This window comes from Tamandua tetradactyla, chromosome 20, assembly GCF_023851605.1.
Source record: "Tamandua tetradactyla isolate mTamTet1 chromosome 20, mTamTet1.pri, whole genome shotgun sequence".
Taxonomy (NCBI): Eukaryota; Metazoa; Chordata; class Mammalia; order Pilosa; family Myrmecophagidae; genus Tamandua; species Tamandua tetradactyla.
Window position 1 is genome coordinate 7,344,028 of NC_135346.1, and position 134,254 is coordinate 7,478,281.

A 134,254-nucleotide genomic window follows, 5' to 3' on the forward strand; every position below is an offset into this window, starting at 1 on the left:
ACTGTGTGATTGTGAAAACCTTGTGTCTGATTTACACAAGGTTTTATCTACATTATCGACAGATGAGTAAAATATATGGATTAAAAATAAATAAATATGGGTGGGCCATGGTGGCTCAGAAGGCAGAGTTCTTGCCTGCCATGCCAGAGACTCGGGTTCAATTCCTGGTGCCTGCCCATGCAAAATAAACAAACAAACAAACAAACAAATAAATAAATAAATAATGAGGGAACAAATGTTAAAATGAATTTGGCAGATTGAAATGCTAATGATCAATGAAAGGGAGGGTTAAGGAGCATGGTATGTACGAATTTTTTTGTTTTCTTTTTATTTCTTTTTCTGAATTGATGCAAATGTTCTAAGAAATGATCATGATGAATATACAACTATGCAATAAAAAAAGGAATGTTCAACTCAACAATAAAAAGACAGCCAACCCAATTACAAAATGGGAAAAAGACTTGAACAGACACCTCTCAGAAGAGGAAATACAAATGGCACATGAAGAGATGCTCAATGTCCCTGGCCGTTAGAGAAATGCAAATCAAAACCACAATGAGATATCATCTCACACCCATCAGAATGGCCATTATCAACAAAACAAAAAATGATAAGTGCTGGAGAGGATGCGGAGAAAGAGGCACACTTATCCACTATTGGTGGGAATGTCAAATGGTGCAACCACTGTGGAAGGCAGTTTGGCGGTTCCTCAAAAAACTGAATATAGAATTGCCATACGACCCAGCAATACCATTGCTAGGTATCTACTCAGAGGACTTAAGGGCAAAGACACAAACGGACATTTGCACACCAATATTTATAGCAGCATTATTTACAAAGAGATGGAAACAGCCAAAATGTCCATCAACAGACGAGTGGCTAAACAAACTGTGGTATATACATATGATGGAATATTATGCAGCTTTAAGACAGAATAAACTTATGAAGCATGTAATAACATGGATGGACCTAGAGAACATTATGCTGAGTGAGACTAGCCAAAAACTAAAGGACAAATACTGTATGGTCCCACTGATGTGAACCGACATTAGAGAATAAACTTGGAATATGTCATTGGTAACAGAGACCATCAGGAGTTAGAAATAGGATTAAATAATGGGTAATTGGAGCTGAAGGGATACACACTGTGCAACAGGACTGGATACAAAAACTCAAAAATGGACAGCACAATACTACCTAATTGTAATGTAATTATGTTAAAACACTGAATGAAGCTGCATCTGAGCTATAGTTTTTTTTTTGTTTTGTTTTTTTATATATATATTTTTTGTATTTTTTATTTTTTTCTCTATATTATCATTTTATTTCTTTTTCTGTTGTCTTGCTATTTCTTTTTCTAAATCGATGCAAAGGTACTAGGAAATGATGATCATACATCTATGTGATGATATTAAGAATTACTGATTGCATATGTAGAATGGAATGATTTCTAAATGTTGTGTTAGTTAATTTTTTTTAATTAATAAAAAAAAAATCAGTCTTGTTTCCCCACAGCCTAGTACTATGTCTTGTATCTTTAATAAATGTTGGTTGAATGAATGAAAAAAAAAGGAATGTTCATATTGTATGTTAATTGGTTTATTAATGAAAATCAAAAAAAAAGAAAAAACAAGTCATGGAAAAAGCAAGAAGCCAGACATCAACAGAATCCAGAAGAGAAAGGAAAGGCCATGGGCATGTAACAGAAAAGCCAGTGGCCAAGAAAACACCAGAGTCTTTGGGAGGAATGCATCGGCTGGCTGACACCTCAGTTTGGGACTTCTCCTAGACTCAAAAGTGCGAGCCAATAAATTTATTTGAGCAAAAAATAAAGAAAGAAAGAAAGAATGCTGGAACAATCATATCCATATGCAAACAAATGAATTCATATCCATACTTCATACCATGTAAAAAATTAACTTAAAATGGATTATAGATAAAAATATAAAGCCTAAAATTATAAGTCTTCCAGAACAAAGCATAGAAGAAAACTTTTGTGACATTAGGTTAGAGGAAAAACCTTATAATTAGGATACCAAAAAAAATGAGCCATAAAAAAGTGTTAGGTACGCCTTTATCAAAAGGAAGAAATACTGCTCTTTGAGTGATATCCTTAAGAGAATAAATATTAAGACACTGACATGGAGAAAATAATTGCAATTCATGTAATGATAAAGAACTAATATCTAAAATATAGAAAAGAAATCTCAAAATTCAACAATAAGAAAAAAATAAAAATAAATAAAAACTAGGCAAATGGTTTGAATAGACACTTCAGTAATGATGACAAATAAGCACTTGAAAAGTAATTCAAAATCATTACTCATTAGGGAAATACAAATTAAAACCACAATGAAATATTGCTACATAGCTATCCAAATGTCTAAAGTTTAAAAAGTTGTACGATGCCAAGTGTTGATGAGACTGTGGAGCAATTGGGACTTTCATTTGCTGCTGATTGGAACGTAATAGTGTCCAAGTACTTTAGAAAACATTTTGGCAACTTCTTAAAAGTTTAAACAGGATCCAACCATCCCACCCCTAGGTATTTACCCAAGACAAATGAAAGCATATGTTCACGCAAAGATTGATTACACTCATTTTCATAGCAGCTTTCTTTGCAATAGTCAAAACCTTGAAACAACTCAAACGTTCATTACAAGACGAATACATAAGAAAATTGTGGCATATTAATTAAATGAATTATTACACAACAATAAAAAGAAATAAACTACTTTCTACATGCAACAATCAGACTGAGTGACCAAGAAAAAGAAGGAGAAAAGAAAAAATTAGTGCATATTGCATGATTCATTTGTATAGAATTCTAGAAAATACAAACTAATATATAGTGACAGAAAACATAGTCAGTATTTGATTAGACACAGGAATGGATCAAGTGCTGGGGAGAGGGAGGGATTATAAAGTGGCGAGGGCAAACTTTCGGGGGATGATGGAGATGTCCACTATCTTGATTATGATAATAGTTTCATAGGTGTATACACATGTTAAACTTATTACATTAAAATTTTGTGTGTCAATTATATCTCTGATTTAAAAACTAACTCACAGTCAGTTAAAGAATACTTTAATTTGACAAATAATATTTCTTATTATTGGATATTAGACATTGAAAATAAATACATACATAGGTTAATTTTGAATTACTGATCTTGCCTGAAGTTAAGAAACAAATAGAATCCATACGCTACTGGAAATTCCTCAAAAATAGATGTTTCTGTAAGATAGACCCATATGTAAAATACAAGGTGTTGACAAATCTCTAGTTTTGGTCCAACAAACCAGCCAACATTTTTCTGCAAGATATCCTTCACTCCAAGCCTGCAAAGAAGGCAACTAGTTTGTGAAAGCATCTCAGAAAATAATCTCCTAGGTTTACTAAAAGCAGAAGAGGACTGCTGAAGCAAGTGGTATAACAAGTGGGTGGGATAGCCTCAGCCTGATGCTTTAAATAAGTCATAATTCCTATCAATAAATTACAAGGAAATAATCTTATATTCCAATCCTTTTATTCTACCTTCCATAACCTATTGAGCACATTTTATTACTCTCATATTTCATTATCAAATGATTAAGAGGCTTCAAAGAAAAGAAATCCTGAAAACTTGTCAATTCCCTCCTCATTCAAGCTCCGTAATGAACCTCAGTAATCTGTAGGCTTACCCCACTGATTTATTCAGGGTTTTCTAGGGAAACACAACCAACAGGAGATATATGTAGATATTATGAGATTTTATAGAAGCGATACATGCAACTGTGGGGATGCACAGGTCCAAATTCTGCAAGGCAGGCTGCAAGCTAGCAACTCACATGGAGCTGTTTGATTAATTCCCTAGAAAAAGATGGCTGGCTGAAGTAGAGATGAAAATTCTCTCCTCTGATACTGAAGTCATCATTTCTTTTAAAGCCTTTGACTAATTTGATTGAATGTCTCTTATTTGCTGAAAATGCCTTAGTTGATTGCAGAAGTGATCAATCATAGATGCAATCAACTAACTGATAATTTAAGTCCACAAAATGCCCTCAAAGCAACAGCTAGGCCAGGGCTGGCTTGATCAAACAACTAAGAACCATTACGTGGCCAAGATGACACATGAACCTCACCATCACAGTCCACCCCTTATCAACTTGACAGCTATATACATCACTTAAACCGTACTTAATCTCTAAATAAAAAAAATTAACACATATTTTTTGCCTAACAATACTCCACTGTGCTGTGTACAACTGAGAACACACTAAATCTCTCCAAAATAAGGGGCAAGTCCTTGGCTGATATTCACTCTGAAACTTCATAGCCTATAAACTTAACTACTATAACATGAACAATACAATTTATGTCATATAAGGGCATAAAATAGGGACGAAAACAAGATCTTTGGTTTATGTACATAAAAAATACTCAGAACAAACCAAGGAAGAAATATTCACACCATTACAGTCCTCATTTATGTAACTGGTCACGTGGCTATAGTTCCTAGTTATCACTACCTTCTTCCACTACTCATTCCATGTTCCCTTTACCCTCAGCAAGCAACTCAGCTGGCCATGGTTCTTTGCCAGGCGGAGTGACCCAAACCTTCATTCGTGAAGTTTCTGAGCCATTGGAAAATGGCTGGATTTGGGTTGTTGCAGTTTTCCATTGACTTTAATCACAGGATCTGGTAATAGGAATAGATGCTCTAAGGACTCTCCTGTATTCCAGATGAATTCTTCTTTACCTCTACTGTGTAGTTGCAGTTCTATTTCAATTTGGGAGCCATGATCAATCACCCCAGCCAGTACAGAAACTTTCTTATTTGCCTGTGGATTTAGAGATATGAGAAACCCTAGTACCAGGTGGTAGTCTTAACTTCCAGTTCAATGGGATCATTGCTTTATGATAGAAGCAATCCTCATTTTGGAACTAAAACCTGTAGAACAGGAGTGCTTAAGGTTACAAAGAGAGGAAGCACAAATTTTTCTAGTGGGTCATTAGGGGTAATAGTGAGTGCCAGTCCCATTACCTGATTCCTGGGCCTAGGATTCCTGGCTTTAGGAGAAACAGCACCATACAGTGGATGCTGATTCAAAGCATACACAGCCTCCTTGAGAACATTGCTGCAGTCCTGCAAAGTATTGCCAGCTAGTTGGTGCTGTAATTGAGTCTTCAAAAGGCTATTCCACCATTCTATCAATCTAGTTGCTTCAAGATGACAGGGAACATGGGTAAGACCAGAGAATTCTATGAACACGTGCCCATTCCCACACTTCATTTGCTGTGCAGTGTGTTCCTTGATCCTAAGCAATGCTGTTTGGGATACCATTATGGTGGATAAGGCATTCTGCAAGTCCAAGGGTAGTAGTATTGGCAGAAGCATTGTGTGCAGGGAAGGCACCCAAATCCAGGGTATGCATCTATTCTAGTTAGAACAAATTGCTGCTCCTTCAATGATGGAAGTGCGCCAATGTAATCAACCTGCTACCAACTAGCAGGATGATCACCTCAGGGAATTTTTCCATATCAGGGACTGAGTGTGGGTCTCTGCTCACAGCAGATTGGGTACTCAGCAGTGACTGTAGCCAGGTTGGCCTTGGTGAGTGGAAGTTCATATTGCTGAGCCCATGCATGACCTCTTTGCCACAAATTTTCCAATCATGTTACTTCCAAGTCCCTACCATCCAACCAAACCATTAGCTACAGCCCATGAATCAGTTCACAAGTGCATCTCCAGCCAGTTCTCCTTCCAAGCAAAATGAACAATCAGGTGCACTGCTTGAAGTTCCACCAGCTGGGAGGATTTCCCATCACTGTCCTTCAAGGACATTGCAGAAAGAAACTGCAGTGTTGCAGCTGTTGAATTTTGGGTGGTCCCTGCATATCATGCAGAACATCTATAAACCAGGCCCTAGTTTTTAACTTACTGTAAGGAATTCCCCAAGAGGCCATAGCTGTGGTCTGGGAAAGGGAAGGTAGTGTGGCAAGAGTAGGGGCCATGGGCATTTGGGCAACTTCCTCATGTAACTTACTTGTACCTTCAGGACCTGCTCGAGCCCTATCTCATATATACCATTTCCATTTGATGATGGAGTTCTGCTGTACTTACCCAACTTCATGCGTTGGGAGGTCAGATACACCCAATTCATGGTAGGCAACTCTGGGTCTTATGGTAACTTGGTGTCCCATGGCTAAATGTTCAGTCTCTACTAAGGCTCAGTGCAGGCCAAAAGCTATTTCTCAAAAAGAGGGTAGTTATCTACAGAGGATGGTGTTCTAGTTTGCTAGCTGCCAGAATGCAATATACCAGGAACAGAATGGCTTTTTAAAAGGGGAATTTAGTAAGTTGCTAGTTTGCAGTTCTAAAACCAAGAAAATGTCCCAATTAAAACAAGTCTATAGAAATGTCCAATCAAAGGCATCCAGAGAAAGATACCTTGGTTCAAGAAGGCTGATGAAGTTCAGGGTTTCTCTCACAAGTAAGAAGGCGCATGGTGAACAGTCAGGGCTTTTCTCTCAACTGGAAAGGCACATGGCAAACACTACGTCATCTGCTAGCTTTCTCTCCTGGCTTCCTATTTCATGAAGCTCCCTGGGAGGCGTTTTCCTTCTTCATCTCCAAAGGTCACTTGCTGGTGGACTCTCTGTTTTGTGGTGCTGCAGCATTCTCTGCTCTCTCTGAATCTCTCACATTCTCCAAATGTTTCCTCTTTCATAAGATTCCAGTAAACTAATCAATACCCACCTAAATGGATGGAGACACGTCTCCACCTAATATAGCTTAACAACCACTCTTGATTAAGTTACATCTCCAGGGAGATGACCTAATTACAGACTCAAACACACAGTATTGAATAGGGATTATTCTGCCTTTATGAAATGGGATTTTGATTAAAACATGGCTTTTCTAGGGTACATACATCCTTTCAAACCAGCACAGATGGCAAGGATTTGCCGCAAAATCCTAAGGGCCTGCATTGTGATTTTTCTATAGGGGTCTGCCAAAGCCTCCAGATGGCATCCCTATTTTCCACTGACACTTCCAGAACCATTGGAAATGCTGGATCATATGGGCCAATAGTCAGTGAGCTTGCATAGCAGACCGGACCTGTCACAGAGCATCCTCTTGTTCTGGTCCCCACACAGAAACAGCAGCTTTTTGGGTCACTCAGTAAATGGGCAGTTGTAGCACACCCAAATGAGGAATAAGTTGTTTCCAAAATTCAAAGAGGCCAGTTAGGTGTTCTGACTCTTGTTTGGTCATGGGAGGAGCCAAATGCAACAGCTTATCCTTCACTTTAGAAGTGAGGTCTTGACATGTCCCACCTAGAAATTTCACTGAGGTGGAAAGACCCTGAATTTTTGTTATGTTTATCTCTCATCTTCTGATACACAAATGCCTTACCAATATGTCTAGAGTAATTGCTATTTCTTGTTCATCAGAATTCAATCAACATGGTATCATCAATATAATGGATGAGTGTGATATCTTGTGGAAGGGAGAAATGATCAGGTCCCTGTGGACAAGACTATGATATAGGGCTGGATTGCTGATATACCCCCGAGACAGGACAGTGAAGGTATACTGCTAGGTATACTGAAAGTTTACTGATAGGTATATTAAGAGTAAACTGTTTCTGGTGGTTCTTACTAACAGCTATGGAGAAAAAGCATTTGCCAGATCAATAGCTGCATAACAGGAACCAGGGGATGTGTTGATTTGCCCAAGCAATGATAACACATCTGGAACAGTACCTGCAATTGGAGTCACCACCTGATTACATTTATGATAATGCACTGTCATCCTTCAAGACCCATCTTTTCCTCACAGGTGAAATAAGAGAGTGGAATGGGGATGTGTTGGTAATCACCAACCTCTGCATCCTTCAAGTCCTTAAGAGTGGCACTGATTTCTCCATCCCTCCAGGAATCTGGCATTATTATTATTATAATTATATCTTTTTATGGTTCTGATTTTGAATTGACTTGAAATATAAAATGTAGTTAAAAACAAAATTAAACATATCTGCCAACAATGGAGGTGGTTATTGCATGAATTCCACACTTTGAAAGTTGGTTATTAAAGGAGAATTCATCGCTCATTCTTCCTTTTTTTGTACAAACTCTAATTCAGAGTAATTATACATCTCCAGTCAATAAATGTTAGCTCTTCCTAACAGGAAAATTTCAGATTAATGTAAATTTAGATAGTAATGTAAAAGGAATGATACAATTAAAGAATCATAATTGAATAATTACTATTAAATAATTGGTTCAGGCAAGGAACCATTTATGGATGCCAAAACTATTGAATGAAAAAGTGACAGAAAACTGGATATTCCCAGAGGGCCAAGGTACCACTTGCTGGGACTTATATAGTAGCACATTGCAAAGGGCAAAACAACCTAACATTTACTACCTAACACCAATTGGTAATTTTTTCTTTCTTTTTTTTATTGAGAAATCTTCATTCACACACATGCATTCTATACATGGCGTACAATTGATGGCTCACGATATCATCACATAGTTGTGTATTCATTACTGTGATCATTTTTTAGAACATTTGTACCACTCCAGAAAAAAAAAGAGAAAAAACTCATACATACCATATACCTTATCCTTTCATTCACCACTCGTATTTCCATCTACCCAATTTATTTTACCTCTTATCCCCTTTATTATTCATTTATTGTTTATCCATAATTTTTTACTCATCTGTCTACACCCTGGACAAAAGGAGCATCAGAAAAAAGGTTTTCACAATCACACAGTCACATTGGAAAAGTTATATCATAAAACAATCATCTTCAAGAGCCAGGACTACTGGAACACAGTTCAACAGTTTCAGGTACTTCCCTCCCGTCTCCCCAGTGGTTAATTTTATCATCACCAATAGTGTTGTGCTGTTGATTCACATCAACCTGATATTAAGTTTATCCTGATATTTGGAAACTTAAGGTACATTGCATCACCTAGAAATTATTCTTGCCAAAAATGTTTTACCTGAGTCTCAAGTTTTTGGTATAATGCCTAGTTCACATGATATACAGAGGACAGAGGAACATGTTAAAGGACACTGTGGAGAAGCAATCACACAAATGCAGGAGGTGGGGCACCACAAGCCAATGGCCTGTTCTCTTTAACAAGTCAATGTCTTGGGAAAAGATAAATGGGTTGGGATAAGGACTATTCTAGATTCAAAGAGACCTTAGACTTTAAGCCTTGGATTGATTCTGGTTAGAACATACCAACTCTGAAAGCCATTTTAGGAAAAATGAAGTAGGGATTGTTTTAGATTATATTAAATAAATGTTAATTTTATCAAGTGTTATGATTAGATAGGAAAATATTCTTTTTTTCCTTCTAGCAATTCATCCTGAGATAATTAAGGGAGAAATGCCACAGTGTCTACTATTTATTTAAAATACTGCAGAAAAAGAAAAGCTGTCAAGGGAAGGAATATCATTAAATCTAGGGAATGAATATACGGGGAGGGGATTATTCTGTTCCATATGTTTGGAAATTTTCATTTAAGAAAAAGCTTTTAAAAAGCATCAAATCAAAACAAAGAACCCCCACCTGGGTGCTCTCCCTGACACCTATTCCCTTCCATCATGATGGGAGAGGGCGAGGGCTGAAGCATCTGCCTCAAATCCACATGTAGAAGCCACACACCAAGGATGGCAGGTTGCATCAGCACTGGAAGCCCCATTACCAGCTCTGGACCACCCGCCTACCCAGGGGGAAATAAACATTTATTATAATTAAGCCATTGGGAAAAGAAATTTGAAAACACTTTTAAGTGTTGTAAATTTGTGGGGGGCTGTGTCAAGAGAAGAGATAAAGTTCTGGACCTCAGAAGTCCTACTCTCTCACCCTACAACGTCCAGAGAGAACCTTGGACAGTACAGAAGAGGCAGAACTGGGGGCCTCAGGAACAACTAACCGTGCAAGTCAGGGCATTTTCAATTCCTAATAAAAGCTGCCAAGGAGTTTCTTTGATTTACCTCTCTAATGATCAAAAGACCTGCTTCCAGGTGGGTGGCTTATAAAGTAGAAATGAGACTGCCCTGAGGACTCAGAGTCAGTGATAAAACTTTGCACAAATATTTTCTCCAAACAGTAGATTTCACCAACCCTGAGGAAGAGGAAATTGTCATAACCTGGAGTATCTGGATGTGCAAAACCTACTCAAAAAACATGAATAAAATACATGTATAAAATATCCTTTTGGCAGGATCCTGACTGGCATAGATTTCAAGACATAATTTGTGATGAGTGGTAAAAATGATAATTAAATATTCAACTGTTTCTGGGTAACTCTCAGGACCATTATTATAGGGTTCCTTAAGTGGTACTATAAAATATTTCTATTTTAAGACATAGGTAGTCATGTTAATACTTCCCAACTCTCTAACAGCACCCTTCCTCCTTAATATTGAGTTTACTTCACAAGTCCGTGTATGGAATACTCTTCTGGATGATGATTGTTCATTAATACAAACACATTTTACATTGTAGGAAGAGTAAGCTGCCCATCAAAAACCAAGCTAGAAGCTGAGACTAAAAGCAGTAATTAAAAACTGAGCAGGACCTATTCCTGGTCATAATTGTAAAGTAGGCAAGTCTTGCATGCAGCACATTCTTATCCTGATTTTTAGAGCCACCCACTTCCATTCCATATCTCGCTCCACCCCTATGCCCTTCCCTAAGCCCCCAGCTGCAGTCTCAGAATACAGCGCATCGTGGCCCAATGCAGATACCCACCACGGTCTTCTAGTACCAGCCTGGCATCATCTGGGACCTTTCTGAGCCTCTTCCTTCTCGTCCAAACGTCCGAAGTCCAAGAGGTGACCACTGTGGAACTTCATCAGAAGACATTGTAGACAAATGATTTGTCTTATAATTCTTAAATTAGAGTGGTAAATCCTGTGGGCATAAGATGAGTCTATTATTTATTTTTATTCTATTATTTTCATCTGATCGTTAAGCTCATCTTCAGTAGAACAGAGACTAAGGAGTGGGTGGGAAGTAGGCTGAAGAGGAAAGTCAAGTCAAATGCTGAAAGAGTTGAGGAGATACATAGATTGCAAATAAACATTTTCTGTTGCATTGATTTGAATTTAGTCACAATACTTTATTTTCAAATAATTTTGAAGGAAAACATAAAATTTATATATTTCCCAAAGAGGAACTTCAGTACACTGTCCCTGATGAAAAATAATGTTAACAGGGGTGCAAGGGTAGCTCCGTTGTCGAGTTCTTGCCTGCCACACGGGAGACTCAGGTTCAATCCCCTGCCCATGCACTTATCAAACAAACAGAAACAAACAAAAAATTCAACAAATGGTACTGCAATAAGGGGATATTCACAAGGAAAAAGAGTGGCCCCCATCATATAGCATACCAAAAAAAAAAAAAAAAAAAGTAATGTTAACAGAACTTTCCAGACCATATGCATGTGCTTATTTCCCTTTATTTTAAAATGATAAATTTACTCAATTGCAATGAACTCTTACTATATTTCCCCCATGTCACAATAATTAACTACTGATACTAAAAATTATATCTATTTTTCATAGTGTCCTTTGGCAGTATGTGAGAATGAATGCAAACTTGCTGTATAAACTAGAAACAGACATACAGGGTAGACTAGAAATGCCGAGCTATTAACTATCTCAAGATTTTCATTGATTCCCTCTAGGATGGGGAGATTTCAGGCACAAGATTGATTTTGGCCAATATAAATTTTGGCAATACAGACTTGTAGATTTTCCTGATAAATCAAACTGTCTCAAGTTTATCATACCAAACAATTACTCCAGGCTTATTCGTATCAGCAGTTGCTAAAATGTAGTTGAATGCTCTGGGACAGTTTTAGAAGGTCCACGATAACAAAAGTAAGTATAACATAATGAGTTTTTCATTAAATTAACTTTATTCATTTTAAAAGACTGTCCTGTATTATATACACAGAATAATGTGTTTCATTTTAATGTCGAAATAAATTCTTTCTTTTTATGAAACAATGGTGACAGTAGAAGTTAATTGTTGCAACCTGGCTGTTAACTAAACAAAATAAAAACGATGACAAATTTATGTTGGGACGATGATGTCACTGGTAGGATGGGGTCCGGTAATTAAACGTCCCTCAGTTTCTTTATCTTCAGTAAATTTCATGTTTGTATATGATTTTATTGTATTGTTACTCTATTACCTCTGTTTACGCTTCATTCTTCGCCTGTCTCCCTATAATTCTTACTTTCAAGTCCTGATACCTCTTTAAAGGACTTAAGGAGGAAAAAACTTATTTTTAAGGACAAAGAATAGTTAGTATTTAATACTTTGTTTCCACTTTTACATAGGGGTGTGAATATAGATTTAAGCTCCAAAATCAATCAATATTTTTGGAATATCTAAACGTGTGAAAAAAGCTCTTTCCACTCACTCTAAGGACAGAATTCCAAGTATAAAGGTGAAGCCTAACCTATAAACAGTTCCAAAAGACTGAGGGGGAAAAAAACAAAGCAATTTCGTGAGGTTTTATAAACAAAGCGTGCAAATATTCCTTTGCGCTTCAGAAAATTCCATTTTTAAATCTATCCAATTCCTAAGTATAAGTTTTGCCATCTAACACACACACACACACATTTTGGGAGCAGTTTTAAACCAATAACAACAACAAACAAAAAACCCTCACTTGGCCTCTACAGCATCTTATTTAGTTCTCATTATTTGTTTTACTGATTTGATAACCGCCTGCGGACAATGCGCTTGCACCCCCCAGCCGCGCCCGCTCGGCAGCCCGGGTCCCCCCCGGTCTCCTGGCCCCCCAGTCTCCGCGCCGCAGCTCGCCTTCCCCGGGGACGCGGGTCTCTCCTCGCGTCAGCGTGTTCCGGACCACGGGAAAGGGCCTGGCATGGTCCCCGCGGCCCGAGCGGAGGACGCAGAGCCCGGCCCCGACACGCCCGGCGCGTCCCGTGCGCGCAGTCCGCGGGGACCCGGTGCGTCCGCTGGGAGCTCCGGGGCGGCGGGGGGCGGGGGGCCGGGGGAGTCGGGGGGCCGGGTCGCGCGGGCGGCACGGGCGGAGACACCTCGGGACGCGGCGGGACCTGGCGACCCCGCGCCGCTTCTGGCCGGGGGGAGACGGAAAAGCCGCAGCGTGTCTCAGCCCCGGGGCCGGCGACCCGGAGGAAGGAGAGCGTCTGCCCGGGGCCCTGCTCCGCCCCCGGGGGCTGGGGTGGGGGTGTGGCGTAGGGCCGCCGGGCGCGGGGGACTGACCCACCCCACCGCCAGAGGGGGCCGGAAAGCCCGGGAGAACAGACAAGACGCGGCCGCGGGGAGCGCGCTGGGCCGGGGTTGGGGGATTCCAGGGTCGGCCCCAGTTGCGCTGTCGCCGCCCCGCGTTCCCACGCCTTAGCCCCGGTGCCACCTGGGGCCACCTCCTCCGTGCAAAACTCTGCTTCTGCGCAACTTCCTCGAAGAGGTTGGCACGCCGCGGCGGGTGACAGCTCTGAGCACTGAGGACCAGCCGTGTCCTGCGCCTGGAAGGAGGGGAGGTCAGAGCTGCCCTCTGCGCGCGTGGCCCCATGCTTTTGTCATGGCTAGCAGGTCTGGGGACTGCAATGGTCTTCCTGCACTTCCTGCAGAAACTCCTGTTCCCTTACTTCTGGGCTGACTTCTGGCACCTGCTGAAGGTGGTGCGCTATGGAATTAGGTTGGCGATGTGCAGCCGGAGAGAGGAAGTGGTCACTGTGCTAGAGAGATTCCTGAGCCACGCAAAGCAGCAGCCGCAGAAACCTTTCATCATCTATGAGGGAGACATCTACACCTATCGAGATGTGGACTTGAGGAGTAACAGAGTGGCCCATGCCTTGCTGACCCACTCCGCGCTGAAAAGAGGGGACACCGTGGCGCTGCTGATGAGCAACGAGCCCGATTTCGTCCACGTGTGGCTGGGCCTGGCCAAGCTGGGCTGCGCGGTGGCCCTTCTCAACACCAACGTCCGCGCCAACGCCCTCCTTCACTGCATCCGCAGCTGCAAGCCCAGGGCCCTGGTGGCCGGCGCAGGTAGGGTCAGGGTGTGTCTGCTTGTGCCAGTGGAAACCTGTCCGCCTTCCACCCTGCTTCTTCATTAGAGCAGTTCACAGCTAATGTTTTATGGGGTGTGATGGTATGTGCATGCTAAGGGGACAGGGTGGTGTTACAATCCCTTGACTGATGGTTTAAGTGCCTTGAGGCTAATCACTTCCGCTTTTGTAGATCAGTAAATATAGAGATAGAATCAGCAAACTTTTATAAAATCTCTGTTTCCTCTCCTTTGGGGAGTGGGGCAGTTTTCCTGCTTAGTGGTACCTTCCACAGTTCCAAGAACACAGAGAGATGGAACTTAGGTTCAAAAGTTGCAAACGTTATCAGTTCTCACAAAATATTTAATGATCAGGAACTTTGGAAATCATTGTGGAATGCCTAGCTACCTCTAAGCATATGCTTGCCAAGGCTGGCTTCGTTCTTGTAACAAACGTGTTTAATTTGATGTGCATGGATTCCTATCTCCGTGCCTTCTCCTGTTTGCCTGCCTGCAAATTAGGATCTGCCTGGACAGTTAGGCTCCCACGGCTAAGCCAGGGGTGGCCTTTTGGCTCACTTCGGGCCTCCTCCTCTCTCCTCTGCCCCAGCTGCGCATCATTTTTGTTCTCTGCTTGGTTTCCCCTTTGGACAGCTTTGGATATATTCACACTGGAGCTTGAAGAAAAGCCTTTGGCTAGTACCATGAATAATAAACAGTTTAAAAGAACGTGGAAAGATGGGTTACTTAATTAAAAGGAAACGATTGATGCAAGATGATACTTCTTTGCTATAATACAAAGGTTTATGTGTATTTTTCTTGTGGGCAGAGAAGAAAGGATCCTTGGCAAGGACCATAGTGAAAATGTGTAAGTATTTTGGATTAATAGATGCATGTTGAGAGCTCATATAAAGTTTTTAGATTCACAGAGCATTATGAACTAATAATGTACATTTATACACCCGTGAACGCTAAAGTACGGAGCTTTCCAGGTACCCTTCACCACACCACGTGCGTTAGGCAGTGCACTGAGGAAAGGGTTAGTCCTTCAATTAACTGCCAGCTCTAACTGTGAGCTCATAGAGGAGCAAAGTGTTTTCTCTCAGACAATGATTTTTATTTTGCTTAAGCAACAGTTGCGTGGAGCCAGGAAACTTCCCTTGTGTAATTTGTGCTTATTTTTTCACTCAGTAATCATGTTCTCTGAGGTTGAATCTGGAAGAGGCTAACCGGTGCAGGCAAGTTTCTTTACACAGTAACAATAAGTAGAATAAATGGGTCATGTTGCGCAGACTTTTGATAACTTGGTGTGGCAATGTTTACCATTTGGACAGAGGCAAATGAAAATGTGAATGCAGTAGGATTTATCTCCAGATATACTGTGACATTTTATCCCACTTCCTACATTATTGCCTAACGGCTAAGTTACTGGAGCAAATGGCAACTTCACCTCATACTAAAATTCATAAAGCCATAAATTCCCTTCTGAAGAGCAAACTAAGAGGGCCAGAGTGTCACTGAAAAGATTTCCGTGCAATGATGTAGCGGCCATCCGAGAACTGTCCCCTAGAGATCTCTAGGGACTCCTCAGGAGTGCAGGCGGCTACCTACCTCTCCAAGTAGGACGTTTAAAGTTGCTGTTGAGGGAATTGCTGCTTAATTAGGACCAATTAATTTCAGTCTTACTTGGGCCAGCTCTGGTTTTGTTTTTATTTTTGTTTGCTACCTAATTGCAGTTTCTTTGTTTTTGTTTTTATCTCCAATAGCCAGTTTGTTTGTCTTTTATAAAAAAAAAAAAAAAAAACTACTTTGGAATGCTGGAATTAAAAGTCAAAACCATTTATTGATTTGCTCAGTAGTTAGCTGTGGAAATCAGTTTTCAATCTCACTAAGTACCCTTTATAAGGTACCTTATAAATATATAAATACATATATAAATATAAATTACATGTTTTTTTTTTTTTGATGTTGGGTAATTCCATGATGATCAATGAATAGATTCTGCTGTAACATAGAGCTTAGATCATGGTTCCTTTCTCTGCGTTTGAAATTTTCTATGTTAACAACTGTGTTCTTGGCATCTTGGTTCTAATTGGTAAGCAATACATTCATGTATTTTTTTGTATTTGAAATTTTGGACTTCTTTGACTCCCACTTGGTGTTTCTGATGGCGACATATTTTTAAATCATATCCCCAGGGAGAGCGATGGAGGTCGAGAGACAGTCAAGTGATTTAGACAGACAGACAGACACCAGAAAGACCTGGATTCCTTGTGCTGTGCAGCTCTTTAGCTGTGTGACTGCAGATAGGATTATCACCCATCCTGGGCCTCACCTAACTTATTTGTAAAATGGAACAAATACAGTCTACTGCCAGGGAACTCTGAGGGCTCAGGGGCCTGACTTTTGTAAAGTGGTTAGTGGAGTGCCCGCAAGGCGCTAGCTAGGTCTTTGGTGAATTGAAATAATTGCTATTGTTATTATTATAAGAGTCATTGTGAGACTTTTAGGAGGAAACCTTCTTTGGACTTTGCTGTTACAACCTAATTCGATGTTAGCCGTAATACAAAACAAGTATTATATTTGGAACACTTTATCTCCTTGTGTCTTAGCAAAATTTTAGTTTTCAGAAATTATTCAGAACCAATTTCAAACAGGTTTTAAAGGCCAAATCAGATAATATCCATCGGAGTAGGCAGCTTCAGTCACGCAGAATCAGTCTGCAAACTGTCTTCAGGAACAAGGGAGAGGAGAAGATGCCAGCTAGGCCGTGGGGCAAATGTTTTTCTTGTTGTCATTGTCACGAATGATGACACCAGGTGTCATTTACCCCAGGCTGACCACGTGCAAAGGATTGGAAGTGATTGGCACACTCCATGTTGCATCTGTGCTGTAGAAGACATGTCCCGTGGCATCCCAGGTTCTCCTGGGGTATTTTAGGGCCTACTGAAAATTAAATAGAATTAGACTAAAGGGTTTAGATTAAACTTAGTCCCTCCCCACCCCTTCTTTCAACTCTGATATTGGTAATAGTATTCGTTTCCAAAATTACCAACTCCTTATTTATGCTGCTCTCTTTACTTACAGCAAACAGAAAAATGTTGGGATACTTGTATATCATTTTAAAAAGGGCATATAATACAATATATTATATTAATATTATAATAATACTGCCTTCCATGTTTAAAGTCCATTATAGAATACAAAGGGTTTTTACACATCCTGTCTTCTGTGATGCTCATGACAGCTATGAACACTAGATATTTAGCCTTCTTTTAAAGGGGAGGAAAACGTAGTTTAGCGTGGGTAGGAAACCTCAAACCCAAACACCTAAGAGAGGCAATATAGGGGCTGGAGTTCAGACTTTCTGACACTAATTCATAGAACCTGTCTGGTCCAGTTTCTTTCTCCTCTTCATCCCTCGTCTCCATCTTTTCCTTTCCTCTCCTCTTCCCTCCCCACCCCGTATATCCCCTCCTTCCCTCTCCCACCTGCTATCCATCTGCCTTCTTTTAGTGTCTTTTCCAGCCAGTCCTCCTGCCTGAAGTGTGCCATGGCTCTTTACAGCCACTCAGTGGAATGGCAATTCAGAAACAGGTATTTCTGCATCGTTGAGGAATAGGCCAGCTAGGATGGGCGCTCCTTGAGCTGAGGACATTTATTTTGTTCACTGCTAAATTCTCAGCACCTAGCACACAGGAGGTACTCAGTACTTGACTGGATGAATGAATGCATGACTTAAGAAAAAACTAAGAGGCACTTATGGGCAATTGGCAACTTTTTATTTATTTAGATTTTTTTGGGTTAATAAATTATCCACTCTCTGCTGCCCGTTTGGTAACTAGTTATGAGACCAGAAATATACCTGGGATTTCTTTTTTATGTCATTTTATACATTGCTAAGTGCTAGAATCATAACACCCTAAAAGTTCACAGTCCTTTGTTCACACTAGGCATCCACAAGGTTTTGTATTTAACCAGCATGCGTGTATTTCTGCTCTTCTTTCTCGCTAAACCATGTATACTTTAGATTGGATAGTATTTAATGTTGTAACCTATTTTGAAAGATTTCAGGTTTCTCTTATTGTTCCCAAGAAGTAAATATGCTGTCAGCTGTATAACCTTGCAATTGTGCGTGCAGCCTCGTGCTGTTCATTTTCACCAACTGTTTGCATTCCGGCTGTGCAGGGCAAAGGTTCCAGTTAACAATCGAGCCGCTGTGTTTCTCCAAGTGATTTCCACCCATAAAGGCAACTGCTTTTTAAGGACCCAGGGGAATAAGTTAGAGGAAAAAATATAAAGACTCTAAATTTTCTAGCAAGGACTGTGCATTCAGATAGAAACGATGTGTGGCTGTGTGACTTTTACTGCCTTCTTCATATAAATGACAGCAATACGTATGTATTTTAGTTATGAAAGCATTTTTGTATTTTAATGGTATTTAGTAAAATGACTGTTCTGCTTTTTTCACCCATTTTATACTTATCTAGTTCAAAGACTTCCTTCATTCCAAAAGAACATAATTAATAGTTATAGGAAGTTTAAATTGCTTCAATAGGTCACAAGCTGTTACTGTGAGGACAGAAGCAAAATCAATTTAAGGGGGGGGTTGTTGTGCCTCCTCAGGGATGTGGCAAGACTGAATGGAGAAATACACATCATGGCATGAGACAGACATGGCCATCAGCAGGCTGTGGGCAACTTAGCAGATGCTCCATAAATATTACCAGGTCTTGTGTGAATTAAATAGAAAGCACCCGATAGGGTACCTGGACATAGCGTATATTCAGAGGTTGCCATCGATATTTTAATTGCATGGTGGCGGAGATAGACCCCTAAAGTAAGAGGAGTCTCTGCGGTGGGTGTCTGCGATTGGGAGCTCCTCTGGGTGCAGTGGTGTGTGACAGGAGAGCCAGGCACGTTTTACACCATCCTGTTGAACTGCCTTAAAGCAGCTGTCCGGTCTTTCAGCCTGCTTCCAATCTGTCAGTTGCCAGGACTGGAATGTTGTCAGACAGAAGTTAGGGGCTAGTCAGTTAGCTCTTCTCTGACCACGAGGAGAGTTCGTCTCCCATTTGTAACAAAGAAGGTATGTGGAAAATAGCTAACCACTTGAAATGCAGCTTGGATCTTGCAGAAAATGCCGTTTTTGAATTGCCTTTTAAGAAAATATGACCTGCTTACTGATAAATCTAACTGTGTCTCGAGGGCTTTGATCTACATTTATTCCTTCCAATTTTCACTACTTTATCCTTGAAAAATAGCAAGCTAGCTCCACATGCCGTTGTGATACCATCTGAGTAGCAGTTGTCAATTGGCAATAGGAGACGTGTTGGAAATAACAGTGTCAGTTGATGCTTTCTACTTTTCATTTTCTTGAATAATTTTGCTTATACTAGATATACTGTCTGCTTTCCAAAGATCTGAGATAGCAGGGAGTGAGCACATAAACCCACTTACAAACTGTGTGCATAGATTCAGGGCAGGTAGCAACATTGTTTCAGGGAAAAATATGTTGTTATAGTTGAAACATTGGGGCTCCTGTCATGCATCAGTTTTGTAATCCTGTCTCTTGAGGACGGTGATACTTTGAGGAACGGAGTCCCACTGGCCTCTGCCAACTTGTACCTGCCTCAGCAGGAGCATGAGTAAGTCTGGCTCGGCAGCAGTGCAAACCAGCATCCCATGGGGTGCTTTCCCCACAGAGGGACCTGGACTCCATTGTATGCTTTGCAAAGCAAGGTCTCTCTCCCTTTGGCTTCTCTCTAAAGTCACCTTTATTCAGCTCTCGGCTCTCTATGTAATGAGTGGGAGCTCATTCAATAATCATCATCAGGACCACAGCAAACAGCAGTAGTAATAATAAAACAACAACAATAGCCACCATCTACTGAAAAGTGACTGTTTGCCAGGCACCATAGTGCATGGCTTGGATGTACCATTTAATTCTCCCCCCCAACTGTATGAGATGCAGAGAGTCACTTTTCAGATGAGAAAATGAAAGTGCAAAGAAATGAAGTGACTTGTCCAAGGTCACACAGCTAGCAGCTTTTCAATCCAGAGGGAGTGGCATTTCAGTCTAGATCCACCTGCTTGAAAAGTCTGTACTCTAATGAATCAACCAGGGATTCTGCTGTTTTGCTGAAACAATGTGTTTTCATTGGTGGAGGAGGGTCTACGGTGTAGATTGGAACCCATTCTGGGAGACTGCCTCTGCTTCCCAGTTGCTAACTTTTCCCAGTCTTCATTCCTTTCTCACAGACAAAACAGTTCGTGCTGCCATACACATAGAAAAAGGCTAACACTTAATGTAGGATCATTATTTTCTCTTAAGAAAAATCTATTTAATTTTGCCACACCTGAATACAACCTGCTAAATGACTGAGAAGTTAGGTGTTTGCTAGCTGCCGGAATGCAACACACCAGAGACGGATTGGCTTTTAATACAAGGGGATTTATTTCGTAAGTTCTTCAGAGGAAAGGTAGCTAACTTTCCACTGAGGTTCTTCCTTACGTGGGAAGGCACAAGATGGTCTCTGCTGGCCTTCTCTCCAGGCCCCTGGGTTCTAACAACTTTCCCCGGGGTGATTCCTTTCAGCATCTCCAAAGACCTGGGCTGAGCTGTGAGTGCTGAGATGAAGAATGCCGAGCTGCTTGGGCTGTACTACGCTGAACTCTCTTATTTAAGCACCAGCCAGTTAAGTCAAAAGTCATTCATTGCAGCAGGCACGCCTCCTAGCTGACTGCAGATGTAGTGAGCAACAGATGAGGTTCACGTACCATTGGCTCATGTCCACAGCAACAGAACTAGGTGCCTACGCCTGACCAAGTTGACAACTGAATCTAACTACCATGGTGCATAATTTGCATAATTCTTTAAATTAACTTAAATAAATGAACCATTCAAGTGGAGTAGAGGAAATAAGTTTTATTGGCTGTTTTCAGGATGAAGAGACTTTGAGAGGCTTTCACGGGATGGCACTCTAGGCTCTGAATTAGGGCTCTCCAGAGAAAGAGAACACACTCATCTATAGGATGTATGTAGGAGGCTTATTATAAGGAATTGATGCACGTGACTGTGGGGGCTGCTAAGTCTGAGTCTGTAGGGCAGGTCTCAGGCAGAAATGCTCACAAAGGTATTGCTGAAATTGAGTCCAAATTCCCCTACATCCTTTCTCATCTCTGAAATCCAGTTCTTGCTTTTAAGAACTCCAACTGATTGGCTGAGGAGACTCCCCACCTACTGAGGGCAATCTCCTTTATTGACTGTCAGTTGATGAGCTGTACACACAATTTGCAAAAATCCCCCTGCAGCAAAAAGCTGTGTGTGCTTGGACAATCCAGTGGTCACCACAACCCAGCCAAGTTTGCACATGAAATCAAATGTTACGCTGTCCAAATGCAAATTTTGACTTATACTCTTTCTAACAATATTATGTATTACTTCATAAATAATACAATTCAAAAGCCAAGTCAAGTAAACCATTTTCTCTAATGCCTTTTGGTTGTTGGTAAAGCCCATGTACTATCTACAATGAGGGAAAAATAAATTAAATCTCTCCATTTCCAAAGTGTATCAGAACAACGTAGTTTTTACAAGGTGATTGTAAGCTTTGTAATAAAGAATGGTTGAGAATAGCAAAGAAACATTTGAAATAATAATGATTAGTGAGAGAATACTAGCAGAACCAAATCTATGAAAACATATAAAGCAGCAGTAATTTTTAAATTATGGAATAAACATAAAAGTTGACAGAGAATTGAGTGAGACAGAATAACCTGAAGCACCTATCAATGGAAAAGGGAAGAATTATTCAGTAAAATATTTGGGGGCAGCTGAGTTTGAAAATAATCATAATTAACAGCAGCATAATGTAAGTCTTAAACTTTAGGGAATAGGTTTTGGAGTCCACAATACCTGAATTCAATTATAAGCTCTGTCATTTATTAGCTAGGGCAGATTTTTTTTTTAATTAGCTTAGGCAGTTAATTTTTCTGATTTTAAATTTCCTTCAAATTCCTTATGTCCATATCCTTAAAATGGAGGTAACACATGCCTCCTATAGTTATTATAACTATTCATAAATGAATATTTGTAAAAATAGCTGATATTAAGTATTAATATCTGCATCTTGATATGAATTGCTTTAGGACCTTCCTTGTTTAACCATCAGTTTTCTTAAAAAACATAGTCCCTGGGGGCAGGCCGCAGTGGCTTAGCAGGTAGAGCTGTTGCCTGCTGTGCTGGAGACCCAGGTTTGATTCCCAGTGCCTACCCATGCAAAAAAACAAACAAACAAAAAAACCATAACCTCTCCGTGCATTATATGACAAAACTGCTCTGACTAGTAGAAAGCAGGTATATAAGCATACGGCAAGACCCCTAATTAATCTCAGGATATTTTATGTATGTTGTTTTGCAGTAATAGGCATATGGCAAGATCCCTAATTAATCTCAGGATATTTTATGAATATTGTTTTGCAGTATGGAAGCTAAAGGTAACCATTTGTGGCTAAATTTCGTATTAGGTATTTTAATTCATAGAAGTTTAAATGACAATGTCAGTGCATTAAGAGCTATAAGCAATTGATTTCCCCTCCCATATCTTTAAAATAATTAGCCTGTTTCATGTAGTATAAGATCATTTAAAATGCCTTTTAGTTTTTAGTGCAACATAATGTAATTCACACTAATGGCACTTGAGAGGAATATATTAAGTTTTTATCCCATTGATTTTATAGTCTCAGAAATGTGAACAAGAAATACAATGATGGTGTAGAAATAAGAAATCAATGCATACAAAAATGCTAACGAATGACAGGTGGGGATCGTATTCTACTTGTTTTTATGCTTATAATTGCATGTAATGGTGTCATGCAAATGGGGAAAATGATATGTATTTCTTGAAAGGACGTATTGCTTTGGAAAGGTAGATTGACAATGTGGTCTTAGTTTCAGATCAAAGAAAGTTAAGGTGTCTCATCTTCTTATTTCAGTTGTCTGTCGAGGTCTGTATTTATAGTGGACCCAGAGGGCAGAGCTCACCTCTGGTGACCGGATCTATCTGTCAGCATCTGTGATGTATGTGTGCCAGCTGCAGTTAGGAAAATTATGGGACAGGATACACAGCATTCTTTTGAGGAACTTACACTTCTGTTGGTTTTAATGGTAGTTAACTTCTCTTGAGAATATTTGAACACATACTAATTTGTGTCAGAATTTACTTTTTTGAGTGATGCTAAAATTCTTCATTTTATTAAGAAACACTGGCAATAAGTCAATACTTCTTTTCCTATCCTTGACTTTTAAATTCTTTTTAAATTTCAATTTCCACCATCTTTGTCCATTATCACTGTTAAAGAGATAAGTAATTTATTAGGCATGATTCCATTTGGCAATTCTAAATGTCTCAGCTAAATCTATTTAATTTTAAAATATGCAGGAAATGAAATAATATCTCCTCTGATTCCTAGGAATTTGCTTACTTCCTTTTTCTTTTAAAAGCTGTCACACTGTGTAAAAACCTCCTGTGTTTTTTTAAGCCCTATAATTTCAACAAAGTTTTGGTGATACTTTTAATCATATTATAATTCAATTTGCATTTATGTCCCCAGTTTAGTCCTACATATTAAGAACATATTCAAGTTTGTGCTGTTAATTTACAATTCCAGACGAGGAATTTGAAGTGAAGGTAACAGAATGAGTAGATTCAGAGACTCATGTTCAAATCACCAGAGGGGGTCATTAAAATGAAATCTAGAGCTAATTGTTTTTTAGATGTAATTAATATAGGATATTAAAATTAATATCCTATATTGAAAAGTGTGTTAATCCAATGGGATGCTTCTTTTTTAAAAAAGAAAGTCCAGATAGTTTACTTGTCTTGCTTTTTAAATTTGTTTCTGACTTGTCTTTCTCCACAGCATTCCTTGTGGTTTTTCACTTTTCTTTCTTGTCAAAGTAATCTGTAAACATATGCTGGGTATACTCAGTGGAACCAGATATTTTATCTGGACTCTTACATTTTCTTTATGTGGATTTGTTACGGAAATAAGGATTGAAAAAAAATTGTAAAGTCCCAAATATTCCCACCAGACATATCAATGCCTTTATCTTTTCTGTGTTTCCAATTTTCTTGCAAGTTTTATTTGTGAACTGCCTAGTTCTATTGACATATATCCCTTGCTACTTCTTTGTGATCAATTTGGGTTATAGATTTTGAGGAAGTAAATCATGTTTTTTTCCAAAATGAATTGTGTTATAGTAGGACGAAACAGTCACTGACAGATGGCTTTTTGAGATAACCAGATACTGAGTCATGTTGCCAGGAAAATGATTAATGCCTTATTCTGCATACATATTTTAAGCAGACTGTATCTTGTGTTTATTTACTAAATTGTATTTTAAAAACTTAGAAAAATATAATTTCTTTAGATAGAAAGGCTCTGACCAGGGTAATTTTACATTTACTAACATGATTTTTTGTCATTCATTTCTTTTACATTGTAATGTGTAGGTTTTAGAATAAATTAGACTTGGATTAGAATATTAACTCTACTGTTCATCAGCTCATAGCTTTGGTATAAAGAATTAACTCCTTGTATGCTTTTTTTTAAGAACACATAAATTCACCCCAGGATTTTTACAAGAAGTATGAGACAAATTACGTGTAAAAATGCTTTGCATAGAACCTGACATATAGCTCTTCCCTTATCATTCCCTGGGGTGGTACAAGGACATCTTCAGTCCTGTCCTATCCTCTAGGTGTCAGGCCAACTGAATGCCTACTCTCTCAAATACCTACTGTCTGAAACTGAAAAGAAAATCGACTTACTATTATTTCCCTTGCTCATCTGCCTGTTCTCAGTGGAGCCGTCATTATCCCAAGCTCCAAAACTGAATTTATTGACTCAATTCCTGATTTCCCATCCTTGCCTCTCTCACTGATAGCCAACAGAAACTTTACATTCCTGTCAAGCTGGTTTCCTCACCACCCACCTCCAGGGTGTCCTTCTTATCCATCTCTCTGTATCTATCCTGCACCTCTTTTCCCTCCTGATTACCCTCCTGCACAGAGCGAATGCTCAGAAGATACTTCCCATCTGAATGAATAGAGGGTGGGTGGCTGTATGGGAGAACTATCATGCAGTGTTTGGGTAATGTGCTTATACTGGGTGCAGTTATAATATTGCAGATATAGTTATGAAGAGTTGAAATTACTCTCCAGGCCTAAATTCATCTCTGATTATAAGTTAATCAGTTTTGAAAAATTAAAATACCATCATGCTGGAAGATCATTGATCCATAGCAATGTTCTTACACATACAGATTGAGAGGATTGTAGCCCCTTTTATCTGATAATAGTAGGTCTTTTGGAAAACTTTACATTGTATGTCTCTCTTTAGCATTAAAAAAATGTAGATTAATGAACCACCTACAAATCTGGAGACAGTTGCTTGGTTAAGTTCTTTTTAGGTCTTAGATGTAAGGATCTAAGTTCCTTAGACCTTAAAATTAATATCCTATATTGAAAAGTGTATTAATTTGAAAAATCCAATGGGGTGTTCTTCAGGAAGCCTGTGATAGTTTGCAAGCTGCTGGAATGCAATATACCAAAACTGGAACTGCATTTAAAAAGGGGAATTTAATACATTGCAAGTTTATACTTCTAAGCCTATGAAAATGTCCAAACTAAGGCATCCAGGGAAAGATACCTTAATTCAAAGAAGGCCAGTGGGTCAGGAACACCTCTGTCAGCTGGGAAGTCCTGTGGCTGGCATCTGCAGGTGCCTTGCTCCTGGGCTCTCTTGCTTTCAGTCTCTGTTCTTGTGGGGGTTCTCACTTTGCTTCTCTGGGGCTGGCTTTAATCTCTTGTCTTCCCTTGGCTCTCTCCAGGTTCTGGCTTGCTTAACATCTCATGGTGACATCTGCTGGGCTCCAAGCATCTCCTAACACATCTGTGTCTGTGTCTCTGTTTCCCAAGTGTCAGCGTCTCTGTCAGCTCTGCTCTGAAATTTCTGCCAGCTCTGTTGTTTCTCACTCTCTCCAAAATGTTTTCTCTTTTAAAAGATTCCAGTAAACTAATCAAGACCCACCTGAAATGGGTGGAGTCACATCTCCATCTAATCAAAGGTCACACCCACAAAACCGAATCAAGATTAAAATATGGCTTTTCTGGGGTACATAATATTTTCAAACTGGCACAATACCCAAGAAAGTTAATGTAGATTTTTAGCATAATTAATAGAGCATTTAGAAGCCCTTATCTTTTAGGAAAAAACTACTTTCAGAAATAAAAGTATTTGACAGTTGTTTTATATTGGGGTGAACACAAACTATAGCAGGGGGTTGTTGTATTTCATCTTTACACATTTTCCAGAATTATGTTGATTAACACATGTGCCGGTTTGAAAATAGTATGTACTTCAGAAAAGCCAAGTTTTAATCCTGATAAAATCTTGTGAGGGGATAGCTGTTTCTTTTAATTCTGATTCAGTATTGTAGGTGGACACTTTTGATAGGTTATCTCCATGGAGCTGTGTCTCGTCCAATTGGGGGTGTGACCTTTTGATTAGATGGAGGTGTGACTCTACCCATTCAAGGTGGGTAAACTACTGGAGTCCTTTAAAAGAGGAAACATTTTAGAGAGAACTCAGAACAGAGACACAGATGCTTGTAGATGCCTGGAGACCAGCAGACATCACCAAGTGCCTTTCCATGAGATGTTAAGCAAACCAGAACCTGGAGAGAGCCAAGGGAAACCAAGAGATGGAAGCCAGCCTTGGGGAAGCAAAGTAGTTACCCCAACAGGCACTGTGGCTGAAAGCAGTGGAGTTCAGGAGCAAGGGACAAGCAGATACCAGCCACCTGCCTTCCCACCTGACAAAGGTATTCCAGACCCATTGGCATTTCTTGAATTAAAGTATGTTCCATGGATGCCTTAGTTTGGACATTTTTATAGACAGAGTTGTAAACTTGTAACTTATTAAATTCCCTTTTAAAAAGCCCCTCCATTTCTGGTATATTGCATTCCAGCAGCTTAACAAAATAACAAAATAGGTAAACCATAATTTATATATTTATCCTGCCTCTTTTATTAAAGTTTCTCCTTGTTGGGGATGAAGCTCTGACCTGTAGCTGACCACATATATTTTTATAGAAACGTTAGAGCAAAGTAGTGCAAATGACAAATTTGGCTATCTCTGTGATGTAGCTTTTTTCTAAAAATAACTAAAACCAGGACTACCAACATCATACCAGTGTCTAGGAGATCAGTATCATGATATAACATGGATAGCAAAAATATTGCCAAGTTTTTAGGAATTTTATACAATCTCTAATATATGAATAACATTTCACCCATACGAATTTAGCTAACAAAAGGATAGAAAATTCCCTTTACTACTGTAATACTTTCTAAACAACCTCCTATGTAACATGTTAAATTATTTTGGTACTTCACTTTTACAAAGTGAAAGAACAAATCCTTTTCTCAATGTAGCCATCATTACCCCAAACTCCATAACCTCCTTTTAAAATTTTCCTTTTAAAGACGACTTGCGTTCTGAAATAAAGGATAAGTCAATATAAGCATTAACAAAAGTATTATTCTGATAAAAAAAATATTTGTCTTCCACACAAAGTATTTGGATGACTAAGAAAAACTTTTATAACTTTTCATTAAGATCAGACTAGCAATTCACATTATTTTAACAGAGAATAAATTAAACTTTAGATTTGTATGAATACACAGTTTGACAAAAAAGTTCTTTTTTAAAAAATATTATAAACAGGCTTATTAATTTTTGGTTGACACTGACTATGACAGACAGAACTCACTTTTATAAACCCTCCGTAATTTTCCATGTCCATTTAGGACTTATAGCCAGATACAGACAAAATTCGCTTTAATAAGAAAATGTTAGTATGGAAAATAATAAATATATTCCTTCAATTTGCTAAAGCTGCTGGACTGCACTATATAAGAAATGGATTGGCTTTTACAAAAGGGATTTATTAGATTGCAAGTTACAATTCTAAGGCCATGAAAATGTTCAAATTAAGGCACCCAAAAGAGAATACCTTCTCAGAGGAAAGGCTGCTTACATCAGGATTCCTCTGTCACATGGGAGGGCACATGGTGATGTTTGCTTGTCCTTTTCTCGAAAAAGGTCTCTGTAGGCATTTTCTTTCTCTCTCAGCTTCTTTTGGCTCCAAACCTTCTCCACAATGTCTCTCCCTTAAAGGAGTCCAGTAAGCAAATTAAGACCCATTTGAATGGGTGATGTCACATTACCGTGTTTCCAATGAGATGTGACCCCAACCATTGAAGGTGAGTCTTAATCTGCTTGCTGGAGTCCTTTAGGTGGGAAGTATTTTGAAAAAAAGCTCAAACATAGATGCTTGGAGAAGGAACACACCCCAGCAGTTGCTAAGCTAAGAGATGAAATCCAGAGTTTTCCCCAGAAAAGGCCAGAGAAGACCCACAGACACTTAGAGAGACAAAGTCCCTAGAGTTGCTAAGAGAAGACCTGCAGGACAACAGAGTAAAAGCTACTGGAATCCAAAGCTGAATGCTTCTGGGAGCAGGGACTACCAGAATCCAGCCGTGTGCCTTCCCAGGGGATAGATGTGTCCCAGCGCCACTGGCACTTTTTCAGGGTCAAAGTATCATCTTGTTGATACCTTACTTCAGTAATTTTCTTGGTCTTAGAACTGTAAATTACTTAATAAATCCCCTTTGTAAAAGCTAATTTGTTTCTGGTGTATTGCATTCTGACAGCTTTAGCAAACCAAAACAGATTTTGGTACCAGAGAAGTGGGGTGCTGTGATTTGCAAACACCAGAAACACTGAAACAGCTTTATAAATGGATTAAGGGAAGTTTCTGGAAAAATTGTGAGAATTCTCAAAGAATTCTCTGATAAAATTCTCTATCAAAGACGGTCTAGAATGTTTTAAAGAGACTGTTGGTAGAAATCTGGGCACTGCAGGTTCTTACAATGAAACCTTAGACAGAAATGATAAATATATCATTACAAATTGGAATAATGGGGACCTTTGTTTTATGTGGCAGAGAATTTGGCAAAACTGAGTCCTAGTACTGAATGTAAGGGAGAATTTGAAAGTGATGAACTGGGATATCTGGCTGAGGAAATTTCCAAACTAAATGTGGAAAATGCAGCCTGGCTCTCCATATAGCTTATAGTGAAATGTGACAGGAAAGGGATAAGTTGAGAACTGAATTCTTGGGCACAAAGAAACCAGACATTGATGTCTGGAGAATTCTGGGCTTTCAGAAAGTGAGACCCCAGAGAATAATCCCCATATGAGGATTTAACCAAAGATGGAACCAGTCAGCTATTACAGGACAAACCAGAACAGGAACTGGAGTTATCCAGAAAGAATTTGTGGAAAGTCTTATTGTCTGATGGTTGTGACCCCTGTATGCTATACACCAAACCAACAGATTCATCGTGAGATCTATATGAATGCAACCACTGCCAGTCTGGGACTTAAAGGGATGGAAAAGGGATAGATTGAAGGAAAAATGACTTCCAAGGCAGAACCATGGAAGCTGAGGCTTGGAACCAAGCAATCTTGGGCCAGGAGAGCAAATCTACCCATGCATGTGGAGAGGGTGAGTTTATCTAGAGGCAGAGGGCAGGCTTTGCACCTTGATGTTCAGGAAGTGTTTCAGTTCCCCAGGCCTTAGGGAGGGTAGAGTACATTCCCCAGAGGTTGGGGAGAGCCTAGCCACCACCCCACTGTTCTAAAGGAGTTGAGTGTGTGCCCTCAAGATGGCAGAGAGTCCGGGTGCCACCCAGATGCTTGAGCAGGGTGGTGCCAAGAATATTGTGGTCTCTCTAATGCTCCCAAATGTTAAAACTCTCACCACGGTGTATGGAGAGAGCAGGACAGCTGCTTATGCACTGCCACTTTCTCAAGTCCCGAGGATGAAACGTAACTCTATTAATGATTCTCAGACCTTAAAATCTAATGGAGAGTGGGCAGTCATGGCTCAGTGGCAGAGTTCTCACCTGCCATGGTGGAGACTTGGTTCATTTCCTGGTGCCTGCCCATGTAAAATTAAAAAGAAAAATCTATTGGCGTGTGCCGTGCTGGCTTTCAGAACTGTTTGGGTCTGGTGATGTCTGTTTTCCTTCCAGTTTCTTTTTATGGCATTGGAAATGTTTATCCTGTGAATGTCCCCCCTTTCTACACTACCAGCAGATAACTTCTTCCAAGTGTCACAGGTCCACAGCCAGAGGATAATTTTGCTTTAGGACAGGCCTAGCCTGCCACCGATTTTGATGAGTCTTTGTACTGTTTTTGATTTAGTACTGTATTTGTGTTGTTACTGAAATGGTTTAAGTCATTTCTGATATTGTGATGGAATGAATGTATTTTATCTATGGAAAAAAAAAACGTGTCTTTTTAGAGTCCAGAGGATGGAATGTGCTGGTTTGAAACTGTTATGTATCCCCAAAAAGCCATGTTCTTTTAATCCAATCTTTTGCAGGCAGGCTTACTGTTGAGTGGGACCATTTGGTTAAGTTGTTTCCATGGAGATGTGATGCATCCAATTCAAGGTGGGTCTTAATCCTTTCCTCCTTGAGATGAAAATGCTCCAGTTGATGCTAAGCATGGACCCACACCTATGTTTTTTTAATTCATTTTGGTGGGAGCAGACCTTTTGTTCAGTGGGGCCTTTGATTAGGTTGTTTTTGTTTTGCTAAAAGCTTCCAAAATGCAATATACCAGAAATCGATCAACTTTTACTATAGGGATTTATTGAGTTACAAGTTCAAGTTCTAAGGTCATAAAAATGTCCAAACTAAGGCATCCAGAGAAAGATAATGACTCAGCAGAAAGGCTGCCAGCATCTGGGACACCTCTGTCAGCTGGAAAGGCTGGTCCTTGGTCCCAGCTCTGTTGTTTTCAGCATCAGATTTCCAGGGCTTTCTCTCTGTGTCCTGCAGGACTTTTCTTAGCATTTCTGGGGGCAGGGCTGTGAATCCTCTCTTAAATTGTCTTGGGGCAAACCCTAGATTTCTTCTCTTAGCTTCCCTTGGCTCTGTCCAGGTTCTGGCTCTTTCATGCGTGCTTGCTTCCAACAATAGTATTTATGAAGGCAAGAGATAGAGAAACTATAGAATAATGGAAGAAGGAAGTAATTTATGCTTGGGTTTGGAACATAGTCAAGCATTTCTATACTTTATACTCATAACACACAGATGATTACAATATATCTGTAATCTCTCAGTCCAATCCAGCACCATTTTCAAATGTCAGAAGAGCTCACGTTTGAAATATAATTAGCTTTTCAATAATTAAGGGATTTATATCCAGGAAAATCTCAAATAACACCAAGAGTATGTTGGTTCACAAAATTAAGTTATGGTTCCTTGAAAAAAGTAGTTCAGAGCTCTACTCACTCAAATTCTGCTTTCTTATTTAAGAGTATTACAAGTGTCATCTCTTTCATGAGGTTTTCTTCGGTCACTCTTTATCTATCTGCTTTTTAAAAATTCTTCCAGCATTTTTTTCCTTTATTATTACTGTATCATACTATTTCCTAGTACAAGTATATTCTAACTAGAATATAAATTATTTGAAGCAAAGAATTATGCCTTCTGTATTCACGACAGCATCCACTAACAAAAATGTGCTGTTGACATTAACAAAGCCACTACAAATTCAAATTCTTCCACATACTGAGGTAACAAATGGCAAAGTAAGAAAAAAGCCCATTTTTTGAGATTCGGCTAATCAAGGTTATATGTCTTACTAAACTTAACTGATTTTTTAAATAGGATATATTTGAATGATCATCATATTCTCATTTTATCATTTAATATGGGTCATTATTATCAGATACATTGCTCAGTTTATGCAACCCCTCTAATTAAGTTATTTTTAAGAGGAATTTTGAGAATGAACTTACAATACTAGCTTATTTTTATCAATAAGCTTGTATAAATTTAGGGAAGACAGGGCTAAGCAGAATAAAATTGCGTTTGTTCAATTCAAAAATTCATCATAAGATTCCTTCTTTTGGAGTTGTTTCAGTTTGTTAAACTGGTGAAATGCAATATACCAGAAATGGAATGGCTTTTAAAGAGGGAATGTATGAAGTTGCAAATTTATAGTTCTAAGACTGTGAAATTGCCCTAATTAAGGCACCAACAAGAGGCCACCTTCACTCAAGAAAGGCTGATGCTGTCCAGAGCACCCTGTCAACTGGGGGGGCATGTGGCTGGTGTCTGCTGTCGTCTTTGGCTTCTAGACACCTCTGTCAGCTGGGAAGGCACATGGTGATGTCTGCTAGCTTTCTCCACCAGCTTCTTCAAATGGCTTCCCCAGGGGACATTTTCTTCCTACAACTCCAGAGGTCTCTGGCTGTGTGGGCTCTTTTGGCTCTAAAACTTTTTCCAAAATGGTTCCCTCTTAAATGGTTCCACTAAGCAACCCCACCTTGGATGGGTGGAGACACACCTCCATGGAAAACATCCAATCAAAAGGCCCTGCCTACGCTTATGTGACACCTGAGACTCAGAGTTAGAACTCTGAAGCTGTGAAGGTCAGCAGTACCCCATACAGGGGCTGTTTAAAAAGTTGAAAAGGGGATCAGACATCAAGTAGAAATGTGAATGAAGCTGATCTGGATAGGACTAAGGTATATCAGAAGACTGGATAAAGGATGATATCGTCCATGCTTTAAAACTTCAACTTCTGTGTGAGACTAAAGGGAGAGATGTTTATGTGGTGCACGATTTATATTTTGGATAGTGCATTACCTTGTATGGTCAGTTTAATTAACACCATAAGTACATGGAATCTGGAATAGGGCGTAAGATCTTGGTTTGTCCAGGTGAGTGTGATGCCCTGATAAATCCCAGAGTGATGTGGACAGCGAATAAAGAAGTATTTGCAAAGTCCCCTTGGGGAAATGGGGAGGAAGGGGGCAATATTCAACTTCCCATTTGGGGAATTTCTGATATTCTCGCAAGCATTGGGAACAGCCAAATCAATAGGCCAAGCCCCTGATCTTGAGATTTGTCACTATGAAATTTATTCCTGCAAAGGATAGGGCCTAAGAGTTACCCCCCAGAAAACCTCTTTTAATGCTCACATATGGCCTCTCTCTCTCTCTCAGCCAACACAGCAAGTGAACTCTGCCTTCCCCCTCTACATGGGACATGACTCCCAAGGGTGTAAACCTCCCTGGCAATGTGGGACTGAAGTCCTGGGATGAGATGGGACCCAACATCAAGAGATTGAGAAAATCTCTTGACTAAAAGGGGAAAGAAAGAGATGAGACTAAATTAAGTGTTGTGGTTAAGGAATTCCAAACAGAGTCAAGAGGTTATCCTGGAGGTTATTTGTTCTAGTTTACTAGCTGCTGGAGTGCAATATATCAGGAAGGGAATGGCTTTTTAAAAGGGAAATTTAATAAATTGCTAGTTTACAATCCTAAGGCCGAGACAATGTCCCAGTTAAAGCAAGTCTATAGAAATATCCAATCTAAGGCATCCAAGGAAAGATGCCTTGGCTCAAGAAGGCCAATGAAGTTCAGAGTTTCTCTCTCAAATGAGAAGGCACATGGTGAACATAGTCAGGACTTCTCTCTCAGCTGGAAGGGCACATGGCGAACACGGAGTCATCTGCTAGCTTTCTCTCCTGGCTTCCTATTTCATGAAACTCCCTGGGAGGTGTTTTCCTTCGTCATCTCCAAAAGTTGCTGGCTGGTAGACTCTCTGCTTTGTGGTGCTGCAGCATTCTCTGCTCTCTCCGAATCTCCTTCATTCTCCAAAATGTTTCTTCTTTTATAGGACCCCAGAAACTAATCAAGATGCACCCAAATGGGTGGAAACACACCTCTACCTAATCCAGTTTAACAACCACTCTAATTAAATCTCATCTCCAGAGAGATGATCTAATTACAGTTTCAAACATATAATACTGAATAGGGATTAGAAGAAATGGATGCCTTTACAAAATGGGATTAGGATTAAAACATGACTTTTCTAGGGTACATACATCATTTCAAACCAGCACATTATTCTTACACATTAAATAGATATCCCCTTTACAGTTTATGGTGTATTGGAGTGGCTGAAGAGAAGTACCTGAAACTGTAGAGCTGTGTTCCAGTAGCTTTGTTTCTTGAAGATGATTGTATAATGCTATAGCTTTTACAATATAGCTTTTTCACGTGGTTGTGAAAACCTTGAGTCTAATGCTCTTTTTATCTAGAGTATGGACAGATGAGTAAAAAATATGGTTAAAAACAAACAAATAATAAGGGAAACAAAGGTTAAAATAAATTGGGTAGATGAAATACTGGTGGCCAATGAGAGGGCGGGGTAAGGGGTATGGTATGTATGAATTTTTTCTTTTTTGTTTCTTTTTTTGGATGATGCAAATGTTCAAAAAATTGAACATGGTGATGAATACACAACTGTGTGATGATATTGTGAGCCTTTTATTGTGACCATGTATGGAATGTTTGCATGTCAAGAATGTTTGTATGTTGTTTCATCAATAAAAATATTTTTTAAAAAATAAGTCCCACCTACAATTGGGTGGGTCATATCTCCATGGAAACAACTTAATTAAAAGATCCCACCCAGCAATACTGAATCAGGGTTTAAAAACATGGCTTTTCTGGGATTCACAACAGTTTCAAACCAGCACAGAGCATTAAAAAATCTTTGTTTTTATAATATCCTAAAATTACAAACAGCCTTAAAAATACATTGGCTGTCAAGTTCTGGAAATCATACTGCAATTGTTTACTGTGTATCAAGCCTACATCCTGGAAAAATTTTCAGTAATTCTCAAGGACCTTTCATTTAACTTACTGAAAATTTAGCTCTTATTCAGTAACTCCTGTCCCAAGGCTACTTATATTTTTATGATTTGTTTTCTATGTGACCATTGCAAAGTTATTACTTTAAAAAAATAATTTTAACAAACATGGCCTATTTGGCAGCATTTTTTCTATGCCTACCATTTTTAATCTCCATACCCAGTAAGAAAAAAATTCTAAGCCCCACCTCCCCCATGTTTCTGTACCCAGCTTTTCCCCATACCTGCTTTAGGTGGTCGGGCCAGGACAGATAAGACAGAAAGCGTGAGGCCTGGATGGTTGAATCAGGACTTAAAAGTTTTAGATGAGGGTGTTGGGATTTGAGAGTTCCTATGCTCTTCTCTTAATATTTCCAGTTGTTAGGTCTATTTCATTTGAGGCTGCGAACTGGTCAATTGGAAAAATTCTTGCCTTTTCCAGAGGCAGCCCTCTGGCAGACTTATGCTGCCTTAAGGACATTCTCCTTTCTGAGGTCCAGGCTTGTTTACAGTAATTACAAAACTAAGACGTTGAACCCTGTTTCCCAGAGAGTTTTTTCCTTCTGGGATTTCAAGAGCAGTAATGTATATGTCTAGATACACGCTTATTTGTTTTTAAGCAATTCAAAGAGAGAGCGCTTCAAGAATTTTTTGTTAATTTGCCATTTCCATCTGGAGGCATAAGAATATACATTGAAGATGTACATGAACTCAAAATAGAAAGTTACAAGAAGCAGAAACACAGAAATACTTTTGAGAGGGACCAATAAAGGATTGAATGTATATTATCTTATCCCATTTCTGCCCTTTTGCAGAACAATTACAGAGTCATTCTCAGGCCATTTCTTCCCTGATTCTAAATCATATTGAGGCCAGATGGTGTGATAAACCTTTTTCTCACAGGTTCATAACTAAAATCTTTCCAACGTTTCAATACAGCTCAAAGGTTCCCATTTTAAAGAATTTCTGTGATCGGTAGCCAGTTGAGAATACATGACCCATACAAATGCATACAAAAACACCAACTAACGAACTTAAAGACACTTAGCACTATATAAGTAATACACCTGTTAATAATGAGATAGAACACACCAATTAACAGTTAAATAGGCATTAAACACTTTAAGTAACGCACTTATTTACAATTAAACAAGCATTAAGCACTCTCTCTACCTAGGTAACACCACTTAACAGTTAAAGAGGACTACTTAATTTCATTAAATGCTGGTTAATTGTTGGATTCCTTATTTTTGGAGTATGCTCAATATTCCATCTCAGATCAGGACCTTGAGCCCTGTGCAGAAGGACACCCAAAAACACAGGAAGGAGTAGAGGTCAAGGTGAAGATGCCCATTGTGTGAGGGAGACCCAGGCCTTCACACCTCCGTCTAGGAGACTGGACCGCCATATTGACTCCTGATCCACTTTTACGCCGATGACTCACTCACGCCGTCAGATGGCCAGGCTTGGAGGTGGAAATGGTTTCTCCATTTGAAGCTTTGAAACTTTTTAAGGCGCCTATAAGTCTGGCATGCCTGCAGATCAGAGGAAAATCCAATTGCTGGGCCTCTAGACTAAATATGGTCCAGTGGACACAGAAGGCTCAGTAAACGTGGTTATCTGTTCTACTGGGGCCTTAGAGCCTTGGGCAGTGTTGCATCTGGGTTGCCAAATTGTTACCAGGCAAAAGTAGTGGATTCTGTGCCCAATAGGCTCAGTGACCAATTCCTGAGAGACCAGGGTTTCAAAGAGAAAAGAAGTTTATTGCTAGGCATGAAGCAGGAGATCAGATGTCCTATCGGCCTAAAATCTATGTTCCCAAACTACAGTAATTCTGACAATTTTATAGTATTAAAAAATGGGCAGGTTTTAGAATAATGAGCTCAGTGGTGCTAGATGATGTAGTTAGAGGTGATCTGATTATTGGGCATGCATGGGTTGACCACATGCTTAGTCACAGAATGTGCGTAAGAAAATGGCAGGCTTAATATGATGATGGATGTGATTTCCAGTATTATAATAAGGTATAGATGACTTATAGGTTAAAGTCTAAGGCTGCTGTGCATGTCAGGTGGGCCCATTTTGGTTAGATCCAGTTTTGGTTATCAAGATAACTTTGGACTTGGGGTCGGTTAGTTCTGGGCTGACCCAAGACCCTTCACTAATAAACATTAGGAGCTGTCCTTAGTGATCACAAGACTCCAAAGCTGAAAAACCAGATGCAATGGGTATAAGTGAGGGTCAGCCACGAGGTTTTTACAATCACAAGGACACAAGATAAAGGCTTTACGGTCATTGTCAGAGATCAAGCAGTTGGATTACAGTTTGAAGATTTAAGGTATTTCCTTCTATATGCTTTGGCAACTGTAATCAACCCTTAAATCCTAACTTTTTCTTGGTTATTCTGCCATTACTCTCCTGAGCAGATGATGTTTTTCTGGCAAAAATGAGATGGTCTGGTTCAGTCCCCGAAGTAATTCAATATCATCTCACCTCAGCAGTTGCCCTCCTGTTATCTTTAAGCAGATTCTTCCTGAAAGAGGTATACCTCTTCTTTTCTGAAATCTGAAATTCAACCCAGGCCCTTGATCTGTCAGGACAGCCAGGTCCTCCAGGCCTGAAGATGCCAGTTTCTTAGGCTCTTCTACTTCTCTGCCTTCTTTCCTGCTTAGCTTTTGGCTCTGCACAGGCCTGGAGCCTACCGTTGTTGATGGTGAACTCTCATCAGCCTGCTCATACTTGCAATTGTCACACCCTCTTCTGCACAAGGAACTCAGCATCTTTTAGGAAAGGCATTCTTTTTCTCATTTTACCTTCAAAGGCCTTTACCTTTATCTATCCTACTCTAGGAAAAGGGGTAGCTCCACATCTCCTCACTTGACTTTGGCACCATTTCGTTGCCAAATGAAAGGGTATCTAAACCACAATGAGCTTGCGATTTATATAGCCCTCAAGGAGTTCTCCCAAATGTATTGCATGAAAACAGAATTAAACAGTAACAGACAGATGACTTTTTGGAATAACTAGAAACTGAGTTATAGTTCAAGAAAACCGCTTAGTGCAGTATTCTCAATTTACGTTCAAAGCAGGGTGTAAAGATTAGAGTTTAATTTTTAATTTTTTTTTTTAATGCATGGGCAGGCACTGGGAATTGAACCCGGGTCTCTGGCATGGCAGGCGAGAATTCTGCCACTGAGCCACCATCAACACTGTCCTAGAGTTTAATTTTTAAAGTGAGAAAAAAATGTAATCAGGATAATGGAGTCCACAAAATTCAATCTAAATTGGCTTGTCCACATTGATTCAATCAAATGAGAGCCAGATTTCCCTTGCAGTTAGTCCTGTTGGAACGATCCATAAAATGTGACATTACTCATCCAACGTGAGAAGGAAATCAGTACTGTATTTACATTTTCTCTCTCTTCCAACTGGCCTTTAATTTTAAAACATACAGAAACAAAGGCAGACTGAGTGGTTTGAGATTTATGTTTTGTTTCTTTGTCTCTAACCCTTTGGTTGTATAGATTTGCTTGGAACAATAGAAGAAATCCTCCCGAACCTGCCAGAAGATTTTAGTGTTTGGGGGATGAAAGACTCTGTTCCACAAGGCGTAATTTCACTCAAAGACAAACTAAGCACAGCATCTGAGGAGCCCGTGCCGCGCAGCTACCATACTACTTCGAACCTCAAGTCTGTTCATCTTTACATTTTTACCTCTGGAACTACAGGTATGATCAGCACCTCCCTAAGGGCTAGACAGCTTTATGCCATGCGCAGTCAGCCAATGTCTGAGAAAGCCTGAATCTGAAAAAACCTAAGTTTCTTGGATCCTAGAACTTTAAAACTTGGATGAAAAGTTCATTGCTTTAACTTTAAATTGGTAAGCCATGTTCACAAGGGCATTATCTCATTTGGAAAGATATTCCTAATGATTTGGTAGTATGAAGTGCATGGGGATATCTGAAAACCCCAATCCAGGCTCAGTAGCTACAATGGCAAAATTATAAGTTTCTCTGATCCTTGGAATTCTCATAGAGAAAATAAAGAGATTAGTTTAAATATTGCTCCTAATATCCTTTTGTATTTAAGAATCTGTTATTTTACTTTAAACCAGTTCTCTATATTCTTGTGTAACAGTTAAATCCTAAGCAAAATTCTGGCTGCAAGTTAAGCAACTGTACAGGTTCTGAGTTTTCATAGGGCTACTGGAAACTCCACAAAGAAGTCTTGAAGGCATTGCAGGTTGGATAGAAGATGCAAAATAGTTTCAAGAACTTCGCTTTGTTTCAGGTGAACAAATGAACAACATCAACAACCAAAGAACAGTGAAATTGCTTGAGAGTACAAAAGAAATTTACAACTTCAGTGACTCTTAGGAAAAATCGAATAGTGTTTATGTTAGGCTAAGTAGGCTTTTGAAGTTACTTTGAAGATGATTGAGGGTTTGATTCAGAAACATTAAAAATATTCTATTACTGATTTCTGTGCACAGTTTATTTTAAGCAAAACTACCAATGAACAAACTTTTTCTTCCTCAACTTTTTTTTTTGTGAGTACCTAACAGCTCTTTTAGACTGAAGAGTAGACTTTTTTACTAAGGATCAGAATGGTTTCAATAAATGCCCTGGAAAATGAGGTATGTATTAATTTGCCAGCATAAATTCAGGGTGACTTTAGACTTTGAAAGAGAGTAAAATTGTGAAAATGATGTGTTTGAAAATGTTCAAAGGCATTTGCTTGACTAATTTGTCTTTATGTTATGAACTCATGAAAAGTCAGGAGTGACTCTAGTCTTCAAAACGGAGTCCATCACTCCACCTGTCTCCACCCAAGGGGACAGGCTGGCAGGCTACCAACAGCTGCTGGTGCTTCCATGTTAATGCTGGGGTTTTCTATGCCTTTGAACAACAGACCAAAACAAAAGCACTGCTGGGTTTTGCTTGATATTCATCTGTCAAAGTTATGCAAGCAGAAGTTTGAAAATTCTTACAGTTTTAGAAATTTTAAGCCGTTCCTGCTTCCCCAGAGCACCTACATTTTGTATTTTTAGCACTTTCTTTTTCTAATTGCTTCCATATCTCTAAATAGAATGAGTATCTCACTAGAGACTTAATAGAAATCTAAGTATCTATTCATTTCTCATAATGAAGAAGAGGATTTTGCCTTCTTTCTTGCCCATCCTCTCCCTCAGCTCATTTTCTCTCTGATGGCACACATTTTCTCATTTGAGAACAGTCCTAATATTATTAAATCATAATTTTTATTTGATCAGTATCAGGGTTCACAGTGCCATAAATTAGGAAGCACTGTTCCTAGATGAGTTATGCCATAAAATAAGATTATATTTGTTTTCTTTTATGTACACCTTTCTTCACACTGGAATAGCAGGTATGATCAACTTCTTTCTAAGGCTTAAAAAGAATGAAAAGTATTTGCAAAGCAATGGTTTTATATGCTTGCTTGCATAGCTTTCTGTGTATCACTGATTGGTTCAAACTCAGTCTTTTAACGAAGGATAACTCCTCTTTTGAAATTGAAAGGGCAATTTTCTATTTTGTTGAGCCCATCTTCTTGGCTTCATCCTTACTGAAGCCTCCCTCTCTACTATTTCAGTCTTGATTGGTTTCCCTTTGACTGTCTCAAGTTCACTCTTCACCACCATATTAGGAGTTCTCTTCACTCTCTTTCCTCTTTCCTTTTCCTGATCCCCTAATCCATAAATCCTAAATTTATTTCCTTGGTTTGTTCTTCATTTTGTCAGGGCACTGCTTTCAGTAAGTGTCATGGAAGTTAAGATTTCAGTCCTCACATGTCTGAAAATGGCCCTTTTTTCTACCCTTGCTCATGAATGATAGTTTGTATAAATTCTTGGTCAAATTATTCTACAGCAGGGTTTTGAAGGCACTGCTCCATTATCAACAGACTTCCAGTATTGAAAAGTTTGTTGTCTTCTCAATTTTGTATCCTTTATGTGCAACTTGGTTTCCTTTCCTGTTCTTCAAATTTTAGAATTTGTATGTATCTTCAGAACTATATAACATGACTTGTCCTAGCACAAGTCTTATTTACCCATTCTGATGGGACTTTTTTAGTGTAAACCTTGTGTCTTAGAGTTCTGAGAACTCTTTTTTCCTATTTTTTAAAATAATTTCTACCTTCCCTTCTCTTTCCCTTCTTTTTGCTTCTTCCCTTTTCCCACTACATTTATTCATTGTTCATTCATTCATCTTTGGAACTCCTAGTTTTGGGAGCATTTACCTTTTGATTTACTTTTTGGGAATTTTATCTTTTGTATTTGCTTGCTAAAGCTGCTGGAATGCAATATACCAGAAATGGAATGGCTTTTATAAAGGGAATTTATTGCATTTCAAGTTCAAAGTTCCAATGCCAGAAAATGTCTAAACTAAGGTATCCAGAAAAAGAGAGCTTGGCTCAAGAAAGGCTGATATCTGTCATATGGGAAGGCACGAGGCTGGCATCTGCTTGTTGTTGTTCCCAGTTCTGTTGCTTCCAGCTTCTGATGCCAGTGGTTACCTCTCTAAGCATCTGTGAACCTTTAGTTAGCTCCGCCGGGACACATCTCTGGGTTCTGGCTTGCTTAGCATCTCCTGGGAAGACACATGGCAATGTCTGCTGGGCTGTGCCCCTATCGAAGGCATCTGCTCTCTCTATCAGCACTTCAGGCATCCACAAACATCTGTGTCTCTGTCAGCTCTGAAGCAGCTGTTCTCCAAGAGTCTGCATCTGCTCTGAGCTTTCTCCAAAATGTTTCCTCTTTTAAAGAACTCCAGTAAACTAATCAAGACCCACCCTGATTTGTTTCCATCTAACCAAAAGGTCACACCCACAATTGGGCTTGTCACATCTCTTTGAAGATAATCTAATCAAAACATTTCCACTCCACAATATTGAATCAGGATTTAAAAGAAACAGCTGCCCCCACAAGATTGGATCAGGATCAAAACATGGCTTTTCTGGGGTGCGTAATCGTTGCAAACCAGCACATCTTACAAACCTTGCGTTCTCTGACTGTTCCTCTTTTTGCAGCATGTTATTCTTGTATTGTTGTTGCATTATTATCTTGTATCAGAGTACTATATATTTCTTGAAATTTATTCCCTCTACATTGCCTTTATTTTCTCCCAACATCCTTTTATCTGTTGGCTTATGTTGGTCTCTATCTTTTTTCTGTTGAGCCTTTACTTTCAGTTCATGCTTAAGGGTACAGATAACAAAAATTAAATCAAACAAGCTAAATCCTTGCTACAAGCTCTGTGCACATAAGTTGGCTTCTTGACTGGTTGTTTTTTTTTTGTTGTTGTGTTTTGTTTTGTCTGGGACATTTCTTTGAGGGTCCGTGACTGTCAGGACCTTTTAGCTTATTCTTGGGGCCTATTCAGTTTCCTCAGACAAGAATCTGCTTGTTTTGGCTGTCAAGTTAGACAGGAGCTGGAGTAATATTTAGACTCCTTGAATTTCTCCTATTTCTTTCAGCCTATCTTCTACCTGGTATTTCCGGAGGTTCACCTTCTCCAGGGGATAAACCCAGTATTCTAACAAGGTGGAGAAGGAAGTCCAGGACTCTGGACTCTCATTGATCTTAAACAGAACTTTCAGCCTGGCTCCATCCACATTTATCTCTTGCTCTCTGAGGTGCCTGGTCCTTCCGGAGTTCTGAGGGGTCAAATAAGATTTCTTTTAAGCTTCACCTTGAGTTTTAGCATCTTGAGACTGCTGTAATTGCCACACTCATATCTATCTTTCTAAAATGTTGTTGTTGCCATCTCCAATCCATTTTTTTCTTTTGGTCCTGAGGGTTCGTGTGTATGCTCAATCTGCCAAATTCTACTGATGTTAGAATGGCAGGTCCTTGGACTTGATTGGGTGTGTGATTGGTGTCACATCTCTGTGAAAGGCCCTCTATCCTTGGATGGAGAAGCCGCACGTTCACCCACTCCTACTGAGAATGGAAGGAGGAGAGTGACGTGCCTGGGAGTCCCTGCCACCACCGTCCGAATCTCCGTTTCCTTTGAACTCTCCTTCTTCTTAAAATAAATAAAACAAATCTATTTTAAGAATTTGGCTCATGTGATTGTGGGGGTTGGCAAGGCTTTAATTTGTAGAGGGTTTGGCAGGCTGGAAATTCAGACATTGGTTTATGTGGCAGTGTTAAGGCAGAATTTCTTCTCAGGGACCCCTTTTTTTTTTTTTTTTTTTTTTTGCTTATAAGGCCTTCAGCTGACTGGATGAGTCCTATGTACATTATTGAAGGCAATCTCCTTATACCTAAGGTCAACTGATGGTAGATGCTAATCACATCAACGAAATATTTTCACAGCAACCTCTAGGCCAGTGTGTGACTAAATTATATATATAATTTTAAAATTTTTTCTTCCAGGCCTACCAAAAGCAGCTGTGATTACTCAGCTGCAGACTTTAAAGGGGTCTGTTGGATTGTGTGCTTTTGGTTGTACCTCTGATGACATCATTTATATAACCCTTCCGCTGTATCACAGCTCAGGGTCTCTCCTGGGAATTGGTGGATGTATTGAGTTAGGTAAGTTTCATTTTCTGTCTGATAAGTTCTCACAATGTTTGGTAATCATAACATGTGCTCATTAAAGTTTGAAACTTTACCAGTTGAATTCAGAATCATTATGCATATATTATATTACATAATATTATGAAAAGATTCAATTTGATGGCATACCCAGTGTGATCCTGCAGTGGAAAGATCAGTGCCCTAGAAATTTGGCCATGTGGTTTGATGTTTCTGTGTCTGGTTGTGTGTACTTCTTTGTGGGTTTCTTATTTTCCTTTCATTCCTAGTTTTTACATGACTTTTCCTAATTTTTACATGACTTTACCTAATTTTCTTGTTTAATTAGTGTTCTCAGAATATAAGAAGCAACATTTCTTTAGGGGAAGAGAAATATTGCTGATGGGTGGCATTCTTATGTACACAGAGCAATGCTCTCAGCTGTATTCCTCAAATAAATAAACAGATGCCATCCAGCTATTTCTTACAGCTTTCTTCATGGGAAACCATAGGCATCACATTAAAATGTATCACATAAAAAAGGCCCATGAAAGGAGCTTTGTGATGGTCCGATTTGATCCAAGAGAGAGCTTGGGAAACTTGGAGGAATGGGTGAATTCGTGTGTTTCACAAGCTCTTCCATAAAAATCAGCTCTCATCCACAGTCTCTTGATGGTGGTATTCTCTGGAAAGAAGCTGGGGGCTAGAGGTTCCCTGTTGTCCAATGCAGGTAGAGTTGCTGATAGACTCAGCATTCCTCTACAATGAGTCAAAGTTGAGCATAACAAGAAACTTATCCATCATATTCACAACTGTTGCATGATTTTATTAAAGATCAGACCTAGTTCTTTAATACCAGAATATCAGTTTAATTGATACCAGAATATCAATTATGCTTCCAGTGTTCTCCACTAGAGGATATGTTTATGTTGATTATGGTCTGGAAATTTTATAAAGAATTAAGTTTTAAGCCTCAGGCTCTAAGGCTTCTAAGAAGTTACAATTTTGAGTAACAGAGCTTTTTGATGAATCTGCCTGGCAGATTAGTTGATAATTTTATTCCATGTAAACTAAATCAATTAATTTATTCAGTATGGACCTAATCACATTTAGAATCTTGTCAAAATGATTGCTTTTAACTTTAGAACAGATGATGCTAAGCTCTTTGGTTTTGCTTGAAAGTAGAAAGCAAGACCAGTTTTGTATTGAAACTGCTCTTACCTCAGGCAATAAAACAAAATAATCTGACTACAGAATTGTAATCATCCCTAGTTGTTTTTTTTAAGATGGCATATATCCAAATCACATTAAAAGCAGTTTGCATTAAAAGCAGCAAGTAATAGAATGTTCTTACACACACTGCAGAAGGTGAGAAGGTGGCAGAGCAGAGTGACCTCAGTCAGGCGTGGATGACCCATTGGCCAGGGCAACTCGAGCCCATCGGTTGCATTAGAGAGAGATGATCATATGTCTACCCGAACCAGCCAGCAAAACAGTGGGTCTGCAATTGTGAAGGAACTTCTTATCTATTCTGAAAATCGGGTAGAATCTCTGATACTTAGAGTATACTGAAATGTTAAATTCCAATAGTAAAATGCCCTTTCTATACCATGGCATGTAAATTACATCTATAGCAATTTAGAAATTCATTTTTTCTAATGGATACATTGCAAAACTTTTTTAAACGTTCAGGCCTGAACTTTGCAAGGGCTGCTTTAAATTTTAGATTTTTTCTACATAAACAAGTGTTAAGATGCTTTAAGATAAATAGAAATTTTGGTAAACACTATCCAAATGGTATAATGAATAATTAAGATTATTTTTGTCTTAGAAATTTCATCCTCTAGTCAAAAAAGTCATATTTTATAGATAATTTCTCTTACCTATATGCAGGGAGTAATAGCCATACCTACTCTGTAGTTTGAATCTGATAATGGGGAGCCTGTGTATATGGAGCTTTTAAAGCCAGGCCTGGAACAGAGCTGACATCAGTGACAGCTAATGTGATGTTAGTAGCCACTGCTTTGCCTTTGAAAGCATATGTGTTTGCAAGCATATATGAAAAGTAAGGCTAATTGATAATCAGACATGGATTTTTGGTAATTTATAAGAACGAAAATCACAAATTGATAGTGGACATAATAACCATAAGTTCTTGGTTTCAGGTTCTTTTTTGACTCACCGCAATAATCAAACTCTTAAAAATTGTTTGACAGGAGTTAGAAGAATTGTGTGTGTCTCTAAGACAAAATGGAAACTATGAACATTTTATTTATCAAATTAAGTAGAAGGAAACTTAGTAAGAATAGTTTACCATATTGGCCCGAAAGGTAACAACAGGTAATTATTTGGATTGTACATTTCCACAAAATTAGATTTAAAATCAATTGTCAGTAATCTGTTGCTGAATAACAACAACCCCAAAGTTTAGCCATCTAAAATAGTGATTTGCCATTTCTCACAATTCTACAAGCTGAGTGGGCGGGTCTTCTGCTGTCCTCTCCCTGTGCTCACTCGTGCGACCGTATCACTTGTCTGCGTGGGTGGAGGTGGACTTTTTCATGAGGCTCATACCTCGAAGCTGGCTGTCGAGTGGCTTCTCCCTTGGCGGATTCTCTGTCCCTGCCTCACCCCAGGTTCCTTACTGGGTGGTTGGAGCATTCCAAGGGGTGGGTGTGGAAGCAACAGGGTGACTTCCAGGGGTAGCCTCAGAAAATACACAGCTAGGAAGCAGTCACGTCCTCAGATTCTTTTGGCCAAAGCAGGTCGCAGGGTCAACCCAGACACAAGACTCCATGCGTGGGGAATTAGACTTCACCTCTAGCTGGAAGGAGAGACAAATTCCCTTTGCAAAAAGAAAAGCATAGAAGGAATTGTTGGGAAAATTTCCTTAGGAACATTTTCATATAACATCCATTGTCACATGAAGGTGTCATTGTCTTTTAGGAACTTTTTTATTGGTGCGCCCCTGCTATGTCTTGACCTCAAAGATATTATGAGGTGACTTTTTGGTTTTAAAAATAAAGAATATGCACTATGAGTTCAGATCCAAAGAAAAGCTAGTATTCTTGGACTCTGTAAGGAAAGGTTCCCCTTATCTTGATTATTGTCCTGTGGTCATGCCCTAATTCCTGTAACCCTTCTGCTTATTTTGAGTGCAACTTTCATCCCATTTATTGCAAAATGTGTATTGACAATCAAAATGTAGACTTAAAACATGAATGTTTTAAGAGATTTCTAGGATAGCTTTTGCAGTGTGACTATGTGATTGTGAAAACCTTGTGTCTGATGCTCCTTTTATCTACGATATGGACAGAAGAGTAAAACATATGGATTAAAAATAAATAAATAATGGAGGAACAACTGTTAAAATAAATTTAGTAGATTGAAATGCTAATGACCAATGAAAGAGAGTGGTAAGAGGTATAGATAAAAATAGGGGAAACAAAGGCTAAAATATATTGGGTAGATGGAAATACTAGCAGTCAATGAGAGGGAGGGTTAAGGGGTATGGTATTATGAGTTTTTTCCTTTCTTCTTTTAATTTTTTTTCTGAATTGATGCAAATGTTCTAAGAAATCATCATGGTGATGAATATACAACTATGTGATGATATTGTGAGGTATTGATTACATACCAAGAATGGAATGATCATTTGGTAAGAATGTTCGTCTTTGTATGTTGTTATGTTAAAAAAAAATGAAGAAATTAAAAAAAAAAAAAAAAGAAAGAGATTTCTAGGCCCTTATATATGCCCATCGACATAAGTCAGTATTTTCCAATGAACTTGATATAAGTGCTCCATGCAGGATTGTACAACCTTGAGGGCGGACGCCAGTGCTCTAGACAGAGCAATATCATTTTATATTCATTCAGCCCTCAGATTTCTTCTTTAGTCCCTGTCTTTTCCTTTTTTTCTTAGGTGCCACTTGTGTGTTAAAGAGGAAATTCTCAGCGAGCCAGTTTTGGGATGACTGCACAAAGTACAATGTGACTGTATTTCAGTATATTGGAGAACTCTGTCGCTACCTTTGCAAACAACCTAAGGTAAAAGTAGTTTTTATCCAAGAGAAAACGTTGTTTCAGAGAGAGAACATATGGAGTGAAGAAAAATAATTCTGTTTGCTTATTTAAACCCCACCTTCTTCCAGAAAATATTTATCTGGAAATACACGCTGATATATACAAAGATGTGTACAAAACTGTAAGATAAAATAAATATGAAGCAGTTCATGAGAGAATAAAAGGACTGCGATTGGGGAATGTTCTCACGTGATCTGCATCGTGGTGAGGGCAGGACAGGGCCACTGTCCAGCCACCTTCGTGTTTAGACTGACAGGTTTCAGATTGTGAAATTAGATGTGTGCTATGTTTGCAGAGAGCAGTTACTCTAAAGTTAAAGTAAATAAGGTCTTAAAATATTGTTATTTTAAAACAAAAGACTACTGCCATGTCTTAATTTGCCAAGCTGCTATGACAAAGACCCCATAATTAAGCAACTGAAATGTATTGCCTCGCAGTTGCAGAGACCAGAAATAAAAAGTCAAGGTGTCACAAGGCCGCACTTTCTCCCCAGAGCCTGTCACTTTCTGATGCTAGCTGGCCCCTCCCTTGGTCCTTGACTTGCCTCTCAGCTCGGTCCCCAGGCAACCTCACCCTCCTGGTGTCTGCTTTCTGGTTTCCACTGACCTCTGGTTCCTCTTGTGCTTCCTTGACTGTGTCTGAATTTCTTCTGCTCCTAAAGGACTCCAGTGCTATGGGTCAAGACCCTCTGATTCAGGTGGGCTGTATCTAAACAGTATCTTTGAAGATCCTGTTTGCAAAGGAATCTACCCTCTGACTGACCTAACCCTTTGCAGAGATACTATTTGCGAAAGCTTTCACATCCACAGGACCCTGTGTTAAGAATTCATCTTTTGTTGGGTCCGTAATTCAGTTTACCACATGGCACTTAATTGTACTTGGTTTTCTTTATATTTTTTTCTTATTTTTTTCCCCTTTTGAATAAGTGATTGCATTAGACTTTCTTTTCTTTTGTTTTACCTTAAACTTAAAAAATGCATTTTGCTTTGACTTCCAGTTGTCTCCCGCTTAAGCCCTATCCATATGCTTTTGATAAAGTATCACTGTCTGAAAAATAGACAAGGAGAGAGAGTGAAACAGCCTGAAATTTGTCTTGATTAGTTCTGTTTGCTTTTTTGTCCTCATAAGTTGTTTTCCCTTTCCCAGCCTCATTTGTCTTTCCAGATGTTATGTCTTTTAACTGAACAATTTTCTAAACATTCTTAAGGCTACCCAGAAGTGACACTTTCTTTAATAAAATCAGCACAATTCAGGAATGGCAATAAAAGATGTGTCCCCACAGGGGGCAGGTGGCAGAGCTGGCGAGCTCACCGTGGCCTCTGACATGCACCCCTCCTGCCAGGGACCTCGCCCTCCTCACCTTTGCCTGCTCGCGCCTGCTGACGGCATCATGTCAGCTGGGAGAGCAGTTCTCTTGCCTTCCAACTAGAATCCACAGTGCTTCCTTTATGGCTCACAGCGCAGCTGAGACCAGGCTATACGCACATAAACGAGACTTTACTAAGCATCTGGGACTACAGAGGAGCTATGAACAGGGTAAGGAATGTGACACTGGACAATTTGGTTTATTCATTTTGATCTTGGTGAGATCTCTCTTCCAGCTTCTGAATTCTTCCTGTTCTTTCCCTGTGGGGAGTATGTCTAATAACTGGATTCCTTCAGATCCATGGCCAAGACACAGGCCAAGAAAATGTCTTTGGTTTTGGTTTTTTCCTTTTTATGTTTTTTTTAATTATGAAATAGAATATATATCCAAGAAAAGAAAAAACCAATAATTTCCAAAGTACGTTTTAACAAGAGCTACAGAACAGATTTCAGAGTCTGGTATGGGTTCCCATTCCACATTTTCAGGTTTGTCCTTCTAGCTGCTCCAAAACACTAAAGGCCAAAAGAAGTATCATTATGGTGACCCAGCAGCCGTACTCGTTCGTTAAATCGTATCTTCTCTGTCTTAACTCCTCCTTCTCTTTGGATCCTTCTCCCACTTTTTAGGGATATTTGGGCTATGCCCATTTTAACTTTTTCATGTTGGGAAGGGGTGTCGACAGTATGGGATGGGGGACGGAAGTGGTTGATGTTCCTGGAGAGCCTGGCCCATCTGGGTTTCAGGACTTATCTGGCCTAGGAACCTTCTGGAAGTTATAGGTTTCAGGAAAGTAAACTTAATGCGTGCAACTTTTGTAGGATCTCCGAGTCCTGGGTGTTCTTTAGGGTTAACAGGAATGTGTTGGTTGGGGGTTGGCATACCATAGCTATTAGCATTATCTAGCTGAAGCTTGCAGAAGAGTAGCCTCCAGAATAGCCTCTCCACTCTGAGCTCTCCTAGCCACTGATACCTTATTTTGTTACATTGCTTTTCCCTCTTTTAGTCCAGAAGGCGCACGGTGCCAGGGCCAGACTCAACCCTGGGAGTCATGTCTCACGTTGCCAGGGAGACATTCACCCCTGGATGTCCTGTCCCTCATCAGGGGGAGGGTAATAATTTTCCTTGCAGAATTGGGCTTAGAGAGAGAGGGGCCGTGAGTGAGTAACCCCAGTGGTTTCCTGGAATCAACTCTCCTATAGAAATAAGTTTTGTGAGGGCAAGCCTCAAAATGAAGGGCTTGGCCTATTTTCTTGGGAGCCCCTAGTATTTGAGAGAATTTAATATTTCCATTTTTTTTTCTCCAGTCCTTCAAGGGACACTACCAGTACTTTTTAAAATTATCAAGTCACCACGATCTGGGATGTCTCCGGGTATTACATTAAGCTATACAGAACTACAAGGCCTCATTCCCATTCTGAGCTCCGGGTGTTTGGGTTGTTTAAATAAGCTACCCAGACAGGTTGATGTAGATTGTGTGTAATAGAAAATAAACCTGTCTGCCTTTGCTCTCATACAATAGTGAAGCTCTAGAGTGCATGCACTATCATCTTTTGTCTTGTGTTCTGATTTATCTTAGTTCCAACCAGACAGACTTTCTGTCTGTTTGTTGTATGCTGTATGGCAGGGTCCTGTTTCATTCTTTTTCCATGTGGGTATCCCATTACTGCAGCACCATTTGTTGGTTTTTGGTTCTTATTGGTGGTGGTAGTGGTGGTTTCTTTCGTTTGTTTGTTTGGGAAGTGCACGGGCCAGGAATCGAACCCGGGTCTCCCGCGTGGCAGGCGAGAATCCACCACTGAGCTGCCCTCACACCCCACGCTTTGCTTTTATCTCGAAGTGGAGCCTGATCTCTTTTGCCATTACTTTAACTGTTGTTGTATGTAGCAGTGCTGACTTTCAGAGCTGCAGAACTCCAGCTCTCTTAGGTGTCACAGAGGAGCTCAAAATTCCAGGGAAATTCCAGCTGGTGCTCATAATGCTCGGTGTCTCAGACTCTAGAAATACACTTATAACTTTGGACTAAGTGTGGCTGCTATAAGAGCTACGATGTGGTCAGGTTACCTGCAAGTTTGGGCGGTTTTCTAGCTGTAGTTTCCTGTTTAAATTTTCTGCTCTGAGTCTTTTACTCATGTATCTCTTTGGTCCTTCATATTTTTTTTAGCTGATCAGTTTGAGCTTTCAGAAGTGTTAATAATGTTATATTTGCTGCAAATCTTTTTCCCAATGTATTATCCTTTTAATTTCTTTATGAATGAATCTCCATATTGGCATGGAGAATTTGAAAGAAATGAGAATTGAGACAGAATTCCAGACTGCTTTAGTTAATTAAATTTTTAAATTTTTAAATTTTTCACGAAATTTCTAAAGGAAGGATACTGTTGTGAAGTAATCTCTAAGTCCTTACCTGGATGCAAATTGAAGAGAAGGGAGGAAAGTAAATATATCTCCACCCAAAGAAAAACATTTGTTTTTTTTCTTTTGAAAGAACAGATGCACTGTATTGCCTAATCCCCTTTGCTGATTTGCCACAAAACAAGTACAAGCAGTTCTTGGCTTCAGAGATTAGGAAAAGGAGAAAGAAATATTTCTGTTATAACATATTATCCCTTCAAGGGACATCTTGCTTTTTTGCAGTCCTAGATCTGTTTCAGTGAACGTCCCTTGAGGCAGTGTCTGACAGCACAGCTGGGGATTCAGGTAAATGCCAGAGAATGAACAAGTGAATTAAAATGCAAGGCTTTATAAGCCATGGTTTGAAGCCTGATTGAAATTTATTTAAATAAAGTCCTTTAATAAAAGAAACAAAACTACGTGTTTGCTAATAAATAAATGCAAAAATAAATCCAAATTTGTTGTCAATGATGGAATAAGTAGTATATTTCCGAGGAGGCTTACGTGAGGGCAGCTGGCTCTGAGTTGAGTGTTTCTGTGTAGTTGCATAAAAACTCCTTAGGCTTGATTTGCCCTGCCTAGAAGCTCTTACCTCTGCCCTCCTCTTTCTCTTTTTTCAAAATTCCAATTACAAAGCTTCCTTTGGCATAAACCCTGGATGTGCCTCTTAAAAATTGTTGGCAGTACACAATCGCCGAAAAGCCAGAGGGCCTGGCTCCTTTTAGTCACGGAGAGGTGGGTATTTAGTCTCTTTCTCTGAGACCAGGAAAGCAGTTCTTTCTGACATTCCAATTTTCCGAGTTTTCTGCATCACAGAAACACCATTGTATATGCTTTCTGATAGGATCTAATTCTCCATCTCCTTAATTAATTAATTAATATGAAGTAATATTAATATTTCCTTACTGTTGGGGGGAATGTGATGATAGACTAGACATCGGGGACCCTGCTGCAGAGTTTATCCTATTTAACTCAGTTTAAGGCAGTCCACAACCATCACTGTAGTCTCCTTAGGGATAAGATCATGTACCTCACTCATTCATTCATTCATTCAAATGATATTGTGGGGCTCTGGGTATGTGGGAGTGGGGCATTGCTAATTAGACCACGTGGTCAGGGAAAGGTGACCAGTGAGTCCCTCTGAAATGACATGTTGAAACCAGCCATGGAAGAGTTGGGAGAAGAAACTGAAAATAAAGGGCCACAGAGGAAGGACATGGCTTGAATATTTGGGGAGGAGGACAGCGTGGCTGGGCAGCCCATGGACCAGATCTTGCAGGGCTCTGTAGCCCAAAGGTGAGAAATTTGGATTTTATTCCCATCAGTGCATTTAGCAAAAGAAGTAAATGAAATCAGAAAAGAAAATAAAAAGTATAGCAATTCAGGCTCTATTTTCAAGGGAAACCAAGACTCCTTGTTAGGTGAGGGAGAGGGAGTGGAAGGAATGACCAGCAACAAGCGTAAGCGCAGGTTTCTGGTTCGATTGCCAGGTACATTATGAACCAGTTGTTGAGATAAAGAACACAGAGATTTGAGGGATGAAGATTAGATCTCTTTTGATTTTTGATATAGTAATTAGATATCCAGTTGGAAATACCAAGGAGGTAGATACGCGAAGGAATCTGGATTGCAGAGAATACAGGGCCACATTCACAAAGCAAGAAACTATGTCACAATGTGCAGTATGATGCTTATTTTTCCAAGTTAATATTTTTAGTTTCGTATAGTTTATATGATTTTAAATATAATGTGACCATAACTCTCAAGAAATGGTATGACATCCACATTTTGACAATCTCAAGTCGTGGTCTATACTCTTTAGAAATACGTTTTTGTTTTTTTATTAATTAAATCCCTTTTCTCTGTTCTGTTTTTCTAACTGCTAAGAAATTCAGTGGGAGCAAGAAAATATCCTCATAAGTCTTATATTTTCCTTAAAGTGTATTGAAAGTTTGAAAAATGGCTTACACTCAGTTCCCATTATGCAAAGAGAAGCTTTTAATGCACCTGGTACTCTATAAATATTCATTTAAAAGCCATACACCTTGTACTAAATTTTTCACTAGAATTGTGCAGACAAACCTGCAGCCATCCCCTAAGTGTCTGCTGTTTCCTGGAAAGGTGACAAAGTGAAAATGTCGAGTGACAAGATTCGAGTGATGGCAGTGTGAGTGTTTTTTAAGGTTACCCATTTTATTTTCTCAACAGAGAGTCTTTCATTCCTTTCAAGGAATTGTAAGAGCTTTCTTTAACCAGTTTTAGATAAGATGTGGGGATGAGGAAGATTTAACAGAACCAGAGAATATAATTCTCATGAGGGAGATTGAATGTTGCTAGATGGACCTGGTTTCTTGAACTTGACTGTTGGTTGGTTGGTTTGACTGGTAATGTTTTGAATGAGCCTGAAGACAATTACAGACTGAAAGCCTTGGAATTACTTTCTCCCTATCTATTATTCTTTCCTGTTGAGCGTGGGTATGTTAAAATACATTTGCTCTTTTCTCATGTTTTGTTTTGCATTTTCTTAGTTTCTACATGACTTCCAAGTGTTGTGACATATTTTCTCCTTTCCCCATCTTGTGATATATATAGTCGATCAGAGCATTACATTTTAGAAACTTTCATCATCAGCCTTAGAAACCTTTAAAGAATGAAATTGTTACATTATGTAAAACTTCATTATCACGGTATTCTGATTTAGTTTCATCATAATTTTCCTCTCTGTAGCATTCAATAAAAACTTCATCTTCTCTCTCTGTGTGACTTAGAGGTTTCAAGCTCTTTAGACATTTTTATTTCTTTTCCCCAAATATTTGAAGCATATTGTTGTGTCTTGAGAAAATCAGCTACTCTTTTAAGTAAATCAATGATGCATTTAGGATTCTTATAACAGATATGAAAGCATTTAGAAAAGCTGACAAGTTACCAAACCCTTCTTTTCCACTGAGAAACTGCAGATGCAGAAATCAGGAACTATGATAAGAAATGAGTTTCGGTAAGTAATAGCAGCATAAGTGTTGGTAGGTTTTGGAATGCTTTAGAACCCTGAGCTCTTTATAAGTGCTCATTTTAATACTTAATGTTTCATATTTCATGGTTAGCAGTACATGTAAAATATCCATGTCTTTTCTCCCTGTTTATACTATCCATGCTGTCATCTCCACTAAGAATACTTATATCCCTCATTTATGAAATTTCCCAACAAGTTAGCTTTCTGTAGAAAGCCATGAGCTAGTGCATTGGCTGTAGAATCAAAAGACACATCCTCAAGCTCGGAGTCTTGCTGTTTTATGTCTTTGGCCTGTCACTTGTCTTTGAGCCACAGTTCCTGTCTAATCTAATTTGAATAACCATACTTACTTTTCCTAATTGACACTTAATTTTCACAATCCAGTTATGAGATATATGTGAAGAAATGTAATCCAAGAAGCCCAGTACAAATGGAAAGATTTTATTTTTAAACAAGGTGTAATAATGCTTTTCATGAATTTAGGGTAATTTTGGTGGGTGTTGAAAAGTAATTGGTCTTTGACATATACACAGCATATAACATTGATTGCAATATCCTACCTAACAAGCTATGGATGATTTTTAAGTAAACCTTTAATGATATCGGCATTAACAATTTTAAGGTATAATTTAATAAAAAATAAAGAGACTAAACATAAAAATTAAATGAAATTAAGACTGAAAATATCACACCTGCGTGGTCTTGGGTTATATCCTCTTGTTACTGAAGATGTGGCATGTTAGTTAGGTTTTTCTCCATTTCAGTTTGTTTAACATTTAAAATGTTACACCCAGATTTCATTTGCTCGTGTTCGCTTTGCGCATTCCTTTACTCTCTCTGTTCCTGCCCTCCTTGCTGTGGCCATGGAAAGCCCACGTCAGAGTGTCCATCTGTCTCCTGGAGTGGGAGCCTATCCCAATATCTGCTGGAACATCTAGCCCACCAGCTAGTACGAGAATCTTCAGCTTACGATAAACTGTTGGAATTTCTTTTTGTAGATCATCTTATTCCCGGTGGAAAAAATAACAATGAGTTTAGATTAAAAGATCCAGGATCTAATTCTAGCTTTTCCACTTGGTCACTAGGTTACATTGGGTAAGTAATTTCACTTCTTTGCATCTTGGAGTGAATGAGCCTGAAATTCAAGTCTAATCTTCATGTTTTACAAACTCTGTAATCTTGGGCAACTTATCTTTGTTTTGTGAACCCCTTTCAACCCAATTTTGTCATCTTTGTTATAAAATAAGTGTAAGAGCAATTACAGCCAGGGCTGATATGAGGGTTAATGAGTTAAGTGTAGAAATTCAAATGGTAGCAGAATCCTTACAATGGTGAGGATCCCCTGGAAGGGGAGAAAGTAAACTGTTGGAATAGATACTTTTTATTGTTACAAAAGTTGAGTTAGCGCGAACACGTATGCATCTAATTATCAGCGGGTTTTAAGAAAAAGGAGCTTTATTATGTTAAAAAGAATCCAAAAGGAGCAATGATAATCCGTAACATATGTTGTTATGCATTTTTGATAGATGATCCTTTAGGAATTAGAACAGACTTTTGTTTTGCTCATTAAGCAGCTAGTTATCCACAGCTGAAGGCACGAATGCTCTGCCCCTTTGTTTTCATTATGAATTTATGTTTCTTTTCTGTCTCTCCATCTATCAACAAACATCGTTTTGTTTCCTGAGAAATGACTAGTGATACAAAATTAACTGTATTTACACTGAGCCTCTAGAGTTTCACTTTTCTAGGCATGTAAAGGGACTATTCAGCGGGGGTACTCTCTGGGTAGAATTCAGCAAATGTCCTGGGAGAAAGAGACTTTGTTTCTAGGGGTTCATCGCTAGAGGCTTATGTACTGCAGCAAATGACTAAATGAATCTGTGACCCGAGTAGGAGGTAATTACAGTTCAACGACAGCTTGCTTATCGCAGCTCAGGAAGGACATTGTGGGAAAGCAGTTCCCAAAGAGTGTTTTGAAGAAAGGGAGCTTTGGTTCAAATTGCTGTGACTCCTTTACTGGTTATTGGCATACCTCTTTGATGCCTAGTTCTGCAAGCTGCAGGGAACGTTGTCTATTGAAACCAGAGAACTTGGGAGCCCTTGTATGAAAAGCTCTGCCCCATTCCACAAAATCTCTTTTAAATTTTGAAAGGGATATGAAATATCTGAAGATACAATGAGTGTTTCCTGGGTGTTGTAAAATGGCATGCGTATGTGTGGCACACACTCAAGCACTCACATAAAACTTTGAGATAGTTGAATGCCTTTTCAGATTTATTGAATAAAGGGCAACCCTACTGGGTTAAAAAAAAAAAACATGTTTTGATGGCTTCCTAATATTGAAACCAAGAGGACAGGCTTGGCAGAACTGAATGGGCTTCTTGGAGTTGGTTCTTCCTTCCCGTCCTCTCCTCTTCCTTCCTACCTCATGAGCATGTCCTGTGCCCCAGGCCTGGTCAGGCACTGCTGTGGGCATTGTCCTGCCCAGTGGGGTACGTCAGAGGATAGAATGGGCAACGGTTCCTGCCAGAAGACAGCTTGCTTTTTAATGAGGTCAAATACCGTCTCCTCCAGTTATCTGGGGTGTGACGTGGACCTGAATTTCATGTGCAAAACAGAGAAAATGCGTCTTGTTTTCCGGAGATATTGTGATGATTAAGGTGAAATCATATGGTAATCTGGACCTGGGAAAACAGGCCCACTTCCTTTGCTTCTGCTTATTTGGCTGCAAGCATGTCTTTTGTTCCTGCCCTGCCCTCCCTGTCCCTGCCCCTTTCCCGGGCTCCTGCCCCTCAGTTCTCTTTGTGTGTTTCTCTACTTGCTGTGTCCCTGTCTGTGTCTCCCGGTGCCTCTCTGGGCAGAGGAGTCTCGGTCTCTGCGTCTGCCCCTTTCTTTGTGGCTGTGTATGAACGTGTGCGACCGTTGCTCTGAGCTTCTCTGTGTCTCTCTCAGATGTGGGTTTGCCTCTATCTCTGTGTGTCACTCTGGATCTCTGTCTCTGTGTATCTCTGTTTTAGTCTCTGTCCCTTTCTCTGTCTCTTCATTTTCTTTCTCTCTCCTGCTCCTGGCTCTTACTCTCTTGTCTTCTTCTCAATCTCTCTCACTGTCTTTTTCTTTTGCCCTATATGTCTGTCTCTCTTGAGAGAGGTCTGTTGGTCTCACTCTCTATCACTCTCTCTCCTCCTTTTTGTCTGTCTGTCTCCCAAGCACTCTGTCTCTCCCTGTCTCTGTCACTCTATGTCTTCCCCTTCTGTACGTGTGTGTACATGTATTATGCATTCATGGGTTCATTTAATTTTATTCATTATATCTGTGTAAACTCTCATCATTCTGTTCCTGACGTCACTTAGCTGTCCAGTGAGAGTTCAGGTCAAAAGAATTAAAAGGAATATGAGTTTCTTCTTAAGACATCTCAGGTGCACTTTAGGGTCAGAGAAGGGGATTTTTTTAAAAATGCAGATGGCATACTGCTAGTTTCACAGCAATTTCAATACTGACACATAAGAGTAAATAAATAAATAAATAGGTACCCACACACACTCTTTTCAATGTCCAGATATCCCAGGGTCACCTTTTAAAGCCCCCATCATCAATTCTGATGATTCTTCCTCACCTGTGCCACTTCGTGTGGCCACCCTCCCTTGTCTTCTCCTTGATGTGTTCCTGCCTGGCCACCTCTGAGCTCAACTGTGTGAGCTGCGTTCCTGGAAGATGTCCATAGTTGTAAGGTTTTTTTATGACCTTGTTACAAAACTGTTTCTAAAAGGACATTCCTATTTACATCTTGCTGAGAAGGAGAAGCAGGCTATCCCCTCAGTGCATTAGGACTCAAAATTTCGGTTAATTTAAAACATGGTGAAGTTGAGGTAGAAACATGATTTTTTGGGAAGCTTATTTGTTTCCCTTTGGTTTTAGCAATTTTAGTGCCTGTCTATGGCAATACATTAAGAAGATTAACCCTTTGTTTTAATAGTTCCAAGTATGTTCCTTTTTTATTTTGACTTTTAATATTTTAGCTGTTTTTATTTTTTGTAGTTACATACATATTTTTCTTCTCCTGCTAACAGTTCTGTTTAATTTGTGATTAAAAAGTCTCTTCACATCACATAATCAAAAAATGTATAGGTTATTTTCTTCTTCTCTTCTTTACATTAAACTATTGTATTCATATAGAATTAGTTCTATGAGAAAGATTGTTCTCTGTGCAAAATAGAATAAATCCCAAGATTTGCAGTGGTTTTATACAGGAAAATGAAGTGGAAAATCTAAGCACTAGTTCCATGCCAGGCAGGCAGTGCTGACATGCCCTAGGAACTGGGAACCAAGAGAGAGCTGCTCTGGGTTTTATTTAATGGTGGGAAACACCTCTCTTAGAAGAAGCTGCTTGATCTGAGTGCCTTCTTTTCTCACCTGCAGAGTATTTACCTTAGATCCATTCATGTAGATCTAAGGGGATCAATACGTCAGAGTGTTTTTTCTGACATACCCACAACCTTGACTATCTCATTTTTAAATTTAATTTTTATTTTATCAAAGTAGTATTTGTACATAGTTTATAAGAAAATCAGATTTATTCTCTAGAGAACAGTATCTCCCATCTATCAATACTTGATCTCTAAATGTAAAGACTTTAATTATTTTAGGGTGGTTTTATTGTAATTTATCTCTACATTTCTCCATAAAACATGTGTGCTACCATTTCTTAATTTTTCAGTTTTAACTATCATCTCTCTGGCTTTTTACTCACATATGCCCATTGACGTGTTTCTTCTCTCTTTATGATCCCAGTATAATTATGACAGTTTCAATATGCTGGCAAGGTTTTCAATTATTATAAAGAAATTACAGTATATAACTTTTTCATAGGTAAGCCACATCCTGTGTTTATAATTTATTTTTATTCATTTTTTCTCTCTTGTCAATAATTATTGTCTAGGTTTCTTTTTAAATTTTGCTTTCTATATGTCTCACTAATTCATTTCAAACTCTCTGTCAGAGCTGAAGTTTCTCAATATGGTTTAACAACACTTTAAGATTTTCACTCAATGTTACTTATTTGTTTCTTGAAAACATCCCCCTGGGGCTTTATTGAGTGTCATAGTTCCAGGTATAAAGTTCTATCATGGAACTTCCTTTTCTGAAAATTCTCCTTGCCTTCTTCGTATGTTGGCTCTGCTGATTTCTGGATTCCGTTTCTTCTCTTTCCTTGGCATAATCTCTTGTTTTGGCGGATTTCTTCCATCATTAATGCAAATGTCCTACGCTGATAGCACGTTTCATTAATAGTAAAACAGGCATTTTTCTTCATATTTTGACATTTCTGAACACATGGTGACTCCACACTCAAAAGCACGACATAGTTCAATAGGTAATGTCCTCCTTTCTTAATTGTATATAGAAGTTACACTTTAAATTGATGGTGACAGATTAAAAGAAATAGAATTTGAATAGGTATAGAGTTTTAGGATAGAAATCATTTGGGCTGAAAATTTTTCTATCAGTTGTTTGTAAAATATAGTGTATATACTGCAGAGATCTTAAGTGTATCTCATACATTTTCACAAATTAAACACCTCAAGGTAAAAAAACATTTAGTACCCCAAAAGCCTTCTCCATGCCCCTCTGCCAATGATTTTCCTCCCAAATGTGAACAATGTCCTGATTCCTGAGACTTAGATTAGTTTTGCCTGCTCCTTAAAAACTGCATCTAAATTAAATCATATACGTGTATATATATGTATATTCTGTTAGCCCTGCTTTGTTCACTCAGCGCTATGTCTGTGAGGTCCATCTTTAAGTGACGGTAGGTCATTGCTTCTCCTTGCTGTAGAGAAGGAGGCAGAAAAATGACCTCCCAAAGATATTGACGTTCGAGTCCCTGAAACGTGTGACTATGTGTGTACTGGGAGCTCTCCAAAGACAGGGGTTATCTTAGACTACGGTGGGTCCAGTCTGTGCTCGTGATCCCTTAAGGCAGGGGAGAGATTCAGCAGAAGGTGAAGTTGGAGGGATGTGAAGCATAAGAGGGACTTGGGTGCCACTTTAGGCCTGAGATGTAGACTTCTGGGAGCTAAGGCAGCCTGCAACTGACAGCCCCCAAGGGAAAGGGAGCTTTCAGACTACAACCTCCAGACATTACTTTCTGCTAACAACCTGAATGAGCTTGGAAGGAGATTGCTCTCCCGAGCTCCCAGTAAGAGCCAGCCGGTCTACACCGGGATGTCAGCTTTGTAAGTCCCGGAGGAGAGAACCTAGCTGTGCTAGCCTGGACCTCTGACCTGATAAACTGTGAAATAATACATTTGCATTGTTTTAAGCCCCTACGTTTGTGTTAATTTGTTGCGGCAGCAATAGAAAACTAATACAGAATTATTCCATTATATGATTAAAACCACAATTTTTAAAATTTTATCTTTTACTTTTGATGGATTTGGATTGCTTCCAGTGATACTATGGCCATTCCCTTCTGTGTCCTTTGGTAAATATGTGTCTGAATTTTCCTGAATATATAATTGGAGTGACATTGCTAGGTCAAATTATATACATATGTTCAGCTTTAGAGTAGATATCACCCAACACGTTTTCAGCATGGTGCACCGTTACATATTCCTGCCTGCAGTCCAAGAGAGTCCCAGGTGCTCCACGCCCTTGCCAGTACTTGGTATTGTCAATTTAGCACTTTTTGCCTATCTTTATAGATATTTAGTGATATCAGATGAAGTTTTAATTTGCATTTCTCCAATGAATGATTGTGTTGAACGTGATTTTCATATAATGGTTGGACTTTTGGATATTCTTTCTGCAAACTACCTGTTTGAGATTTTGTCAGACCACAACCAATCCCAAAGCAGCAGCAGAGCTGCTTGGCTGGCCCTCTGGACTTCTATGAAATTGGTGGGTAGGAAAGCGCAAGCCCAAATGAAGGTATAAAGTTTATTGCTCTGCAGCACAGAAGGCATCATGTTTTTCATGCTTACGTCTTACTTCCACAACAGTTTCCTTTCCCCCAGGTTCCCAGGGGCAGAGCAGAGACAGGGCCAGGTGGGTGTTGTGTGCCTGTGTCTGCACCACAGCTGAGACACGGTGTCCTTAGGAAACACCCAATCACTTAAGTGCCTGCTGGCAAACTTGACCTTCCTTTAACCCCAAGGAAGACATTATTAACAAATCTCCTCCAAGAAGAGGAGACTTTACTATCTCGGAATATAAATAAATTTGCTCTGTGACCCAGAAGTTATCTCTAGCTTCCAAAGCAATTAGATGCACAAGCATCCTGGAAATGATAGTGTGATATATATAGAAACATCATGGAGAATTGTCTCCCAACAGATTTTTACCCATCATTTACTTCAAAAATATTTGATCATTTCTGATGTGATTTTTCTTTCACCCATGGTTAGTTTAGAATTGTCCCATTATTATTCAGATATTTAAAGATTATTCCTGTTACTATTTATTTCTGTTTTAATTTCAGTGTGGTCTAAGAATATAATTTGAATAAATCCAATGCTCTAAAGTTGGTTAAGACTTGCCATACAGTCCAACATATGATTAATTTGGGGAAATGTTTCATTGGCACTTGAAGACAATGTGTATCCATCAGCAATGATTATAGTGTTCTGCATACATAATTTAGGTTAAGTTGTTTAATTATCTTGTTCAAACATCTACATTCTTATGGCTCTTTATTTTTTTGTCCGAACAGTACCAAGAGAGATAAGTTGAACAGAGATTTGTTTATTTCTCCTTTTAATTCTGAGTTTTGCTTTATACATTTTGAGTATATATTATTAGTAAATAGAAGTTTAAGGTTGCTTTATCTTGTCATTGAATGGATCCTTTTATTATTATTAAATGACCCTCTTCATCTCCAGTAATGTTTTTTGACTTAGAGTCTACTCTATCTGATATTAGTAAAGTTTTACAAGCTTTATTTTGGTCACTGATTGCATGGCATATCTTTTGCATCCAACTTCTTTCAACTTTTATGCAGGCTAAAATGAAAGGTATGTTTCTTGTGAGCAGTATGTAGTTAGGTTTTATATTTGTATGCATTCTGACAGTCTTAGTCTTTTACTTGGAGTATATTTTCCATTTATGTTTAATGTATCTACTAATATCTTTGGGTTTATATCTTCTATCTTGCTCTTTGTTTTCCTTATTATTTTTCCTTTCCCCTCTTTCTAGACTCTAAACCCCTCTAATCATGTTTTATTATTAATGTTTTCCATTGATTAGCTCTTTAAATATATATTCCTTAATTTATCTTTAATTTTTAAAAAATGTTTCCTTAAATACTTTTGTTATTTCAGAGGTTACAGCATTCATTCTTGCCTGGTTACATTCTATCTTAAAATATTATCAGTTCTCTTTCTTTGAAAATGCAAGGACTTTACTACGTATTGGGCATTAACTGTATGTTGCAGTATATAAGTGAGATCAATATTATTTTCTTCTTTTGAAGATGATTGAATTGAGAATCAGAGTGGGGTTTAACATATACTTCAAATTTATGTGGATAATAAATGATATAGCTAGGAGTATAATCTCAAGATGTTTTAGAAGTTTTTAAGTAGTATTTTCTTCTTAAAATATGCTGTCTTTCTTACCAGATGTTTACCAAAAAAAAAAAAGACATCAGTAATTTGAAATTTAGGAAGAGCTTTTTCCAAATGTGAGGAAATAAAAGCTGCATTACTCTTGGCTAGGCTTACTTACATTAACAATTGGACACAATTCTGCAACAGGCTTATGTGATTTTTATTTACTTTCCTACCAGTACTGTACATATGCAATTTAATTCTATCATTTTTGCCACTTAAGTTATAATGATAAAGAAAGATTTGAACCCTGACTTAATCAATTATAAGCCAAACCTCTTCTTTTAACAGAGAGAAGGAGAAAAGGATCACCAGGTGCGTCTAGCAGTTGGAAATGGTTTACGAAGTGATGTATGGAAACAGTTTTTAGACAGATTTGGAAATATTAAGATATGTGAGCTTTATGAAGCTACTGAAGGAAATGTTTGTTTCATGAACCACACTGGGAAAATTGGATCAGTTGGGAGAACAAATTTCTTTCACAAGGTAAGTACGATATTTTCTATACCAAAGAAATGCACTGAGGTTTGCTAATCTTCTTGTAGATTTTATGCTTGTTAATTAAGGTAAATATGATTAATTGTTATTAAGTGAACTTCTATACGCAAACAGATGCGTTGCCTCTAAGTGAACTGTGGTGCTTTAAGTTATGAAAACCTCAACAATCTCTGACCCAAACATAGGAGACTTTAATAATACCTACTTCTTGCACCATTTTCAAATTTAATCACATAACGTATACAGAAAGATAAAAGGCCCTGGAATGTATTAGCTTGCCTCTCTCCATTTACTTTGATTCTTTTTAACCTATTTCTACTTATATTTCATCTTTTGTAACACTCAAATAATTGTATACAGTCTTCTAATGAATTTTTTTAATATGTCAAGATAAACTAAATCTTAAAAACCGCTAAAGAAATCATCTTCCTAGGAGTAAAAGACTGACAGCGAATTTCTCAGCAGCAACCATGGAAGGATGGGAGGCAATGGATGGATGCCTTCAGCTGGCATGGAGAAAATAACTGCCAGTCTAGACTTTATAGTCAACAAGAGTATTTTTGAAGATTGAAGGCGAAATAAAGAAAATAACCTCAAATTTATAAAACATAATTAATGACATCTCAATGGGAAATTTAAAAATCCATAATCATAAGTAGGCTATTTTATGATAGCTCTTACAGTGTTGACAGAACAAGTAAAAAACAACAAAACCAGAAACACAACAAATGATATGGAATATTTGAATAATACGCTAAACAAGCCAATGACATATTGGACATTTATATGCCATTGCATGTAATAACTGCAAAGTACACACTTTTCTCTAACACATATGAAACATTTGCAAAAATTTATTGTGCTACTTTAAGAAGTCTAAAAATTTTCAAAGGATTGAATATATATGAATAATGTTCTCTGACAATAGTTTAAGCTAGAAATGAACAAGAAAAATATAGCTGGAAAATTGCTATATGCTTGTAAATTAAATGTTTCTAAATTTCCATGGGCCAAAAAAACCCTAATAAAAATTAGAAAGTATTTTGAAAATGCCACATCTCAAAACTAATGGGCTTGTCTAAAACAGTTGAAACTTTGTGAGCTAAAACTCTGTCTCCATAAAGTAACTCAAAAGAAACTAAAACTTTAAAAATTAAAAAGAAGGAAATAATAAAGAGCGCAAATTAAAGAAATAGAAAAGGAGCATTTAGTAAGGAACATCAAAAGAGATAAAAAAATGTAATTTTTTAGAAGTAAGAAATTTGTTATTACTTAATTGGCACATAGAGAGAACTCACAAATAATCAATATCAGGAATGGAAATGGGGACATTTCAGATGCTTTAGACACTAAGAATCATAAGAAAATACGTTGAACAATTTTATATGAATACATTTGAAAATTTAGACAATTCCTAACAAAATACAATTTCTCATAACTGACTCAGAAATGATCTTTTCACACTAAAGTTTACTGCATGTGATTAAAGGATTATTTCATCATTTTAGTTAGTGAACCAATAGTAAAAAGATCTTCCCTCAGTCACATGTGCCTTCCATGATGAGTTTACCAAATGTTCAAAGAGCAAATAATCCCTGTCTTACAAATTCTTCCAGAATATAGAAAGGGGGCAAAACTTCCTAACTCACTTTATGACTCCCAAGCCTGACATGAATGGTGCAAGAACAAGAGTTGGCAGGTATGTGCCCCTCATAGATATATGGTGAAGGAGGTCTTCTTTGGTCAACGACCTGTCTCAACTGTGACCGCACACCTACCTGAGAGTGGACTATCTCATGATATTGCTGTGAAGCTTTCCAGACTGCCCTACCAAGGGGATATTAACAATTTCCCTTTGTCTTGAAAAGACTTTTAAAATTCCATAATGCAAATCTTAGTGCATCTGAATTACTTACATTTTAACTTCTTTAGTTTTATAGCATTAGGTTTCTGTGTAATAAATAGCCATACATCAAAGTACACCTTGAAGCAATGAAAAAAGAAATATTTAGATTTCTAGTCTATAGTGGTTTTTTTCAGTATCTGGAAGTTATTCACATACATATGTAGGTTTTTGCTGCAGCTGCTCAGCTTGTTAGTCAGGGTACTCATTCAAGGTTGGTCTAAATTTTCTAAATGTTATTAACCCAAAGAAATGCAAACTATTTTCATAATGCATTCTTTTGGGACTTTGAAGGTCTAGATGATGTCTGGGAAATACGGGTACATTCTGAACATTATGTTCTGAAATGTTTTTGGAATGCAAGTGATGCTATTACGGAACTTTACACTCCTCGCAGTTAATTTTCTCAATTCAATGCACTGGCTCCACGACAAATGTGGTATTCCTATTAAGTCTACTTAGTGAAGCTGAGTCATTCCAAAGTAATCATCCAGGAAAGAGTACAAGAAAGATCGGTATTTTTTATTACTGGCTTGACATCTGTTTTGATCTTCTAATGTGTTAGGTTCCTCATCAGACTATATAAATTTCAATAATGCAAGGAAGTCATAATTATCCTCAATTAAGTTGGCTAACTTCTGATTGTTCAACTCTCTAGTTGTTTTTTTTTTTTTTCCAGTTTGGGATTGAAAAATAATCATTCCTAATACCATATGGATTCTAGCCTGAAATTTTAATCTCATTAAATGTTTTGTTACCTAACAGTTAACCAGGAAAAAAAAATTGGAACAATAACTATTTCATAAGTAGGTGGGGCGATTTGAAAAATCCTTCCTTCAAAAATTCACTCCAAATGGAGGCTGCCTCTTACCATCTCGGAGGGGCTCAGTCTTCAAACGGAAAGAGAATATCATACACAGAGGAGATAAGACAGTAACCCCAGAGTTCCTGGGGTCTAAAGGCACCCCCCGATATGTGCTCCCAAGGCAAATCTTATAAAAATGTGGTGACGACGTATTTGGGAGACAAACCCTAGTAGAAGTTTTAGACTGCCTTCTCCTTTTTTACAGAATTTTAGTCTGGGGATAGCAGTTAGGAAGGAATGAACATGAAACCCCCAGAGAAAATACAACTTGAAAAAGGGGGAAAAAATGAATCTAAATGAAAGGCAGCTGAAATGCCCCAAAGATGTTTAGAAAAATAATTTCCCATAGGCTCAAAAGGTTGCAGTAATACTCTCTTTAAAAAATAAGACCTCAAAGGAGAGGAAAGTTCAAGGAAGATATGGCAACAAAAGTTGAAAATTAAGCATCTGCATCAAAGAAAAAATAGGGAAAAAAATGAAGATATTACATAGGTGTGTACCACAATAAAGGACTGAAAGTTGAAATGACTGCAGGCATTGTGAAGCAACAAGACGGATGGGTTTAAGGAGTCACACAAACACAACAGAAAGTGTAGGCAAGTAATAGTGTTAAAAAAAAGTAGAGGGCGGGCCACAGTGGCCCAGTGGAGAGTTCTCGCCTGCCACGCTGGAGACCCGGGTTTGGTTCCTGGTGCCTGCCCATGTGAAAAAATAAAGAGATAGATACAGTAATTTGACATATGCTAATTGGTGTTTCTGCAGAAAAGATCAAGGAGAAAAAAAATTCCAAACCTAAATGAAGGACACTCTTAAAATGAAGACTTGAATCTTCAGATTCGAAGTGCACATTATGTTCGGGGCAGGGGGTGGGGAGAGCAGGAATATGATGGAGAATGATCAGACAGAAAAATATATCCTGGTGAAATTATTGAATAAAAATTAAAGCAGTCTGAGGAGATACTGAAGTAGAAAAAGCTGGCAATGTGCAAAGTGTAGGGTGAATACGAGGAGCAGACTCATCTCAGGCTTCTCTCAAATCAAAAACAAAGCACTCAGTGCCAGAAAAAAGGAGTTATGTCTTCACCTAAGAATTTTAGTCCTCACTAATTTACTCTTGCAGTGTAAATGCAATGAGGTGTTCTCAAAATGTTAAGAAATCAGAAAACAGAATGCCCATGTATTTATAGAAATGGAAAACTTCTTTCTGAAAAATCACTGAAAGACAAGTTCTGGTCAACCTAAAGATGAAAAAGAATTTAGGAATTAAGGAATCAAGTTAAAAGATTTGATAGTGAGCATCGCTTCCATTCAAATAAGGACGATTGTGGTGGATTGCTTTGCTTCCTGCACCCATTTGGACCCACTCCTGATCTGGTCTGCAAGCCGGGGGGCCTGGACCCATTGTAAGTAAGACGTCTTCACGGTGCAGCTTCCCTCACGGCGGGTGTGACCCCCTGCACAGGTCGGGCTTTACACAGAGTGAAAGCCAGCTGGAAGGAGAAGCCAGGAGAGGCCTCCACCTGCATTGCTGTATCACAGGAAAGCCAAGGAGCAAGCTCCTTGCTGCCAGCCCAGGAGGGACCGTCTTCGGGAAGAATGTGTCACCTTGGCTGCTTTCTCGATTTTGGACTCCTTCTAATCTCAAAAATCATGAGCCAAAAAATCCCTGTTGGTTAAGCCAAACAATTGCATGCTATTTCTTTCAGCAGCGGGGAAACTAAGACTCAGATCAAAAGACTCAGATTACAGATAGAATGGAAATATAAAACCTGACAGTATAAAAATAATAACACATGCAAAACTGGGGATTTAGTGGGAGGAGAGGAGGAAATGTGAGTGCTAATTCTCTCATCTTTAATAATCGTCTCCTTTTTTTTTTGCATGGATAGGCTCTGGGATTCAAACCCGGGTCTCCAGCACAGTAGGCAAGAACTCTGCCACTGAGCCACTGTTGCCCACCCTAATTCTGTCATCTTTTAGTGATAAATCAATAGATAACATGTAAAGATTAAACATGGGGTTAATAAGAAGGCTTGGTTTCTTAGCATTTTCATAAGCGTTTTTTCTAATATATATTATCTTAAAAGCCAGCATTTGTTAGGGACTGTTGGTGTTTGGATCGTGTCCCCCACAAAAGGGGTACTTGGGGTCCCAGCCCTGGTCCTATACTGTGACCCCATTGGTAAAGAGGACCTTTGAAGATGTTATTAGTTAACTAGATGGCGATGGGCCTGAGTCCAGTGTGGCTAAAGTTCATGTATGTAAAGGAATTGGACATGGAAAAGTCATGGGAGGCAGCCAAAAGCTGGAAGCGAACAGAACGCGAAAGAGAAAGGAGAAGATGCTGCTGTATGCATTGCCACATGACAGAAAAGCCGAGGGGCCCCAGAGACACAGCCAGCCTGAAGGTTCTGATGCCGGAAGGAAGCAAACCTTCTAGTCTCTCAACTTGCAAGCCAAACTATTCCCGTCAAAGCCAGCCCTTGGTGTAACACTTGTTTTGGCAGCCAGGAAACTAAAGCAGGGACTAATGCCTGTTTGCTGAAGAATCTCCCTAACTTCAGTTCCGATTTCTTTTGTTAAATCCAAAAAAATTTTAAAGCTAAATATATTTAATAAAATGGTGTTTCGGTTTGCTAAAGCAGCCAGAATGCAATGCCAGACATAGATTGGCTTTTATAAAGGGGATTGATTAGGTTACAAATGTACAGTTCTAAGGCTGTGAAGATGTCCAAATTGAGGCCCCAACAGAGGATACCTTCTCGGGGGGAAAGGCAGCCTCCGGGTTCCTGCCGCATGGAAGGCACATGGTGACGTCTGCTGGCCCTTCTCTCTTGGCTGGTTTCAAAATGGCTCCCTCAGCTCCTGTGGGTCCTTCTGGCTTCTGCAGAGGGCTTTTCTTCTGCATCACTGAATGTCTGGCTCTGAGCTCTCTGAGCTCTTTAAATTCTACAGGAAACTACTGTAGACCCACCATGAATGGGCAATGATCCAATCACAAGGCCCCACCCACAGTTGGGTGGGTCATATCTCCATGGAAATCAAAAGATCTCACCCACACTATGTCTCTACCCACAAGATTAGATTAAAAGAGCACATCTGGGTGGGCCACGGTGGCTCAGCAAGTAAGAGTGCTCACCTGCGATGCCCAAGGATCCGGGTTCGATTCCCAGTGCCTGCCCATGTAAAAAAAAAGAGCACGGCTTTTCTGAGCCGTATAACTACAATCCAGCGCAGATGGTGTGGTCCCAGTTTTCACAGATTGTCCTACTGATCAATTTGACAGCTTTCTCTCTGTCTTCAGATTTAAACGAATGTTTTTAATGCTGTTCATCAGATTCATTCTTTAATGTATATTTACTAGGAGTTTTTGATAATGCCTGGTACTGTAAACGCAGTGAACAAATAGACATAAATTTCTGCCTTTGTAAGTGATATTCTGTTGTGGCAAACAGAATAAAATAAGTAAGCAAAATATATTCTGTATCACATGGTCATAAGTGCTAATGAGGAAAATAAAAGGGAAAGGAGGTAGTGTCTGTGTGTTGGGATGGGGGTTTGCAATTTTAGATAGGGTGGCCGGGAAAGGGCAGCCCGAGAGACTGACAGTTAAGGAAAGACCTGAGGGAAGCGTTGTGCAGCCGCCTAGTGTTCCAGTTGACAATCTCCAGGTCAAAGGTCCTGAGGCGGTCACAGGAGAAATGTGGTGTCCAGGAGGCCAAGGTGGTGGGACTGGGGTGAGAAAAGGTTTTGAGCAGAGGGCTGAGCCGATTCCATTTGATGTTAGTGGTGTCACTGTGGCTATGCTGAGAATACAGTGTGCTGTTTTAATGGTTGATGGTTAATTTTCCGTTGATATTGGGGAGATATTACATTTTCTTCTTCTAACTTTTCCATTTTGCTTGATTTCTTTTTTTTAAAAAAAGTATAGTTAACTCATAACTACTCAGAGCCATGCACTCACTGAACAGTGCATTCTAAGAATAAATGTTCATGGTTGTCCAACTGTTATCTCAGCAAAAGAGCTGTGTTTCGGGCGTTGTGTTTAAGAGAACGGAGGTTCGGGCCGCTACGTCACGTGCCTGGTCACCGCCCCTCTGCTGTACAGGTTCAGGCCCCTGGGGATGGTGGGGGGAGAGCCCTGGGTGGGGATCAGCCTGGGAGGGGTCTAGCCCCAGCTGTGCTCCTTGGACTTGTGACTTTGAAAAGCCACTTCCCTTCGGCGGCTCCAGAGTCTCTTCCTGTAGTAGCGGGTACATGACCTTTCTGTCCTGACCCTTCACTGCACACATCTGAATGCACGAAGGCAAACGGGTGTGCGTGACCCTCTCAGGACCCACGCGTGCAGCCTCGCAGACGTATGTTCTCGGGGGGCCTAGACTGCTGTGTCCGGCACCCCCTGCAGGGGGCAGCATTATGGCCCCGAGTGCATGCACATCTAATCGTGCCCATGCAGTGCCTGCTACAGACACACAAATACATTAAAGGCACTTTCCACTGCAGCCTCTGCCTTTTAGTTGCATTATTATAATGCAGCCGTTTTTGTAACCTCATGGGAATATCCTAAAGCAGGAAAATACTAGGGATCCTCTCGATGAGCCTTAATGCTTTGAAGGTACTCATATATTTCGATTGCATTTGGACGACAAATTTGTCCCATTGCTGGTCATCAGGTCTACCACGTCTGAGCACAGGCGCACTGAGCAGACAGTGCGTGTGTAACTGCCCAGACACATGGTTCCAGATTAATCTAAATAACGTCAGAGCCGATACCACCAGTTGCTGTGTAAATTTTTTTTTTTTTTAAACAAAGCATGTCAAAACAGGAGGCAAAAAAACATGAGAGAAAAGACTGGGTAATGAGCAGGGCCCTCTGTCATGCATGGCCACAGTTCCACAGGCAGTCCAGATCTTCACAGTCCACAAAAGTGGACAATTACAGAGACCGACACAAGGCAAGCTTAGCTTTAATAAAGAACCTTTATGTCCACAATAACAATACATTTTGCCTTCCTGTGTCTTCACTGTCCTCACCTTAAAATAGGGCAATACTAAATGCATTCTCATAGAGTAGTTTTGAGGATTAGATTAAATACTATTTCTTTAGCCTTTAGCACAATATACAGTAATTACTTAATCGATATTAATTACTCTTATTCATAAATTAATTCAAATGATGAATGGTCATGCTAGCTACATCCTGATTATATAGAGATTAAAACCAGAGATGCTTGTGTTAGATCTTTGATAATAAATATGTATAAAATTATCTCATCACTCACCTCAAGCTTTTCCCACTTACTCTTTTTTTTTTCCTTAATTTTTCTCTCCCTGTCTCAGTCGCTCTCTCTCTCTCACACCTGTTTTCTTTACTCTGTTTGTCCTTGTCATTTTCCCCACTTCATTTAATTCTTTCATGTTAGTTTACTTCTTTCTAGTTAAGGTGAGTACGATTACTTTTTTAAGTGATCAGTAAAGCCCCAGTTTTCTTATATGTAAAATGAAAAGGTTGGATCAAGCCAACTTTCAGTTCGCACCCTAGGTCAGCATTTAGTGGATGAGTGAATCTGAACAACACGGTAATGTGGACCGCACGAGGACACGGGCAGTGGGATGGTTGGATGAGGTGCAGTTACCTTGTTCCCAGCGGGGTGAGGATGTGCCAACAAATTTGCCATCTCAAACCACGCCAGTGTGAAAAGAACTGAGCGTTCATTTTGGTGCATTAAGGTGAATGACCAGGGGAAAGGGGCAAAGTAGGTGTCACAGTAACAAGTACATTTTAGGAATCTCGTCATTTTTCCAGGGACTCTGAGGAAAGAATAGGCAAAATCCTTGCATCTGTATAGATGACCTGTTACTTCTATGAAAGCTTTCCATTTCAGGAGATATTTTAAATGACTTAATTGCACACATTAATTGCTTCTGTACTTTGATTTCACTCATTCATGAATAAAATTAATATTTTGCTAGGGTTAAGTGCAAATGAGTGATATGAAAGTAAATGCCAGTAAGTGAGTGCTTTTTTTTACCAGTACCTTCAGTATTGATTTTCAAATATTTGTTTTTTATTACTAAGTGTTATTGTTTTAATAAGTATATATTCTAATTATTTCAATTGGCAGGGCACAAAAGCTGCTATCAGCACATATAATTAACCAAATACCTGTTTTGATTTGTTTGTGTTTTTACAGCTTTTTTTCCCTTTTGATTTGATTAAGTATGATTTTCAGAGAGATGAACCCATTAGAAATGAACAGGGCTGGTGCAGTTGCGTGAAAAAAGGTAAGATTCTTGTGTTTGAAGACGTCTCCTCCAGCTAAGTTTCTGAATTCCTACTTAATTACTACCAAATCTAGGGAAAAAAGAATGATTATTTCTAATGTGCACTTTTGACTTAATTTGGAATTTCAGTGCAGGTGGAATTGTTAATTATTAGATGCTAAGAGGTGCGACTGGTTCATTCAGATGGTACATTGTTAAATTTGAAAGTGCTTACTATTTGCTGATATGCTTCTTCATCAACTGATAGTTTTGTAATATTGGTGTGTGTCTAACTTCCTATATGAAAAAAACATAAAAATGAGTGAAAATTTATCATCCTATGTTTAATGGAAGGGCAGGCATGCTTGGCTTTAAATCTAGGCTCTGCCACTTGGGAGCTGTGCAACTTTGGGCAGGTCACTCAACCTCTCTGAGTCTCATTGTCTTCATGTGTAAAGTAGAGATGACAATATTTTTTTCATGAGGTTATTGTTGACGGCTAACTGCAATGATGCATGTAAAGCCCTGCAGAGAGCCTGCCCTGTGGCTTGTTGCCTTCTTCCCCTTCTGTTTGCCCTCTTGCTCCCCACCCCCACCCCAAAGTCAAACTTTCTTATAATTTTAGGTTAGAAATTTTAATGAATGCAAGTGTTCCAATTGACTGCTGCTGGATATAATCAAACTTGAAAGTAAAACGTAGAGAAGTGCACCTAGAATTTTTAGTGAGTTTGTCTGTGCAGTCAGCCAAAATTACTTATTTCTACCTCCAAATGTGTTTACCTTTCAGAGATGATTTCTTAAATCTTTTATTTCACATATGGCGATAGAGATTGCAGGCCTGTTTTGATTTTTGGTAGGTGGAGAAATTTTAATAAATATTATATTAAAAACTTTATTAAAAAATAAACATCCCAGTTATTTCAATTTCATGCCTAAGGGCCTTTATAAAATATATTTTCCTGATTCAAGTGAAAAGCAATTTCTGAACAAATTGCAAAGAACTTTATTTAAACACAATCTATTTTATTTATTACAATTACAATAATATCTGATAGTGGAAGCTGAATTCCAGAACTGTGCTTACGCAACCTCAGGGTTTCCTAAAGAGCTGGTCGATTCCAAATATCTGCTTGGTTTTGGCATTCACATTATGAGTTGTGCATCTTTTTTTTTCCTGCACAGCATTGTGTCGTCAGAATGTAAATAGTGTCTACAGGAGACAGATATGCACTATAGCCTGTGTGAGCATTTGCAATAATATTTCAGGGAAGAAACTGTCACCCGTGTCCTGAAAGAGAAAAATAAAGAACACTGTAAAGAAGATATAAAAGGCTTGGAAAATTCTGAAATATTAGAATGTAGACTGACAGAATACACCATGGAGGTGAGGCTATGGAGTCAGGAAGACCTGGTAAAACTCCAGCTCTGGCATATGGTAGCTATAGAGCTTAGGAAAAATACTTTTTCTTCCTCGCTTTCGTCACCTGTGAAATGGGTACGCTGTGAGTGCCCACCTTGCAGGTTCGTCAGTGGGGTCTGTCTGCACATATCTGTAAAGCCTTTGGAATACAGCCTGGGCCCTGGGACGTGCTCAGCCCACGCACGAGGCTGTGCAGGCTGCTGGGATATTGAAGGTGGCGACGGCAGGATGATGCGACAGAGGCGTCCCTGGAGGAGAGCAGGCTGGCTGGCCAGCGAGATGTGTGCCCCTGAAGCCGCAGTGCTGGGGGCGTAGGAGCGGTGGAGATCGAGCAGTATCAAAGGGACATAAATTGTTTTACAGTTTGCTGGAAGTCAACCCTATCCTAACTCATTACATGAGTGTGTCTCTTTACAGCAAGCCAAGCACATAAGCGCTGTCCCTAAGGCTTCTGGGGAGGTGATTCCTGCTCCCCTTTATCGTCTTACCTTCTAACAGAAGCAGCTTTTCCGTTGCAGGTCGCTGGGGAAAATCTTGATCCATTTGGATACTTTTGAATGGAAAATTATTTCAGAAAATGTGTCAAAATAGAGGTAAAATTAATAAGTTTCATGGGATAAGAGGCCATTGCTTTCTAGTCAAGGATTCCTCCCCAGAGGAATAAACCAAGTTCTTAAATGTTTAACAACATGTTAATTGGATCAGAGATAATATCGTAGAGAATCCTTGCTGCTAAATCATGGACTTGAATTTGAGTTCTAGGTCCACTGTTTACTGTTTGCTTGACGTTGGCATCTTTCTTCCCCTCTTTGGGCCCTAGTTCCTTCCCTGAGAAGTAGGGATTATAATGTAGATTTCAAAGGATTTCTGAGCAAAATAAACAAGGGGACAGTTGCAAAGGGTTCTGTGGTGCTTGACCTGAGCAAGTGCCCAATAAATATTGCTACTATCGTCATTTTATTAAAATGATGATCGTGATTGTGGTTCATATAGCTGTCATTATTACTGTTACACTACCTACACAATCCAGAAATGGAAATATCCCTTGGCTTATCCACCCCAGATGTAAAAGAAATTTAAAACAGCTTTTCCTGTTTTAACAGGAAACAGAGTAACATGTGTTTGTAGCAAGCTGTGGAAAGATATGCTGGAGGAGGCACCCAAAGGAAGTGATGTCAGATATAACAGCAACAAGTTCAGAGGAAAGTACGACGTGAGTGACACTCAGAAGGCTGAAAAAAAGTTCCCCACTCTGTGTCTTTCAGGGGAACCTGGACTCCTCATTTCACAAGTGAATGCAAGGAATCCCTTCTTTGGTTATGCTGGAAATAAGAAGCACACAGAGAGGAAATTGCTTTGTGATGTTTTCAGAAAGGGAGATGTTTACTTTAACACCGGAGACGTACTGGTCCAAGATGAGGAGAATTTCCTTTACTTTTGGGACCGTCTTGGGGATACTTTCAGGTAGGGACTCTCATCGGATGCGCTGCTCATTCTGTAATTGTGAACCATGCTCAGGACAAGGCTTTAGGGAATCATTATAGACAAACACTGTAGCTCTTCAGCTTTCAGGAGGCAGACAGAGCCATTTTATCTCCATGATGTCACTCTATCTAAAAACCCACTGGCCATATGTTTCCAGAAGGAGCTATAAATCAGATTTTTATGTCAAATTTTATAATCATTTCAATGAATCAGTTTGGTCCAAATCAGTGCATTCCATTTATAGGATATAAAGTGGTTAGGCAGATGTGAATTGCTAAATGGAACAGTTATGATAGAAGACCTAATTTGATCAATTATGGTCTAATTCTTGGCCTAATGACAAAAAATATGGAACAGTGGAATTTCCTTTTCTCATATTTCCTTTTTTAATTCCCTAAGATGACTTAAGGCTATGAAATTATTTTGCCTACCTGGTCAGTGACTATAGAACAGTGAGGGCAGACAATAGGCACTCAGCGAATGCCCGGATGACCAGGTGAGTACATGAATCATGTTTCCTACCTCATCTTCATGCCACACTCTGAACTCACGGTGGAGTGAGTTGCTACGTGATGCATCTGGGAACACAGTTGATGCCACGGAAACTTCAGCAAATGACTGGTTATCCCTTTCACAGCCCAAAGGATCCTAAAGAGCAGGCAAGAGATCCCATGAGGGCTGGGCTCCCCGGGGGGCCAGACTGCGGTGTCAGGGTCCTTGGATGGCCGCTCTGCACACACCCCACCCCGCTTCTGAGAGGAGCGACCCTGTGCTGTTTTAGCACCGAGCATTTACACACTCCAGGCCAGGTCCCCCGCCGCTGAGATTTCCAGCCCGGCTGAGCAGCTGGGGCTCCTTGTTCAGGGTTTCAGCTTCAAGGTATGGCCAGGCCTTTTCCTGAGACCGAACATCTCCTAACTGCTAGGGCCTGGAAACATCTGCACACAACAGAAAAGGAGGGGCCAGGGGTAGGTTAGGGCTGGTGGGAGATGGTTGCTAAGTCTGTCTGTGACATCTCCTGCATGCAGGAATTATTAAAATTATTATCAATAATAAATAAATATAAATTAATAAATTTATTGTTAATAATAATTTTAATAAAATTAAAAATTAATAATAAATATAAATGACCAACAATTTTATAAAGTTTATAAATTATTTTATAAATGATAAGATACAAATTGAAAAAATAAAAAGATTGTTAAATAATTACTTAAAACACAATTACTAAAATAAGTAATTATTAAAATTATTCTAATTAAAAGAAAATATCCATTCTTAGGCTTGTAAAGAGCTAAAGAAGCTAATACCTAAAAATTTGAGGGGGACAGTTGACTACAACCCAACTATAGTTTCACTTTCAATTTTTTATATCCCTATCACTAGGGATAGGAAATGCTTTGCACTTAAAAGTTATTATATTACAAAGCATATTTCATATATTTATTATTTTGTACATTAATATATTACAAGATGTCATTTTATTTTGTGTTTTTAATTTATTGCATAAAGAGAATTTTACAGCAAACCATTTATACCAGCTTGACAAAGTTAGTCATTTTAACTGAAAAGCAGTCACTGATTTTGTTGAATTACCAACAATGTGTGTCCTTAGAATTCCCTTTCATTTTGAAAACGGTCGTGATTTTTGGTCACTAGGTACTTGTGCAGAGCCAAAGGCACGCCTCTGAAGCTAAAATGGATTTCCTAGTCCTTCAGATCCAGCTGTCCTAACTGAAATTTATTTTTCATTTAGATGGAAAGGAGAAAATGTTGCAACCACAGAGGTTGCTGATGTTATTGGCATATTGGATTTCATACAGGAAGCAAATGTGTACGGTGTGGCTGTGCCAGGTATGAGTATACTTTAGGTCCTGGAAGCATTTTCAGAAAACAGTATTTCACCTGTAAAGTTTTGCAATGACCTTACTGAATCAACATTTTTTATTTTATATATTAAAATAAATATCTCAGTCTTTGTCTTGGCAAGTAATGCCCTTAGCCAAGCTAACAAGCTTCACGGTCATACCAGGAGAAAAGCAGCGACTGAATTTTAGTGTTGGTGTGTAGTTTTAAGCAGAACTTGAAAACTCTGGTCAGTGACTCATTGCTGAAAAATACAGCTTTTCAATCATCTATTACTTTTTATGATTAGTGTTTATACACATCACTAAGGAGGAATGTGTTCTCGTTTAAATGTTTAAGCACTGACTTGTACTTAAGGTGGGTCTTTGTTTCAAGAAACTTCAGAATTGGGTCCTTCTTTAAAAATAATGTTTAGGGCGGGCCACAGTGGCTCAGTGGCAGAGTTCTCACGTGCCATGCTGGAGACCGGGTTCGATTCCTGGTGCCTGCCCATGCAAAAAAGAAAAAAAAAGTTTGCATCTGTCTGCCTTTTTTATCGTTATACATATGCATATGAAGCTTTTCTCATGATGATGAAAATCGCACAGAAAAGGGGCCTATCCAGAGACAGGTCAGCCATTCCCCTTCTCTGGCCTTTTTTTGCAAGTGGCAATATTATCCAGCTAATGCTTGGTGAAGCAGAGGACGCTGCGGGTGGAGAGGGGGGCAGAAGGATGTTTATTCTAACGGACCGCCACTAGGTGTCGGGAAAAACTCCTGGGGGTTCCGACCCTTTGGTAGGTGACAGGATGATCAGTAAGCAATCTATGAAACTAGTTTTGGAAATACCAATTCCTTAAAAATGTGCACTTTTTTGCAAATGTTTAAAATGAACGTTTCTGTTGGAATCTATTTGCCCTTAAATGTTTTCTTGTTCGCACAGTGCAAATTAGGGGCCATTTATAGTATTTTCTGTTACATCTGATTCGTTTCTGTAGTGTAGGCAGTTAGGGCTACACTCTGGACTTAAATTATTTCTGTTCCTAAATTATTCCTAGGGCATAAAGGTAGGCTCGGGGAGAACCGACTCATTTACCCCACAGTTGCATTGCTCTTGCTGCAGATAAGTTCATCTCTACTTGTGACAATCAATATATAAGTAACAGAATTATGAATATTCATCTAGGACTCGTAAAGTAACCGTATTCCAAACTCGGTTTGTTTGTTTGTTTTCAGATTATGAAGGAAAAACTGGAATGGCTTCTATTATTTTAAAACCGAATAAGTGTTTAGACTTGGAAAAAGTTTATATTCAAGTTGTGACATTTCTGCCAGCTTATGCCTGCCCACGATTTTTAAGAATTCAGGTAATTTTGCTGTCTGAATTTACTCATCTAAGTTAATAGTAGGAAACCAGGAGCGGGTTTAATTTCGAAATACTATTTTATCCTCTAGATAATGTGTCCATTTTATTGATATTAGAATTTTTCAAGAGGAATAGTGAAAAGCACTAGAATGGAGAGTTAATGCTAATTAAGCTAATATTTGAAGCTTAATGATGGAAGGGAGTGTGCTGAAATCCAGGATAACTTTGTCTTTGTTCTAATTATGGAATTAGAGAACAGCCCTCAGATTCTTCAGGCAGGACCTCAGAGCCAAATGCAAGTCCCTGGGGATTGTGGCAAGCTAAAACCATGCCTGACACCCACCGTTCCAGGTATCAGGGTGTCTGTAGAATGTATGTGAACTAAAGGCAATTGGCCTTGAGCAGCCTGCTTTAAGTTTTTACTCTCCCCCCCCCACCCACACACACACACACTCTGCCGACTTTTAGGATAATTCAGGGAAGAGGATGCTCTCCTCTTAGGTTACTGGTCTAAAATCAGTAAAAATAAAACAAATTTACTCAGTTCCTGATGCAATTTTAGTCAATCATCTAGTTAATCATTCCTTTATTTAATCTTGTGTCTCAAGAACAATTTCCCAAAGCTAGTACCCAAAATCTGTTAACGTCCAATCATACAGACTTTTCTTAATGCGTTTGTTATATCACAATTAGATTCCTAGCCACAGATGTTTTCATATCCAGTTGTAAAGCATTTGTTGAGCAACCTTATGGCGAGTCACTGCTTGGCCAATGGCACACGTCATCTGAGTTGCCACATTCATTAGCATAACTGGTGTTGTTTTTTTAAGGACTTTTACAAACATTGTCTCAGATCATTTTCAGAACAATCCTTTGACATACTAATGGCAAATAAATATCAAGCAGAAGTAATATAAGTAATATATTTTAATTGAAATTGTCACTGAGAAAACTGCAGATTTACATGCAGTTGTAAGAAATAATACAGAGAGATACTGTGTATCCTCTACCCAGTTTCCTTCAATGGTAACATTTTGCAAAACTGAAGTATAATAGCACAGTCAGGCTACTGACATTGATACAAGGCACCCATCTAATGCAGAGTTGCCCAGTTTTTCTTGTAATCGTTTGTGCGTGTGTATTAAGTCCTATGCAGTTTTATCACCTGTGTATGACCGTATTTTGCTGGACGGTTCCAACACCACAAGGATCTCATGTGTTGCCCTTTTATAGCCACATTCAAGCCCCTCCTGCTCTCTTCCCCTCCTCAGAAGTAGTATAGTTTGATGGAGTGATAAATTGATGAACCAACTAATATTTTGAACATTTTTTCCCCTAAGGCAACTTAAAAATCATTGTCATTATGCAGAGGAAATATTTTGGCTTCGGGCTACTTTAGCTGATTCGATCAGCCTTGCACAATTTAGAAAATATTTTAGGATCCTGTTCCTAGGTCCAGGAAGGTTTTGTTTATTATGGTATTCACCGCAGTTAGCACAATGCCTGACACTTAGCTGCAGTAAAAAAATGGTTGTTGAATAAATGAATTAAAATAAATGACCTGATATAAGAAATGCAAATGTAAAAGTTAAACTTCTGACAAATCTAGAACAGTCATCTTATTATAAATATACTTAGCATGTTACTTTTTTTAAAGAAGGGAAGTGTTTTTGCCTAACACGTTTAAAATTTTTTACGATTGTGAGAATATCTAGTTTGCCTGGGATGAATTAAATTGTTCGTTTGATTCTGCTTATGAAAATAAAACTGTTATAACCACTCTGGAAAGCAATTTGGTAATAAATAATCAGACACTTAGAATGTACATATATTTTGACGAGTAATTTCAATTCCAGCAAATTCTGCTTAGGAAGTAATCAAAAATGCACAAATGTATATAAGGATGTTTCTCAAAGTATTGTTCATAGTAGCAAAAACTTTGAAATTTTACGTTCAGGAATAAGGACAAAATTAAACTATGGTAATTAGATAAAACCTTATAAAACTATTTAGTATGTAGTGCTTTTGAAGAAAACTACTTGACTTGGGAAAAATCTACCTCACATAATATTACTATATGAAAAGGTAGAACTCCAAATTGTATAAGTACAGTGAGATTCTAATTTTCTAGAAAAGAGAAAATGAAGGTGTTTCCACAGCATCACCTCTAATTCTCTGATGGCTATGTGGAATTTGGGTTTGAGGGTGTAGGTGATTAGGGAAGAGAAGTTGACTTTGTTTTTACTTTTTTATTCTATTACCATATATACTGTGAAGTTAGTCCAGAAGGATGAATAAAAAAGGTCAAGGTACTCATGAATTCTTATATGGGCCTCCATATGTCATCTCAGTTGAAATAAAGTTGCTTTCTCATGCCTGTGTCTCTCACAAATAGATATGAAATCTCCTTTGAACTCTTTGGTGCAGAGATTTCCAAACATATTTTCATAGCATATTTTTTTCAGAGCCAAAACAAATACCTAACCATTCTATTTATTCACTAGTTAGAGCCAAGTAATTTAACAAGCACATAAGTCCTAACAAATTAGTAGCCATTTGAAAAAATAATGCATATAAATCAAAAGACAAAAATAGTATTCTATTTCATTTTAAAATAATCACAATTACTTTAGTGAGATGTAAATTGGGCATGCATAACTTTCCAAACCTTGAATTGCATTGGGCTAGACAGGGCCCCTAATTTCTTGTTTCACATTGATTTTTAGTAATACTTGCTTTTTGTCACAGCAACCACTGAAAACCCAGTTTCACAAATATATGACATCATTGAAAGGAATGCATGACAACTAAGGCTGAAACTGATTTCGCTTGAACTAGTACTTTATAAGAGGTGATCAACAGATGCCCCTGGGTTTCCTTTGACATTTTAAAATATCCTAGGAGCTCCCTGAAAGTTCACTGAGACGCCCCAGACCTTATCGTATACTTTGGGAACCAAAGTTTTAAAGCATTCTTTACCCTCTGGTTCTTAAAGTACTCTGCCTTGTGTGTGTTCATATTAGAAATGACTGTCTTTCAGAGATTCTAGCTCCTTAAAATCTAGTAGCAATCTCTATACATAGTAGTGAATTGACATTGAATTGTAGAGATAAACCTGTATGTCTTATACATATCTGAATTTAGCTTGTTGACTTACGATCATAGTTCTTAAATATTGAATGAGATGATATTTGAACAAAATTAATCAGTGTTAATCAAGCTAAAGATTTAAATGTTCTGAAGGACATATTTTTTTATTTTAATGTTTAAAAAACTTTTATTAAGAAATATAGAAATGCTCATTGGATATAAAAATGTTATAACTGAATATTACAGTCATTGCTATTTGGTATTTTATTTATATATTATAACTATTATAGATAATATAGAATGATTTCATTCATCCTGATAATTGTCTCATAGGAAAAAATGGAAATAACGGGGACATACAAACTACAGAAGTTTCAGTTGGTTGAGGAAGGATTTAATCCATCAGGAATTTCTGATCCACTTTACTTTATGGATAACCTGAAAAAATCTTATGTTCCATTGACCAAAGAACTTTATGATCAAATAATATTAAAGGAGATCAGACTTTAAGATTTTATATGTGTGAGATTTTCATATACTTTATCAAGATGGGTGAGAAGAGAGTATGTAATTCTTTAACATGAAATGGGGAAAGGAAACTAAACATTGATTAAGCATGTGCTATATTTCCTTAATATGCCAGAACTTTCCTTTAATCAAGAATTTTAATATATTTTATCTGCAAACTTATTTGGGTATTCTTTTTACCTCTTGGAATTCATGGCATAACTAAATATTTTCTTACTTTTAAAGATTTTTAATAAATAGTTAACAGTTAAGATACTTATCTTAAAATGTACTTTTTAATCTTTAAATTTTTCTAGTTTTGAAAAATGCCTAATTTTACTCAAATATTTTATTTTTAAGTGACCTGTAACTCAATAAAACAAAATCTTCAATTAATTTGTTTTGATTTTTTGCTCTGATGCTTTTAATTAATGTTTCCATCAAAGGAATGGAAAGTCATATCTTCTTATTCATAAACACATTAGAATGATAGAACAAATATGAAACAGGAGAATTTAAAAACTGGTACGCTCAAAGCATTTAGGAGTTTGGGGAGGATATATAAAGCAGTGGAACCAAAATTCAACACAGCAGGACTTTTAAAAGCTCTTCAGGTAGATAGGGGGCAAGATGGTGGCATAGTGAAGTGTGGAATTTAGTTCTGCCTCCAAAACAGCTAGTAAATGGTAGCCAGGAACTCTATGGAACAACTGTTGAGGGGACATCAGTGACCAGACACACATTGTATACCAGTCTGGGGTGGGTGGAACAGCTGAGATCCCAAACAGAACTGTAAGTTTCCCAAGCTGCAGAGGCTGGTGCTCCTCCTCCACGGACATGGCAAGCTGGTTCCCTGAGGGGAAAAGCAGTAGACTTCACTACTAGCAAGGAATTAACTCAACCAAGCCCCAATTGCAAATAAATTAACAAATTCTGACAGCTGAAAGGAGGCCCTGCCCACAGATAAACCTGGAGTAAGCACCAACAGAACCAGGAGTCTTGGCCCCGTCAGAGAAGGGATGGGGCTGATGGGAGAAATTAAGAGGCTTTTTGAGTTGGACAGTACAAAATACTGGAAAAGGACTGGACCCAAAGATAAGGAGACACATAGAGCTGGGGGACACATAAAGCCACATACCAACACCAGCTCTTGATTGGCAAACTTCAGAAGCTAGGGTCTGGCCATTTATATTTATATATTTTTTAACATCTTAAGAGATCATTAGCTCAATAGATAGAACTGCCAGCACTCTCAGAATCCAACATTGCCCCAGGCAAGGGTGGAATTAAGTCAAGTCTTGAGAGACAAAGTAACCTGGCAGATGAATAATTACCAAAGGGTGAACCTTACCCACGGAAAGGGGCCTGGGCCAGCTCAAGTGGTGGCCCTCCTTAAGAGAATTCAAACCCCAGGGGCTAGAAAACAGAAGCAACCTAAGCCCATATACTACCCCACCTCTGTCTCAACCACACCAATGTCAGGGAGGGGCTACTGAAATTAAAGGCATGGCATCAATTTAAATGGGCGGGAAGCTGTAGGCAGACAAGCACCACTATGGGGCAGGATAGGAAAAGCACAGAGTCTAGAGGCTTCAGAGGAAAGTCTGTCAACCTGCTGGGTCTCACCCTCAGGGAAACTTGATACTGGCTACTCTGTCCTCTTCAGACATGGCTCTGTCTGGTCTGGAAAAATCTGACTGAAGTTGATCATATCTGAGGGCATCCTCCTCAATTAAAAAAAAGACTCCATGTAGAAAAAGGAAATCAAAAGGTCGAAAATTCTGATCAAACAGAATCTATGTTAGAGGTCTGGAATAAGCTGAGCTAAATTCAAAGAACAGATGGGGGGAAAAGTCATCCAACAGGAAAACCCTAGGTAAAAGAGTGAAAATGACCTTCAGAATAAACTAAGTAGGAAATCAAATGCCTAGAGGCCAGCAAAAAATAATGATTCATGCTAGAAAAATCAAAGATATGGCTCAGCTAATAAAAGGAACAAACCAATGTTTCAAATGAAATATAGGAGTTGAAGCAACTGATTCAGGATGTTCAAACAGACATGCAAAATCTCAGCAGAAATCAAATCAACAAGTTGAGGAAGATATGACAAAAAATATGAGAGATATAAAGAAGACATTGGGAGAACATAAGGAAGAACTCAAAAGTTTGAAAAACAAATCAAAGGACTTATGGTTTCACTGATATGAACTGACATTAGTGAATAAACTGGAATATTTCCTTGGTAACAGAGACCATCAGGAGATAGAAATAGGGTGAGATATTGGGTAATTGGAGCTGAAGGGATACAGATTGTGCACCAGGACTGAATATAAAAACTCAGAAATGGACAGCACAATACTACCTAACTATAATGTAACCACATTAAAATTCTGAATGAAGCTGCATGTGAGAATGATAGAGGGAGGAGGACTGGGGACATAAATTAAATCAGAAAGAAAGATAGATGGTAAAGATCGAGATGGTATAATCTAGGAATCCCTAGAGTGTATAATAATAGTGAAATATACAATGTACAAATTTTAAGAATATTTTTGCATGAGGAAGAACAAAGGAATGTCATTATTGCAGGGTGCTGAAAATAGATGATAATTAATACTTTAAAATGTCACCTTATGTTTGAGACTAAGGCAAAAAATGTTTATTTGTTACAAAATTTATATTTTGACTAGAGCATTTCCTAATATAACTCATGTAGATAGTTTGATTGAATGTCATAAGTACTTGGAATCTCAGGTAGCACATGAGATTTTGTTGGTTTGTCCAGAGTGATCCCCTGATGAATCCCAGAATGATTTGATCAGTGACTGGAAAAGTATTTGCAAGCCCCCTTCGGAGAATGGTGAGAGTGGGGAGAAATTCAACTTCCCCAAGTTGAATTCTTGATATTCTCACAAGCAGTGTGAATAACCAAAGCTATAGGATGAGCCCCCAGTCTTGGGGTTTGTTCATATGAAACTTAACCCCACAAAGGATAGGTCAAGTCTACTTAAAATTTAGGTCTAAGAGTCACCCCCAAGAGAGCCTCTTTTGTTGCTCAGATGTGGCCTCTCTCTCCAGCCAACATAACAAGCAGTCTCACCACCCTCCCCCTCTCTGTGTGGGACATGACTCCCAGGGGTGTGGACCTTCCTGGCAACGTGGGACAGAGATCCTGGAATGAGCTGAGACTCAGCATCAAGGGACTGAGAAAAACCCTAGAATGAGCTGAGAATTAACATCAAGGGATTGAGAGAACCTTCTCGACCAAAGGGGGAAGAGTGAAATGAGACTAAGTGTCAATGGCTGAGAGATTCCAAACAGAGTTGAGAAGTTATCCTGGAGGTTATTCTTATGCATTAAGTAGATATCACCTTGTTGTTCAAGATGTAGCAGCGAGGCTGGAGGGAACTGCCTGAAAATGTAGAGCTGTGTTCCAGTAGCCATGTTTCTTGATGATGACTGAACAATGATAGAGCTTTCACAATGAGACTCTGTGAATGTGAAAACCTTGTGTCTGATGCTCCTTTTAGCTACTATATCAACAGAAAAGTAGAACATATGGAATAAAAATAAATAACAGGGGGAACAAAGGTTAAAATAAATTTAGTTTGAAGTGCTAGTGGTAAATGAAAGCGAGGGGTAAGGGGTATGGTATGTATAATCTTTTTTTTCTCTGTTATTGTTTTATTTCTTTTTCTGTTGTCTTTTTATTTCTTTTTCTAAATCGATGCAAATGTTCTAAGAAATGATGAATATGCAATTATGTGATGATATTAAGAATTACTGATTGTATATGTAGAATGGAATGATATCTTAATGGTTTGTTAATTGTTTTTAATTAATAAAAAAAGTTAAAAAAAAAAAAAGACAAGAACAACCAACCTTGACTCAAGAAGAAATAAACAACCTCAACAAACCAATTGCAAGAGATTGACTCAGTCATCAAGATGCTCCCCAAACAGAAAAGTCCAGGACCAGATGGCTTCGAATGTGAATTCTACCAAGCATTCAAGAATTAGCACCAAGCTCTTGATCTTGAGGCTTACTCCTGTGAAGCTTATGTACATAGGGAGAAGCTTAGCCTACCTATAGGTGTGCCTACTGGTTGCTTCTGGAAGATCACTTCTGTTGCTCAGATGTGGCCTCTCTCTCTCTAAGCCCAACTCTGTCAGTGAAATCATTGCCCTCTCCCCTATGTGGGACATGACATATGGGGGTGAAAGTCTCCCTGGTGGTGTGGGAGATGACACCCAGGGATGAGACTGGCCCTGGCACTGTGGGATCACCAATGCCATTCTGACCAAAAGGGGATAAGGGAGTGTAACAAATAGGGTATCAGTGGCTGAGAGAGTTCAAACTGAGTCAAGAGGCTACTCTGGAGTTCACTCTTAGGCAAGCTTCAGTTAGACATTGCTACCTATCATAGTTTGCCAAACCAAACCAAAACCATTCCTGCCAATCCTAAAGAACACTTAGAGCATTATATAAGATTCTATAAATGTCCCATATACCAGGATAACTTTTCAGAAACCTACAACCTCTAGATGAGACCCTGGACCAAATAAGTCCTGAAACATAGAAGGGCTAGCCTCTCCAGAACATCAACTAGTTCCATTCTCCTATCCCATATTATTGACAGCCCCTTCTAACATGAAAAAGTTAGAATGGTCATAGCCCCAAAACCCCTAAAGAGTGGGAGAAAGAAGGCATTAGTATCAATCCTGATCGAACTCTTCAAAAAAATTGAAGGGGAGTGAAAACTACCTAATTCATTCTATGAAGCCAACATCACCCTAATAACAAAGCCAGACAAAGAAACTACAAGAAAAGAAAATAACATACCAATCTCTTTAATGAATATAGATGCAAAAATCCTCAACAAAACACAAATCAAATCCAGCAGCACATTAAAAGAATTATACACCATGACCAAGTGGGATTTATTCTAGGTTTACGAGACTGGTTCAACACAAGAAAATCAATTAATGTAATACACCATATCAGTAATTCAAAGTAGAAAAACACATGGTCATCTCAAATTGATGCAGAAAAAGCATTTGACAAAATTCAGCATCTTTTCTTGATGAAAACACTTCAAAGGATAGGGATAGAAGGGGACTTCCTCAACATGATAAAGGGAATATAAGAACCCACAGCTAACATCATCCTCAATGGGGTAAGACTTAAAGCTTTTGCTCTAAGATCCAGGACAAGACAAGGATACCCACTGTCACCATTGTTATTCAGCGTTGTGCTGGAAGTTCTAGCCAGAGCAATTAGACAAGAAAAAGAAATAAAAGGCATCCATATTGGAAAGGAAGATGTAAAACTCTCACTGTTTGCAGATGATGTGATACTATATGTCAAAGCCCAAAAAACATACAGCAAAGCTACTAGTGCTAATAAGTGAGTGCAGCGCAGTGGCAGGGGATAAGATCAATATGCCAAAATCACTAGTGTTGGATGGGAGCCAAGATGGTGGCTTAGCAAGGAGTGGGATTTAGTCCGTCCTCCAGAACAGTTAGTAAATAGCCAGGAACAGTAGTTCCTGGGGCCACATCAGTGACCAGACACACAGCGTACCCCAGTCTGGACCTGCTGGACTGGCTGCAAGCCCCCCCAGAACCGTGAGTTCCCCAAGCTGTGGTGGCCTGTGCCCCTCCCCCACAGGCTGCTTCCCAGAGGGGAAAGGAAAGGGACTTTACCAGCAGCAGGGGCTAGGAGCAACAAAACTTCAATGGTGGAATTAATTAACAAATTTTGACTACTAAAAACAGGCTCCCAGATCAGCTGAACCTTGAGTAAAAGCAGAGGTCACTGGTTTTTGCCCGGGTGCAGAGGTGACAGAGCAGACAGAAAAAGAAAAAAGAAAAAAAAAAAAGAGGTTTTTTTGGATCTGAAAAGGTCTGAGCCCTGCAGGAAAGGAGGGGACACACAGGACCTGGAGATACACAGAGCAACAGATCAACTTAAGCTCTTGATTGGCAAACCCGAGGAACCAGGTCCTTCTCTGAAAAGGATTTTTCTTTTTCTCTTTTGTGGCTGTGTTTCTATGGATTGATTACTCTTTGGATACAGCTGCAAGGCTTCTCAGGCTCCACTGCCCCAGGCATAGATAGAATTGCGCTTGTTTGAGAGCTTGTCTGGAGCCTGTGCCTTCCCCAGGAGAGGAATCCTCTCCCTCAAGGAATTCAGACCCCAAGTACTGGAAAAGTGAAGCCATTAAAGCCAGCCTACAACCTCTCCTCTGTCTCCACCATGCCCCCAACAGGGAGAGTCTGCTGAAGTTCAAGGTACCGCATCACCGTATGCTGGTGGGACCTGAAAGCAGAAAAGCACCACATACTGGACAGGATAGGAAAAATGCAAAGTCTGGAGACATCATAAGAAAATCTTTTAATTTGCTGGGTCTCACCGTCAGGGAAGACTGATGCAGATGACTCTTTCCTCTTGAGAGGAGACCATTTTGGTCTGGGAAAATCTGACTGGGGTCTATAATACCTAAGTAGACCCTCCTAAGGGGTGGGGGAAAGGCACCATATAGGCAGGACAAAAAACAAAAAAACAGAAACTGAAAATTTCTGAGCTATTAAATAAGACCTAAGCTAGAGGACTAGAATAAGCTGAACTGAATGTCAAAGAGCAGATAAACAATAAAGTCATCGAGCAAGAAAATCCTAGGAAAAAAAAAATGAAAACAATCTCCAGAATAAACTAATTAAGGTAATTAAATGCCTAGACTCCAGCAAAAAATAACAAATCATACTAGGAAAATTGATGAAATGGCCCAGTCAAAGGAACAAACCAACAAATCAGATGAGATACAGGAGTTGAAACAATTAATTCAGAATGTTCAAACATACATGGAAAACCTCATCAAAAATGAAATCAATGAATTGAGGGGGGATATAAAGAAGGCAAGGAATGAACAAAAAGAAGAAATCGAAAGTCTGAAAAAACAAATCACAGAATTTATGGGAATGAAAGGTACAGTAGAAGAGAGAAGAAAAAAACAATGGAAGCCTACATTGTCAGATTTCAAGAGGCAGAAGATAGGATTAGTGAACTGGAGGACGGGACATCTGACATCTGAGAAGTAAAAGAAAATATAGGGAAAAGAATGGAAAAATATGAGCAGGGACTCAGGGAGCTGAATGGCAATATGAAGCACACAAATATACATGTTGTGGGTGCCCCAGAAGGAGAAGAGCAGGGAAAAGGAGGAGAAAAACTAATGGAGGAAATTATCACTGAAAATTTCCCAACTTTTTTGAAAGACTTAAAATTGCAGAGCCAAGAAGTGCAGCCTACCCAAAATAGAATAGATCCAAATAGACATACTCCCAGACACTTACTAATCAGAATGTCAAACATCAAAGAGAAAGAGAGAATCTTGAAAGAAGCAAGTGAAAAACAATATATCACATACAAGGGAAGATCAATAAGATTATGCATAGATTTCTCAGCAGAAACCATGGAGGCAAAAAAGACAGTGGGATGATATATTTAAGATACTAAAAGAGAAAAACTGCCAACCAAGAATTCTATGTCCAGCAAAACTGTCCTTCAAAAATGAAGGGGAAATTAAAACATTTGCAGAAAAAAATTCACTGAGAGAATTTGTGACCAAGAGATCAGCTCTGCAAGAAATACTAAAGGGAGCACTAGAGATGGATAAGAAAAGACAGGAGAGAGAGGTGTGGAGAAGAGTATAGAAATGAAGACTATAAGTAAAGGTAAAAAGAAAAATTAGATATGACATATAAAATCCAAAAGGCAAAATGGTAGAAGAAAGTACTGCCTGTACAGTAATAACACTAAATATTAATGGATTAAACTCCCCAATCAAAAGACATAGACTGGCAGAATGGATTAACAAACAGGACCCATCTATATACTGTCTACAGGAAACACATCTTAGACCCAAGGATAAACATAGGTTGAAAGTGAAAGGTTGGGAAAAGATATTTCATGCAAATAACAATCAAAAAAGAGCAGGAGTAGCTATACTAATATCCAACAAATTAGACTTCAAATGTAAAACAGTTAAAAGAGACAAAGAAGGACACTATGTATTAATAAAAGGAATAATTCAGCATGAAGATATAATAAGCAAATATTGATGCACCAAGCCAGAATGCTCCAAAATACATGAGGCAAACACTGAAAAGAGAAATAGACACATCTACCATAATAGTTGGAGACTTCAATTCCCCACTCTCATCAATGGAGAGAACATCTAGATAGAGGATCAAAGAAACAGAGAATTTGAATAATATAATAAATGAGCTATACTTAACAGACATATATAGAACATTACACCCCACAACAGCAGGATATACCTTTTTCTTAAGTGCTTATGGATCATTCTCAAAGATAGACCATATGCTGGGTTACAAAGCAAGTCTCAATAAATTTAGAAAGATTGAAATTATGCAAAACACTTTCTCAGATCATAAAGGAGTGAAGCTGGAAATGAATAATAGGCAGAGTTCCAGAAAATTCACAAATATATGGAGGCTCAACAACACACTCTTAAACAACCAGTGGGTCAAGGAAGAAATTGCAAGAGAAATCAGTAAATATCTCGAGGCAAATGAAAATGAAAACACAACATACCAAAATTTATGGGATGCAGCAAAGGCAGTGCTAAGAGGGGAATTTATTGCTTAAATGCCTATATCAAAAAAGAAGAAAGCACAAAAATCGAGGAATTAACTGTCCACTGGAAGAACTGGAGAAAGAACAGCAAATTAACCCCAAAGCAAGCAAAGGAAAGAAATAATGAAGATTAGAGCAGAAATAAATGAAATTGGGAACATGAAAACAATCGAGAAAATCAACAAAACCAGAAGTTGGTTCTATGAGAAAATCAGTAAGATTGATGGGCCCTTAGCGAGGATGACAAAAAGAAGAAGAGAGAGAATGCAAATAAATAAAATCAGAAATGGAAGAGGAGACATAACCAATGACTCTACAGAAATAAAGGAAAAGTAATGACAGGATACTATGAACAACTTTATGCTAATAATCTAGACAATGTAAATGAAATGGACAACTTTCTAGAAAGGCATGAACAACCAACATTGACCCAAGAAAAAATAGACGACCTCAACAAGCCAATCACAAGTAAAGAAATTGAATCAGTCATTAAGAAGCTCCCCCAAAAGAAAAGTCCAATACCAGATGGAGTCACATGTGAATTCTACCAAACATTCAAGAAAGAATTAGTACCAATCCTGCTCAAACCCTTCAAAACGAAACTGAAAAAAAAAGAGAAAAAAAAAAGAAACTGAAGAGGAAGGAAAGCTACCTAACTCATTCTACAAAGCCAACATCACCCTTATACCAAAGCCAGATAAAGATGTTACAAGAAAAGAAAACTACAGACCATTCTCTCTAATAAATATAGATGTAAAAATCCTCAACAAAATTCTTGCAAATCGAATTCAGCAGCACATTAAAAAAAATTATACACCATGACCAAGTAGAATTCATCCCAGGTATACAAGGATGGTTCAACATAAGAAAATCAATTACTGTAATACACCATATCAACAAATCAAAGCAGAAAAACCACATGATCATCTTGATTGATGCAGAAAAGGCATTTGACAAAATTCACATCCTTTCTTCTTGAAAACACTTCAAAGGATAGAAATAGTAGGGAACTTCCTCAACATAATAAAGGGAATATATGAAAAACCCACAGCTAACTTCATCCTCAATGGGAAAAAACTGAAAACTTTCCCCCTAAGATCAGGAACAAGATAAGGATGTCCACTATCACCATTGTTATTCAACATTGTGTTGGAAGTTCTAGCCAGAGCAATTAGGCTTAAAAAAAAGAAATACAAGGCATCAAAATTGGAAAGGAAGAAGTAAAACTCTGTTTGCAGATGATATGATACTATATGTCGAAAACCCTGAAAAATCCACAGTAAAACTACTAGAGCTATTAAATGAGTACAGCAAAGTGTCAGGTTTCAAAATCAACACTCAAAATAGTGTTTCTATACACTAGTAATGAACAATCTGAAGGGGAAATCAAGAAACGTTTATAGCAGCATTATTTACAATTGCCAAGAGATGAAAACAGCCAAAATGTCCATCAACGAACAAGTGGCTAAGCAAGCTGTGGTATATACATACGATGGAATATTAGGCATCTGTAAGACAGAATAAAGTCATGAAGCATATAACAACATGGATGGACCTTAAGCACATTATGCTGAGTGAGATTAGCCAGAAACAAAAGGACAAATACTGTATGGTCTCACTGATATGAACTGACTTTAGTGAATAAACTTGGAGAATTTCATTGGTAACAGAGACCATCAGGAGATAGAAATAGGGTAAGACATTGGGTAATTGGAGCTGAAGGGATACAGGTTGTGCAACAGGACTGAATGTAAAAACTCAGAAATGGACAGCACAATACTACCTAAGTGTAATACAATTATGTTAAAACACTGAATGAAGCTGAATGTGAGAATGATAGAGGGAGGAGGGCTAGGGGCACAAATGAAATCAGAAGGAAAGATAGACAATAAAGACTGAGATGTTATAATCTAGGAATGCCTACAGTGTATAATGATAGTGACTAAATGTACAAATTTAAAAATGTTTCTGCATGAGGAAGAACAAAGGAGTGTCATTGCTGCAGGGTGTTGAAAATAGGTAGTAATTAATATTTTAAAACTTTAATGTATGTGTGAGACAAGCAAAAAATATTTGATACAAAATTTATATTTTGACTAGTGCATTTCCTAATATAATTTATGTGAACAGCTTAATTGAACACCATAGTACTTGGAACCTTGTGTAGGACATGAAATTTTGTAGGTTTGTCCACAGTGATGCCCAGATAAATCCCAGAGCTATTTGAATAGTGAATAGGTATTTGCAGAGTCCCCTGGGGGACTTATTGAAACCCAGAGGCCTGGAGAGAAGGCCAGCAGAGATCACCTTGTGCCTTCCCACGTAAGAAAGAACCTCAGTTGAAAGTTAGCTGCCTTTCCTCTGAAGAACTAACGACAAAAATCCCCTTTTATTAAAAGCCAATCCATCTCTGGTGTGTTGCATTCCAGCAACTAGCAAACTAGAACATCTGGGAAGGTTGGCCCCTCTGGTTTTCAGGACTTACCTGGTCTAGGGACCCATCTGGAGGTTGTAGGTTTCTGGAAAGTTACCGTAGTGCATGGAACCTTTGTAGAATCTCATATAATGCCCTAGGTATTCTTTAGTGTTGGCAGGAATAGTTTTGGTTGGGGCTTGATAAACTATCATAGGTAGCAATGTCTAACTGAAGCTTGTTAAGAGTAGCCTCCAGAGGACCCTCTCAATGCTATTTGAACTCTCTCAGCCACTGATACCTTATTTTTTATACTTCTTTCCCCCACTTTGGTCTGGATGGCATTGCTGATCCCACGGTGCCAAGGCCAGACTCATCCCTGGGAGTCATCTCACATGTTGCCAAGGAGACTTTCAACCCTGGATGTCATGTCCCATGTAGGGGGCGTTGGGGAATGGTTTCACTGGCAAAGTTGGGCTTAGAGAGAGAGAGGCCACATCTGAGCAACAAAAGAGGTCCTCTGGAGGTGACTCTCAGGCATACCTATTAGGTAGGCTAAGCTTCTCCACTATATGCATAAGCTTCACAAGAGCAAGCCTCAAGACCAAGGGCATGGCCTATTGATCTGGATGTCCCTAATGTTTGAGATAGTACCAAGGTTTTCCCCAGTGGTAAAGTTTAATAGTTCCATATTTTTTCTCCGGTCCCTTAAGGGACTTTGCCAATATTTTTTATTAACTGCTTAATATAGTCTGGAATGTATCCAGGCATTACATTAAGTTATACAGGATTAAAGACCCTCATTCTTATTCTGGGCTCCCTGTGCTTGGTTGTTTAAATGATCTATTCAGGCATGTTGACAAGTAGTTGATTTTGATATCATTTGTAATAGCATAGTATTAGAAACAACCCAAGAGTCCATCCATAGGGGGCTGCTTAAATAAACTTGTGTCAAAAGTGCTATAAAAATGAAGAAGCAACTATAGTTGGTACATATTTATCTTCATAAAGAAACACTGAAAGTTTTATTTCTTAAAATAAAAGTCTACCTGTGCTTTCTCCACTTTCTCGCCTGCTATTCACTCTTCAACGCATTTGAATTTGTCTTGCTACCACATCAAGGGGCAAAAACCTCCCTTGCTAGGGTCACTCATGATATCCACCTTGCCAAATCTATGTGACACTTTTCTTTCTTCCATATCTTTCTAGATCAATCAGTATTATTTTACACTGTTGACTACTTCTTTGAGGTGCCTGTGACACCTGAGTTCTCACTTTCCTTTTACCTTTTTGATCCCTCCTTCTCTATTTCCACTTCCATCTTCAGGCTTGTCTCCTGGGGCTTGCTCCTGGACTGTCTTCCGTTCTCCTCCTAGAATGTCTTTTCAAACTCCTTAGCTCTAAATATCATTTTTATGTGGAAATCCCAAAATTGTATCTGTAGCTCAAACTTAGATATACATTTTTGCAACTTTACGTATTATGTGGTTAAATCTAGTTATCTTGAAATTTAACCTGGAAAAAACAGAACTAAGAGGTCCTATTCTTACCACCCAAATACTGATTCTCCCCCAATTTCCTGCATTCCATTAAATAAGTTACTATTCACTCAGTTATTTAAATAGATATGTAGAAGGTAATTATTTTCCTTCTCATAACTCCACATTCCAATCCATCACTGAATCTTGTCAATTATTCTTTGGGACGATATCTTGAATCTGCCCACTTCTCTTTTATTTCTACTCCAATTCCATCTATCACATATACCACAATAATAATTTTCTAATTGAACTCTCATTTTCACTTTCCCCAATTTCCCACTCTGAGTTCCATACAGCAGTTTGAAATGAGCATAATAGTATCACTTCCAGGCTTAGAGATGTTCTATTTCTTTCCATTGCACTTGAAATCAAATTAAAACACTTTCTAATGCAACTTCCACTCACACTACCTTCTTTTCACTCACTACGGCTCTAGCCACCTGAAGAACTGACTGGCCTTCTTTTGGTTCATATAATATGCAAACTCTTCCCTGGACTCAGGCCTTCACACATGCTTTTCAGATATTCAATAAGTATTTGCCAATGAATGTATAACAGTGTTAAAAAAATTTTTTAAGTGGGTGAACTCCAAACTCCATTACATCTTTACAAAATTACTTAATTTTAATGTCAAGTGACATCACTTGAGGCATCATACACAACTTGGGACTCCTCTCATATTTAGGATACTTGATTACAGCTACCTACCTAGAGCAAAGCTAGTGTGCTAGCACTCATCAATGGGGCATCTCTTAAAGATCAAGGAAAACAAGATTTGTTTTGTATATTGTTCTGTTTTTTAAAAAACAAACTAACCCCTTTTACAAGCACTAAAAGTTGTGTAAAAACAATAGCTCTTCTTAACAGCATATTATAATAAATCTGTTGGCTCGACCTTAGAAACACATTCCCAACCCAACCACTCTTCATTGCCCCCACCATTATATCAACCAGTAACAACTCTTGCTTATATATTATATGGCTAATTTCTCTGCTTATGCTCTTGCCTCAGTACAGACTAGTTTCCATTATTAATCCTTTAAAAATATAAGTCAGGGCACATCACCCCTCTGCTCAAAAGTTTCCAATAATTTCCTTTTTCCCTTAAAATAAAACCTAAAGTGCGTACAGGTGCCTGTAAGACCTTACATGACCTTGCCATATTCCCTCTGACTTTCATTCCTGGCACTCTGCCCCCTAACCTCTGTGCTCCAATCCCACTGGTTTCCTTGCTCTTCCTCTATTATGCCAAGCACAGTGTCGCCTCAGAGCCTTGGCACTGCCTGTTACACACTTTGCATGTCTTCATCCCACTATTCCTTCAAGACTGTGTTAAAATGTCACCCTATCCAAAATAATTTCCTGAACACTCTCTATAAAATAGCACACCACTCTTCAACTCTCTGAGTCCATATTATGGTAATTTTCTGCACTGTCACCACCTGAAATATGTCGTGGTTTTTTAGTTTATGTTTATAGTCTGTCTCTCTGCATGAGAATGTAAGTTGCATGACAAAGGAATTATCTGTCTTGTTTACTACATCCCCAGTGCTGAGAATAGTGCCTGATACGTTGCATTATACATATACATACACACATATTTATATCAATGAATGAATGGATGAATAAATAGAAATTTATGGTTTGTTATCATTTAAAAAGAAGGATGGATTATGTACATTGGATAATATATGTGTTTTATGTCTATGTTTATACAGCCTAGTATGGTTTATTTTAGAATCCAATCCTAGGCCTATAAGCTATATGACTTTTAGCAAATTTACCTTCTCTACTTATTAATTTCCCAATCTATTACGTGAGGAAGATGCTACAAACCCCAGAAAGTGATATGTTAAAGAAATATGCAAAAATATTCTGTAATTCCCTGACTCACGTGCAAAAGAGTGTTGGGAGGTAATTCTCCATGAATCACTCATGTTTCTACACATCTTGCGAGCAATGCATTGACTGCCCTTGGTTTCAGAATGTGTTCAGGACGTTTTTATAGTGAACAGCTTTGGAAAACAGAGAGTCTCCCTCCAGAGCAAAGCGCAGACACACCGACTGTCCAGTATCATGAAGGAAACAACTCCCACTGGAGCAAAGGACAGGTTGCTTAGTGCCAATTATAAAAGATTCGGGTTCCCTAAGCTAGTGTATCTTTCTTATAACACAACCCACTATGTGTTCAAGCATCATCTGTCCTTTTTCACATTGCCTTGTGGGAATTGAACTCTGGTAACTGGTAAAATAACCAGTAACTGGTTGCTGCTATTGCTGAGTAAAAATTGTCCTTCATCTCAAACATAGGAGTATTGTGTCTACTGTCAGTATCCATAAAACTGTAGCAGGTTAACTTTCATTCACACAGAAGGTAAAATATCAATCAGATCCTGAATAGATTTTTGACAATATAGTCTCATTAAGTATTAATTCTCTTGGTTTAAACATATATTTTCTCAAAAATATATTTATACACAATTAAGTTAGAATATAAAATGATTACTCTATCATCAATATAACATTCTATGATAAAGGAAATGGTCTATATCTGTGCTGTCCAATTAGTAACCTCCAGCAACATGTGCTTTTGAGCTCTTGAATTATTTTGAGTTTAAATTTAAAATTAAATAACTCTATGGCTATAATCCATTGCAATGGACAATTCAGATTTAACAAGGGGTAGGTTTCTTCTGAGGTCCTCAGATAAAATGATGTGATCATTCATCAAATAAGACAATTAGAACAAATATCATACAGTCATTAAAAATCACTAGTAACCTGTGCACATAAAAAAAGAAAAAGTGAAAACATGATTTCAATTTAAATTAGATAAGGGATGCAAATAATAAAATTATCTAACTGGATTCTTTATTGCCTAATAAGTCCCTAGGTAAAACAACAAACTTATTTACCAGAAAACCTGCAGATTAGCATAGACTTTGAAAAAATCTATCCATTAAAACTTGACATACATAATTAGTGGTTCTTTCTTTCTTGAGTCTATACCAGGCTTGGGACTAGCTAAGACACGGAGGCAACTGGAATGTGGATATGGAAACATTCCAAGAAGATAATTCGTATCAGAAAGACCCACAGATAAATGGGCTGGAAGGAGTGGGATTGCCAGATGAGCACATAGGAACAAGTATGTGCCCAGAAGCCAGCTGTGGCAAACTGTATTTTCCAAACACAGCTACAACAAAGCATCTGGGCTTAGAAAAGGACAGAGGCAAATTACGTCAACCCATATTTAATGAAAGTCCATTGAGCCATTTGTGTACTGCTCCTTACTGTCACTTGCTTGTTAAGCATTGTCATTATTGCTGATTGACAAAATTATCCCAAAGGTAGTAGTTTAAAACAACTATTTTGCTTTGTGCATCAAGAATTCAGAAGGGACTTGACTGGGCAGTTGTTCTTTGAGATTACTCCAGCATTGCCATCAGATGTCAACAAGGGCTGCAGTCATTTTAAGGCTTCCTTTCTACTGGCTGGAAGCAGAGGCCCCCAAGGGGGTGGGGAGATGGCTCCCTCACATGGCTGCCTCCAGAGTAGATAGGTTTTCATATGGCAGCTCAAGGATCCCACAGAGTGTGACAATGGAAATAAAGCAGAAGTGGTATCACCTTTTATGGGCCAGCCTTGGACAGACACAGAATCAAATCTGTACTCTAATGGTTCTAAAGTCATCAATCTTCTAAGGGAAAGTAAATAGACTCTATCACTAGTTGGCCGGGGATGGAGCTGCAGAGTGTAAGCGGTGGAGCCAAGATCATTTTGTGGTAACTCCCAGGGATGTAAATCTCCTTGGCCATGTGGGACCTGACTCCTGGGAATGAGCTGGGACCCGGCATCATGGGATTGAGAAAGCCTTCTTAACCAAAAGGGGGAAGACAGAAACGAGATGAAATAAAGTGTCAGTGGCTGAGAGATTTCAAACAGAGTTGAGAGGTTGTCCTGGAGGTTATTCTTATGCATTATATAGATACCCCTTTTTAGTTTATGGTGCTTTGGAGAGGCTGGAGGGAAGTACCTGAAACTGTAGAGCTGTGTTTCAGTGGCCTTGATTCTTTTTTTTTTTTTTTTTTTTTACATAAATTAACCCATTTATTTTAAGCTAGAGATGTTTCAAATTGTGGAGCTTCCTTCTACTGGTCTTTCAACTCCTTCAGTCTCCTGAAGTGGCCTTGATTCTTGAAGATGATTGTATAATATTATATGTTGCATAATAATTTGATATCTTGAAGATGATTGTATAATGATATAGCTTTTACAATGTGACTATGTGGTTGTGAAAACCTTGTGTCTGATGTTCCTTTTATCCAGGGTATGGACGGATGAGTACAAAAATAATAATAGTAATAATAAGGATTAAATATAAATAAATAATAGGGTAGATAAAAGATAAAAACTGAGTAGATTGTAGTACTGTGGGTCAATGAGAGGGAGGGGTAAGGGGTATGAGAGGTATGAGCTCTTTTTTTTCTTTTAATTTATTTTCCTAGAGAGATGAAAATGTTTTTAAAATGATCACGGTGAAGAATGCACAGCTAAGTGATGATACTGTGAGCCACTGATTGTGCACTATAGTTGGACAGTGTGTGTGTGGATATTTCTCAATACAAATATTTTTTTAAAAAGAAAGGCTTGGATTTTTTCCACTTCTGATTTTCTTTCCACCGGCTGGAAGCAGAGCTCCACCCACCCCCCCCAAAAAAAGTTCATATTGTGGAAAATCTGTGGGTCAGGAAAAATTACTGTAAGCATTTTTGGAAAATACAATCTGCCGCATCCATTACTTCTGGTTTCATCTGTACTTTGGGTGGAGAGCAGCAGTTCAGCATTTTTGGCTTGAGATGCTTTAGGAAATTGTCATTAGTTGTTTGTGGTTATTAATGCACATTTCAATAGTCTCTGAAATCTCTTATTTTCTATTCTTAATGACAGTCAGAATTATCTAATTTACATGCTCTTTTGGTGTGCACCTCCCAGCTTACCCTCCTCCGTCTGCAGCGGCAGCTAGTGAGCAGATACGGTGGGAACGTCCCCGGACCTGCGCTCACCCACGCCCTGGGCGGGCAGCCGTGGGTGTCCCCATCCGTGGCGCATCCAGCTTCGCTTCCTACAGCCGGATTCCTCGTGACTAAACCTGACTCCGTCAGCTGCTGGGAACGCCAAAGGTGCTCAAATAAGAGACTATTTTTGAAATATTAACTGATGTTTTCTTTCCTTAGCTATTCTCCCATCCATCCTTGCCCTCATTCAATTAGGCAGCTCATTCTTTGTCTATTGCCTTGGGGAAGGAATATGACAAGGTATCAGTCTTTTTTCCAATAAATATTTAGCGAGAACTGTTGTGTAACAGGCACTCTTGTCCGCAGCAGAGAAAGAAGAGAGTAGTAAGGTAAACTCCCTGCTCTCGTAACATGGGATGATGAAAATCAGAGAAGCAGCCGCCTTCCTTTCCTCCCGCCGTCGCTCTGCTCCCGTGGCTTGCTGTACTTGGCATCACTTGATATATTTTCTGTGTGTCTTTTAAATTTCTGTTCCATCAGAAACAGGGACTTTATCTGTTTCATTTATTTCTATAATCCCAAGGGCTAGAAGAAAAGAAAGCAGGGAAAGGGGTTAGAGAGTGTCCAGTAGGGCGCTTTTTAGAAAAGTGAATAAGAAAATAAACCTTTGTGAGGTGTTATGTAATCTGTAAACTGAGAGAGGAAGCCTTGAAGTTATTCCTTCGTTCCATAAATAATTTTTGAATTATTTAAAATTCAAAACTCTTTTGGGTGCTTAAAACTATTAATAAAACAGAAAAAAAAAAAAAAAAATCCCCGCCTTGGTGATATTTACATTCTAGCTTTTGGGGAAATCGGTGTCCAGGTACTAGAAACACTGAGAAAGAAACAAGTTTGATGTTTCAAAAAACAGCATCAAGAGGGTCCACGTGGGTGGAAGACGGTGAGTGAGAAGATAGGAGGGACAGGGCAGGGAAGGGAAGGGAAGGGCACAACGCAAACTCCATCAGCTGAGCCTTGTAAGACAAGATAAAATTTTTGACTCAGTGAAGGCCTGGAATCCTCTTCTTTCCATAGTTCTGGGTCAAGCCAGCCAATGACAGGTGGATTGGGAAGGCAAAAGAGAAAAGGCCATTTTTTCTCTCTGGAAGCAGTTGCCATGTGCGTGGCATCATGACAAACTCCTGAAAATCAAGTAATTAGGTGCTGCAGGCAGTTAGGTTTGGAGGTGGTGGGTCTCCGTGGGATCACGGACACTCACAACAACTTCTCAGGGAGCTCTGGTTAATCACATGCCTCTGGAAGTGGCTTTCCTGAACTTTAGTCCCCAAACCATCCCAATGAGTCTATAAACTTCTGTTTTTCTGTAATAACTGAAAGGTTTAGGAGGCGAAAGGGTGAGAAAGAAGGAAGGTAGACCGGGAAATTTAAAGCAGGCGGGTTTATTTCTGCGCTCCCGACAGAACTCACCGATTCCAAGATGCAGAGAGGTGAGTCCTCGCCTGGGTTATGGCGTGGGCAGTTTTTACGCAAGCGGGTCAGGTGATGTCCGGAAAGGAGGGTTCTCCGGAAGTCGGGTGTCCAGAAAGGGCAGGTCATCACTTCCGGAAGTCAGGTGTCCGGAAGGGGCGGGTCATCATTTCCGGAAGTCAGGTGTCCGGAAGGGGCGTGTCATCATTTCCGGAAGTCAGGTGTCCGGAAGGGGCGGTTACGGACACAGCCTTCAGCCCCTCCAGTTGCAGTGCGCTACCCCGTTCCCCCTGACCTAACAATAACAGCTTTACCACTTGGAATTCCTAGAGCGGCTTCTGTTTTCCCAACAATATCCTGACTTATAGGAATGTAAATAGCTAATAGCTGTACCATTAGAGAAGGCAGAGTAAATGGGGACATATGAAAAAAGGGGGGAGGGGTAGATTTGTTGGTGTGAAGGTGGATGGTTCCCTTATAATTGCATCTATTTTAGATGGATAAATATAATAAAGATGATCAATTGAGAGTGAGAAAAAGGAGAGCATGATGAAGGCGTAAGATGAGAAGTATTGAATAGATTGATTTTGAAAATGATAGTAGGCTAGGGAGCAAAGATTTTTCTTGAAGAAAGTAGTCATAAGTTTAAAGACATAAGTTAGCATGGTTATGTGACTTTCTCCGTCTGTCTTAGGTCAGATTTTCTGAAGCACAGTCTGAAACATGAGTTCAGATGCATAGGATTTTTGGCATGACTCTAAAAGAAACAGAATTTGGGAAATAAGATAGGGCAGAGAAAGAGGTTAAGAAAGAATGTGGTCTCTGATGGATTATAGGTTCAATCTAATTCCATGGGGACCTGTTGAAAATGAATCCACTACGGATGACTAACTTTTTGTACCCAAAGTAAGTTGGTCATTTTCTGGGCCTGCCCTAAGAAGTGTACATAATCTCCCAGGCCAGATGAGCAAGCAATTCTTGAGAAGAAGGGACAGCTCCATATGTGACCCTTAGCAGCCCTCTCCCCACAGCTCACCCCCATTCAGCCAGTAGATGTTAGCTTTTGCTCTGCTCAACTTGATTCTCACATCAGGTCCATTATGTACAAACAAGGTTCTCCTGGATTTGGGGAAAATGAAAAAGAGGATTATTGAAATAAACTATACCTGTACTCGCCCTTGTATAGATGAAATTGGTCATGAGAATACCAAGAGACACTCCAGTAGATCATCTAAATGTCAAACAAATTCCTCCCTGTCCCTTGCTTTTCATAATTTTCAAAAGCAATTATCTCCACCAGTAAAGTAACTCTATTCTTTACCTGATGGGCTACAATTAGATGAAGCCCAAAATGACTGGGCAATAGACAAAAACTTGAATTTAGTGGGACTCTCACTGTGTCCCATGGAAATAAGAAGCTCTACACCTGCAGAGCCTGAAGTTGTGGGGATTGGAAGCACAAATTACCCAAGTGGGTCCCTAGAAGTGATAGAGAGTGGGGCCATGTCTAATTGTACCTCTATCTACATATTCTACCTATTGGGGAAATAGCAGTTTTATATTTCTCCTCCTGGAGGATAGCGTCTCTCCTCACAGAATACTGTCTGCAAGCCCATGTCACAGCTGCACCTTCAGGAAGCTGTTCCACCATTTTATCTATCCAGCAACTTCTAGATGATGCAATATATACTACAACCTGTTGGTCCTTTGGCCGTGTGCGTTCCACCGTACCTGGAAAGTGAGCTCCTGAGTATAAGGCAACATTATGCATGATTTTCCTGTTGGTAGGTCAGCTCATTCTGAGAGCTTTCACATAGTTGTGCCAGTGAGGACTACCCCCTCAAAAAAAAAATATTGTCTTAGCTCTCATCGTGGATGAATCAGTGCTCCTCCAAAAGTAGAAGGGTTCCAGTGTTATCAACTTGCCTCCCTGTTGGTCTCTGTGAAACATGGTACCATTTCAGAGACTCAGTGTAGGTCTCTGTTACAGGTTGGACAATTAACAGCAGTTATAGGTATATCAGCCTTCTTGAGAGGGAGTCCATGCTGTTGGAACATTTCTTAGCCTCTATTGCTGCCATCATTAGTCTATCACATAAGGACTGGGTACTATGGACAGATGCTGACTGACATATACTATATGAGGTATCCTGTCTGCTGACAGTTTCCTGCTTCTTCTGCAAAGAATGCTTTCAAGTTGGTTTAAGATCTATCACACAAAGATACTCCATCTTTTTTTCTTCTTTGGTAGGTCCATTCACATATCTCTCACTTAGATTTCATAGCCCTATCTTTTGATTGTTATTTTTGTTGGCCTCTCACAATCCTTCCAAGGTATTTATCACTGCATTTTTCAGTACATACATATCACTACCTCACATTACCTCTTTCCAAACACAAAGTGGATGGCTAAGTATACAGCCTGAAGCTCTGCTCTTCAGGGCAATATTGAACTTTTGGATTGTAGTACAATAGTGGTCCACAATCAGCTAGAACTCACATATACAATCAATCCATCTATGAAGCAAGCTTGGCTCTTTTTCTTCTCTATCAATGTCATAGAGATGCTCATCATGAAGCCAGAGGTGTGAGCTAAAGGGAAAGCATTAGTGCAAAAGTAGAATGTGAGTCACCTAAAAACAGAGCTCCAAAAGTCTGAAGCAAAACTGAGAGAATTGGAGAGAGATAGACAATCCAACATAATAGTTAGAGGTTTCACTATTGCACTTTCAATAATGGGTAGACTATTACAGAAGATCAACCAAGTAGTACAAGACTTGAGCCATTATATAAATCAACAAAACCTAAGAGATACCTATAGAAAACTCCACCCAACAAGAGAAGAATGCGTGTTCTTATCAAGTGCATATGGAAAATTTCCAAGGATGGACCATAATTTGATAATAAACAAGCTTCAGTAAGTTTAAAAGGATTGAAATCATATAGAGAATGTTCTCTGAGCACAAATAAATTAAAAATCATAAGAGAGCAAAATTTTGTATATTAACAAATAAGTGGAAATTAACATGCTCCTCAACTGAAAGATAAAAGAAGAAATCAAAGGAGAAATTGTAAAATACTTGAAGATAAGTTGAGACAAAAACTTATGAGATACATCAAAAGCAGCCTAGAGGGAAATAAATACTTGTAAACATCTATATAAAAAAGAAGAAATATTTCAAATAAATAACAGTATTCCCATGTTAAGAGACTAGAAAAATATGAATGAGTTAAATTTAAAGCAAGCAGAAATGAGGAAATAATATTAGAGCAGAGATAAATGAAATAGAGAATATAAAAATAATGGAGAAAATCAAAGAATCCCAAAGCTATTTTTTTTTTTAATTACAATTATCAAAATTGATGCTCTTGGCATAGGGAACTCACCATAAAACCTGAGGTGGGAACTGAGGGCGAAGCTAGACTTACAGAGAGAGAGAGAGAACTCAAATTACCACAATCCAAACAGGAATGAAAGATGAGACATTGCTAGTGTCCTTATAGAAATAAAAAGGATTGTAATGAAAATTATATAAGAATTGAGGGTGGGCAACAGTGGCTCAGTGGCAGAGTTCTCACCTGCCATGCCAGAGACCTGGGTTCAGTTCCTGGTATCTGCCCATGCAAAAAAGAAAGGGAAGTTCAGGAATGGTCAATTTTTTGTATCAACACCAAAATACCTGATTTTGTGATTTCCTTACTGTCATGCATATTTCAGTCCAAAAAAGAGAACATTATTTGAAGTCTATTATGATCTAATTGTGTGCTTCAAGAAAACACAAAAAGACATTTGGATCAAAAGAAGTTTGGTGGTAAAATGAACTCACTGCTTCCAGCAAATGGGGGGATTTTATATATAAGAAGGGTGACACAATAATACAGGTTTCTCATATGCTTTTCTTAGACTTCAGTCATTGACCTTGAACTAAAAAGAGACTATGGCCGACTTAATTATCTGTTACCCCAGTGTTCTCATGAGAAAAACATTGAACAAATTCCTGTGAGAGACATTCTACAAAATACCCAACTGGAACTCTTCAGAATGGTCAGGGTCATTAAAACGAAAGGATGTCTGAGAAATTGTCAAATTCAAGAGAAGCCCTCAAGAGATATGACAACTAAATGTGATGTGGTATCCTGGACAAGATGCTGAAACAAAAAAAAAGAATACTAAGTAAAGCCTAAAGAAATCTGAATAAAACTATAAATTTTGGTTAATTTTACATATTAATATTGATTCATTAATTGTAACAAATGTACCATGCCAAAGGAAAGGAGAAACTGGGAGGAGGGTATATGGGAACTTTCTGTACATCTAAATTTTTCAGTACATCTAACACAATTCTAAAATGAAAGTTTATTTAAATAACTCTATAAATCTGTTTTAACCTCCTATGGTGCAAATGTCAGAGGGTAAGCACCTTAAAAATGCTGTCCATTGTGACAGTGCATTAAATTAACCCCGTTCTTTGCCATTTCATCACCTCCTTCTAAGGCAGGGTGCGTAGCATGGACAGAACAGTTCTGTGGATGCTGCCTCACTGCCGGCTGAGGCTGTGTCTGCCAGGTTTCACCACACACAGCAGCTGTCCCCTGCCACCTCCTTTCCTGACGGGACACAGGCAGTCCTCACGAGCAGCCCAGACCAAAGGAATGCAGAGTTACACCCACCTCCATGAGAGAGATCGAGCTACAAAAATTATTTGGAACTCTTCTTCTCCTGCTTCGTTAGTGCATGACTCATTCTAACCTTCTCTCCTTGCTTGACTATTAACCTCCCACACCACAAGACACCCTTTGCCATATTTCTTTCAGAACTGTTCCAATAGCACAGTAAGCATTCGATGACTCTGCAGAAATGTTTAACATTTTAATATTCAAGTATTTATTCAAATACGTGTGATTTTAATTTAAAGTTATCAGCACCAGATGAAGGCTAAGAGGTTTAATTTAAAATAGCAATTATTATTGTCAAAAATGTACGTTAATGAATAAGCTTGCATCCGTAATTCAGATGTTTAGTTTTCTGTTGTTTATATAATAGGCAATTGTAAGAAAATTGTTATCGTTGAGTAGGACAAATCTTGATTTTTAATTTATCCTATAGGTTCTATAGAATAAAGAATAGCAATCACTCGATTATTAATCTGCAGCAGTATGCTTTAAAAATTCTTCTGATCAAACTGTGGCTTCTGCCTACTAGCTCACACTACAGATGCAAAAGTTTAATGTGTAGCAAAACATTTTCCTTTAATAAATGATTTCAGAAAATCAAAGTCCCCTGCCGCTTGACTTTGCTCCATCTGGTGTCCAGCCGTTTTGACTTCCTATTTCAACTTGTAAGTGAAGTGAAACCAAGTCAGGGTTGCTGTTAAGCTCTATGACAGCTCTGCCGTTTTTCTAGCTGGGGGGTTTCTGCAAAAGTCCTTCCTTAACTTCCAGACAGCAATGCAATGCTCCATGTTCCAGCCGCATGTGAATGAGGAAGCAGACTGCCCACTCCGTAGGCGGCAGCTGTGTTAACAAACACTGGAGTGTCAAGCTAAAGAAAAAGCTGATGCACAGAGAAGGGTAGAGTTGCAAGTATTACAGAGAAATCGAGCAACTGTCTAATTAGACCACTCCTGGAATTTGTTCCACATCTGGACTTCAAGTTCTGCAAAGCAATGGAATTACTTTAGTTTGAGTAGAGTCTCCATGACTTGTCGCTGAAAGTATCCTGATGTACTATGAGACATGTGAGGGGTTTTCAGGAGAACAGCTAAACTGAGTTCCTATATGAGTCAAGCACAAAGTCTTACAGCAGTCTCAGTACCAGTAAGATGCAATCAGAAGAGGAAAAGAATGAGACGTGGCCAACATTGCCAATAAACAATTTATGAGAACAGATTTTGCCACAGTTTACCTTGTTTGCATGATACTTTAAAAGATGCATTGACAATAATGGGATAGTCACATGGAAAAAGAATGAAATGTTACTCCCACCACACAGCATCAAAAAAAAAGAAAAAGAAAAAAGATGCATTAAACAGGCTTTCAAATGCCCTCCAGGTATGATATTTGGCTGCCAAGTCAACTTGGCATCGGCTGGGGTGGGCTGCAGAGCCCCAGGTGTCAGTTTCTGACTGTGCCCCTTAACTGCCGGCATGGGACACCCCAACTCCGCTCTGCCTCCTGCCCTGGTAGAACAGCTGCCTTTAGAGAATCATACACTTTCATTTCTCACATGATTAAACCGATTTTTTACTTATTCCAGGAGAACATACCTCCATGGGCTGGTGCCTAGATTTTTTTCCATTATTGTACTTTTAAAAATGCAATTGTCTAGTAAAAACACTGATATTATTTTGGCAAAAATGCAAAACATATAAATGTAAGAAAAAGAGTGAGAAAGAGAACTCCCTCTCAGAATTTTTGACAGGGTCAGTGGTTTAGGGTTGAAGGTCTTTGCTAAGGAGAGAGGGCGATGAGGATGAGTTCTCTGTCTTTATTTTTTCACTCTTTCCTGAGGTAAAATTTTCCAACCAACATGTGACAGGAAGAAAACAGAATGCAAAAGTGTGAGTAAAACCTAACTGTAATACAATTATGTTAAAACACTGAATGAAACTGCATGTGAGAATGATAGAGAGAGGAGGGCTGGGGACATAAATGAAATCAGAAAGAAAGATAAATGTTAAAGATTGAGATCATATAATCTAGGAATGCCTAGAGTGTGTAATAATAGTGAATAAATGTACAAATTTTAAAAATGCTTTTGCATGAGGAAGAATAGAGGAATGTCATTATTGCAGGGTGCTGAAAATAGATGGCAGTTAATATTTTAAAATGTCACCTAATGTGTGAGACTAAAGCAAAAAATGTTTATTTGTTACAAAATTTATATTTTGACTAGAGCATTTCCTAATATAACTTATGTAGATAGTTTGACTGAATACCGTAAGTACTTGGAATCTTGGGTAGGACATGAGATTTTGTTGGTTTGTCCAGAGTGATGCCCCGATGAATCCCAGCATGATTCGATCAGTGAGTGGGAAAGTATCTGCAAAGCCCCCTTTCGGGAATGATGAGAACAGGGAGAAATTCAACTTCCCCAAGTTGAATTCTTGATATTCTCACAAGCAGTGTGGACAACCAAAGCTATAGGCTGAGCCTCCAGTCTTGGGGTTTGTTCATATGAAACAACCCCAGAAAGGATAGGTCAAGCCTACTTAAAATTTAGGCCTAAGAGTCACCCCCAAGAGAGCCTCTTTTGTTGCTCAGATGTGGCCTCTCTCTCCAACCAACACAACAAACAAACTCACCACCCTCCCCCTGTCTACGTGGGACATGACTCCCAGGGCTGTGGACCTTCCTGGCAACGTGGGACAGAAATCCTAGAATGAGCTGAGACTCAGCACCAAGGGATTGAGAAAAACTCTAGAATGAGCTGAGATTTAGCATCAAGGGATTGAGAAAACCTTCTTGACCAAAAGGGGGAAGAGTGAAATGAGACAAAGTGTCAATGGCTGAGAGATTCCAAACAGAGTAGAGAGGTTATCCCGGAGGTTATTCTTATGCATTAAGTAGATATCACCTTGTTATTCAAGATGTAATGGAGAGGCTGGAGGGAAGTGCCTGAAAATGTAGAGCTGTGTTCCAGTAGCCATGTTTCTTGAGGATGATTGAATAATGATACAGCTTTCACAATGTGACTGTGTGATTGTGAAAACCTTCTGTCTGATGCTCCTTCTATCTATCTTGTCAACAGACGAGTAGAACATATGGAATAAAAATAAATAATAAGGGGAACAAATGCTAAAATAAATTTAGTTTGAAATGCTAGTGAGCAATGAAAGCAAGGGGTAAGGGGTATAGTAGGTATAATCTTTTTTTTTCTTTTCTGTTATTTTTTTATTTCTTTTTCTGTTGTCTTTTTATTTCTTTTTCTGAATTAAAGCAAATGTTCTAAGAAATAATGAATATGCAACTAAGTCATGATATTGTGAATTACTGATTATATATGTTGATGTTTTATTTGGTTTGGTAATTTTTTTAATTAATAAATAAATTTTTTTAAAAGTGTGAGTAAATTCCCTTCTGCCCCAACACATTTTATTTCTTATAACACTCTAAAAACATCTAAAATGAGCTATAGTGAGAAAATTTTCAACAAATAAAATTCCGCATACCCAAAAGAATTGGATAAGTAACACTTTTTTCTCTCACGAAAAGAGGCAAGCTCCTATTCTAGCCTGAATTTCACTCTTTCATCCTAGTCTTCAAGCAAAGCTAATTTTCACCTAAATTCAAGAATGCCACGTCAGAATTTAAGAGCTTCTCCCCCAAAGTTTATCTCCTATTTGTCTTTTTCCTTGTCTAGAAGAGTTTGAGACTAAAACCGCACACATGTGTCCTCCCCCTTACTCTTATCCCGGGAACTGCCCTCTCCCCACCTTCTTAACACACTAGGTCAAGAAGCATCAGTTACCTCCAGGCAGGCTCTGTAATGGGAGCAGAACACAGAATTTAAAAGTCATTACTTGGCGTTTGAGCTTCAGAAGCTTAAGCTGCAGGGTCAGGCAGAGCCAATGTTGCTTGTCTCTGGAGACAATATTCACGTTTGCCAGACTGGGAAGATGCAAAAGGGTCAAATGCTGGTGTGATTCCAAAGAAGGCACAGATTTCCGGAGAGGGCTGGTGTCGGAGGCAAACTATCAGGGAAGAGAAGAGCAATAGAAACGGTAATTAGAGCAGCGGGGTATCTGAAACAGAACCCAACTCGAGGAGCGCCCATGGCAGCTTGGAGATTCTGAGCTCCTCCTGCATCCGACAAGGTGTGAGTGGCAGCAGTAGAGTAGGAATTGCCTGGTGCATATCAAAGCAGAAAGGGTCTGAGACAGTCTGGGGAATTCTTGTGCTAGCGTGGCTTGGAAGCTTAGCCAAGATTTTCTACGCCCTCTAGAGGGGCAAGTAGTCATGAAAGCGAATTGGAACAAAGAGCTTTGCCATTGGGGAGAAGGTCGACTCAGAGGTGGCTGATGTGGAGTATGTCTAGGGAGCAGGTGGGGTAACGGGATGATGGACAGCTCAGCGGGTGCCAGCATGAGGTGACTGCAGTGACCAAGGGTCCTTAATTTCCTGTGCGCCTTACGCAGTGGCCTGATAAGTTCACCAGTCACTGGTCACGTTCTCCCATCCTCTCCCACGCCTACTTTGCTGAAGAATTACTTCTTTGCCATTAAACTTTGAAGAGAAATAGCATCTGCCTGCTAGCTTATCAATTTAAGGTTTGAAGAACATGTGTATATCTGAAACAGAATATGAAACAGGGAGTTAAGTCTGATTTGTGGAAAAGGTTGAGGCAATTTAAAGTGCCGTTTATGTAATTATTTGTTTAAAAGTTATTTTTGAAAACTTCCTTTATTAAATGCTTCATTACCTTTATTGCAGTTTAAAATGGCAATACATTGAGTTTATTTAGAAATAATAATAGTACATACATTCTATAATGTTAAGAGTAAATGGTGAGAGATGCTCTGGAGGAATATAAACAAAATTATAAGAAAAAGTTTTAAAGTTCAAATGTTTCTAATATTTGATTGATCATTTCAAAAAGCAGATGGTTCTGAGCCTCAAGAGGCATGACAGTGATGATAATAATGGAACAATTTTTAAATACATTTTTGCAAATAAATTGACATAATCAGATACAAAAATCCAGAAAATTATGTACAAGTATTTTGTTGAGTTTAAAGTTTAGGTGTTTTTCTACAATTATGATTTTTTTCCCCAGGCCATGTGAACTTAAAATTAAAAACAAAAAAATGAGGACTAAATAACAATACAACGTGGAAAGTAACTCCATTGTCTGCAGAGTAACTGGCACATAGGTGCTTTCAAAACAATGGGTTTTGAATGAGTAAGTATCGCCTTCTTTATTGCTACTGTTATTGATGTTTAAAGCTGCACTGTCTTAAAAAAAACTCATATCGAACTTGAAGTCAATTAAAAAATTATAGCCCTTTATTTTTGACAATATTTCTGTTAACAGTGTGTCCTAATTCATGGTCTTTTCCACCTTTAGGCATGAGAATGTTTTTTTATTGATATTATCATGTACTTTTAAGATAAACTTTCCATTATTTTATTTCTTTTTCTATCTTTTTTGAGTTGGTCTCAATATGTATGACAATTTAGTCATGTTGCAGGAATATATGAGTTCCACATGAGAAATCTGGAAGCAACAATTAAAACCATTATCAACCTGTGGGTATAAGAATCCACTTTGAGAAGTTTTTCACAATTCTTGGAGTGGTTTTTGTTGTCATCACGTCCTACCAAATATTAGAAGTAAGTTAAAAATGCTTAACTGACATCCACAGTAATCAGTAATTTTATGTGACTAATGTTGAAAGTAATGATAATCAACCAAGAATTGATAGGGGTTGGAGATAGTAATAGAATGGCCATGTGGTAGACAGAAAAACGCCCCCCCCAACACACACACACAAAGACATGCACGTCCTAAACCTTGGACCTATGAATCTGTTACCTTACATGGCAAAGGGGCTCTGCGCGTGTGATTAAGTTAAGGCTCTTGAGATGGGGAGATTAACCTATGTTATGGATGGAATTGTGTCCCCACCAAAAATCCCTGGTCCCATAAATGTGATCCTGTTTCGAGATAGGATCTTTGAAGGGGTTATTTGTTAAGATGAGGTCAAAATGCATTAAGGTAGATTCTAATCCAACGACTGGTGTCTTTAGAGGCAATCTGGATGCAGTTCAGGAAGAAACATACAGGGAGAGGTGGTGCAGCCAGAGAGTGAGCTCAGTTGGGTGCCACCAGCAAGCCACTGCCAGAACCCCATAGGCTCCAGAGGAAGTGTGGTCCTGCCAACCTCTTGCTTTGGGCTTTTAGCCTCCGGAACTGTGAGACAATACATTTCTTTTGCTTTAAGCTCCCCAGTCCGTGGTTCTTTGCTATGGCCACCTTAATCCAAATTTTTTTTTGGATAGTCTTGGTGGGCCTAATGTAATCATAGGAGCTTTTAGAAAGGAAAGAGAGAGGTGAGAGAGAGTCAGAGGTGATGGGACCATGGAAACAGAAAGAGAGTTGAAAGTGCTGAGCGGTTGTCTTGAAGATTAAAGAAGTGGTCATGGGCCCAAGATTGCAAGTAGCCTCTCGAAGCTGGAAGAGGCAAGGAAACGGATTCTCCCCATTAGACCCAATAGACTCCAGAAGGAAGGCAGCCCTGCTGATTTTAGACAAGGCTTTTTGAACTTTGAGCCCCAGAACTGTAAGATAATAAATCTGTGTTGTGTAAAGCCACTATGTCGGTGGTAGTTTATTACTGCAACAAATAGAAGCTAATATAGATGCCAAATGCTAGAAGAAAAGATTGAGACTAAGACAGACACTAGGTCAGGCCAAGCTGCCCACCCCTCCTGTTTGCAAAGTCCTCTTGGAAGTAGCCCTTCTTGTCATAGGATTGTGAGTCTATTGGACACCTTGGAAAGCAGTCAACTTGAACTTGGAGCAGGGAGGTTCCTGGCTTGGAGACCACACACCCTTCAAGGTAAATCAGGGATCTCAGGGGATCATAATGAACTACTCAACCCCTGTACCCCTCCCCTCAAAAAAATTGTCCACATTTATCTGGGAGTGTCCATAGTTTCTCCCAGATTCTCGAAGTAAGTCTGTGACACCCCAAAAGTTTAAAAGCAAATGAATTAGAATAATGTCTTACACCTTGTTTAATTGTATTAAGTAATTCGTAAAATTGCAGATTATCATTAAAATTAAAACCAAATGAAGAAATGAAGGAAACTGATGTTTCAGTGACAAAATCTGAGATCTAGGAGGATGCTAACGTATCCGGAGGTAAAAAAAAACTGCAGACTTTCCAGTTCCAGACTGCCGCGTTCTGGGCTGCCCGGGGTCCGGGTTGCTCCGGCTCCTACAGGCATTGGGATTGATAAGTAGAAGAATTTAGAATTTGGGAACAGAAAACGTGGAAGCCATTTAACCTAACATGTGTTAGCTTAATTGTCACAGAGCTTAATGAGGATCAGGAAGAGTCTCCTGAGGTACACGACTGTTTTAGTTTGTAAGCTGCCAGAATGCAACATACCAGAAATGAAACAGCTTTTTAAAAAGGGAATTTATTAAGTTGCAAGTTTATAGTTGTAGGGCCATGAAAATGTTCAAATTAAGGACAGGCTATAAAAATGTCGAAACTAAGGCATCAGGGAAAGATACCTTGGCTCAAGAAGGCCGATGATGTTTGGGGTTTCTCTATCAGCTAGAAAGGCACGTGACAGTTTCTGCTAGCTTTTTCTCCAGGCTTCTCCAATGGCTTCCCTGGAGGCATTTTCTTTCTCATCTCCAAAGGTCTCTGGTTGTGTAGGCACTGTTGGTTCTGAGCTTTTTCCAAAATGGTTCCCTCTTAAAGGGCTCCAGTAAGCAACCCCACCTTGAATGGGTGGAGACACATTTCTAAGGAAACAAACCACCTAATCAAAAGTTACCACCCACAATTGGGTGGGTCACATCTCCATGGAAATAATAAAAATGATCCCACCCAGCAATATTGAATGAGGATTAGAGGACACAGCTTTTCTGGGGTACATAATAGCTTCACATTGGCCCAATAAGTAATAAGGAATGATCTGGGATTTCAGTGCAGGTCTGAATTTTTTTATTAATCTAGGAAGAAGTGTGGTGGAGTATATTAGTTTCTTAAGGCTGCTGTAACAAATTACCACAAATTTGGTGGCATGAAACCAGAAAAAATTTATTCTTTCATAGTCCGGAGGACAGAAGTCCCAACCAAGGTGTTCGCAGGACTCCACTTCCTCTGGTGGCTCAAGGGGAGATTGGCTTCTGGTAGCCACTGGAAGTCCTTGTTTCTGCATCATTCCAGTCTCTGCTTCCACCTTCATGTGGCCTTCTTCTCTGTGCCTGTGTCTTCTCTCTGATAAGGGCTTTTAGGGCCCACCCAGATAATCTAGGATGATCTCTTCTTGAGATCCTTGACATAATTACATCTGCAAGACTTTTTCCAAAATAAGCTCACATTCACAGGTTCTGGGGTTAAGACATGATCATATATATATCTATTTTTTGAAGGCCACAATTCAACCCACTTCGTTGGCTAAGAATGGATCAAGGTTTCTCAAGCTCCACAGATGAACATCAACATATATGTTACAGGGATCTGTAAGTATGGTCTTGGACTAGTAGCATCAACATCGCCTGGGAACTTGGGAGAAATGCAATTCTCAGGCTCTGTAAAGAAGGATTTTATAAAACTTAACAGTAGCTAACTTTTCTTATGTAAAGAAGGATTTTATAAAGAAAAGAGTTATGGGCCCCATCAGGCTAAAACAACCCGGGACTTCCCAGGGGCGGTTATCTGCTGCCTTTGTTATGCAAGGTTTTCTGCTGCCTTGGTTATGCAAGGTTGTAACTGCTGGAGAAAGTTTATCTAAGAATGCAACTGAGAAGGTTGAGTAAGGGAGTTTTGCACGAGACAGCTGCTTCTTGCAAGAAGCAGCTCCCATGACTCATGCGCGAAAAATGTTTGTTATCTGCTTCTTGCAAAATGTTCGTTATCTACTTCCTGCATAAAGCAGAACCTGTAACTAATGTTCAACCCTCAAACCCCACACCCTTATCCTGGCCCTCAAAAGGCTTCCCAAAACCCAGGTTCGGGGCTCTCGGTTCCTGCGTGTTCAGCGAGCCCCACACATGTGTGGAAGATAAACCCCTTGCGTGTTGCATGAGAGAACGTCTCTTGGAGTCCTCCTTTGCGTGGCAAAATTTTCAAATTCTTACATTTGGAGGCCCCAGCGAGATCGGCTCTTCGTAGGGGAAGGCTCCAACAGCTCTTTCTCTCGGGGTAAGTAAGGCCTTTTTTGTCTGAAGTGCAATCGCTTAGTCTGTCAGACTGGCAGTGACTGTCGGGGAGTCGCGTGAGCACTCCCCGACTGCAACCGACAGACGTGTCCGGGGTTGCAGGTCACTCTCCCAAGGGACGCCTCGGGATTGGGGGACCTCCGGGGACGCCTGGAGGCTTCCTACAGGGCCGACTCTGATTCTGTTTCCCTTCTGACGGGGGGAGACTCGATCACAGTCATCGGGCCAGTCTGAGCTGTGTCTCTGAAACTGTGTAAACGTGGTGTGCCGGCTCTGTGTGTGTCTGTCTGTATTTGTGTGTTAGGAATTGTTTTTGTTTTACCAAAAATGGGTCAGGGAATGTCGACTCCACTTTCTCTGACCTTAAGACACTGGTCGGAGGTCAGGGAAAGAGGTCAGAATCTATCTCTTATTGTAAAGAAAGGCAAATGGCAGACCTTCTGCTCGGCCGAGTGGCCCTCCTTTAACGTGGAATGGCCTCGTGAAGGAACTTTTCATCTACCCTTGATTCGGGCCGTCAAGTCTGTCATCTTCCGCCCTGACCCGTATGGCCACCCGGACCAGCAGCCCTACATCATGGTTTGGCAGGACCTGTGTGAAAACCCACCTCCATGGGTAAAGCCGTTTCTTACTCCTCTTGGTCAACATGACTCTCACTCTGTACTCCCAATCAAGGTGCCGGGTCCTTCTCAAGCTCCGAAACTCTATCCTTCTTTGTCTCCTGCAGTCCTACCGGAATCCCAATCGGATCTAATCCTCTTCGATGCAGGTCCTTCTTCCCCTCCTCCCTACCCTTCAGCTCCGGTACAGGACCCCCCCTCTCTTAGCTCACCTTCTCCCTCCTCTAGTTCTCTCTCCCCGCCCTCTTCCATTTCCTCTCCGCAGGTTCACCAACAGACGATCCCAGATGAACCAGGACCGGCACATAGTACACGAAGCAGACGAGCACTAAGCCCATCTGATGTGGCGGTCACTCTCCCCCTCAGACCGTACGGGCCTCCAGTGGATGACGGACACGGGGGAAAAATGCCCGCTCTACAATACTGGCCCTTTTCCTCCTCTGACTTATATAATTGGAAAAATAATAACCCTCCTTTTTCCGAGGCTCCCACTAGGCTGACTGGATTGGTGGAGTCCCTTATGTTCTCTCACCAGCCCACTTGGGATGATTGTCAACAACTCCTGGGGACTCTCTTCACCACGGAGGAGCGAGATCGGATCCTACTGGAAGCCAGGAAACAAGTTCCTGGACAAGACGGGAGACCCACCCAACTCCAGCATGTCATCGACGATCGGTTCCCGCTGCGCCGCCCTAATTGGGACCCGAACACCTCTGAAGGTAGGGAGCATCTGTCCATCTATCGCCAGACTCTAGTAGCGGGTCTCCGAGCAGCCGCACGCCGGCCCACCAATTTGGCCAAGGTAAGAGAAGTTATTCAGGGAGCGGACGAATCGCCCTCAGTCTTTTTAGAAAAACTAATGGAAGCATACCGTAGGTATACTCCCTTTGACCCTCAATCGGAGGATCAAAGAGCCTCAGTGGCCATGGCCTTTATCGGCCAATCAGCTCCAGATATTAGACGCAAGCTGCAGCGCTTAGAGGGGTTGCAGGACCTAGCCTTGCGAGATTTAGTCAAAGAAGCTGAAAAAGTGTTTTATAAGAGAGAAACAGAGGAGGAAAAAGAACAAAGGAGAGAGAGAGAGAGGAAAAAGAGTTGGTAAGAGAGAAAAGGAGAACAAAAGAATTAACAAAGATCCTGGCCACAGTAGTTGAAAGAAACACTGAAGGTAGAGGACGAGCTGGAGAAAATCCCTCTGGTCGGCGTTATTGTACCCCTCTTAGTCCAGACCAGTGCGCCTACTGCAAAGAAACTGGGCACTGGGCCAAAAACTGTCCGAAAAAACGGAGGGGGTCTTTCTCCTCGTCCGCCATCGTTGTGTGCGGGCTTGATTGTTACCTTCGACATGTCTTCTCATAAGACTTTTAGAATCAAGCGATTCCTGGCCAAGAAACAAAAACAGAATCGTCCAATTCCTCAATGGATTCGAATGAAAACTGGCAATAAAATCAGGTACAACTCCAAGAGGAGACATTGGAGAAGAACCAAGCTGGGTCTGTAAGGAATCATACATGATGGCACACATGTTGATGCTGTGCCACATTCACTAGCACCTTTAAGGTGAAGAAGTCATCCTCTCTGAATAGTTGGACTTAATTTTATTGGGCGAAAACCTGAGTTTTCCTTGTTTTTATGCTTTTGCATAAATAAATTGGTTCAGTAATAAAAAAAAAAAAAAAAAAAAAAAAAAAAAAAAAAAAAAAAACGGAGGGGTACTAGGCCCCCAAATTGGCAACAACCGGCCACATTGGCTCTAGAAAGTGAGGACTAGGGGAGTCAGGGCTCGGCACCCCTCCCCGAGCTCAGGGTAAAATTTAATGTGGAGGGGGTACCAATTAATTTTGAAGTCGACACAGGAGCAGTAGTGTCGGCCCTCCAAGAACCTATAGGCCCACTCTCTACAAAAAGGTCCTTAGTGCGGGGAGCAAATGGCAGTCGCTACCGCGCCTGAACTACTAAAAGAACCATGGACCTGGGGAAGGGGAGGGTTCAACACTCCTTCCTAGTCATTCCTGAGTGCCCTGCCCCGCTTATGGGAAGAGACTTGTTAACTAAACTAAGGGCGAGAATCACCTTCAATCCTAAGGGGCCAAAGGTGGAATTTTTAAACCCGCTAGTAAGCCAACCTGTAATAACTGCCCTCACCTTGCCAGTCGAAGAAGAATATCAGCTGTACATAAAACCAGAACAGCTCCACAGTTCAATTCCTCAGGCCTGGCTTGAAGAATTCCCTAATTCCTGGGCAGAAGTTGCCGGGTTAGGGTTGGCAGTCAATCAGCCCCCAGTAGTAGTGACCCTAAAGCCCACCGCCTCTCCAATTCGGGTAAAACAATACTACTTAAGCAAGGAAGCCCGGGAAGGAATCAAGCCCCATATAGAGAAATTCCTTGGCTTGGGAGTACTTAAGCCCTGTCAATCAGCCTGGAACACTCCCTTATTGCCGGTCAAAAAGCCAGGGACTAGAAACTATAGACCGGTGCAAGACTTACGGGAAGTAAATAGCAGAGTGCAGGATATACATCCTACGGTGCCAAATCCCTATAACCTGCTCAGCACTCTCCATCCTGAAAAGACTTGGTATACTGTGCTTGATCTAAAAGATGCTTTCTTCTGCCTGCCCTTGCATAAGGACAGTCAACCCTTGTTCGCTTTCGAGTGGATCGATCCAGAGACGGGATCCTCGAACCAACTGACTTGGACACGCTTGCCCCAGGGGTTCAAAAACTCCCCCACCATTTTTGACGAAGCTCTTCATAAAGACTTAAGCTCCTTCAGAATTCAGCATCCCAGAGTCACCTTGCTACAATATGTGGACGACTTACTGTTGGCAGCAGACACTAAGGAGGACTGTGAGTATGGAACCCGAAACTGTTAAGTGAGCTAGCCGCACTGGGGTACCGAGCCTCGGCCAAAAAGGCCCAAATCTGTAAAAGGGAAGTAATCTTCCTGGGATATACTCTTAAGAATGGAAAGCGATGGCTCACTGAGGCTAGAAAGAAAACTGTAACACAGATACCCCCGCCCACGACCCGAAAGCAGCTACGAGAGTTCTTAGGGACAGCGGGATTCTGCCGGTTGTGGATCCCAGGGTTTGCAGCCCTTGCTGCCCCATTATTCCCCTTGCTCAAAGGGAGTGCTGATTTCCAGTGGGGAATAGAACAGCAGGAAGCTTTCGACAGCATTAAGAAAGCGCTCCTGTCAGCTCCAGCTTTAACCCTCCCAGACGTGAATAAACCTTTCACGCTCTACATAGAAGAAAGGAGAGGCGTGGCTAGAGGGGTCCTAACATAGGCTTTAGGCCCCTGGAAGAGACCGGTGGCCTATCTGTCCAAGCGATTAGACTCAGTTGCCAGCGGATGGCCACGCTGTCTCAAGGCCATCGCGGCAGCTGCCCTCCTGGCAAAAGACGCAGACAAACTCACTCTAGGACAGAAGCTGACCATAATAGCCCCTCACGCCCTGGAGAGCATAATCCGCCAACCTCCAGATAGATGGATGTCAAATGCCAGAATTACCCACTATCAGAGCATCCTCCTAGACAAAGACAGGGTGACTTTTGGGGCCCCATCAGCTTTAAACCCGGCTACCCTGCTCCCGGACGAGACCGCGGGACCTGTGCTGCACACTTGCCAAGAGATATTAGCTGAAGAGACCGGAATCCGCAGAGACTTAAAAGACCAACCATTACCTAACTCGGAGGTAACCTGGTTTTCGGACGGAAGCAGCTTTCTCCAACACGGTAAGAGGCGAGCGGGAGCAGCGGTAGTCAGTGGGACAAAAGTTATTTGGTCTTCTAGCCTCCCGGAGGGAACATCTGCCCAAAAAGCTGAACTAATTGCCCTCACAAAAGCTCTAGAATTAGCAAAAGAAAAACGAGCGACTATCTATACAGATAGCCGTTATGCCTTTGCTACTGCCCACGTACATGGGGCAATTTACCAACAAAGAGGGCTATTAACCTCAGCTGGTAAAGAAATCAAACACAAGGAGGAAATTCTTAAACTCCTGGCAGCAGTCATGTTTCCCAAAGAACTAGCAATTGTCCACTGTGCTAGCCACCAAAGAAGTTCAGACCCAATAACCATGGGTAATAAGCGAGCAGATGAAGAAGCAAAAGCGGCAGCATTAAGGGACCCTGTAAACTTGGTCCTAATAACCAAAGAAAACCAGCAACCCCCTGAAACACTATCTGAGGTTACACCCCAAGGAGAATCGGAAGCCCTAGCTTACATACAGCAGGTCCATAAGCTCACCCACCTGGGGACAGGGAAACTACAGCAGCTCCTGCAAGACCAGAGGGAATTGTACCCTCTGGCAGCCTCAAAAAGGAAAGAACTGGCAGATCGCGTAGCCAGAGAATGTCAGGCATGTCAAATTGTGAACGCCTACCCCACCAAAGCTCCTAACGGAAAAAGACTAAGGGGAACTCGACCTGGGCAGTTCTGGGAAGTCGACTTTACTGAAATTAAACCTGCAAAGTATGGACTTAAATACTTACTAGTTTTTGTAGACACCTTTTCAGGATGGGTTGAAGCCTACCCAACTAAGAGAGAAACGGCCCAGGTCATAGTCAAGAAGATTATGGAAGAAATTTTTCCCCGGTTCGGTCTACCAAAGGTAATAGGGTCAGATAACGGACCCGCATTTGTAACCCAGGTAAGTCAGGGTGTGGCCAGGATATTGGGGATTGATTAGAAATTGCATTGCGCATACAGACCCCAAAGTTCAGGGCAGGTAGAAAGAATGAACAGGACAATTAAAGAGACCCTAACCAAATTAGCTATAGAGACTGGCTTGAAGGATTAGACCATGCTCCTGCCTTATGCCCTGTTCAGGGCCCGGAATACCCCCTCTGCTCTCATGTGTAATCTAACCCCTTATGAAATCTTGTATGGAGCGCCACCTCCAGTCAAAGACATATCCTCCATTCTAGAGATTAATAGTTCCCTCCATACCCCCTTGCTTGACAGGCTGCGAGCCTTGGAAAAAGCCCAGCGGTTCCTGTGGCGGCAGCTCTCCACCTCCTACCAGCCAGGAGATAACAGAACTCAGCATCAATATCAGGTGGGAGACTTTGTCTACGTCCGCCGCCACCAGGTACAGACTCTTGAACCTCGCTGGAAAGGACTGTATCAAGTACTCTTGACCACCCCCACCGCAGTCAAGGTCGATGGCATCGCATCCTGGATCCATGCGTCTCATCTCAAACCTGTGCCTTCGCCCTCTGAGTCCCAGTGGAAACTGGAAAGGACTGACAATCCTCTCAAGCTGCGGGTTCGTAGGGTTACTACTTCTTCTCCTCCTTCCCCCAGGGGAACCCAATTCCAACCCGCATAAGCCTTGGAAATGGACAATATCCAGATGGGAAAATGGGAAGACTATAAAAACTTGGGAGGGAGCAGGGGAGCCTTCGTTCCTGGTACCCCCTTGTAATCTTACCACTCTGGAGAATAAACCCTGTTGTGACCTGACCCCCATTTATCTATGCCCTGCATCCAATCCGGGTAGAAGTTATTGTAACAGCCCAAGACATTATTATTGTGCCTACTGGGGCTGTGAAACCTTAGCAACAAAATGGACAACCTCAGGTGACCCCTTCCTCAAAATAAGATTCCAATGGAACTGTACTAACCGCGGAGGCTGTGGGTCTGAAGGGTGGCTCAGGGAGCGTCTCAAGGCCCACGCCACAGGTGCTAGTCTTAAAACAGATTACTCATACAACCCTTGTGATAAAGTTTGGCTTAATATCACTAACCCTTCAGACGATAGTTGGATAACTGGAAAGACCTGGGGAACCAGATTCTACGAAGCCGGCACAGACAGGGGGAGGCTAATACTAATTAAAAAGGAAGAAATTCCCCAAAAAGCTATCAGGGTAGGCCCCAACCCTGTTCTGACTATGAAAAACCCAGGGCCTCGTGCGAAGCCTACGCCCCCAGGAAGGCCTAGCAATAGCTCCCTAATTCCCACTTCTTCCCCCCTTCCAACTCCCAATAGTACTTCTCCCTACAATCCAGAGACTCCTGGTGACCGATTATACAACCTAATTCTAGGAGCCTTTTCTGCCCTCAATCACTCCCGAGCTAATCTCACCCAGTCATGCTGGCTTTGCCTGTCAGCTTTGCCACCCTATTATGAAAGAATAGCTATAAATAAGTCATATACCATCCTCCCTAATGGCACGTCTTGCGACTGGGACAGCGACCATAAACTCACCCTGTCTGAAGTTACGGGACAAGGAACTTGTATAGGTAACCCTCCTCCCCACGTTAAAATCTTATGTGCCACCATTAATCAAACCCAAAATAATGATAAATTCCTTCAACCTCCCCCAAGTTTAAAGTGGGCATGTAACACTGGAATTACCCCTTGTGTATCTACAAAGGTTTTTAACAACTCTGTCAACTATTGTGTATTAGTTTCTATATACCCCCGAATTCTCTATCATTCAGAGACAGAATTAGAAACTACACTAATAAGCCAAATCAGATACAAAAGAGAACCAATCTCAATAACTCTAGCAGTCCTTATGAGGGTAACTGTCGCTGCCAGTATAGGCACGGGGACTGCTGCCATTGTACATAGCAATCAACAAACCAGTCAATTACAGGCCGCGATGGATCAAGACTTAAAAGAAATAAAAAGATCTGTCTCAGCCCTTCAGAACTCTCTAACCTCCCTTTCAGAAGTAGTTCTGCAGAATAGGCGGGGACTTGACTTACTTTTCCTCAAAGAGGGGGGACTATGTGCAGCTTTAAAAGAACAGTGCTGTTTCTATGCGGATCACTCTGGTGTTGTTAAAGAGTCCATGACAAAACTCAGAGAGCGCCTTCGTGAAAGACAAAAAGAACGAGAGGCGCAACAGGGGTGGTTTAAATCTTGGTTTACTAAGTCCCCCTGGTTGACAACGCTATTATCTGCTCTCACTGGGCCCTTAACTGTGTTACTTTTAATAATGACTATAAGACCATGTATTCTAAATAAAATTATACAGTTTTTACAGGGGCAGATTGGAAATGTCAAACTAATGCTCATCAGACAACAGTACTCAGTATTAAATAACCCAGAAAATCTCTAAGATTAGAGATATGTACAAAAAGGAGTGGGGAATGTAAAGAAGGATTTTATAAAACTTAACAGTAGCTAACTTTTCTTATGTAAAGAAGGATTTTATAAAGAAAAGAGTTATGGGCCCCATCAGGCTAAAACAACCCGGGACTTCCCAGGGGCGGTTATCTGCTGCCTTTGTTATGCAAGGTTTTCTGCTGCCTTGGTTATGCAAGGTTGTAACTGCTGGAGAAAGTTTATCTAAGAATGCAACTGAGAAGGTTGAGTAAGGGAGTTTTGCACGAGACAGCTGCTTCTTGCAAGAAGCAGCTCCCATGACTCATGCGCGAAAAATGTTTGTTATCTGCTTCTTGCAAAATGTTCGTTATCTACTTCCTGCATAAAGCAGAACCTGTAACTAATGTTCAACCCTCAAACCCCACACCCTTATCCTGGCCCTCAAAAGGCTTCCCAAAACCCAGGTTCGGGGCTCTCGGTTCCTGCGTGTTCAGCGAGCCCCACACATGTGTGGAAGATAAACCCCTTGCGTGTTGCATGAGAGAACGTCTCTTGGAGTCCTCCTTTGCGTGGCAAAATTCTCAAATTCTTACAGCTCCACTCCAGTCCTACTAAGTCAGAAAACTCTGGCGGGGCCCAGCAATGTGTTTTAACAAATCCTCCGGGGGAGTCTGGTGCCAAAGCTGGAGCACCTTTGATCTAAAGAACAAAATTCCTTGTGTATCTACTTAGCGTTTTTCACAGATTTTGTGCTCAAAAAATAATATTCAGATTGTAAATTAGTTTTCATGGAATAGGAGAAGGATGAGGGAGAGAAAAGAAGAAATGCAAAACAAAAGAGCAGGAAAAAGGATAGAAAATAGTTTGCTTTTTCTTTTCTCCTTTCAAAAAAATGCTACTATTCACAATCCTGTCTTACTCACTTGTGGCTCCACATAATTATTTCTTTCTAGGGAATGGGTTCTGAACTTAGGGACCACTAAGAGACAGTGTGAAAACTCCCAGAGATTTATGAAACTCTTAGATATCTTTTCTGTGATTAAATTGTATCATCAGGTCAATAGTTCAATCGTAGCTAATACCCTATGGTTGAGCAGCTAAACTTAGCATGCCCAGCATTATCATCAAAGTCAAATCATATTAAAGCAAAATTCATTGATGTGGAGTGACTTGGGGCAAATACCAAAGGACAACATGCATCGATTAAAAAATTTCTTAACTATTATAACTCAATATACTCCTTTCAACTGCAGTTGTCCCTTCTCAGTTTTAATGTTCAGCCAGAGGGAGCTTATCTAGGATTACCATGTGACAAACTATGATAAAGATGCAAACCAGGCAAAAAGGGCGTATGATCTCTATCTAAATCCCAAAGACCAATATACGTCAGAGAAAATTACCATGTGTAAAGAATTGTGGTAAATACCTCAAAAACCATTTTCCCAGCTCTTATTTTATATCATATTTTGGGACGGGTCCTAGTATTCACCCTATCCTGACCACTGGCATTTGCTTTGGTTGATGCAATGACTAGATGTCCTTGAAGTCCAAGGGTAGCCTTACTAATGGAGAATATGACCTTTTGTGCAGCTATCTTCCGTCTCATAATCATAGTCCAACTCAGACTTGCCGTCAAGATTCTTTTATTAAAATAAGTTCATCTTATTTGGAGGCTTCTTTATGTGGATGACTCTTACAAATTCTCTTATTTCTCTTAATTGTAACATTTGTATTAAAATCAAATTTGGCATACTTTTTAAGAGTGTGGCTTACTCACTGTATATTGCATTGTCTATGGTCTAAAAATGCATCATCTACACAGCTGACATCCTGTAGACATATTCACATCTGTACCTTTGTTCATCAACTTTTGCCTGGCCTGTGATATTGAAAATGTTTCATTGCTTCATCACCAACACTTCCTTACTTTGAGTCCTCATCCCTACCTGGTATTTTCCTTTCAATGATGCCCTTTTTGCCTATTTTTATCTTACTACCTCCCTGGGGGCTTTTACAGCCTCTCCAATTCTCCCTTTCTGTTAAAAAAAAAGACCCTCCCTTGACATCCCATCTCATTATAATCAAGATTCTTAAAAGTTTACTATGCCCTTATTATTTCCGCTTCCTTACTTTGCATCTTATTTTTCATGTCATAACATTAAAATTGTTCTCTCAAAGACCTTAACAGTCAGCATGTGGTTAAATCTGATAGGCTTTCAGTATATCCCTTTTAGATTTCCAAGCATATTTGACATCTTTAAGCATTTATTTCTCCTTAAAATGCTCTAATCTCTTAACTTCCAGTATATTACTTTCTCCCATTCTCCTCCATTTCATCTCTGAATCCTTAATTTCTCTTTTTCAACCCATTTCTTAAATATTGATGTATCTCGGGGTTTCATCCTCTTGCATTTCTGATCAACTCAAAAATTTTTGTTTATCTTGAGTCAGAACAGCTGCCTACCCCTCCTTTTCATATGCTAAAACCTTAAAATGCATCTTTTAAATATCTCCCTGCCTTGAGAACCCTTCCCCATCCTCTTTTTCTATCTTGCTAATTCAGGCTCGTTATTCAGCAGTCATCAGGGACTTTGTCTTTATCAGGAAAATCCTCCTTACTCAGTAAGTAGTTTCTGAACAGAATTGCTTTAGGCAAAGCTTCAAGTATTAAAGTTAACTGAGATCCCTCTCTTGCCAACTGACTGCACATTTCTCATTCATACTGAGAAAAATAGCTGAAAGCCTTTGAGTTATTTAAGATTAGTTACCATTTAAATTCTGGTTGCTGTCTCATAGAGCCTGTTAACTGCCCCAGACTATATGGCTGTTTTCATTATCAAGAATAACCAAGCTTAACTATGAAATGAGATGGGAGGATTATTTGCAACAGCCCCTGCTCCAACATTATTGACATGCTAGAAGAATTTCCAGCCATTCTAGAACAGCTCCAGAGAGCCATAGGGGAGTCCAGGAAAATTGTGGAAAAATGTAGAATTTATCTTCTGCATGTGCATGCCTTTATTTTTTAATCTTCTTTCAGCTTCATGGTGTCCCTCTCTTTCTTGCCTCCTTCAGGTTATAAACATTTGGAGTCCAGTATCTCTAAAACTTATGTCTCTCTATCATTACTGTGTTTTTGCCTAAAGTTAGCTAACTTAATGATATTTGATATTAAATATGCTTGCATTAGGCTTATGCCCGTTTTAATATTGGTAGTATTGCGTATTCAGACAACGCATACAATGAATCTGTTGAACCCTGGACTTATAAATATTAAATATAGTATTAATGATTGCAGAGTTTCTCTGACTTTTAATAAGATTTTTTATTCCGTTTTATAAAATTCTTACTTTTAAGAAACTGAATTGAAGAAACCATTTTAAAGTGTAAATGACCAGATTAAAAAGAGGTGAAATGGTAGCCTTCTGCATGTTTAAAAAAATAAAGGGGAATTCCTTATATGAACAGAAGCAAGCCAGATAATTCAGACATATGTTCCTTCTGAAAAGAACTAGAAAATCTGCATAAAATATCTTATTAAAAAATCAGCATGAAATGATGGGGCTGCTTTGGTGCAGAGTCTTTTGGTCAACCTGAAATAGCTGTGGGGAAGCTAAGCAGCGCTGTCGAAAGGTTTTCTGGGGAGGGGATAAAAGTTGAACTCCAGAGTCCATCAAAGGTGGGTGCCCTGACAAGCCCACTATGCTCTATATTATTACATCAAAAGATTACGTTCTAGAAATAAGAGTGAACTCAGAATAAATCCGATCTTGTAGAGATTGCAGAATAACTACAAGTCATCAGAGAGGTCCAGTAAAGTTCCATTCCTAGTACTTAGTACATTTACCTTTAATGTAACGAGTCTTGAGTTTATAACTAGCATAAATAGTAATTGCATCAAAATCTATAATCTTACTGTTTGCTTTTGATATATCCTGTCTCTTCATTGTTCCTTTTTCTGCTTTTTGACTTTTTTTTTACCCTCATCTCATTTATCTGCCTCTGACAAATTTTATTTTGATTGAAGTTTATTGAGTTTCATGAATGTATGGATTAAATGTTTCAACAGCTTGGGGAAATTATTAGCCATTATATCTTCAAATATTCATTGTATCATTTTCTCTCTCTTTTCCTCCTGGGATGCCAGTTAAATGTGTGTTAGACCTTCTCATGTATTCTAGAAAAATACAACTTGCTTAAACTGATGCAAAAAGAAATAGTAAATTTAAATATTCTTTAATTAGGCAAACTTAATTGTTATTAATCACTTATTAAACAACTAAAGTAATTAAGATATTACCATAATGTCACCAAGACAAAAAAATAGAATAAGGGAGAGAATAGGGACCCAGAAACAAACCTGTTTCCATATGGACATTTGTCTTATGAAAAAGTAGCACTGGAAAATAGTGGGGAAATGACTGATTTCAAATTCATATTGGGAAAATTGGATATCCATATGGAAAAATAAGGAAACCTGTTTCAATATCATGCCATAAACAAAAGTCAATTGACTGCAAATCTAGACATAAAAGGCAGAACAATAATATTTCTAGAAGATAAAATGACAGAATAACTCCCTGAACTTAGGGTATTAAAAATTTTAAACAGAATCAAAATATTAACTATGAAGGAAAAATAAATATCTCTCATTCAGTTAAAATTTAAGACCTAAGTTTCCATGTTTGTATAAATTCATTATGAAGAAGATGAAAATTTAAGCCACAATGTGTAAGAAAGTAATTATTATACACACACACACACACACACACACACACACATATATATCTATTACATATTTGACCAAATATTTGGGAGAGAGTTCACTTTTTACTGAAAATATAACATTAAGTAAATGTCTAGAATAGCAAAAATCCATAATACCATATTGTAAAATAACCTTTATATTTTTGCATTTTATCCTTCATGTGCATAAATATATCTTATATTGTAACCATGGTATACAAATAATTTTGCATTTTTTGATTTTAATATAAAATATGTTAGTGTTTCTATATTCTCCATTTTTAAAATCTTCATAGAAATAAATAATAACAATATATCTCTATGCATAAAAGGATGGGGCTAATTTATATCAGTATTTTAAAGAAAAGGAAAACATTTGACTGAATATAGTTTAACTTTTATTTCTGCAAAAAGGGCAGTGTGAGTGAATGACATGGGGAAAATATTTATTTGATAAATTAGTATTTATCATGTTTTATGTTTTCCATTATAAAATTGAATAGATTAAAACCAATCAAGTATGAAAAAAGCTTTCAGAATTAAAACTTTGTGATAACCTTTAGTGAAATTAAATCTTCTCTGGGTTAAAGCCTTGATGTCTAGACTAACTTTTTTTCTCTGTCTCATTTAGAAAGAGGAAGAGTAAGTCCATAATCATAAAATAACATCAAATATTTAACACATGAGATTAAAATCATGAAAAATATTTAATCACAGGATGAAATTTTCATTTATTCAATTAGTAATTCCAGAGGAATATGAGTATAAAACCCATAACATTCAAGATGTAACCTGATTCCTAATGGAAATTCATCATAGAATGCTATTATAATTAATCTTTATAAAAGCCTCAAAGTTATTCAACAGAATTTAAGACTATGCTCAGGGGAACTGCAGTCTGTTCATGCTCTCCCACTTACAATTTTGTGACCTTGGATATACTTAATTCCTCTTGTGCCTAAGCATCTGAAGATATTTTATATCTAATATACATATATATATATAAAGGCATTTTATATATTTTTATACATGCTTGTGTATGTATAAATGTACAGAAATACATACATATATAGATGATAAGGTACTCCTTTATTTAAATTTGATTTTTCAAATGTTTTATTTATTGCTTTGCCATATAAGTAAAGTTTATTCCAGCAAGAATATTCTACACAACACAAGAAGTGTTTCAGGTGCAGAAGTGTTAGTTTGAAGTTAACCATAAGTACTTACTAATAACTAACTAATTGTCAAGCACTCTGTTAGGTGCTGCTATATGAAAGCAAGATAGATCACCTGTTACAGTGCTTCTGTCTTTTAACATTTTTTTTGGCATGGGCAGGATCTGGGAATCAAACCCGGGTCTCTGGCATGGCAAGTGAGAATTCTGCCACTAAGTCACCGTTGCACCACCTGGCTTTTCTGTCTTTTAATACTTTGAATAGTTAGAATCTAGTGAGTGCACATATGAATCATCTGATGGAATTGACAAAATGCACTCCCTGATTCTGTAAGTCCTAAGACCCAAGATTCTGCATTTCTAATAAACTCACAGATGATGTCAATTCCGCTGGTACGCAGATATCACACTTTGATTGCACTGGTAAGCCTCCTTTACTCATTTCTGCTTAAGAGTTTCCTGTTCTTTTTAACTGCTTATTTCTTTTGGTGTTTGGCATTCTGTACTCCTCTGGTGATTTCAGACTTTTTCTTGTTATTCCTCTTGAAGTGAAATCTGCATATTGAAAGAGACCTCCAGGTACTTTCATTTGGAATTTATATTTCAGCCAATTGTGCCACAGATTTACCAAGTACACTTGAGATATAATCTCCTTTTTTGACCAAGGTTTTCTATCTTTATTAAAAAAAATATTCACAAACTTTTTTTTTTAAATACATCTATCTTCTCTAAGTGAAAGACTCAGTTTGGAACAGACAAATTAAATACCAGAAATATAAATATTAGAATTTGGTCCACATGAATTCAGGCTGCAGACAGCACAGGCAAGAAGAAAATGAGGTAGAAATAGATGAAAAGTGCATTTGTTAAAGGAGATTTGGGGTTTAAATTTAGCCATCCCACAGAGAATTTAATTTTGCACATCTGGAGACTGACAGACGTGCCTACAAAACAGTAAATTGTGTCATATTCTAGAGCCCATTCACCCTTATATATGCTACACAGGGGGTTAAATTCATCATATTAATTTGGCAAAGTACTGAGTAAGGAAGCACTTTGTGTCTATCTCCTCCAGGTATCACCCTAAGTCTAATTTAGGGTGAATGAAATGCCAGGCAGCCTTATGCTCCTGCTTATTAAGGTTCACAGAAAAAGCACTGAACAAGCCATTTTCTGCAGCCCTTAACCTCTTGAACTGGTCTCCAACTGGTTCCAGCCTTATGGTTTCCTATTTATGTTACACTAACATATAGTTTGGGTGGGCGTATGCGCGTATGTGGGCATTGGGAGTTGTTAATCTGCCTTCTTAGTTGATGATTCTCAATATCAAGAGTAGTTAGCCACACCTGAATTTGAGGTGCAGTCTGCTGCATTTTCCACGGATGCTCACAATATTGAGATCCGTGCCAGGCCCCAGTGGGACTCTGGGGTTGTCTTGCTTGGGTAGGGGGTAGATGTGTCCTGCATGTGGTATGGAGAGTGAACCAAATATTTGGTAACTAGAATGGTGCTCTCTGATAGTCACTAGGCTGTTTACCAAATATTTCCAGTTCACTTCCCTCCAGACACTTCATGGAAGGCATATCAGTTCCCACTTAAGTTAGAAGTAGCCACGAGATGTGCCATATTCAGTGAGGTGTGATTAGAAGTGATGTAAGTCAATTTGGGGAGAAAGCTCTGATGATCATGAGTAAATACATAAGGAAGAGACTACTCTGACCTGTGCTGGACATATAATGTAGGTGAGAAAAATTTGGGGGTGGGGTGGGGAGGTTAGGCCACTATTAGGGATTATTTGCTACTGCAGCATAACCTACCACATTTCCTGACCAATGCAGTCTTTAATTTGCTCAATGTCTGTCCCCCTACTCTTCTATGACTCTCTTCCCCTTTTACTCTCACCTTTCCCCTACCACTCTCAAACTCTATTTCTTGTTTCATTCTGTACCTCCTAATGTATGATAAGTAGGCCTTTTCAGAGTCCTTCAAAGCCACCATATAAGTAGCCATCATCTGTATTTAAGGTCAACTCTGGTAGATGTCACACTACTCAAATAGAATTCATACTGACGATATGAATCATCTCTATGTCAACTGGAAATGATTCACATTAGCTAATGGCCAGCCTTCCAAGTTCTAGCCATATGTTTTGTTGTAAATATTATTAACTGATGGACTGCAGCCATTTTCTAAATAAACAGAAATTTAAGGCTGGATGACAGTATAAAAATCCTTGACACTTGGCAGCACATTTAGATTCTGCTGTCTTTAGCTGCAGGGAAGGTGAACTGCAAGAATTTCGGTGGCTGGTGTTTCTTTGATGATGTGTATGGAATATATGATGTCTGTGCTCAGAAATACCTTTACTAAGCTAGATACATTAATCACAGTCAAAGTAATGTGAACACTATTATAATTCTCCACCAGAGTTACCAATTACACATTTGATTTATAAGTTTATTTGTTAAGCAATACATCAGGCCACAAAATAGGTGATGGCATTGGAAATGCATGTAACTTAAAATGAATTTAATTTTGGAGAATATACATATATTTTTAAAAACCCTACAAATTAATAAGGAAAAGACAAATAATGAAAATAAAGTTAATATAAGACAAAATCTAAATGTCCAATAAACATATAAAAATGTTTAACCTCATATTTTATCAATAAAAGGAAAATAAAAATCACAGAGAGATGTAATTTTATACCCATAAGACTAGCAACAAATTGGAAAAAGTCCTGAAAGAATTAGCGGAAAAAAAAAAAAGGCATGAAAAATTAGGTCTCATATATTGCTAATGGAATATATATTCATGGGAGAGCAACTGGGCAATATTTAATAAATCTGAGCATGATCAGACCCTATGACCCAGCAATTTCACTTCTGATTATAAACCTGAGGAACCTATCACATACACTCATTAGGAGATACATAAAAGAATGTTTATTCCAACATTTCCTTGGAATAGCAAAAAGTAGAAACTTTCTAAGTATCTACCAATGGTGAAGAATAAATGAACTGTAATATATTTATTCAGTGAAATACCATGGAACTGTTAATGTAAATGGACTAGATTACTAGAATCAACGTGGATGTATATTGTGTGAAAAAAAGCAAACTGTAGTTGAATACAGAACAATACCATTCGTGTAATTTTAAAAATTCTAAATGGTCTTATTTTTACAGAAAAACTTATATAATGTGCTGGTTTGGAACTGTTATATACTCCAGCTAAACCAAGTTCTTCTAATCCATTCTTGTGAGTGCAGACCTTTTGATTAGATTGTTTCCATGAGATGTGACCCACCCAATTCAAGGTGGGTCTTAATCCTCTTTACTGGAGCCAATTTGTAACTTGGCCAAGAGCCATAGCTTGGGAGCCCCAGAGACAGTGAAAGTGTTCCAACCCAGAGACAGAGACAGTGTTCCAACCCTGAGACAGAGACAGTGTTCCAACCCAGAGACAGTGACAGTGTTCCAACCCAGAGACAGAGACAGTGTTCCAACCCAGAGACAGAGACAGTGTTCCAACCCAGAGACAGAGACAGTGTTCCAACCCAGAGACAGAGACAGTGTTCCAACCCTGAGACAGAGACAGTGTTCCAACCCAGAGACAGTGACAGTGTTCCAACCCAGAGACAGTGAAAGTGTTCCAACCCAGAGACAGAGACAGTGTTCCAACCCAGAGACAGAGACAGTGTTCCAACCCTGAGACAGAGACAGTGTTCCAACCCAGAGACAGAGACAGTGTTCCAACCCAGAGACAGTGACAGTGTTCCAACCCAGAGACAGAGACAGTGTTCCAACCCAGAGACAGTGACAGTGTTCCAACCCAGAGACAGTGACAGTGTTCCAACCCAGAGACAGAGACAGTGTTCCAACCCAGAGACAGAGACAGTGTCCGTCTTGGAAGCTCACATGCTCTCAATGCTGGGCCTTTGTTGCCTCTATGCCAGGTTTTCTGGATTGTGTTCAGGCTTCTTTCTTCTGGAAGATTAATGTGGCAGAAAATGCTAGCTAATCAACAACAGATAGGTCTATGACATTCTCCCAATGGAATGGGAGGGGAAGTCGTGTGCAGAACTTCTGTGCTGGAGTTTGGAATGAATGTGTTCTCCCCAGCCTCTCTTTTACTTTGTTTGAAGCTGCAGATGGCAATGATGACTGTGAGGATGGCAGGCCTTTGAAGGAAGGAGCCTGGTCTCTGATCACTGCGGGGAGAAAAGCCACGTAAGACTACTTACTATATGAGTGGGAATAGTCTATTGTGTTGAGTTCATTTTACAGATGTGGTTCTATCGGTTACAGCACCTTAACCTACCCTGACTTACATAATGGAATTCACAGATTGAAGCTTATGAATGTTTTGAAGGTTCTTGATACATGATGCTAAGGTGCTTTTCAAAGAGATTGCGTTATTTTACCTGCTCAGCAAATAAATGAGTGATTGTGTCACAGTGTCTACCAAGACATGATAGTTTTTTAAATCTTTTAATTTTTTGACATGGTCTTATTTGTTGGATGCATTTTTCGAATGTATTGTAAAGCAGCAATGCCGATGGTGAAACAGCACTGACAGGACAGCTCAAGGTTATATGCTGAGGAGCATGGAATTCCTTCAAGGGAAAATGAAAATGATATTATAGGAAGATGTCCCTTTCAGGCTGGATGAACCTACCCTAAGTGTGTGGTACTGTGAAGAGCTATGAAAATTGTTCTGATGCATGAGGGGAGAGAAATAGAGAATGAAATGACTAAAAGGGAGCTTTAGAGAGGGTATAGATCTGGAAAGGATATAAACGCAGAGCTGTTTGAAATACACCTCAGAACATGCATTCAGAAATGGACTGCTTGGTTCAAACAGCCTGACCTAAACAGGAAGTGAGATGGGCAGGTCAGAGAGTTCAAGAGGCAGAGCCTGTGGGCTCTGGGGCCTGGAGGTCACATGGCTGTACGCTAGAAATTTGACCTTGGTGCCACAGGGTGTTCAGGCTGAAAAACCCTTTCCTGGGACTTAAGGTTTATAGAAGAAGTTCCAATTAGGCCTGGATTTGGGGGTTACAGGAATCTGGCAAGCTGTTCTACAGGATCTGTTTTTAAAAGTCAGAGATGATAAGGAATATCTAGAAAGGTTTGTTTACTGCTTATTGCCAACTCAAACATTGGAGTTCTTTTGATGGATTGGCTAAAAAGTCCATTAGTACAGCCAATGCCTCAACTGTATGCAGTTTATACAGCACACTTTTTTCATATTACTCTAAAAGCCCTGCACTTAAAGCGACTGTGTATGTGTTAGATGATAAAGTACAAGATGGAACAAGGAGTCCTGCCAAAAAAGAGAAGTTGGGAAATTCCAAAACCTGAGTGCCACCTTTAGAGGAGAAAGTACTTTCTATTTGGCTTCTCCCTTGGTGCACTCGAGCTGGGGATTCTTCTATAGGAATGATTTTTTCACTTACAGTCACAACTAGTTGTCAAGAT

The 134,254-nt window shown here is 39.3% G+C and overlaps 3 protein-coding genes across 3 annotated transcripts; all 3 read left to right on the forward strand.

Annotated features, from left to right (window-relative positions):
• The first annotated feature begins 13,307 nt into the window (after positions 1-13,307).
• SLC27A6 (solute carrier family 27 member 6) lies at positions 13,308-82,529 on the forward strand. Its single transcript, XM_077138320.1, has 10 exons — positions 13,308-14,071; positions 38,447-38,650; positions 43,321-43,479; positions 47,384-47,508; positions 63,203-63,397; positions 72,372-72,462; positions 75,127-75,325; positions 77,103-77,200; positions 78,428-78,558; positions 81,981-82,529. The coding sequence occupies exons 1-10, from the start codon at positions 13,591-13,593 to the stop codon at positions 82,155-82,157; spliced, it is 1,860 nt and encodes a 619-aa protein (XP_076994435.1). The 5' UTR covers positions 13,308-13,590; the 3' UTR covers positions 82,158-82,529.
• Positions 82,530-115,487: 32,958 nt separating this feature from the next.
• On the forward strand, positions 115,488-121,221 carry LOC143664898 (uncharacterized). Its single transcript, XM_077138323.1, is given in 4 exon segments — positions 115,488-116,844; positions 116,847-117,072; positions 117,491-118,644; positions 118,647-121,221. Coding segments are annotated over 4 exon segments (5,208 nt in total). The 3' UTR covers positions 121,118-121,221.
• On the forward strand, positions 117,076-117,462 carry LOC143664897 (large ribosomal subunit protein eL39). Its single transcript, XM_077138322.1, has one exon. The coding sequence runs from the start codon at positions 117,126-117,128 to the stop codon at positions 117,279-117,281; it is 156 nt and encodes a 51-aa protein (XP_076994437.1). The 5' UTR covers positions 117,076-117,125; the 3' UTR covers positions 117,282-117,462.
• Positions 121,222-134,254: the final 13,033 nt, after the last annotated feature.

What these genes read in the sequence shown, in the direction of transcription:
- SLC27A6 (XM_077138320.1), top strand. Translation starts at nt 13,591, where the DNA reads ATGCTTTTGTCATGGCTAGCAGGTCTGGGGACTGCAATGGTCTTCCTG. An exon ending in GTGCAGTTGCGTGAAAAAAG is followed by an intron (nt 72,463 to 75,126) that starts GTAAGATTCTTG and finishes TGTGTCTTTCAG; the next exon opens with GGGAACCTGGACTCCTCATT. An exon ending in CACGATTTTTAAGAATTCAG is followed by an intron (nt 78,559 to 81,980) that starts GTAATTTTGCTG and finishes ATTGTCTCATAG; the next exon opens with GAAAAAATGGAAATAACGGG.
- LOC143664897 (XM_077138322.1), top strand. Translation starts at nt 117,126, where the DNA reads ATGTCTTCTCATAAGACTTTTAGAATCAAGCGATTCCTGGCCAAGAAA.